At 38.0% G+C, this 120,521-nt stretch overlaps 12 protein-coding genes across 16 annotated transcripts in view; 8 read left to right on the forward strand and 4 right to left on the reverse strand.

The window, feature by feature from the left end:
* The window catches only part of LOC6054486, a 43,786-nt gene extending 9,088 nt beyond the window's left edge, over positions 1 to 34,698 (reverse strand). Inside the window, exons 1-2 of the mRNA XM_038252608.1 lie at positions 34,062 to 34,698; positions 32,169 to 33,996 (exon numbers count right to left, since the gene is read on the reverse strand). Of these exons, the coding sequence (XP_038108536.1) occupies positions 32,169 to 33,947 (1,779 nt within the window). The 5' untranslated portion in view covers positions 33,948 to 33,996; positions 34,062 to 34,698. The remainder of the gene's footprint in view (positions 1 to 32,168; positions 33,997 to 34,061) is intronic.
* LOC6052070 (CLIP domain-containing serine protease 14D) lies at positions 14,106 to 16,093 on the forward strand. Its single transcript, XM_001868361.2, has 5 exons — positions 14,106 to 14,690; positions 14,754 to 14,920; positions 14,992 to 15,245; positions 15,318 to 15,604; positions 15,669 to 16,093. The coding sequence occupies exons 1-5, from the start codon at positions 14,603 to 14,605 to the stop codon at positions 15,965 to 15,967; spliced, it is 1,095 nt and encodes a 364-aa protein (XP_001868396.2). The 5' UTR covers positions 14,106 to 14,602; the 3' UTR covers positions 15,968 to 16,093.
* LOC6054487 (CLIP domain-containing serine protease 14D) lies at positions 20,843 to 22,273 on the forward strand. 2 transcript variants are annotated; one of them, XM_038252618.1, is made up of 4 exons: positions 20,843 to 21,156; positions 21,216 to 21,469; positions 21,544 to 21,836; positions 21,899 to 22,273. In XM_038252618.1, the coding sequence occupies exons 1-4, from the start codon at positions 20,923 to 20,925 to the stop codon at positions 22,198 to 22,200; spliced, it is 1,083 nt and encodes a 360-aa protein (XP_038108546.1). In that variant the 5' UTR covers positions 20,843 to 20,922; the 3' UTR covers positions 22,201 to 22,273. The 2 variants fall into 2 exon arrangements, with proteins under 2 accessions (XP_038108546.1, XP_001870389.2); XM_001870354.2 differs by having other exon boundaries at positions 20,844 to 21,156; positions 21,541 to 21,836.
* On the reverse strand, positions 22,223 to 28,568 carry LOC6042635 (ankyrin repeat and LEM domain-containing protein 1). Its single transcript, XM_001870662.2, is given in 3 exon segments — positions 22,223 to 23,072; positions 26,985 to 27,732; positions 27,734 to 28,568. Coding segments are annotated over 3 exon segments (2,175 nt in total). The 5' UTR covers positions 28,394 to 28,568; the 3' UTR covers positions 22,223 to 22,305.
* A 3,966-nt stretch (positions 34,699 to 38,664) lies between the features above and the next one.
* Positions 38,665 to 39,966, forward strand: LOC6042631 (CD2 antigen cytoplasmic tail-binding protein 2 homolog). The gene is given in 4 exon segments (XM_001870658.2): positions 38,665 to 38,927; positions 39,005 to 39,768; positions 39,771 to 39,872; positions 39,875 to 39,966. Coding segments are annotated over 4 exon segments (1,053 nt in total). The 5' UTR covers positions 38,665 to 38,784; the 3' UTR covers positions 39,919 to 39,966.
* A 2,757-nt stretch (positions 39,967 to 42,723) lies between these two features.
* On the forward strand, positions 42,724 to 75,091 carry LOC6054174 (probable citrate synthase 2, mitochondrial). The gene is given in 6 exon segments (XM_038252617.1): positions 42,724 to 42,883; positions 43,134 to 43,239; positions 56,583 to 56,741; positions 68,787 to 68,913; positions 72,652 to 73,605; positions 73,608 to 75,091. Coding segments are annotated over 5 exon segments (1,395 nt in total). The 5' UTR covers positions 42,724 to 42,883; positions 43,134 to 43,191; the 3' UTR covers positions 73,715 to 75,091.
* A 4,781-nt stretch (positions 75,092 to 79,872) lies between these two features.
* LOC6042633 (vacuolar protein-sorting-associated protein 25) lies at positions 79,873 to 80,680 on the reverse strand. The gene is made up of 2 exons (XM_001870660.2): positions 80,509 to 80,680; positions 79,873 to 80,449 (listed from the first exon to the last, which is right to left on the reverse strand). Exons 1-2 carry the CDS (start codon positions 80,556 to 80,558, stop codon positions 79,978 to 79,980), a joined length of 522 nt encoding a protein of 173 aa, XP_001870695.2. The 5' UTR covers positions 80,559 to 80,680; the 3' UTR covers positions 79,873 to 79,977.
* Positions 80,681 to 85,852: 5,172 nt separating this feature from the next.
* On the forward strand, positions 85,853 to 95,995 carry LOC119766793 (protein DDI1 homolog 2). Of its 3 annotated transcripts, none has more exons than XM_038252613.1 (5): positions 85,853 to 86,636; positions 91,075 to 91,808; positions 91,872 to 92,073; positions 92,235 to 92,297; positions 95,252 to 95,995. In XM_038252613.1, the coding sequence occupies exons 1-5, from the start codon at positions 86,357 to 86,359 to the stop codon at positions 95,509 to 95,511; spliced, it is 1,539 nt and encodes a 512-aa protein (XP_038108541.1). In that variant the 5' UTR covers positions 85,853 to 86,356; the 3' UTR covers positions 95,512 to 95,995. The 3 variants fall into 3 exon arrangements, with proteins under 3 accessions (XP_038108541.1, XP_038108542.1, XP_038108544.1); XM_038252614.1 differs by having other exon boundaries at positions 92,238 to 92,297; XM_038252616.1 differs by lacking the exon at positions 92,235 to 92,297.
* A 101-nt stretch (positions 95,996 to 96,096) lies between these two features.
* On the reverse strand, positions 96,097 to 97,542 carry LOC6042627 (actin-related protein 10). Its single transcript, XM_001870654.2, has 2 exons — positions 97,340 to 97,542; positions 96,097 to 97,271 (listed from the first exon to the last, which is right to left on the reverse strand). The coding sequence occupies exons 1-2, from the start codon at positions 97,408 to 97,410 to the stop codon at positions 96,200 to 96,202; spliced, it is 1,143 nt and encodes a 380-aa protein (XP_001870689.2). The 5' UTR covers positions 97,411 to 97,542; the 3' UTR covers positions 96,097 to 96,199.
* A 7,035-nt stretch (positions 97,543 to 104,577) lies between these two features.
* Positions 104,578 to 106,869, forward strand: LOC119766016. The gene has a single exon (XM_038250347.1). The coding sequence runs from the start codon at positions 104,578 to 104,580 to the stop codon at positions 106,867 to 106,869; it is 2,292 nt and encodes a 763-aa protein (XP_038106275.1).
* A 501-nt stretch (positions 106,870 to 107,370) lies between these two features.
* LOC119766017 lies at positions 107,371 to 109,863 on the forward strand. Its single transcript, XM_038250348.1, has one exon. It carries the CDS (start codon positions 107,371 to 107,373, stop codon positions 109,861 to 109,863), a length of 2,493 nt encoding a protein of 830 aa, XP_038106276.1.
* A 5,111-nt stretch (positions 109,864 to 114,974) lies between these two features.
* Positions 114,975 to 117,771, forward strand: LOC6042626 (zinc finger protein OZF). 2 transcript variants are annotated; one of them, XM_038252612.1, is made up of 5 exons: positions 114,975 to 115,171; positions 115,417 to 116,408; positions 116,463 to 116,620; positions 116,684 to 117,475; positions 117,537 to 117,771. In XM_038252612.1, the coding sequence occupies exons 2-5, from the start codon at positions 115,937 to 115,939 to the stop codon at positions 117,705 to 117,707; spliced, it is 1,593 nt and encodes a 530-aa protein (XP_038108540.1). In that variant the 5' UTR covers positions 114,975 to 115,171; positions 115,417 to 115,936; the 3' UTR covers positions 117,708 to 117,771. The 2 variants fall into 2 exon arrangements, with proteins under 2 accessions (XP_038108540.1, XP_038108539.1); XM_038252611.1 differs by having other exon boundaries at positions 115,907 to 116,408.
* The last annotated feature ends 2,750 nt before the right edge of the window (positions 117,772 to 120,521 follow it).

A 120,521-nucleotide genomic window follows, 5' to 3' on the forward strand; every position in this document is an offset into this window, starting at 1 on the left:
AATGGATTATGATGTAACACACAGCTGTAAGGAACTCCAAAACTCTGTTATGTACCTCAAAAGAACTTATTGTATCTTGATTATTCACAAATAAAACCGAATTGAATTGAAGTTTTGTCCCTCGGCCCTGGCCGAGGTCAAGGGGGGGGGCAAAAAAATAAAAAAATATAAAAATTTAAATAACAAGCCATAGTCTACACATTTAAATGAAAAATGTGTTTTAAAATGCATTTTACACTTGTTCAGTTGTTTTGCAATCATTAGTTTTCAAAAAATCTAAGATCTGACAAAAACAAAAATTGTATCGAAAAAAAAAAGATTTTGCATCGAAAATTTTCAAAAAATCTTAAGATTTTTTAATAAACCCAAACATGCTAAAAATGATTTAAAACGCAGAAGAATGTATTTTAATTTGATTTCAGCTGGTTGCACTTGAATTTTCATTAAAATTTTGAAGTTTATTGTAAAAATATTTTTTTTGTCCCCTGATTTTTCGGGCCAATTTTGAAGGGGGGGGGGGGTGACAAAAACTTTTAAAAATATTTGTACCAGCCTTATGTGATATTTATGTACCTTTTTGAAGCCGGATCTCACTTAAATGTATGTAATCGATGCTCGGATCCTTCATCCAACTCATTGTTGATCAGGTAATTGAAATACCTTTCAAACGAATCCAAAACATTGAAAATCTGGGAACCCTGTTTCAAGTTATGGCCACATAAGTGATTTTTATGCACTTTTTTGAAGCCGGAACTCCCTTAAATGTATTTAAACTATGTCCGGATCCATCATCTGACCCACCGTTGGTTAGCCGCTTAAGTGATATTTATGCCCTTTGTTATTGCTGATCTTAAGAAAAACTAGATAAAATTTTTGTCCAATCCCATCGAATCGCCAATTGTTGGTAAAGAGTGAGGAAGGTATCAACCACATAGGTGGATTAAGTTAGTTATTTTTAAATAGTAAAACGTTCACTATGTACCATATTTTTTCGAAAGTACTTGAATTTTCTTAATTTTAAATATGGGTATTAAAGGAAGCTAAATTGCGTATATGCATTTTCACTTTTTATGGTTTTTTTTAATGCTAAAATTTTCACAAAATACAAAACTCTAATGAAGTGAAAATGCATACAAAATTTCGTTTCGTTTGATACCCATATGTCAAATTTTGAAAAATTTTGTACCATCCAAAAAATAAGGTATTTTGTCAAAATATTATTTACTATTTCCAAAAAATACTAATAATTTGAAAATGCAGAACAAATTTCGCTTCATTTGATATCTATATTGCAAATTTAGAAAATTTTAGTAATTTCGGAAAAATACGGTATTTTGTAAAAAAAAAAACTATTAATAAATATATTGCAAATAATGAAAATATAAGTACTTTTGACAAATACGGTATTTTGCGAAATTTTGAGTATTTATACTTTGAAACTTGCTAAATTTTACTGAAAACTAAAAATCATAAAAAGTTGGCAACAGTTCTGAATTTTTAGCATCTTTCCAGTGAGAATTTTAGCTCGAGCCTCGAGTCAATTTGGCTCAAGAATAAGTCTAAATCGACTCGAGGCTCGAGCCAAAATTCTAACTGGGTTGTGATATATGGTGTAATAGCAAACTGGATTTTCCAGCACAGCAATTTAGTGGTTCCTTTTGGGGTCCTTAACAACATCCCAAGATTGGAAACGATTGGTTTAGTCTTCACTATGCGCAAATCCAGCCAATTTTGTATGGGAATTTGTACGGGAAAAACATTTTTTTTAATAGTCAGGACCCGGTGCCTGCAGTTCCCGTTACAGTTTATATGGAATTCCAATAAGAATGTAACAGAAAAATTAGGCTCCGGGTCCAGACTGTTAATTTCGATATTTTAAAAATCCACGTTTCACGCAATATCAAAGCCTCTACAACTTTTTCGAAGAGAGTATGGTACTAACTTGCTCCTTAAAACAGGTACAGCGTCCCCAAAACTGGTATAAACCGTGATTTTCGAGCACGGGGGTCTGGCGAAAAACCACGCTCCACGCTAAAGTTGATATTTTGTATGGAGAAAAAGCCACGCAAGGGGAGTGGATTAAAAAAAATATATTTAAAGACCACGTAGTTTATGCACGATCCCTAGTCCTGTTTGTAAACTTTAATTTTGCTTAAGACAACATATCGACCACACAGAAAAAAAATCATGGTAATGTTACATCTGGGAAGGGGTACCTACCTCTGGAATTATGTAATGTCACTTTTTCATTCTAAATTGAGGTAAAATTGCATCTTAAAAGAGGTAATATTCAACCTTCCAAAATTAAAGCTTCCAAATTTACATTATTTTTTTACTGTGCAGCCGAGCACTTTGTTAAGGATAAGTCCAAAATGTTACCAAGTTTCATCACATATTGAAAAATGGAATATCCGGATATCTATCCGAATCATGTTCAATCATAGATTTTAAAAATCGTTTAAAAACAACTACTTTTATTAGTGAAATAGCATGAGAATATTCAAATAAAGGTCCTACAAAAAATAGGGTCGTCAGACAAGATTCACTTCTACCTTCACTTGCATTTGAACAGTTCTGAATTAAAATTGTACGAAATGGTTCGATTAAAGGTCGATCGCCGTTCCGATTACAGGTCACAACCTTGATAGTTTCCGATCCTGCAAACTTTCAAGAAATGAATACAGCGTGACTGATTGTTTCCAACAGCCAAGGCGCCTTCCAATGGGGCCGCAAGGTTGACCGGTTTAGAGAACATACATGGGAATATCCCACTCCGGGGCGAATCGTTCTCTGAGAGAGAAAGTGAGCGCGCGATCGAGTGCAATCATCATCCACAGAATGCTTCCAGTCGTATGTTGAAGCCTGGAGGAACAAGTCGAAATCATTTCGTTTCGCTGATCCTGGTGGTAATCATCGTCGTATTGGCGTTAATTTTTTATGGAGCTACGCAGGGTAAGACAGATTGCTACAGTTGTAAGTCCACAAGCCCGCGCGGTGAGCCGGGACGGTGCGTGTTCCTAAGGAAGTGTCGACCTTTACTGGAGATTCACAAGAGAAACAATGTTTCGTTAAATGAAAGTTATTTTTTCTACTCCCATCGCTGTTCAGGAAAGTCTGACGATAAACCGCTGGTGAGTAGTTTATCTACGACCTCGAAGATACTACCTCGACCTCCGTCAGACTGTGGACTGGACTCGCCCAATCGAATCTTTGGCGGCACGGAAACCGCACTTGGCGAGTTCAGCTGGACGGCCTTGCTGGTTGCCGAGGACACAGACGGATACAAATCAACGTATTGTGGAGCAACGCTCATCAACTCCCGGTACGTCGTAACGGCCGCCCACTGTATCAAGCTGGTTCTAACTAATTGGACACTGTAAGTGATTGAAAATCGGTCTAATTTTGGATTAGCACTCTCTAAGCCGCTTTTCTTTATTCTTATCAGAACTGCAGTTCGCCTCGGAGAGCACAACATCACCAACGGTGAGGAGCAGGATTGCGATGAGTATAATACGTGTGCGGATGTTCCGGTGGAGGTCGGTATTGAAAAGGTGATCCTGCATGAAGAGTATGACGCCCATAAAAAGCGCGAGTACAACGATATCGCGCTGATCCGGCTGAATCGGGACGTTGGCTTCTCGACCTACATCAATCCGATTTGTTTGCCCCTGGAGGATAGCGTACGGCAGATGAACCATACAGGGATGAAGGTCACCGCAGCCGGATGGGGCTACACGGAATCGAGTAAGTATAGACACAGCTAACAATTTGTGAACAAGCAAACCAAACGATATAAAATCTTGCCCATATGCAGATTATTCCAGCGAGGTCAAGCTCAAGGTATCGTTGGACGTGATGAACCATAACAGGTGCGTCAAGGTGTACAAATCGGCGGATATTAGACTGCAGGATACCCAGCTTTGTGCCGGAGGCAAAAAAGGCGAGGACACTTGCGGGGGCGATTCCGGCGGACCGTTGATGCGTGAAATCGAAGGAAACTACCACCTGATTGGAGTCGTCAGTTTTGGAGCGGCAAACTGTGGAACCAAGGGCGTGCCCGGCGTTTACACCAACGTGGCCATGTTCGTCGATTGGATCCAGAGCAAGTTAGAGTGACGATCGTGGAGCATTAGTTTAGCATTTATGTCTAAAGTCTAGGGTAAAGTAGACGTCAATGAGGTAAAATTTTGTTAGGGGCTACCCTTAGAACAAAGAATCCGTTTTGCATCATTGGTTTGGCTATGCAAACACAGAGTGATGCAACTCTCCTTATAAATTTGGCAGCAGCCATATGATATTTATGAATCGGATCGGTTTCGACTTTAAAAAAAAATATCTGTTAAATCCTGTTCGACTCAAAATGTAAATCCAAAAAAAAAAAGTTGTAAAAATATAACCCAGCTGTAAAATGTTGCAATATACCTGATACATTTGAAATGTCAAGACAACTAATATTCCATTTAGATTATAAGTATTTTTTCATAAAATTTCCAGTAAACACAATAAATTGTGCAAAAGTTCTTCAATTGCGAAAAAATAATAAAGGAGCCATCCATAAGCAACGGGGAAACTTTAGAGCAGACGTGCATCGGCACTCAATAGCACTTGACAGTTTTTCTAAGGCCATGGCTTGGAAAAGGCACCATATCAATATCTTTTGTGCCTAAAGTATTTTTTTTTCAATGCCTCATAAATGAGTGAGGAGGAGCGCGACGCGAGCTAGCTCACGTTTACTCGTGCTCGTGTTTGCTAATTTATTTTATGAGCGAAAATGCTCATTGCTCGCGCTCACGCTCATTTTTGCTCATTGAGCAAAATGAGCGATATTTTTTTACCTGTAACGGGTAAACGATAATAACTTTTTTTTTTCAGCAGAGCTTCGAGGTTGTTTTTTTTTAATGGAGCCTTGAATAGGCTAATCTTAATAATATTGGATGAAGTTATTTGTCATATTTTTTTGTTTTGAAACTTGTTTTGGAGTCAGAGTTAAGGGGTTAAGGTGTTACATTAAGATCTGTACACAGTAAAAAAAATCATGGTAATATTACATCTGGGAAGTACGTGTTTTATGTTAGAAAAATGCGTAATTTTACTTCTGAAAATGTGTAATTTTGCCACTTTTCTGGTGTAATGCAACTTTTTCAGTCTAAATCGAGGTAAAATTATAACATTCAAGAGGTAATATTCAACCTTACAAAATTACAACTTCCAAATGTACAATTTTTTACTGTGTAGAAATAATTCGATAAATAAAAAAAAGTTGATAATAGAGTGACACGTGAAAGTGAACTATTTAATAAACCTGAAAAGTATCTTTTAAATAATACAAATATGTTTTCTTGGTAATACGTTTAGTCATGTTTTAAATCCTGGGCACCTCATCTTGTTTAGTCAATTATTTGTAAATAATTTTGCATAATAAATGTCAAATCTGTGTCTCAGATAATTTTCACATCAATTATCTTATTTCTATGCTGGAGCCGATCCAAATAAATAAATGAGAAATGATCGTGCTCACAAGTAAAAACATGTTTTAATATAAAAAAATCGATTACCATCCTATTTACAGCTTATTTAAGGCCTAAAAACAGTTTACTCTAAATTTGAAAGTGAAATAAGCTAAAAAGTGTGTCTCGGATTCTTAGCAAATTATGACACTACTTGCGTGTCAGCCATTTTTCATTTATCGGGAAATTAATCAAAACTAGTTTTCTAAATTATCAAACTCTGAAAAAAATATATAGGCTGCCAACATTAAAGTTTCATAAATTTACCATTACCACATTGATCACACAAAAAACTGGGGTAGAAAAGTATCCCCGCAATCCACCGCGATCAATTTTTGACAGTTCGACGCCAACGAATAATTTGATGAATTTACCGCGGTTAACCAAAATTAAATTACCAATGCAACTTTGATGAGTTCATGTCCCTTTTTCGCGATGAAATTATCTTCAAAAGTGGCAATCCAATTGGCCTGTGCCAGATTCATAAACAATGCTAAAAATCTACCTGATTCGCTGATGAGCGCTCATTGAGCGCGAGCGCATGCGTTGAGCATGAGCAAGCACGAGCTACCTGTTAAGTCCTCATGCTCATGAATGAGCGAGCACGGATTCTGGCTCGCTCGCTCATTCGCAACCCTGCAAAAACTGATAAACAATTGTTAAAAAAATGTCCATACACGATATAGTGATATCATGAAAATTTACTATTTATCATCCAAGTAATATTTTTTTCGTAAAAACGGTAAAAATTTTAGTAACATATTATTTTTTAATCTAAAAATGAAAGAAACTTTTCAAATAAATTCTAATCTAATGTATCTAAGTGATAACAGTTCAATTGTTAGTAAATTAGCATGTTGTTTCATGCATTGTTCCAACGGGTTGTTCGTCTTGTTCCACTAGTTGAAAAAAAGATTGTACGGGAACTAAATAATCTTTTTTGTATGGAGCGTGGACAATCCATATTTTTACAATCATTGGCAAAGTCACATAAAACAAGTCAAACTTACAAGCAGGGTTGCGGCCAAAATGGCGGTGATTAAATTTTGAGAAAATGCATGTAGTAATTTAGTAAGCCTTAAAATTTCACAAAAATTGGGTCTTACAACTCGAATTTGATGTTAAAAGTAAGAAAATAAAAAATACGATTTTTTTTGTGCATGATTCAATTATCCGAAGTTTATACAAACCATAGGATAATCAAAACTTCGGAAAATCGAGTTTAGGTTTGGACAGTAAATGTTTCCAAGATTTTATCAATAAAAAAGTGATATCCGACGTTGAAAAATAATATGAATTTCAATTCAGTGCATATAGCATCGATAGGATTAAAAGATTTTCAATATCTTTACATCGTTCCACAGTGCACAGTGCACAGTAAAAAATAATGTAAATTTGGAAGCTGTAATTTTGGATGGTTGAATATTACCTCTTTTATGATGTAATTTTACCTCAATTTAGACTGAAAAAGTGACATTACACCAGAAAAGCGGTAAAATTACACATTTTCAGATGTAAAATTACACCGTTTTTCTGACATAAAAGATGTACCCCTTCCCAGATGTAATATTACCATGATTTTTTTTTCTGTGTGGTCCGAAAGCGAAATCTAGCGCGACAAAATTAATAGCGGCCACAAGTTAAGGTTTAGAGCTTCTTCGGGACAAATTTCCGGGGTCAATAGAGACATGTTTTGGTATGGTGGACATCAGGGTGGTAAAAATTTTAGGTTGGTTCAGACTTTTTTATTTTTGGTGAATGACGAGATAGCGCTTCGATGTCTTCAGAAAAGTTGCAGGGAACATCATTCTGAGCAACTTTGTTAAAAGAACAAAGCTCTAGCTAAACCCTTTCAGGCCTGAAATATTTTAATTTTTTTTAGTTTATGATTGTTAAATGATTCATATGACATGACCATACGAAAATTAAAGGCTAGTTCTGGAAATTTTGGTTTTTGGGTCATATATGACCCATCAAGCCTGAAAGGGTTAAAACAGGACATTTTTAGAGCCATTTTTGTGATTTAAGTTAACTTGAGCAGACGGAATCAACAATTTTTGATATTTGAAAATACTAGGATTGTTATTGTATTAACAGACTAATAACCAGGGTTGTTAAAATATCAAAATATCAGCTCTCATCAACTACAATTATCCAGCTCTCAGCAACTACAATTATTATCATGCCTCAAATACAACGTGTTTACCCACTCGCGATTGACATTTTCCTTTTCTCTCTCATTCCCGCTTCCACGATCATCCTGACGCAACAGCGTTTAACCACAAATGCCGCCACAAAAACAATTTCGCAAACGCAGTTTAACGGGACGTCATGCGTGGTCGGATCCTAATCGCCATCTCGTGTTCTCTCATTGCAGTTTTCGGAGAGAATGAGAGACTCTCCGGTGAGAGCGCATAGTCGAGGTAAAAGGCAGGAGTGAGAATGACATCGCTGGTAATCACGAGAAACAAAAAAGATCTCACAAGCAATAGCGATGGCCGCTATACTCTCGGATATTTTTGGTGCAGAGATAATCAGATTCTATTGATAGCTTTTCTATCACTCATTTGCAACCCTGCTAATAACATTTTTAGTTATTCTTCAATTAAATCTTTGTTATTGTTTTTTTTTTTTTGTTATTTTAACAACTAATACGATCATCCCAATAACAGTTGGAGGTATTCTTCCATAACAAAAAATGTTGTTTTGGCTTTCAATTTTTCAGACCAACAACAATTTTGTTATGATAACATAAACGTTTATTAAACCCTTATGCAAAAATGGATTTTTCAAGAAGATTCCATAACACTTTCTGTTATTTTAACAGTATTTGTCATTGAAATGACATGAATTTTGTTATAACCATCTGCCCGGGAAGTTTATCATCAGGCCCGTAGCCAGGGGGGGGGCTTCCGGGCTGCAGCCCCCCCCGAAATTTTTTTCCAATTTTTTTTTAAATTGAACTACCTTAAAAAATCTCAAATCAATGATTGTGTGTTCTCTTCCCAGAAATAATTTGCAAGATAGAGAATCAAGAATAGATTGATCAAACTAAGTAATTTGCCTGTCCATTGCTGGGCTCAGTTTTTGTAGATTATGGATCCAATATTTAAAAATTGAGCTGCAGATTTGAACATTGTTCCATTCAGTAACATCTCATTTATCTTGTAGTTTTAGCATTACATTGGTTAGGATGGTCCAAATCTGGGCTTACTTGGGGCTACCCCCCTAAAATCAAAGATTGATCACTAGTCTAAGTTCCAAAATTTGAGCATTTTCTGACCACTGACCTCCAAGTTTGGGCAAAATCGTCAAATTGTATGGAGAAAAGCAACTGTTTCAGTTTTTGACCAATGGAAGGCGCAATAACTATCCAGTTCTTACCAATTTTCAGAACTAATATCTTCTTTAAATTTGGAAAAACTTTCCCGAAGACACCTTATTTTTTTGGGTTATTTTGCTAAAAGTTATTAACCTTCGAAAATAGCAATTTCCGAGCGGACTGCTCTAAGGGGCTACATAGAAATAATTACCGTCATCTGGGACGAATCGGGACAACAGTCTGAATAGGGACAGCAAAAATCCTTAGATCTTGTTGTCTTATTTTTGATTGTAGAACTTAAGTATGACCCTGAAGAACCATAAAATAATTTAGTTGGATTCAATGTGGCGGCCAAAATGGAGGTCAAGAAATATTTCTGTTGTTTTTTAAAGGTCTAATAAACCAAATTTCCAGTTTTGCTTTTGGGTGCTTTTGAAACCGTCATGGGTATTAAAAACACCCAAAAGCAAAAACTGAAAATTTGGTGTATTGGACCTTTAAAAAAACAGATGCCGAATTTGATGTTAAAAATAAGCAAATAAAACATGCCGATTTCATTTGTTCCTGATTCGGTTATCCGAAGTCCTTTGAACTTCGGATAATCGAAACTTTGAATAATCGAGGCTTCGGCTAGTTGAATTTGGACTGTAAAATTAATAGCCCTCCTTTATTTGCATTAAAACCTTTAAACTGTTAACAAATGTTTTTTTCTACATTTTTCAAAATTTATCATAATTTCTCAAAAATATTTAGATTTTGTTTTCAAAAACGAAAGCATTTAATATGAAAAACATTTGAGTGAATTTCGACTATTATCAGAAATACAATTCTAATTTTATCGGTGTGGTTTTAAGAATATGGTTAGTTACATATCTGAGACCTTAGAGAAAAATGCTTGAGAAATATCTGTGTGTATTTTTTTTATTACTTTTTCGTAAACCTTTTTTCCGAAACCACTCGTCCAAAACGCTTTCTTTTGGTCACATTTTTTAGTTTCCACCGTGGCCAATCTCCAATTTTTATTTAATATATCAAAAATCGGAAGATCAACTAAGTGAATCCTTATTATCAACTAATTTACACTTTGTGCATGAGCTTGCGATTTTTAAAGGAAGAAATAAAATGATAAAAATATTCAAAACGTTAAAAAAATTTAAGCTTGGATTCAAAAACTCTGAAATTAAATTAATTAAACATCATTTTCAAATTGTATTATTTCTGATCAATAATTCATTTTCTAACTATTTAATTTCTATTTTTGGATTTTACAGAATAGAATTTGCATTTTGAAAATAAAAAATTTCTTTATTATTTTTTTTATAATTTCTTATTTCTGAATATCAATTGTAAATATTTTCCAAAGTTTATGTTGCCACCTTTTCAAAATGGACCAAAAAAACAGAGAGCAAAAACAATATTAAACATTAATATTAAACATATTAAAAAAAATCGAAGTCTTTTTAGGACCAGCGACCAGGTCGGTTCGGAAAACAAATTTGAAATGTTTTTCCTGCTTTGATAATCATATACGACATGTTTGGACTCGTTTAAAAATATTTAGAATTTTTGTAACATGTTGCGGAACCGCGGAAAGTTTTTTTTCACGAAAAAAGCATTTCGCCATCAGCTAGATATTTTGAAAACTAATGATGCAAAACAACTGTACTGATTTAAAGTGTGTTTTGAAACACTTTTAAAATAATAAAACCATAGCTTGTAGTTTTGATTTTTAACCCTCTCGACTTTGGTCAGAGTTTAGTGACATAAACTTCAGAATAATATTCGCAACGGCTAAATAAAGATTTAAACATTTTACACTTTCAAATTTCCAAATTTTCATAATTTTTGATTTCAGATTTTTTGGTATAAGACAAAGAAATGCCAGAAATCAAAAATAAAAATAATAAAAACATAAAAAATTTAAGATAACAATTCAACAGAATAATATCAAAAAATCGGAAATTCAAAAAATTAAAAAATCTAAAACTGAAAAATTAATAAAATAATTAATACTTAAGAAATCCTAAACTAAAAAAAATATCATTTTAAAATTAAGTTATTCAAAATCCAATAAATTATGTTTTTTCAATCTTAATTTTTGGATGCTTTAAATATTTTTATGTTTGAATTCTAGTATTCCTAAATTTATTTATTTTTACCAGAAAATTAGGTGATTATTGTAATAGCTTTTCCCTTATTTCAGCATTTTAAGATTCAGCGTTTTGATAGTCAGCTTCATGAGGCAATTCTTCAATATTATTTAAGCGAATACATTATTTTCAAACGTTATTTTCAGTCGCATCCAAATAAACAAATCAAAATCTCATCAACACATATTGCACCCGAAGAAATATCAAACGACGCTTTTGTTTCTGTTCCTTTTCAGCTGCGTACCGCTTGAGAGAAGTCTTTTCGTAAACCTTTTCTTGACCGTTTCTTGAGATTTTTGTATGGAGTTTTAAGAGTCTACAGGACATTTTTTAAATTTTCGTTCGAATGTAAAATATGGTTCTTGCAGCAAAATTCAGACTAAGATTTGATTTACAGGAAAAATGTAATTGATTTAAGAATTCTTACATAAAGTATTCTTTACTTTTAAAACAAAAATTTAAGATGATGATAATTTAAAAAAATAATAATTTAAAAAAAAATCAGAAATTCCAAAAATAAAAAAAAAAATCAAAAACATAAAAAAATATAAAATAATTACAACTAAAATAATCCTTAAATTATAAAAAAAAACATTTTTTATCATTTTTAAATAAAGATATTCAAAAAATAATATTCAATAATTTCAATAAATTATGTTTTAATAATCTTAATTTTTTGATGCTTCGAATATTGGTATGTTTGAATTCTAGTGCAGACTAAGATTAGATTTACAGGATAAAACTAATCGATTTATGACTTCTTACATAAAGTTTTCTTTATTTTTAATTTAGCAAGGTTTCGTAAATGTACAATTTCTAAACCATAAAATGTGCAGGATTTTGTTCCCAGAGTCAAGATATTGCTTGAACAAACATCGATTTTAATAAATGGTTACAATCCTAAATTATTAAACATGATTAGATCCCAGAAATAGAAAAAGGATTTCATTTGTGTGTTTTTTGTTTTGCTTAGAAATATTCAGAGAGTCTTTTCTAGAACCACCACAGCCAATTTACATTATTTTCCCTTTATCTTGTAAAATCATATTGGTTATCAAAACTTATTTTAAAAATAATATAGTTTTGATAGTTATTTCAAAATAAATAAATAAGTGAATTGAAGATTTTAATTTGTTAATCGTGTTCGCATTTACAATTTTTATCGTACATTTTATTTTATTTCGAGAAGATGTGTCTCAGGAACTAATAGATCAATCTCCAATGGTTCTGAGTCTTTACACGATAAAAACAATAAAAGTTTTGCTTGATGTTGCTGTTATATCATTTTCATTGAAATACTTGTTAAACAGTTTGTACACTATTTTCAATAAATTGGATAATGTTAATTTTTGTGTTTTAACGAAATATGCACTTTAAAGCTTACTGTGGATTTTTTTTATCGATAAAAAATTAATGAATTCTATGAATTCATAGACTTTTAAATATTTTGACTCTGGATATCTTTAATAATGTCTTTTTGATACTCTTTGGTTTAAATTTAACCGTTTATTCGATCAGAAAATTTTATTTTTAATTTATTTATTTTTTAAATTTCGAAGATAAGCAGCATTGCAACGATAGATTTAAATTTAATTAAAAAATTATCTTTAGAATGAAGATCTGATTAAATTTTGTTGTCATGTTTTAAAATTTTATTTTTGCTCAAATTCTGGACCAATTTTGAGAATACAATGAGTAATGAATTTAAATATGGCGTTTAGTCGGAATATTTAAGTTAAACATGAATCGTTTTAATGTTTGATGCAATCGAGGAAAATTTTAACGGTTACATATGCATTACATATGCATTATTAACAACTCTTCCAGTGAATATTTTGGCGTTGAAAATTAATTTAATAAAATTTATCTAAATTTTTTAACACATTAAAATTAAACACAAGCACTGATTTTTTTTTCTTCAAATCTATTTATTAACAGATATTTATTATAGGCCAATAGTGTCATCCAATTACCATGGAGACACTTCAGAAGCTGAAATTTCATCGGTTATATTTTTTTTGTATTTCATTAAAATTATTTATTTTTGAGAGCACCAGGAGCTTCGCAAAATATGAAATGGCTTCATTAGCTTAGAACAATTAAAATAAAACATTGTTTATGTTTGTTTATAAAATTTTAAGAACAACAAATATTCCAGTTATGAGTTTTATGTTGTGCTAGAAAAAATGAAAAATGTTAGATAAACCATCACAATTATCACACAGCTGAAAATATAAATCCAGACGGTTTAAAATTTCTCTCAGTATAAAATACAGAAAACATAATACTTATGGTTAGATAAATCAATATTTCTTTTAAAAAAAATTTTTGCTTTCAAAAATTTGATTCAAGTTAAGTATATTTTAAATTTAGCGACGTTTTTCACGAAATTGGATTACAATTAAACAATTCAAGAAAATGTAAAAAAAACACTTTCTCTACTCCTTTAACACAAACTAGCTGTTAAAATAAAGAGAAAAAATTTTTCGAAGGAGTTTCTTCAACATTGAAAACTTAATATGAAAATCTTCGAAAACTTTTTTGCATACATTACATTACAATTTTACAATTCATCTCAATAATTATACCACAAACCAAGTGATGGTATAAATGATTTGCTGATTTTTATACTCTTTGAATTTTTGCACCCAAGCCCCCCCCGAACAAAAATCCTGGCTACGGCCCTGTTTATCATGAAAAATGTGTTTATTTGGATTTATCAATTCAGGCTCACGTCGTAGCGAGTTGCTCGCCAAAACAAACATTTATGTCCCAAAACAATGAAAATAGGTCTTTTTTTTGGCTACAGCTAAAAACGACAAAAAGACGCCATTTTGAATTGTCAATTACTTAAAAAGGTGATGTAGTTTGACCTCGCTCTTGAAAGCATCTGAGCAATTTATTTAAAAAATCAACCCTTATCAATTTTAAAGCTAGAAAAATCTCATATTGGACTGTTCTGTTTGTTGAGTCGCGGATTCTACTATCGGCGATTATGTATTACCCCCGTCACTCGAGGGAGGGAGTGGGGGGGGGCGGTTGTTGAGTACAAAATAAACGTCAGTGGTGGCAACTGACGTCTGCTTGGCTTGTTTATGTTTTGTAATATTTGTAAAATAAACATTCTGTTGCGATACGACACCCGTTGAGACTGGTCATCTCTTCGGGCCTGAGAAGACTTTACTTCACCACTCCAGGCTTGGTGTCTTCGCGCAGTTTGTTTGTTCTGTTGTTCCGGGACGTCTCTCCGAATTAGTACACAACGTAGGAACTGGCGTCCAAATCCAACGTTACGCCCTATTGAAAAATAACTACGGAAATATATGAATGAATTGAAGCTGAGAAAACGCCGTTTAAAAATAAACCGTCGTCCAGCATCCACAGAGTCAAATCTTTAACATTTTCCAGTTATCGCAGTTAACTACAAAAAAGTGTTTTTTTTTTTACCATCGGAAAAAACAACAATTACAAAGTTGTCGAAACGATCAGTTTTTGCACACAATAAAACCATAATCAGCCCACGGCTTCCCGTCTTCATCTTTACAATGTTGCTTTCAGTCACATTCGAAAGATCTTAGAAGGAAGTCGTAAGAATTAACAGTAGCTTGGAGCGTGAAAACGTAATGTTGTTCAAAACTGTACGGTTTGCCACCTTAGTCCTGGCGGTAACCTTTGTCATATTGGGGCTTATCCCATATGGACTGTCACAGGGTAAGATAGATTTGTAAGCATGATTGTCTTGATTTTATAACGATTGCCATATTTAAAATCTAGCTCTAAACAAACCCTGCACCAACCCTCGCGGCGAACCAGGCCTCTGCGTGTTCCTTCGGGAGTGCCGCCCGTTGCTGGATATTTTCAACACACCGGACGTGTCGGCACGTGAAAGTGAGTTTTTCTACGCCAGTCGCTGTTCAGGGAATTCCAGCCGCAAACCACTGGTAAGCTGGCTTATCTCCACGGCCTTGTTCTGCCCCGTTTTTAAAGATTAAGTGACACATGTACTTCCCAGGTCTGCTGTGCTGCGGCGCCTTCTGCGACCTCGAAAGAGCTTCCGCGACCACCGGCAGACTGTGGGCTAGACTCGCCCGATCGTATTGTTGGCGGCACGGAAACCACCCTTGGCGAGTTCAGTTGGGCGGCCCTGCTCGTCTACAAAGACCGGAATGGCAAAGAAGACTACAAATGTGGTGCCACGCTCATCAACTCCCGGTACGTGGTAACGGCCGCTCACTGCATCACAATGCTTTCCGGAGGTTGGACACTGTAAGTAGTTTGAAATTGTTTAATTTGTGGATAAGTTGTACCCTTCAAGCCACGCCTCCTTATTCTTATCAGCAACGGAGTTCGCCTCGGAGAGCACAACGTCACCAACAAAGACCAAGATTGCGATGAGTACAGCTGTGCGGATGTCCCGGTGGAGGTCGGCGTTGAGAAAGTGATTCTGCATGAGGGGTATAACCAACATAAAAGGAATAACGATATCGCGCTGATCCGGCTGAATCGGGACGTTGGCTTCTCGACCTACATCAATCCGATTTGTTTGCCCCTCGAGGACAGTGTGCGGCAGATGGACCATACAGGAGTGAAGGCCACCACAGCCGGATGGGGAATAACGGAATGTGGTGAGTTAAACAAGTTACAAAGTTGTTTTTTAAACTTCTCCACTGAAGTCCTTCCCAATTGCAGATCGAGCAAGTGAAGTCAAGCTCAAAGTGACACTCGACGTCGTGGATCTTCAAACGTGTCGCAAAACAAACATAAAGTTCAACAAGTTAGGCAACACGCAACTTTGTGCCGGCGGAAAGGAAGGCGAGGACACTTGCCGGGGTGATTCTGGAGGACCGTTGATGCGTCAAATCCAGGGGAACTACCACCTAATTGGAGTCGTCAGTATGGGACCGATAAAGTGTGGAACCGAAAATGTGCCAGGCGTTTACACAAACGTGGCCACGTTTATCGACTGGATCCAGAGCAAGTTGGAGTGAGGGAATGGTATGGCGAAGAGTTTTGTCGGCAGAATTTGGTGGAGTAATGTTGAATTCAACTAAAAGTGTGAATATAAAATTCAAGATTCCTTATTCGTACGAATAAGGTACAAGTTTTGTACAAGATCCTTATGAAGTCAATCGCCAAAGACGATATCTGAATGAAAGAAAACCCTGACAACGAATTAAATTTAATTTATGAATGTTCGATTAAAATAGTTGCTGCTTCTGTTAAACATCAGAATTGTTCCGCCCTTGTTCAAAAATGGTTTCGCTTTGCGACTTACTATTCATCCCCCAGATCACAGATAGGGCTCTACATACAGTCATCCCTCATATTCGGAACAGTTTACAGATCGGTAAATGTTCAAAAAAATCATAGCAAATCGATAATTGAACATAATGATTAGAGTGTAAGAAAAATTAATTTTTGGCGGGCATTCAAGGGTTTGTTCCGGTTTGTTCGGTTTGTTCAAAGTTTGGCATTTTTTTCGAAAAATCTGCCCTGGCAAAAAAGATATGCGGCGCGCCTTGCGACGCCCTTGACGCCATTTGATTTTGCCGGGGCCGATTTTTCGAAAAAAAAATACAAACTTTGAAGGTCTGTAGGGTGCTCAAAATTTCAATTGTTTATATACCAAAAGATGCGCAAGGATCTGGCTAATGATGTTGAAAATAAACGCTTCAGTGCCAAAATGCCTCAAAAAGTGACATTTTTGAAAAAAATCTTTTTTCACGGGTTAAATCCCATTTAAAATTCAAATGCAAAGCGCCAGCTCCTGTTACGTCCATATTTTGGATTTGGGCTTAGTATGACCATCGGATCAAACCCTTGAATGCCCGCCAAAAAGTCATTTTTGTTACATCCTAATAATGATTTGCTGTTACCTTCATGTGGAAGCTTTTCTTGTGATCTTTCGATTGATGTATAGACCCGCTGTTATTTTTTACGTTTTATATCAAGTTTTTAAAGATAAACATTGACCCTTGAAATCCACAAATTCGGAACACTTTTTTCTCATGAATGGATGTATGGATGTAAACAAACTTTGGTTCTCCCCAGGAGCACATATATTTTTACAAAATAATGACTTCACACACTGAAACCAATGAAACTCAAGCTTAGTTATGTTTTATGAATGGTCTGATAACTTTTTTTGTGAAAACATCAGTTAATTTTAGGTGTTCCACAATTGTGAGAGTCACTACAACATCCCACAATTATGGAACGAGCAGTTTGGAGGCAGTGTTTTGATGCTCTGAATAAAAAAGTCTTGAAATGCAGTTTTTTTGTTGTTCAAAATGTACTACTTTTACTAGTGAAATAGCAAGAGAATGTCCACATAAAGGTCCTAAAAATAGTAGGGTCGCCAGAAAAGATGCATTTGGCATGCTATTGACAAATTATCACAAAAGTGTTCCGAATATGTGGGATGACTGTACCAAGAATATCTGAGCGTACCTCTGCAACCATTTGTCCGATCAACAAAGTTCAAAAATGGGTTATCCGTAACACCCGTGGACACTAATTTAAAAATTTCAGGTCTGTTTCTTGAGCAAGGATCTTCTAATCGAGTCAGTGTCTTCAGCAAAGTTATAGGTTATAACTTTTCAGAAATAATATAGATTAATGAGAAAAAAATCCCTATATTTTTTATTTGACTTATTATTACTAAAAGTTGAGTTCCTTAAGGGGTTACAATATGTAGAAAATCACAAAATTCCATATTACAGAAAAAAAAATACTGAATCCATTTAAGGGAGCGTTCTTTTATTACGTAACGCAGTTGGGGGAACGGGGAAGGGGGGTCGATGGCCGTGTAACGCTCCATACAAAAAAAATGAAATGTGTAAGGAAATGTTGTTACGAGGGGGGTCCAAAAATCCAAATTTTTGCGTTGCGTAATAAAAGAACGCTCCCTAAAAGATGATTTTCAGTCGGTCCTGAATGTTTCATGAAGATATTTCATTATCAAACTGAGTGAGAGACGAGTTCAAAATTTGTGAGCGGTCTTCTCGAATAACCGAGTTGATTTACGGGTGCCACGATATCTTAAGATGGGATGGGCCAAACTGGTTGAAATTTGGGGTGAAGACACTAAAGATGTATCCCGTGTGCATGAGAAAGCCAGATTTTTAAAATGTTGCTTCTTAAAAACTACAAAAATTTAAAAAATGATATGAAAATATTTTCATCATGTTTTTAAATGAACTCTTTGAAATATTTTTTTTGTTATTAGTTGGAAATGTATATTTTAATGCCCTGAAAACAGACTAAAAAAAAGTTTAAGTCTGTGCTCATAACAACCTCTAACTTTTTTGCCGACTTACATGAATGTAACCCCTCAATACATTTTTTTAACCCTCTACAACCTAACACCGCCTTTAGACGGGCTTCGATCTAAAAAATCGCCAAAAATCAATTTTCCAACCGATTTTTGATCTTTGAAAAGCATTGGAAAGAAGAACTCTTAAAATTTTAGAAAATTTCAGGGTTGGAAGTTTAACTTGTTTATGTGACTTTGCCAATATTTTTAAAAATGCCAGTTTTTGGGGTCAACTTTGGCTGTGTTTTTTACTAACATTTCCTATATTTTCAGTAAAAATAAGTATGCAGTAATTTTTGTAGTGTCCCAGACACTGTGAAAAACATGCAAAAAATTGAAAAAGTGACTGTAAAAACATGAAAAAATTAGATAGGCGAAATGTAATTATATTAGGTGGTAGACTAGGCCAAATACTACCAAAAACAAGCATAAACTAAACAAGATAAATGCAAATTAAAATACTAAAAATGAAACAAGAAAAACATAAAACAAGAGAAGTAAAGTTTTTCGTAGAACAAAAGTTGCTCAAAATGACCTCCTGAACACGGGAAAAATAAATATTTTTGAAAAAAAAATTTGGGCAGTAGAGGGTTAATTTCGAATTGTTATGATTTGTTGAATTTGTTTGGGACCAAATAAATGTGGTACCTAAGATATGTATTGAAAAAATGATTTTTTGAAAAAAAAAATAAAACATTGTCATACAACATTTAAAAATTGAAATTGAACTTACTTAAATTCATAATAAAGTGCAGTTTCGACAAATGTTGTTTTTTTTTTTTCAATATTAAAATATATTTTCAAGAATAAGATTCCCTTCAAAACAATAATATATTCGAAAAGCTGAAAAAATCCTACAATTTGACTTTTTCGACTTAATTGACAGGACAACTGGCTAGTATATCATTTGTTAGACTTTCAATATCAAAGGATGAAACTTCTGTGAGATTTTCTGCTCCTTTCAACAAAAATATTTTCAAAATGTTCAAATCAAGTACAGTCCAGACTCGATTATCCGAAGGTTTGTATGGGACTTCGGATAATCGAATCACGAACAAAAAAAATTGCTTTCGTTTTTTTTTCTTGTTTTTAACATTCAATTTGAGTTCTACGACCCCATATTAGTCAAATTTGAGTTGTTGATTGCCGTTTAAAAACACAGAATGCATTTTTTCAATATTGCATCACCGCCATTTTGGCTACCATCTTGGATCTAGAAATTCTAAATCATTTTAGCGTAGTTTACGGGTCATACCTAAGCTCGACAATCAAAAATTAGACAACGAAAAAAAAAAATATTTTCGTGATTCGATTATCCGAAGTTTCGATTATTCAAAGTGATTTTTTTCCGAGGCCTTCGGATAATCGAGTCTGGACTGTATGACCTTTGAAAATGTACAAAGTAAATGTTTTTCTCCCTTAATAAAAAAACAGGTGCTATTTTTAGTAAGTTTTTTTTTACTTAAAAAAGCTTAAAAATGTTCTATTTTTAACATTAAAATCGAACCAATATTTTCAGAGATATCCTGAGTTTAAAAATTAGGGCTTATTTAGTGACACTAAGAAAATCTCATTATACGTAATAATAAAAAATCAAAAAGAAAAAGTCCGGATTTTTTTTTCGTGTACCTATTTTTTCTGAAAAGTACTATCTTAACAATAAATTTTATTTTTTTACAGATAAACATTTTTTAGTTTTACAATTATATTGAGATTGAAAATTTCAATTTGACGTGAAACATTCGAGCAATTCTCTATCAAAACTGGAAATGGATTTTATTTGTATTTTTTAATTTGGCTCAAACTTTGTGGGGGCCTTCCCTAAGACCAAAGAAGCTATTTTGTGACAAGTCTGCATACAATTTTTGGCAGCTGTCCATACAAAAATGGTACGTAAATATTCAAACAGCTGTAGCTTTTGAGTGAATTTTCTGATCAATTTGGTGTCTTCGGCAAAGTTGTACACTCAGACCCCGATGGTTTCACACCAACTGTTGTCAAACGAACGGGGTCACGTTTTAGTTTGACACCCCTTTTACACGGAGTTCACACACACTACCAAACGTTTGTTTTGATAGTGTGCGTGAGCGCCGTGTAAAAAGTGACAGTTCGTCACTTTTTAGTTTGACTTTGACCAACCAACGGGGTACAAACTAAAAAAGTGTCAAACGAAAAAGTGACTAACCACCGGGAGTTGAGTGTAGTTATTGTTGAGAACTATTGAGAAAAAAAATAGGTACACGGAAAAAAATTTAAACTACTATTTTAAAGTTAGGAAAGCACAATATTTTTGGAGCTTAGAAAAAATTACATTTATAGAACCACTGCCCTAAAATGTGATAAAAATATTCAAATATATCAGAGCATAGACGTCAATTACAAACTTTGGTACGGTTTGGATTTTCCAAACTATTATCAACTACTCCAATGAGTAACTGCTGGATCGCCTAGCGATCGTCTAACGTGCACCGCAATCACATTCCAAAACTAGAACCTCCATGATTCATGCAAATTAAGTAAGAACTCAAGCTTCGCTTCGCAGCGTCTACAACAGTTCAATTTGGACGACTGAACAAAACAGTCGCAATCACTAAACCGGTCTGATAATAGGCGGAAAAAAAGTAAGTGATGCTGTTCAAACTGCTCGCAACCACCGTCGTCCTGCTGGCGTCCATTCCTCACGGATTGACGCAAAGCTTGAACGAACCGTGCACCAATCCTCACGGCCAACCCGGCCGCTGCGTATTCCTTCGGGAGTGCCAACCGCTGCTGGACATCTACCGGCGAGACAACGTTTCGTACGACGAGAGTGAGTTCTTCTACGGCAGCCGCTGTTCCGGCCAGTTCGAGGGGAAACCGCTGGTGAGTTCCATTTCTCGACGTGTGATGCAAGTTCTAGAGAAAGTATTTTTCCTCGCCAGCTGTGCTGCTTCCCGGCACCGGCAAACTCCTCCGCCAGCCTGCCGCGAGCCCCGTCCGACTGTGGGCTGGCCCCGCCGGAACGGATCGTCGGTGGCCACGAAACCACCCTCGGTGAGTTCCCCTGGATGGCGCTGCTAATGTACCGCGGCCCGAGACGCGAGCTTCAGCTGAGTTGTGCCGCCACGCTGATCAACTCGCGGTACCTCGTCACGGCCGCCCACTGCATCAAGCAGGTCCCGGCCGAATTGACGCTGTAAGTGTGTTGACAGGTTGACAGGGAGTTGGGGGCATGTTTGATGTGTGTTTTTGCTGTGTCCTCGACAGCAGTGGAGTTCGTCTCGGCGAGCATGACATCACCAACGACGAGGAACGAGACTGCGATCAGCACGGCTGTGCGGATGTTCCGGTAGAGGTTGGCATTGAGAAGGTGATCGTGCACGAGCAGTACAACGCGACGGAACGCGGTCAGTACAACGATATCGCGCTGATCCGGCTGGATCGGGACGTGGGCTTCTCGGACTACATCGATCCGGTTTGTTTGCCCGTTGAGGACAGTGTGCGGAAGATGGACCATACGGGGCTGAAGGCCGTCGCGGCCGGATGGGGCATTACGGAAACAGGTTGGTAGAAGGTAGAGTTGTAGATTCGTGGCTGGTCTTTCAAGAAATCTTCAAAATTTCAGGTGAAGGAAGCGACGTCAAGCTGAAAGTAACCCTGGACGTGCTCGATCACAAAAAGTGCGTCGACGTGTACAGATCGTCGCGAGTGGCGCTACGCGACACTCAGCTGTGTGCCGGCGGAAAAGAGGACAAGGACACCTGCAGGGGCGATTCCGGCGGCCCGCTGATGCGTTCCGTGGACGGGAATTACTACCTGATTGGGGTCATCAGCTGGGGAGCGACCCAGTGCGGAACCAAGGGCATCCCGGCGCTCTACACGAACGTGGCCATGTTTGTCGACTGGATCGAGAACCACTTGGAGTAAACTAATTGAAAGTCAAAAACGCTTACTGTAAAATGTCATATTATTTTTTCGTATAAAAACTTATAAATTTAAACGAGGCAAGTACTGGGGGATCACATTTTGGTCTCATATTAAATCACTTGGCAGCAGCTGCGACTCTCCCTCGGCCAGGAAGATCTGCATCGCCTTGTACAGCAGCAAAATCCCGAGCTGTTTCCGCTGCTTCATCGGCCACGATTGCGTCTTCCCGTAATAATCGCCCCGCTTCAGGTTGGTCAGATTCTGCATCCCGAGCGCGTCGATGATCGCGGCCTCCCGCGTGTACGCCTCTGCCGGCATGATGTTGTGAAACACGTGCAAACAACTCACGCCCCGCCCCGCCCTCCAAACATCAATAATCCGGTTCAGCTTCTCGCTGTCCGCCATCTGCTTCCGGTTCAAGATCTTCGACGCCCGGCAAACCCGCTCGATGCGCTCCTCACTCTGGAAGATGATCTGCTCGTCCTCGACCTGCAGCGGGGCGTGCTCGTCCGGCGCCCGCAACTGTCCCTCCCCACCACTCCCGCCAGACTTCTGCTGGTATAACTTCATCGCATCGTACAGGTGGCTGTACGGCCGACTGCTCTTCCCCTTCCCAACGTAAAATATCGACTGCAGAAACCGCTTCCACAGCTCCGTCTGCCCCAGCACCTTCTGCTGGGCCGGCAAGTTCTCCGAAATCCGCGGGTCAATCAACAAATAAATGAAGCTCTTCTTCAGGTGGCCCTCGCGCCACGTTTTGTCCGTGCCGTTGACGAACTCGGCGCACATCTCCTCCTCCAGCGGGCCGTGCTCCGGGATGCGGGAGAAGATTTGCGCACATCGCAGCGTGGCCAGCAGCTCGACGGAGTACTCTGCGTGGAAAAGGGATTGTTTAGACGGGGAGAGCGAGGAAAAATAGTGACGGATCACCCAAAGCATGGTGTTTGCGACCTACTTGGATGTGTGAGGGAGGGAGGTGCGGTGTACGACAGTTTCCAGAATCTTGTTCAGAATTTGAGTGCTAAAGTCAACAATTCTAAAATTCTAAAATTCAAAAATTCAAAAATTCAAAAATTCAAAAATTCTAAAATTCTAAAATTCTAAAATTCTAAAATTCTAAAATTCTAAAATTCTAAAATTCTAAAATTCTAAAATTCTAAAATTCTAAAATTCTAAAATTCTAAAATTCTAAAATTCTAAAATTCTAAAATTCTAAAATTCTAAAATTCTAAAATTTAAAATTCTAAAATTCTAAAATTCTAAAATTTAAAATTCTAAAATTCTAAAATTCTAAAATTCTAAAATTCTAAAATTTAAAATTCTAAAATTCTAAAATTCTAAAATTCTAAAATTTAAAATTCTAAAATTTAAAATTTAAAATTCTAAAATTCTAAAATTTAAAATTCTAAAATTTAAAATTTAAAATTTAAAATTTAAAATTTAAAATTTAAAATTCTAAAATTCTAAAATTTAAAATTTAAAATTTAAAATTCTAAAATTTAAAATTCTAAAATTCTAAAATTCTAAAATTTAAAATTTAAAATTTAAAATTCTAAAATTTAAAATTTAAAATTTAAAATTCTAAAATTTAAAATTTAAAATTTAAAATTTAAAATTCTAAAATTCTAAAATTCTAAAATTTAAAATTCTAAAATTTAAAATTTAAAATTTAAAATTCTAAAATTTAAAATTCTAAAATTTAAAATTCTAAAATTTAAAATTCTAAAATTCTAAAATTCTAAAATTCTAAAATTTAAAATTTAAAATTTAAAATTTAAAATTCTAAAATTTAAAATTCTAAAATTTAAAATTTAAAATTTAAAATTTAAAATTTAAAATTTAAAATTCTAAAATTCTAAAATTTAAAATTCTAAAATTTAAAATTTAAAAATCTAAAATTTAAAATTCTAAAATTCTAAAATTCTAAAATTTAAAATTCTAAATTCTAAAATTCTAAAATTCTAAAATTCTAAAATTCTAAAATTCTAAAATTCTAAAATTTAAAATTCTAAAATTTAAAATTTAAAATTCTAAAATTCTAAAATTTAAAATTCAAAATTCTAAAATTTAAAATTCTAAAATTCTAAAATTTAAAATTTAAAATTTAAAATTTAAAATTTAAAATTTAAAATTCTAAAATTTAAATTCTAAAATTTAAAATTCTAAAATTCTAAAATTTAAAATTCTAAAATTTAAAATTTAAAATTCTAAAATTCTAATTAAAATTTAAAATTCTAAAATTCTAAAATTTAAAATTCTAAAATTTAAAATTCTAAAATTCTAAAATTTAAAATTCAAAAATTCTAAAATTCTAAAATTCTAAAATTCTAAAATTTAAAATTCTAAAATTCTAAAATTTAAATTCTAAAATTTAAAATTCTAAAATTCTAAAATTTAAAATTCTAAAATTCTAAAATTCTAAAATTCTAAAATTCTAAAATTCTAAAATTCTAAAATTCTAAAATTCTAAAATTCTAAAATTCTAAAATTCTAAAATTCTAAAATTCTAAAATTCTAAAATTCTAAAATTCTTAAACTCTAAAATTCTAAAATTCTAAAGTTCTAAAATTCTAAAATTCTAAAATTCTAAAATTCAAAAACTCAAAAATTCTTTAATTCAAAAACTCAAAAACTCAAAAATTCTAAAATTTTAAAATTTTGTGGATTTAATTTTTTTACAAAATTAGTTAATTCAAAAAAATCTATTTAAAATTTAAGAAATTTCAAAATTCAAACTTTTTTAATATTCTTAATTTTAAAAATTAAAAAAAAACAAAAATACAAATTTTTCAAAATTAAAATTACAAAAATAAAATTAAAAATTAAAAAAAATTAAAAAAAAGTTAGCTTAAAAAATTAAAAAAATCAAACATTCAGAAATTTTTTTTTAATTCTAAAAAAAATCAAAAATTTAAAAATTCAGAAAATAAAAAAATTCAAAAAAATTTCAAAAACTGAAAATTGAAAAAATCAAAAAATTCTTAACTTTTATTAAAATTTTAAAATCGAAAATTGTAAAATCCAAAAATTTACAACTCAAAATTCAAAAAAATTAGCAATTCAAACTGTTAAACTGTTAAATCCATTTTTTTAAGATTCAAAAATTTAAAAAAAAAAACACAAAAATTCAAATTTTAAAAAATGGTAAAACTCAAAACTTAACAATTCTAAAATTCAGAATTTCAAAAATTCAAAAAATCTACAAAATTAAATTGAAAACTTCAAAAATTCTAAAAAATACCTTTAAATTGAAAAAAAATAAAAATTCAAACTGTTAAAAAACATTTTTTTTTAATTCTAAATTAAAAAATACAATTTGAAAATTCAGAAATTAAAAAAATTCAAAGGTTTTAAATTTCTAAATTAAATAAAAATCAGAAAATTCAAATTGAAAAAAGGTTCAAATTTAAACATTTAAAAATTCAGAAAATAAAAAATAAAAAAAATCAAATACTCAGAAATATAGAAATTTAAAAAATCACAAAATTCTTATGTTTAATTAAAATTCTAAAATCAAAAATTGTAAAATTCAAAAATTTACAACTCAAAAATTAAAAATTTAAACTGTTTAAAAATTCAAAACTTTTAAAAATCTTTAAAAAAAAGCTAAAACAAGCTTTTAAAAATTTTACATCATTTTAAACTCAGAAGTTAAAAGATTCAAGAAATTTAACTTCAAAAGTTAACCAACCTTTTAAGAATTCCAACCTTTTAAGAATTCCAAAATTCTTTAAAGTTAAATAATTCAAAATTCAAGAATTTAAAAATTCAATAATTATAAACTTTGAAAATTAAACAAAATAAATACTCCTAAATTCAAATTTATAAAAATTTATAACAAAATTATATTCTAAAATCAAAAACTGTAAAATACAAAAAATTACAGCTCAAAACAAAAATCAAACTTAAAAAAAATCCAAATTTTAAAAATACTCAAATTCAATCTTTTAAAAATTTAACATCTCAGAAATTGTAAAGTTCTAAGCTTTAAGAAAAAATGTATTTACAAAAGCCGACTTGGTCCTAACCAGGTCCCAGTACAAATATTTTATGGAAAAAAATTGTAAAGTTAAAAAAAATAACAATTCAAAAATTCAGAAATTAAAAATCTAACTTCTTTTATACCAAAAATTCAAACTTGATCAAACATTTTAAAATTTAAAAAAAATCAAATTCAAGAATTCAAAATTTTAAAATTCGAGAATTTAAAATTTAAAAAAAAATTAACTTTAAAAACTCAGAAATATAAAAATTAAATAAACTAAGAATATTATTCCTGGATTTTTAAATTTTTCTATTTCTGAATTTTGATGTCATTTCGCTTGTTATCGTTGAAGTTTTTTGAAAAAAATCGGAAAAATGTATGGGGAAAAGCAAAAAACTCAAAATTCCGCCAAAAAGTGGCGTTAAATGTATAGAATCATTGTTAAGTGTGAGGTTATTATGTTAAATTTTACGACAAACAACATTGACAAACATCGCAAAACGATACTATGTTAGAATAATAAAACACGATTTGAACAACCTGGAACGGTGAGCGATTAATCTCGATGAAATTACTTCCATTAACACATTTTTATTGACTTTTGTAGTTTAAATATAATTGATATTTTATATTTTTCATATAAAAAAGGCTCAAGTAGCCATGCATTAGATATGGTAAAAAGCAATTCTAAATTTCTGAATAAAATTTGTGATTATTTAAAAATCACAACTTGCCAAGATTCCACCCTCTGTCGTACACTCCCCTTCCCCACAAGGCAAATCCCCCTCAAAATACTCACGCGGTTGCCGCCTGTCCCGGGCCTGCGCCAGCGCCCGCTCCGGGTCGCGCTTGTACTTGACCAGCTTCTTCAGGTACAGCTTCTTGGTGTGCTTCGTGATGGGGCCGGGGGGCTCGCCAAAGTTGGTCAGCTCGGCCCGCAGCACGTCCGTATCGTAGTCCAGCGGGGGCAACGTGAGGGCCGTCGACTGGCTCGAGATCGAGGGGTTGCGGGGACGGGTGGTGGTGGTGCTGGGTTCAGCTGGGACTTGGGGGGCGTGGAATTTCTTCTCCAGGAAGACGAGCCCCGCTTCGTCGTCCGTGTGGATGTACTCTTCGGTGAGCTGTACTATTGCGTTGGGGGTTGGGGGTTTTGGTGAGGGGAGCGGTGAGGGTTGTAGGGCTCGGGCGAACTCGTTCGTCCGGAGACTGTCCTCGGCGGGTTGGGCGTGCTCGTGGGCGGTTTGGTACGAGGCGTCGAGCGTTGTGTGGAGCTCGATTATTTGGGAGTCTTGCTCTTGGATGCTGTTTTCCGAGAAGCCGGACAGAATTCGCTCGATGTCTTCGAGGTTCGTGCTGAGCTTGTTGCGGTCACGCAGGGCAGCGATCTTGTCGCGCCAGCACTCGATGTACGAGGACCGTCGACGTCCGTTGGCCATGCTCCGGCTGAACTGGGTGAGGTTGCGTTCGGTTAGCTCGAAGAGGTTCTGCTTGGCCATCACGATTTCGTCGTCTTCGACGGGGGTGAGTCTTGAACGTCGTTTAGGATGGCACTTTTGGTGTCCGCTTCCGGTGGGTTATGTTGATGTAGTACGGCGAGGTGGCATCAAAGTTGTAGTGGACCTTGTTCGGCGTCAGCTTATTCTCGTCCAACGCTTGAACCGTCAAGTTGTTCTTCGTGGGAGTGCCACCACCACCAACCCACAAATAACCACCCAAGCACTTGACGAAACCGCCCTCCGGCGTGGACAACTCCTTCCGCAGAATCTGCTGCCGTTTCTTCTCAAACTTCCGCTCAAACACGAACCGCTGCATGATCTGCACCACCTCGAAGAATCCTCCCTGGATCGCGTACTCCACCGGCCGGTTATTCTCGTCATCCCGCACGTCCAGATCCCCTCCCCCGGCCAGCAAAATCTCCACCAACCGCGCCCGTCCCAAATTGGCCGCAATATGCAACGGCGTTATGCCCTCCTCCTCCGACCGCAAGTTCGCATCCCCGCCGTAATCCAGCATCAGCTGGGTGGCCCGTTCCGCCAGCAGCAGGTTCTCCGCTCCCACCACCAGATGTATCGGCGCCACGTTCTTCTCCAGGATCACCGTGTTCGGGTTGGCCCCGTACGTCTCCAGCAGCACCCGCAGCGATTCCAAACTTTCGTCCTCCAGCGCGTCCAGCAGGCACAGCGCCAGATAGTTGGCCGAGCGGGACATCCTCAAAGTATCACTTTAAACTTATTCTAACACGGGCAACTTTAACGGTCACATTCCTTGCGGAAGATGGAACCACTCTCCACGAAACGCGAAATAAACAATCAAAATAAAAAAAAAGATGGAACGACGCGTCGGACCTCCCCAAACTCGAAGAAACGCACACACACACGCAAATAGGTACAAACATTTTGATTGTTGCCGAATTTTGAGAGAGAGAGCGACTTTGACAGTTATGTTTCAAAAATTTCCCCTTTTATTTTCCGCTACCACCGCGGTGGGAAGTTTTCTATGCTCGCTCCGATGGCGGTGAGGCGCATAGCGGAGAGCGAGCTGTCATGTTGCAACATGTCAACAGAGAGAGAAAAAGCGAGCGGAGCAGAGAGCATCGACGAACACCAACAACGGGAATTTTGTTTACAATCGCGATTCGCGACATCTGTTCGCGGCAAGGGTTGCCAGAACTGCCAGAAGTTGAGGATGTTTTTTTTCTGTGAAGAAGTTTCAGGATTTGAGGATACAACTTTTATGCAGAATGTTAATGTCTAGAGTACATTTTTTTCACATGTAAGCGGCGCCAACAATGAGGTTTCTTAACCCTCTACAACCCAACCCCGCCTCTAGACGGGCTTCGATCTAAAAATTCACCAAAAATCCATTTTCAACCATTTTTTTAATCTTTAAAAAGCTTTGGAACGAAGAACTCTTTGAATTTCAGAAATTTTTTGGGTTGGAAGTTTGACTTGTCTTATGTGACTTTGCCAATGTTTTGGAAAATGTCATTTTGAGGGGTCAACTTTGGCTGTGTTTTTTTTTTACTATCATTTCCTTTATTTTTAGTAAAAAGAAGTCTGGAGTTTTTTTTTTTTTTTTGAAAAGGTCCAATAAACCAAATTTCCAGTTTTTGCGTTTTGCGTGTTTTTAAAACCGCCTTGAGCCAGGGGTATTAAAAAACACCCAAAAAGTAAAAACTGAAAATTTGGTTTATTGAACCTCTTAAAAAAAAAACTCCTGAAGTATGCAGTAATTATTTTAGTGTCCCAGACTATGCTTCTACGCATTTTTTAACAACTGAAATAATAATAGTATCATTCTAGAGTTAAAAAAAATGTGAAAACAAGCAAAAAACATGAAAAACCAAAATAGGCAAACGGCGATGATAGGAGATGGGAGGATAAGCAAAATTCGATCAGAAACAACCATAAACTAAGCAAAACAAATGCAAATTAAAATACTAAAAATAAAACAAGAAAAACGTAAAACAAGAGAAAGAGGTAGAACAAAAGTTTCTCAAAATTACCTCTTGAACAGGGGAAAAAAAAGTTTGACCTGTAGAGGGTTACTTGAAATTCAAAAATCACTGAACTCGTATTTCAAGTTAAAAAGAAGAAAATAAAAAAAAAATTTCTTGATTCGATTATTCAAAATTCTTTTGCAGACCTTTGGATCTGGAGGACGAAAAGTGGGTCGCCATACGGCACCGGTTTAAATGTCAAAGCAACATTAACTACAAATACAAATCTTTAATCTTCAAATCTTTTTTTTTTTTCTTTCGACCTTCGACTAATATCATAAAGTATTAAAACTACCGAATTTCAGTACTTATAATGAAGATTTAGAATGTATTTTTTAAAGAAATTTCTGAATTTGAAATGTTGAGAATTTTTAAATTTTGATTTTTTAAATAATTAAAGTTTTTTTAATGTTAGGAATTTAGAAAACTTTTAAATTTTATGATAACATAAAATAACATTACACATAAATTTTAGAACTTTCAAAATACAGAAAAAATCACAAAAAAATAATCATATTTTATTTTTTTATGAATTTAAGACTTGATTTTTTTAATTTTGAAATTATACCATTCAGGAGTTTTTTTTTTTTTTTTTTTTGTAAAAGGTCCAATAAACCAAATTTTTAGTTTTTTCTTTTTGGGTGTTTTTTAAATACCCCTGACTCAAGGCGGTTTCAAAAACACCCAAAAAGCAAAAACTGGAAATTTGGTTTATTGGACCTTTTCAAAAAAAAACTCCAGCACTTAAGAATTATTTAATTTGAGAATTTTTGATATTTTTTTAATTTGGACCTTAACAATATTTAATATTTGAATTAAAATTTTTTAGAGTTATGAAATTCAAAAATTTTAAATTCCAGGATTTTGATTAGAATTTTGCTTATTTTATGTAATTAAGCAATTATGGGTCATTCTCCGCCAACTCACACAGCAGTTGCCCCGACCCCTCTTCGATTTTCGTGAAACTTTGCTCTAAGGGGTAATTTTGGTCCCTGATCACGAATCCAAGGTCCATTTTTTCGATATCTCGTGACGGTGGGGCGGTACGACCCCTTTAATTTTTCTGTTTTTTTTACTAAGACACGTTTTTCCGTGATTTGTAGCTCGCAACCGTGAAGAGATAGAAATTTGGTGTCAAAGGGACTTTTGTGTAAAATTAGACGCCCGATTTGATGGAGTACTCAAAATTCCGTAAAAACGTATTTTTCATCAAAAATAGTTTTAAAATCGCTGCCATTTCCCGTTACTCAACTATCAAAAATCGTGAGACGTTAAGAAAATAACTAAATAAGTAATTTTAGATATTTATAATTTTAGGAATTTAGAGGAGAATTTGGGATTTCCAAAATAATTGAAACATTAGGATTTGCATATTTTACTCATTTGTGGATTTAATATTTGAGATTTGGAAACAATTTTATAATTTTCTTTATAATAGTTTAAAAAATTGTCTATGAAATTTTAGAAGTCGATTTTTTTTTAAATTTCTCTACTCTGTCTATGCCTTTTTTTAAAGTAACTTAAAGTACTTAAGAATTTAAAAGTTCCAAAATAAAACTTTAATTTTTTGAAATTTGTTTGGGAGTCTTTATATTTTTTAAGAAGTTTAGATTTTTAGAATGTCATGAAATTAAAGATTTATGAATTATGAAATTTGAGAATATTTATATCCAAAAATTGTTAGATTTTAGAAATTTAGAATGTAAGAATGCGTAATTTTTGAAACTTGTTATTGAAGATTCTTTTTTGTTTTTAATTTTAAATCGCTTAAAATACAAGATTTTTTATATTTTTTTTCCTAGAATTATGCAAGCTTGCTTAAAAATCTTGAATTTGCTTCATAAATGCAGAAGTTTTCCAATTTAGTATTTTTTTCGTAAATTCGGTAATTTTTGAATTTAGATTTTTTGAGCTTTTAAAGTTTTTAACACTTAAATTGTTTAGCGAATGTATTTTTTTTTTATTTTCCTTCCTTAAAATTTGAAACTTTTAATTTGTACGTTAGGAATCGAGTAGACAAAATTCAGTCCGATTTTTTTTTGTGATGATTAGAGGTCATTTGAACGATGTGTTGCCCTACCATCAATTTCCCAAATTAAAAACAAACGAACCACAACCAACCATGAGCTTGACCCAGCTTGACTTACAGCACGGTTGTCAATTTTACTTAATTAGCCGTCACTCAGCTTCACCTTAATCAATCTTCTCCAAGTGTCTAAACCATTTTGAACGACTAAAAAGAAGATACTGATTGAGTTCCAAAAGTTTTATAAGAAAAAAAGCCCACTTTTGAACATTTTGTACTTACATCTTTATACATTACAACAATTTTTGACGAAGAACGTCGTCTTAGGGCTCTATATGGGGTGAAATGGAACGCCGGGACGTGCTATTCAAGTATCTGAAGTTCTTCGTCATGATGGTTATCCTTGTAGCATTAACACTGCACATTTGCAAAAAAATAAATAGATTGTTTCCACCTACCTTCTGATTCTCGTGAAACTTCCTTCTGGACGGGCTAACCGGCGGCGACTTGGGCACCGTCGTGTTCATCACCGAGTGGTTCCCGGCATCGATCGAGTTGCACAGACTAAACGGCTGACGCGTCATCGACGCCTGCTGCACCAACTTTCCCACCAGCACTGCATCACACCCAATCTTGCTGCTCTCCTCCCGCACCGACTCGCTTCGGTCGAGATTCTCCTTGGAGTGCGCCTCCCGTGCCAGATACGCACGCAAGCGGCGCGCCAGCCGCCAATCCGACTCGATGATGGAGCGCCAGCCGCGCGAAACGGCCACCACCCGGACCAGGTCCGAGTCGGCGAGATAACCCAGGACGATCTCCAGCGCGCCCTTGTCGTGCTCGTTCAGGCGCTTCAGGATGTTGAGGCGCTCGATGCCGTCGTAGTGGCGGCGGTAGGCACCGGGGATTACCGGGTAGCGCTTGGGGGACGCGGGTTTGCTGCGGGGTTGTTTGTCCTTTTTGGTTGACGAGTTGAGGCGCTTGAGCTTGCGGGTGGATTTGGGGGTGCGGGGGATGTTCGGGGAGAACAGGATTGGGGATTCGAGGTGCTGGTCGAGGATTTGAGGGATAGAGCGGCGTCGAGTTGCGACGGAGGCGTCACGGAGGACGGAGTCCGGCTCCACCGGAAGAGAGCACGGTTTGGTCGGGGTGAAGCTGCTGCAGTCGTCGAAGGACGGCAGCTGGGACACTTCCTCGTTGAGGTCGACTTTGAGGTCGTCGCTGGGTAGGATCGGGGCGTCCAGGAGGGCGCCGAGACCGAACGTTGGAGTTGGGTTGGGGAGCTCCGGGGTTGGTTCGAAGCTGAGTTCTAGGGAGGCTTCGAGTGAAGGTTTTTGTGGGGTTGTCGTTTGGATTGCGTTCTGGCGCTGCAGTGGTGCCTTGCGATTGGTTAGGACGGACTTTTCCTGCAGAACCGTGTCCCGCTTGCGATAGCTGTGCATCTTGCTGGGGCTGAAGGACTGGAACTTGCGCAGCACGAGTGCCTTCCGGTTGGTGGGTTTTTGGTTCTCCTGCGCTTCGACGTGGAAGTTGGACTTGAAGCCGGCCGTTTTTGGCGTGCTGGACCGGATAAAGTCGTCGATGACCGAGTTGCGACGGCGTTTGTTGTGGAAGATCGGTGAAATGTCCTCCTGATCGAGCTTCTTGCAGTCATTTTCGAGCGATTCCGCGTCCCCGTCGGAGTACAGTTTCTCCCGGAAGCTGGCATGTTTGCGCTTGGCGGAAGTCTTGTTCTTTCTCGGAGTTAGAATGCCCATCTCGGCGGATTTGCGACCCGAGCGAACCGGCGTTTCGACGGAAGCGCTCCCGGAAGACTTTTCCGGGGTTCGCAGCGCGAATAGATTCTGACAGGTTGGCTTCCGGGCCAGCGTTCGCCGCTGAGCCACCACGTTCTCCTTCGGCGTGGTCAGGTGGAAGTTCGAGATGAGTTCCATGCTGGCCGTGGTCGTCGGAGTGAGGACACTGCTCGTGACGACCTTCCGCGCGGAAGCCGGCTCCTCAAAGCTCGAGTCCGCCGTCTCATTGTCCTCCTCGATCGTGGCCAGCACCGATCGGACCACCGAGCAGGATGCATTGATCGAGTGGTACGAGTTGTAGCCACTGTCGGCCAGGTGCCCACTCCCGTCGGCGGAATTATCCTTCAACAGTTTGTGCTGCTGTTGCTGCTGCTGGCTGGCACCACTGTAACTGTGGTGCCGAACCGGAGAAGGGTGCTGCAGCTGTTGCGACGACTCTTCCATTTTGTTTCTCTCTTCGTCGTCCTTCGCGGAGCTGTACACATGCAAGTTCCTGCAAAGAGTCACACAAATTCCGTCAAACTAAATTCAAGTTGGATTTCGCGTTTAAATTCCTACCTCTACCCGTTTCCCGCGATTTTGCGCAAATCTTCAAAGTTGCCACGAATCTCGGCACAAAGGGGCTCAAAGCCCGCTAATTTTCGGTGGTCGGTCAAGCGAGTCCGGTGGCCACCGCGGATATTCCCTCCTCTAGGCAACTAGGCGCACTAAAACATCTCTTTCTTCTTTCTTTTTTGAGCGCGCCAAAATCCGCGGCCAATTTGGCGGGCGACCGCACGTTCTAATGTTTATTTAATGAAGCTCCTCGGCTACTTCGACTCTTTTTTTCCGAATAAAACACAACCATAAAGCTTGACAGACAAAAAATAAAACAACACAAAATGCGTTCTTTTTTTCCTCCCCACTGGTCACCTTGCTTCTCCTTCTTCTTCTCCTCGAACTTCTTCTTGACAGCTCCGCGCAGTTGGCGGACTGTTTTTCAACGCAAACACAGAAAATTCAACGCGCGAAAAGTTCCAAATTTCCGGATTCGCACTCCCAAATGCTGGTCCGACGAAATGACCGAACAAATTTTAAATTTTTAAACAGCGAAAAAAAAAATCAGTAATGGAGGTCGCGGCGCGCGGCAGCTTTCTCTGGTCCGACCGACGAGGACTGAAAGAAACTGGAACTGCTGCGGACTGGAAGCTGACGGAACGAAGAGACTGAAGAAGGGGAGGAGGAAGGAGAAAAAAGACAGATCGCGCAACCACCAACACAGATGTAAGCAGAGAGGAAGCATAAAATCGGAGAGAGAACGAAGGCAGCATAAAATAATGGGATTTTTTCTCTCTCTGGGGTGCGAGTCTTGGATGGGATATTTCAGAGACACAAACCGTCAAAAGCGAGGGGCTGCACAATGGCTTTTTTGTTTTTAGTTTTTTTGCTTTTGTTTATTTTTGAGTGACGAGAATTTTACGTATATTTTTGTAAAAATAAAAAATATATATTTGGGTGGAGTTGAAACGTTCTTTTCTTGACTTTCTGAAAAAAAATATGTAAATATGGTTGCAACTTGGGCTGCAAGAACGATTTCGTTTTCTTGAGGAGATCTAAGTTGCATGTTAATTTGATTTTGGTTAATTGCCGTCAATTTTCTCGAAATATTTCGAACTGTAAAAAATCCACCAAAGCATTTACCACATTGATCATTAAAAAAACTGTGGTAGAAAAGTATCCACCAAACTCAATTTTTGACAGTTCGACGCCAACGATTTATGTCAAGAAATTTTTTCGTGGTTAACCAAAATCCAAGTACTGTTATTTTGTCAATTGGGTCCTAAAATGAAGCTTAGATTGCTGATATTATTGTTTCCAGCGATATAGCTTATTTTTCTGAGTACAACGACCCTTTGTACGACCACAAAGAGTTTAAAATGGATTTTTAAATCAATATTGAAAAATTAACCTTGCGATCCTTCTTGACAGGAAAGCTCCTACTTGACAGTTCGTTCTAAGGGGACCATAGTTGATCCATCGAAAAAATGTTGTCTTGTCAAAAAAAAATTTTGCTTTAAAATGAAAAAAAAGTGATCAGAAATGGTTTTTAATCGTGTTTTTTACCGTTGTACATAAAAATTGACTTAGGGCTTTAGTACCCAATTGGTAAACCGCGGTGGATTTTCTTAAAATAATTCGAACTGTCAAAAATCCACCAAAGCATCTACCACATTGATCGTACAAAAATCTGTGGTAGAAAAGTATCCACCGGTAGATGCTTGGGTGGATTTTTGACAGTTCGAATTATTTCAAGAAAATCTACCGCGGTTAACCAAATCAAATTAACAAAAGCCCTAAGTACTCCAATTAACAATGCAACTCTGGAAGAAGAAATGAAACCTTTCCTAAAATTCATAAAAATTGCAAAGTTCGACGTCAAAATTTCAAAAATCCTCATGTACAAACTATGCGTTTTGAGAAAAACGCATTCGGAATTTTAGCGTCAGTTTTTAATTCCCATCAGATTTGCTTTCTTTAACTTGCAAAAGTTTTTTGTCAAGCAACTTCTATCTGGGGTTTTTTTTTTGACTGACCGCCGGAGTTCGTCCTTTTTGGGTTAAAACTATTGCTAGAAAAAGATTGCAAACAAACCCACAGCTTCCATGTAAACCAGGGGTGACCAAAGTATGGCCCGCGGGCCAAACGTGGCCCGCGAGGTGATATTTTGTGGCCCGCGGACCCATTTTGAATGATCAAGTAGAAAGGCCCGTTGACCATTTGTCAAATGATTTTATTTTTTTTTTTTTTTTCAAATGAATCTTTATTTTTAACTTTGAATGCTCTATTCTATTTTGTGTTTTTTTTTTTTTTAATATAAAACTAATGATTTTTTTTATCATTATTTTACGATACAAATATGTCGTTCAAAAATCTTTAAATTGAAACATTTTCACATGTTTAAATGTGAGTGAAACTAGTAAATATTGTCGAAATGTTCATTAAATATTTTTGGAAAAGTTTATGAAACGTTCAAATTTGACTTAAATATAAAACCGTAATAATAGCAAATATATAAGAATCCCATATTAATTTAAAAGTGATTCTGACCATTTCAATAAACTGGGCCACAAACGTACTTTGCACTTAGAAACATAACACCTCGGGATTCGAACTCAAGACAGTTGGAAAACGAATCTGATTGACTACCATCTGATTCAGACAGACAAATTTTTGAAATCGGAGGAATAAGGCGGTTGCAAATATTTTTCAAAGCTTTTGTTATTTATATGCAATCAGCTGAAATCCATTTAAAACGCATTCCTCTGCGTTTAGAATTATTTTAAATATGCTCGGGTTTATTAAAAAATAATTTGAATTTAAGTGAACTTTGGATGAACAACAAAAATTGTTTTTTCGCTAAAATGTATTTTTTTGTCAAATCTTCAAAGTGTGTTTTCTAACATTTTCCGATTTTTTTTTATTGAAATGTTGAATATTCTGGCTTGTAATTTATTTTTTAATTTTTAATTTTTTTTCTCCCCTCGACCATGGCCAGAGTTGAGGGACAAAATCTTTTTCAAATATTTGCATCGGCCTAACTGTTGTAAAAAAAATGACAAAAACAATAATATCAACAAAGCTGATGGAAAACTGTCATCTTCCGTTTTCAATTATTTTTAAATAACGAAAATCGACGCCAACATTTCAAAAAGCACAAACCATGCGTTTTGAGAAAAACGCATTTGAAAGTTGAGCATCCATTTTCAATTCCCATTTTAATATACAAGCAAAATAAGATGTTCTAATAATAACAAACGATGAAAAACGTTGCTTTCATTGATACTTGATCATCCAAATTCAACAAAACATTATTTCCGTCGTTTTATTTAAGAAAAACAAACATAACTTCTTTTGAAATCACCAACGTCTATATCACCCTGCTGTCATTGAGGGGGAAGCTTTGTTATGATTCGTTTTTCTTCGCCGAATGTACATGGCGCTTTGTTCATGATGCTTTTTTTTCGTCACGAGGTTTATGTAGTCTTTTGTTTGACAGGTTGACAGGGCTATATAAACAGGGACTGCTGATGGCAGAGATTTTGTTTATGTTACTTTATTTAAAATCATGATTAAACAGACTTTACTGAAGTAACTTTTGCTCATTTTTGGTGGAGAAGTAGCTTATTAGGAGTACTTTTAGAATATGCAATAACCCAGAAAGAGTCAAAATGTACATGATGCCTTTTGAAATGTTACCGTCGATTTGGCTGCCATGTTTGTTTGAAAAAAAAAAAACATAAAAATCGTGATTCATAATCCGTCAATCAAGAAATGGTTTTTACACGTTTTTTGTAGATGCATTTTTCATATCCTGATTGATTTTTCATTGCAATTTGCTGTTTCTGGGCTCTGTATCCAGAACAATCATTCAATGTCATTGATCCAAGCTTGGGCACAACATTTACTTTCCCATCCGACGGAAGGCGTGGTCAGACAAATCTTGTCTCGAAAAATGCCACCGGGACCGTCTAGGATCGAAATTCAAAAAACAAAAATAAGGCTAATGGTACGTTCGTTTGAAGAGCCAGTGCGGCACTGAGGATCAAAATAAACACTTTCATGCATGTTTCTATTTTGAAATTGTTTCAGGAACACGAATATAATGAAATCGACGACATACAATTATCACCAGAAAATGTGATCTAAATTTATACTACCAAAAAAATCACTAAAAGTAAAAGTGTCTGTTTTTTTGTGTGAAACTGCCTTACTCAAAGCGTTATCAGTCTCAGATGGTAGTCCCGGCAAGATGTCTCCTACCAGCTCCAGGTCGAATCGAATGGATATCTGGATGGAACATTTTTTTATTTGAGTTTGAAAATTATGCTTTTTTTACACTAAAATGCCAACAACTCGCTTTTCAACCGCCAAGGGGGCCGACACTTGCAATATTTTCATTCGAATCATTTCGTTCATCCAGAATGATGTTGAAATAGTGCTATAGTTTTTTTTTATGATTCTTTCTGATACATCATAAAGATGGAAAATTCGCTCATTAATTTAAAAATGCATTCAAAAAATCCCGGAAATATTCCCGGGAACCAATCCCACAGCTTCCCAACAAACTTCCCAAATTTGACGCATCACCCCTTGCGCGATGATGACATTTCTCTCGCGATGACAGCCGCACTGCGGGTGAAAATTTTTGTTTTTGTGTACGCTTTTTCACCGCGGCAGTTTCGCATTTTTCAACCAGTTCGGAACGTTTGCAGAAATTTTCCACCCGTGTCCGCGCCTCAAAATGTCCAAACGCAAAGCGGAAGTAGTTACCGAGGAGGACAACTATCTGGACGATCTGGTGCAGGACAAGCAGAGCAACCGGCCGTCCACCAGCAAGCATACGTTGGACTCGGATGAGGAGGACAGTGGCGACGACGATGGGCAGTGAGTATGCTTCCGGGTTCCAAGCGCTTGGAGGGTTTTGGGTACGGGTGGAAGCTGATCCATGATGTTACTTGCAGGTACAACGTCCTGGACGATAATGACATCGAAGGAGAGGAGGAGGGAACCGCTCGGATCGACGGAGAAGTCAAGATTACGCCGTTCAACATGAAGGAAGAAATGGAGGAAGGCCACTTTGACGCTGATGGGCACTACTTGTGGAAGAAGGGAGTCGATTTGCGGGACAATTGGCTGGATAATATCGATTGGGTTAAGATCAAGAACGATCCAAATTATAAGGAGAAGAAAGATGACGCCGTTAAGGGGCTCGGCGATTCCGACTCCGATTCCGATTCGGAAGATGGAGAAGGAGCGTCGAAGAAGTTTGACGCTTCCGTGGTTTACCAGGATATTCTGAACATGATGGTACCGAAGGAAACGATCAAGAAAGCACTCCAAAGGATTGGCAAGAATAATGCCAAACTAACAACGGCCCAGCGCTGGAAGTTGAAGAAGGCCGGAAAGTTGGATGATTCTAGCGAGAAAGTAACAAAACTGACCGAGCTCGCTAATGAGATACTGACCCGCGATGGCAACATGGACATTTACGATGAAACGTACGAAATGATCCAGAAGAAAATCAGCGACGCTAAAACTTCCAAAGACGGCGACGGAGATTTGGACATGTACGCCGACGATTTTGATAACAAAGAAATGGATAAACTCAAAGAGGGAGAACATTCCACCGACCAAAAGCCGTCCACATCTTCCGCCGCCGATAGCAAACCGGAAGCAGACGTGGCAAAGCCCGAGCTGATGTGGGAGTACAAAGAACAGCAGGAGGCGGAAAAATCCACGGTCCGTTTACCACCGAGCAAATGCAAAAGTACGCCGAAGAGGGCCGTTTCAGCAGTGGTGCATTTGCTAGGAAGGTAGGTGCCGAAGATACGCGCTTTACTCCGCTTCCCGGATTGATTTTGAACTTTACCTGTGAATATACTGCTTGATCCATTTCATTCAATACATTTTAGTGCGTTAATAATGGCGTTTTTATTTGTTTATATTGATTGAGAAAATTTCCTGTCTGAGATGTATAGCAATCGTATAGCTGTTCTGGTGAAAACATGAAACCTTCTCTTTCTGATCTTCTCTAAAATTAATCTGAAAAATGGTTTACTATAAAATAGTTTCCTGACCTCTTGATTTTAACGGTGCTCTTTTTTTCAACTTTAGATCAGCAATTCATGCAATTGTCATGATAATGTAGATATTATTTATTTTTATATCATAATTCATAACAAGAAAAGATGATTCAAGTTTTTGGATAACCGAGATTGCCGGTCGCTGACTGAGAATCATTTAATTTAAAGTCCATTAAACTTTTGTATGCAAAAAAGGGTTATTGAACCTTTTTAAAATTGCCACACTTGACCAAACAGGTTTGTATCTGTTTGTTTGCTAGGTTAATCCTGCAAAATGTATGCAGGGTGACGTTTGTATAAACAAATCCAAGCAAACAAACAAAGCAGGCAAACTGCCAAAAAGTGCGAGTCTGTTTGTTTGTTTGCGGTAGTGTAATAGCTCCTTTAGTTGATTTAAAAATTCAACAAATTCTAATAATGAACTCAAATGTTTTATTTGTCTATGCAAAAAAAAAAATCTAATTAATAAGTTTTGATTAAAGCTATTAGGCATTAGATTTATTGCTATTTTTGTCTGTTTTGTATTTTTATGTCCATATATGAATAATGTAAAGCTTTGTGTTTGATTCCAGCAGAAAAGTTATTTATTTTAGACCCAATTTAAAAAAATAATCAGCAATAAGTATCACAAACAACTTCCTGCAATTCAGTTATGCTACTTTAAAAACATGCAAAATATCTAGGAAATAAATACTCTATAAAATTAAAAAAAAAAACATTTACAAAGTGCTACACTCTCAAAAATTAAAATATACAAATTTTCTGCAGATCAATACATTTCAAAAGTGTAATACTTTAGATTTAAAATATATGTAGTATAAAAGTTGATTTCACACCTAACTTACAACAAACCTTCTATAATATTTGAAATAATAAGTATACAAAATAAAACAAACAAGATGGCAGAAACAAGTATATTTGTGTTAAAATTAACGAAAGTCAAATACACAATTTTAAATTGTTAAAATTTCTGGGAACACTCGTTGTAAACAATAATATCACAAATCTTAAGCTTAATTTTAGGACCCAATTGGGTACTAAAGCCCTATGTCAATTTTTATGTACAACGGTAAAAAACACGATTAAAAACCATTTCTGATCACTATTTTTCATTTTAATGCAAATTTTTTTTTTACAGGACAACATTTTTTCGATGGATCAACTATGGTCCCCTTGGAACGAGCTGTCAAGTAGGAGCTTTTCTGTCAAGAAGGGCCGCGAGGTTAATTTTTCAAAATAAATTTAAAAATCCATTTTAAACTCTTTGTGGTTGTACAAAGGGTCATTGTACTCAGAAAAATAAGCTTTATCGCTGTAAACAATAATATCAGCAATCTAAGCTTCATTTTAGGACCCAATTGTCCCACAAAGTATTTTATATCCAGAAATCAATAGTTATACGACGCATAATGTCATTTTTACTTTAGGATTGACAGGTGAGCAACATCGGCTCGCTTTTATCATTTTTTAAGAAAATTTAAATTTCCCAAGCCAGTTTGACAAGTCGCAATAGTGCGATCGATAGCAATAATTTAGTGCGAAGTTCAAGTTAGTGAGAATTGCGCAATAAAATAATCTTATTCTAAATTTCACTAGCAATCCAAAAACATCAACAATCTCATTAAAATTGTTTGGTCCTATGTCTTTCGGTTATGTCTCTGACATACCATCTTGAACTTTTTTTCTCAGTTACACTTTTTTTGAATATGGGACAGTTATGCGTAGAACGACAGTTTGATATAAAAAAATAAATTGACAAGACAACATTTTTTGATGGATCAACTATGGTGCCCTTGGAACGAGCTGTCAAGTAGGAATTTCTGTCAAGAAGGGCCGCGATATTAGTTTTTTAAAGTTTAATTGAAAATCAATTTTAAATCGTTTGCGGTCGTACAAAGAGTACTCAGAAAAAATAAGCTTTATCGTTGTGAACAAAAATATCACAAATTTAAGCTTAATTGGGTCCTAAAATGAAGCTTAGATTGCTGATATTATTGTTCACAGTGATAAAGCTTATTTTTCTGAGAACAATGACCCTTTGTACGACAACAAAGAGTTTAAAAAGGATTTTTAAATCAATTTTGAAAAATTAACCTCGCGGTCCTTCTTGACAGAAAAGCTCCTACTTGACAGCTCGTTCCAAGGGGACCATAGTTGATCCATCGAAAAAATGTTGTCTTGTCAATATTTTTTTTTTTGCTTTAAAATGAAAAAAAGTTATCAGAAATGGTTTTTAATCGTGTTTTTTACAGTTGTACATAAAAATTGGCATAGGGCTTTAGTACCCAATTTTAGGACCGATTTACGATATCTACTTTTCACTCCCTTTTGTTTTTAACGAAATCGGCAACCCTGCTAACTTTTGACAGTATTCGTAGCGCGCGCCAACGTCACGCGGTTTGTGGTGAAATTCACACACACCACCACCGTAAACAACAGGAGGGTGCATCCACGACGCACGCCACCTTTTCGGAGTGTTTACGATTTTGACGGATTTCCGAATCACTTCGCAAGGATCTTCGTACTAGGACCGTTTCAACTTCCGACAGCCGCACCCCGTGCCCGTCACGTCCTTCCCGGCCGCTCCCAAGCCACGCCGCCGTTCAGCAGCGCGCGGGACATTTTTCTGGGAGCGATTCTCTCTCCGCCTGGCTCAGTTGGTTTGGTGTCGGCGAACAGCTCGGAAGTGTCTCTCGGAGGAATCGGCGAAAGCATCTTGCATCAATCACCAGCGAGCGTGTGGTGTGGGAAAAGGAAGTAAGTGTGTCCCTGGGGGCCAGGTAGTTAGTGTGTGGCGTGGCGGAAAAGCATCTCCCGTTTGTCGGAGGAATCTGCGTGGATTGTTTTGTGGGTAGATCCTTGTTGTGGTCCTTTCGAAAGAGATTATGAGTGGAAGAGGATTTCTAGAGGGCTTGTGTGTGTGTGTGGCGGTCGGAACCAACCCCGGCTGTTCATCAAGAACTTTACTACAGCTTCCCTCTTTTTCTCTGCTTTTCCTTCCCTCCAGATTCCGGAAGTTTGTTCAGTCGAGTGTGGACAAATCTTTAGCGTAACATTCGGCAACGATGGCCCTCAGCCGTATCTACACCGCCAAGTTGGCCACTGCCAACAAGGTAAGTGGAAAATTTCCAAAAGATGGACTATTCGAGAAGGAGACTCCAAAAGTAACCGACTCTGGGCCGAGAAAGACCCTCGGGAAAGGGGCGGATCACACTCTAAGAAAAATCTGCGACGACACAGATTTCCCAAAATTACGTAATGATTGGCGGAAAAAGAGGCCTGATTTTCCTTCAAGTTCTGGGCCCGATTCAGAACTCGTGACGTGACCACATTCATGAGGGGGGGCATTTGGGCGACCTTTGGTCAAGGGAGGCAATAGTGCTGAAGAATGGTTTTTACTTACAATCGGTTAAATAATATTATTACGAGTGGCTAGGTTGGGGGGGAAAAAACGGTGCCTCTATCGCTGCCGGTAGGCTGCGCACAGCACACACACCGAAAAAGTGCAAATTTTTCCCTCGAAAGAATCGTGCTCAAGAGGGTGGCCACATACACACGGGAGGCAATGGAAGGGAAAAGTGGACAAAAATCCGACCGAGCGGCGGTCCCGTTAGTGTGTGGATTTCGCGATTTTTTGTTGGTGTAGGTTTTAGTTCAGTGTCTAGTTAGGTATTTGATTAGTTGTATTAACTAAAAAACAGAGCTCACATGGGTTGGTTCTGAATGTGTGAATGAAAGTGACTCTCGCTCTTACTCTCCGTGGAGAGCTTCAGAGGACGAACCCGTGTGACTCCCGCGGGTCATCGGGAACAACGTGTGTTAGGTAACAATATGTGGGGAAGGAATCGCTTTCAGAGCGTAGCGTGATAAGGACGGGATCTCAGGGTGGAGAATGGAACAGGAAAAACTGTTCGTAGTTAAAAAGTGTGAGATCATAAAAATATATATTTTTGCAATTCCGTCGTGAAACTACTTACTTTTCCTGTCATTCTTGAACGACGAAATAGCCTACTTTTCTGTACCAAAAATAACAGAATCGAATAGCAACACTTTTCAAAATAAATGCTGAAAAGTTCTACTTTTCAGCACTCAAATGGGTGCTGAAAAGTTGAACTTTTCCACACTTGTTTCGAAAAGTAACACTTTTCATTTTTTTTTATTTAAACGATTAATTGACAAAATACATGGAAAATTGACATAAAATTTCACTCAGTGTGTGTTTTTTGGAATTGCAAAAAATGTTGTATGGAACTCGTTGCAAAACTTGATTTTTTCAGCACTCTTTGTATTTATCCAACTCGGTGAACCTCGTTGGATAAATGTACGACTCGAGCTGAAAAAATCCTCTTTTTGCAACTTGTTGCATAAACTACTATTTCGAAACTGTTTTTTTTTTTATATTTTTAAAGTTGATAAATGAACACGACAGTTAACTTTTTTGGTACATCTGTATAGACTCAATATGAGAGACTCCATATCAAATTCTGAAGTTTGTGTTCTTCCTGTTAACTTCTCGCTTTTTTTTTATTTTTGTCTATTTTGAACTAAAAAGCCTAATAAAGAGGTAATAAAATTTTACCTTTTTTAGGTTCAATCAAGCGACAAATATTTTGTGATACCAAAATAAACGCGATTTCAAACACATTTCGCAAAACTTTTGTTTATAATTATAAAAATTAAAAACAACAGTTTCCCAAAACATGTCATTCAAGGGTCCTGATTGCTCAAAATAAACCCTTCCACTCGTGAGCACAAATCGATCGTGAAGCAAAACTGCTCAGATTCATCTCTGATCGCTACTGAAAAATCTCCTTTTATCACCCTCTCACACCAATCGCGCTATTACGCTCAAAGCTGACTCGAAATTAGGTTTTACGAGCGCACACGCACACACATTTTTACTGAGACACACTTGTAAAAATGTAAATAGTGCAGGCAAGCTGTCAAATTTCTAACCTAAAATCGAGTCGGCGTAAAACCTAATAGTCTGCGATTTGCTTTGTTTTGATGATATAAGAAATTACTTATAAGATCAATGGTATCAATAATATTTGGAAACTTTGTTGTTCACATAACATCGAAACAATTTCCGTGGAATGTAAGGGAACAGCATCTAATTCCAGCGTGCCTCTAATTTTGCCATATCAGCCCTTTGATATTGCAGGCCAAGGATTGATACCTAAGAGCATGCAATGGCACTGACCTTGTTGCGTGCTCTTCGGTTGACGTCCACGTAAGGAACATCCTGGAAGGAGCGTAACTAACTACATCCGTAGTTCTGTTAGATCATCCGAATTATCTTGATCAGAACAGTATAGCTCTGGTTCCTTGCGGGTGTCCTATTTTCTTACCTCCACGTTGGCTTGGTTTTCATGATGACCTAGCTGGTGGCCTGTGGAAACGGATCGTAAACCTTTGACCATCGCGGGTCAGAGTCGAGACGGCTAAAAGAAAGGGGCGCAACAATGTAGGAAAGGGAAGTAATTTGTGATTGTAGACGGTATTGTTTTGATTCGCAGTATGTTGAGTCAACTGCTGTGGATGTACCTGAAGCATCGCACAACGGGGTTTCTCTTCTTTCCGTTTTTATCTACCATTAGAGAGCCTGGAGCTTGTTAGAGAACGGACGTCTCAGGCCTGAAGTGCCAATCGAGGCGCGGAAGCTGTCAAGCGGAGGTGCCTATCGAGCAAAATCCTTTGTCTTTTGCTCGATTGGTACCTCCGTTTGAAAGTTCTCGTGCTTCGATTGATGCTTTTGGTTTGAGGTGTCCGTCCTCTAATAGGCTCCAGGCTCTCTATCTACCATCTATATTCTGATTATTTTGTTTCACTGATTCTCTAACACGCCTTCTGTTTATTATCGTCCAGTTGTTTTCGATTTTATTTTCTTGATTCTCTTATTTCTCAACGCTTTTCCACTCTATTTACTAATTGATGCTGCTGTAACAAACTGTCTGCTTTCCCTTAATTTGGTAGCGATGTCAATTTTGGTTATCTTTATTTATCTATTTGAATAATTTTTCATCTGCCCTATAAATTGCCCTTATACAATCTAAGCTTGTTTGTTGCCTCTATTTATCAACTATTGTTAATTTCTTTATCTACTTCATTAATTACTATCTTTCTTTTACTATTGATTCTTCAATAATATATTTCTTTCACTGTCCATTGTTTTCAATCTTCACCCTTTTCTTTAAAACAAGTGAGGTTTGAGCCCTTACTCAATTTTTGGAATAATCAAAGAATCAACAGAAATATTACTATTGTACTTTTGAAAAACTTTTATAAAATGCTTAGGACCAAAAATTGTAACAAAACACCGCGACAAAAGAAATAGCAACATATAAACACGACTCAACACTAGGAATGATTTCAGGAGAAAACAATACACAGTAAAATAACAACTAGTTTTTGAATTCAAACTAAATATAAAACTGTTTTTGCTTTAATGAAAGTTGTTAGGCACACTTTAGATGGTTAGGCGCTTATACTTACATCAAACCCTACGTAATGTACCACCCCCGGCCGAGTTAAAATGCGTAACCGGAAAAGAAGGTGTGCATGCCTGGCACGAACACTCAAAGCGTGTTCTAGCGTGTTGCTCGTACTGACTCAGAGCAAGGGTGAGATGTAGGTGTAAGGGCAGTGCGTGTTCGTCGGGAACCTAGTGCATAAGATCGGTCAAGGCCCGTTCTTACACTGAAAATTGCGAATTGCGAATTGCGAATCAGCCCTTTGACATTCAATTACAGCTCATTAAAAGCTTTTTCAACTGAAATCGAGTTATAAAAAACTCAATAAGAAGTGAGCAAACAAGTTTCTATCAAAAGTTTTGCAATATTAGTTGTTTAAATAGTGAAAATCTGCAAATTTGATGGAGTTAGGAGCGAGTGCTTAACCTGCCAAACATACGAGAATTTCCCCTACTGCAGAAAAAAAGAGGCCACGTCAAATTCTCTCCTTTTTTGCATATTCGTTTGTGACTTGGGTCGACGGACGGAGTAGGCAAATAAATTCACGGAGTTTTTGTATCGCTTTGTGATTGACCAAGACGCTGGCATCTAGCGAGTCGTGTTCGCTCGCGAATGGTTGCGCCGTTGCGCGCTCCAGGTGGCAAAGATTCGTTCAGCGATGAGTGAGTGATTTCTGATTATTTTTAAAGAAGATCAGAACCCTTACATGTAATGCTTAAAAATGTGTTTTGATTGATTGAATTTGAATAAAATTTGCACCAGCCTTATTTAAATAAAAACTCCGTTTGTTAAGAAGCTGGTTCTTTTTACATTGCATAAAAATACTTAAAATACACAAAACTTTTAAAATACTAGAAGACTCAAGATATTAAAGAATTACTTAAATACTCAAAATTATTAATTAAAATACCAAAAAACGTCGACAGGGGTGACGCCAGTGACGTGTTAGAAGTGTTTTAAGTATTTTTATATAAATATTTTGAATTTGACATTGGATCGTACCAATTTGTCGGAAACATGTATGACCCAATAAGGGTCTGCTAATTTAACAATTCAAAATATGTGTTAAATTTCACGTTATATTTGGCTAATTTAATTTAAAAAAAAACTGTTTCACCAATTATTTCAAGGTAAATTTTAAATGGAACTCCTTTCTGTGAGTCGCCAAAAGTTTGATCAATAAGATTCAATAGAGAAGTCAGGGTGGCCACTCAAGTCGGGAAATCGGGAAAGTCGGGAAAAAGTCGGGAATTCGCCAAAATCCGCAAAAAATCGGGAAAAAGTCGGGAATTTATGAATTTTTGTCAAAAAGTCGGGAAAAGTCGGGAATTCTAAACATACTTGTTTGAAAATTATTTTGTAACTTTTGAATAATTTTGTAATATTCTGTGCAATTTTCAAAATGAATTCGCTCAGTTCTACTTTAGTAACTTACTTAAAATTTAAGGTTCTTTTCACTATTTCAATATATTTGAGTATGGAAAAGCTGTTTAAAACATTCAAGATCTTAATTAATATTGGAGTCTTTGACACAGATATTCATAATATTTTTCATGAATCATATGATCTCTATTAATTTTTGTTTATCAAACAAAAGGTTAAGTTAATGATAAACTAATATAAAAATAGAGCCTAATAGCCAGCTTAGAGTTATGATTCTACATATTTCATTTTGTCACATAGATTGAATATTTGGAAACAGATTCCAACTTGAGTTTGGCAATGGTTTTTTGGGTAAATATTTTTAATTGTTTATATAAAAATCAAAAATTTAAAAACTTTTTTTACGTTTTGAAAACATAAAGAAAAATTTCAAATTGCGAAAAAAATAACCCAAAAAAGTTGGAGTTATTGCGAAACTGTTAAAAAAATTGTCTCTTCAAACATTTTGCTTGAAATAAGTGGTAAAACATAAAATCATATCAAACTGAATGTTCATTGAAAAAAAATACAGCTAAATACTGACCACTAGATAAATTAAAATTGAAAAAAACTATATCAAAAATTACAAAATTAAAAAGGGAACATGGCAAAAACATTTTTTTTATAAATTCCTTGACATTTTTCTAAATCCTTTGAATGAATAATATCAGCAATTATGTTTTAATCATTCTCTGATTTCAAATGATGATGAAGTTTAAAAAAAATAGGAACGAAATTTTAAGTTCAATTATCTTTGATCTTTTGTCATTTCCAGATGAAACGAAGTATCAAAAACTATACTTTTGCAAATTAAAAAAAAAATACAGGGAAGTAATAAGTATTGTTGAACTTTCGATATTTTTTTCAAAGGCTTGTTGTTTGTGTTTCTATTCTGAATCATAATAATTAAATTCCATTTTTGAAGTTTATTTTAAATTGTTGTATAGTTTGTGTATTTACAAAAAATGCCTATATTTGGATTATTTTTAAATTCATTTATTTTTGTGGTTAAATTTGACTTTTCTTTTAGGAAGTTTTTCGTTTGAAATCATTCTTTAGATAAGAAATGCATATTATTTGAGCATTCTGGAAAAGTCTGGAAAAAGTCGGGAATTTGAAAATGGGATTTGAGTGGTCACCCTGAGAAGTAGATTAAAATTATTTGAAGCTCTAAACTCTAAATCTGCTCTCAGTTTATAGTTCCGTCGATTAGCTCATACCATACTTAATCGGAGATTGCTTACGTCACCACTTAACGTTCCCCGTTGGATACGGTTCAAAATCCGAGAAGCCTAAGCGCACCTCAATGGATCGACCCCCATAAAGAAACCATCTATTCACACCTACAAGAAAGACCGGCGAAACCCGCAAAAACCAGTTAGGACAATCGTCGCGAAGTTTCCATCAGCATGACCCGACCTTCCACAGCCGAACTTCAACGACGACGACGACGAGCAAGACACTTTGCCAAATCAGCGCCACCACGGTCATGACCATGTGCTGCCTCTGATAGCGCTTCAGCTCCAGCTATGTGTTCCAATACAATGTGAGCCCCATCGAGCGAGTGTTGGTGAGAGGGCTTGTATTATCGCCCCCCAAAAAAAGAAGAAAGAACTTCAAGTTGGAAAGATCACGAAGAAGGCACCGCGTGGTCGTGCCTCCAATTTCTTCTCGCCAAGTTTCTTTTGGCTTCCTCTTCGTTTGCCGGCTTGAGCCATGTGCTTCGAATGAGTCTCTTTCGTGATGTTGGTCGATTGCCAACCCGGCAAAAGATCTACCCCGCGTCTGCTGCTGACCCCAACCTCTGATCGCCTTCCTCACCCCACGACTATGTTTCGGGTAGTAGTACACGCTAATGTCCCAACTGAACTTGGCGCGAGTTTCAGCCGTACCAGGTACTGTCTTCGCATGGCTCGTGTGGGCTGATGCTTCCTAGTTATTGGGTCTTTTGCCTTCCCCGTGCCATTCGTATGCTATTCTGGTTGGTGGTTGGGCTGAGCAGCAAAGCCGGGCCGGAATGCTAACGGGCTCTTGGTACTACTACTACGAGAGAGAGAGAGTAGATAACTTGATGGTGACGTATTGGAGTGATGTAACAGCAGAAGGCCAACTAGAAGGCTTGCCGTGCAGAATTAGGTGAATAGCAGCATTGCAGGCCATAAGTGGCAGGTTGCTGTCGGCCAATTATTGGCGCGTGTTGGTCCGTTTGGTGTTTTTTTTTTGCGTTAGACGGTAAGGTTTAGGTGGCGTCAACTGAATCGATCGAATTTGTCCGAGTAGAAACCAGTCTTCGTCCTATCTTTATTAATATCAAACTAACAATTAGGTCAAAATAAGATACATCACATGACCGGCTCTGTCTTACGGATTTAAGCGTCTGATGAGAAAACTTATTTTTATAATTACCTTATTAGTTATATATGTGCAGAGCTAACGATAGCAAAAGTTTGTTTACCACATATTTTGTTGGTAGATTCGGCTGCCGACAATCCATTTTAAATCATCCAATTCTTCATATTAGTTTGTCAGTTATTCGTACACAAATATTTTACTTTGTTCAATCAGACATAAAAAAAAACAAACTATTGTTTGAATTTCTGTTTTTTTTTCAACAAAAATAAATCTGAAATTTTCAAATCAAGCCAAACATTTGAAAATATAAAAAAAAAAACAGTTTAATTTTAATAAATGTATGGGTTAATTAATAATCGTCCCGCCCGTGTGGATCAATCGGATCGCGCACTGGACTCACAATCCAGAGGTCGCAGGTTCGAATCCCGCGGCGGGCGCTCTAAAATTCTTTGTGTAAATATGGGTATTCGGCGCCGTCGCTCCGTGCCATACTTTCATACACTTAGGAGCCCAGGGCGGCGAAGTCCTTGTAGATAAAAGGAAGACACTAGTGGTTGGTACTAGCAATGGTTGCCGACAGCTATAAAGTCAACTTCGTTTTTCGTTCGTATGGGTTAATTAAAACCACCAGTTTGTTTAACAAACTTTATAGGTAAAGGAAAATTGTTGGAAATTTTCTCATTTTTTCGGAGTGTTTTTTACATTATGACAAAAAAATGCAGAAAATGAACATTTTTCATGAACCAAAGGGAGTGTACTTTTATTACGTAACGCAAAAAAAAAAACGGATTTTTAGATGCCCTCCCCTCCCACTCTCGTAACAAAATTTCCATACAAATTTTTAAAAAAAATGTATAGAGAGTAAAACGGTCTCAAAAACCCCCTCCCCTCCCCCAACCGTTTTACGTCTTATAAAAGATAAAAGTTTTGTATCTAAAATTGCATTTCAGCATTTCGCATGCAGTATGACTAATCGTTTGATACAAGGAGAAGGCGTAGCTCAGGGGTGCCCAACCTTTTGGTCCTGCGGGCCAGATCTGATTTTTCTGAAGCAGAGGCGGGCCGGAACTAATATGTGATAAAAGTTGAAAAAGTAAACACATTTTCTTTTTAATTTTCTTATGATTGGGTTCTTCTAAAGAAAATACATAAAAGAACTAGTGTTGCAAATATGATTCATATATCTTGATTTAAAGAATGAAAAACAAAGGAAAACAGAAATGTGTTTATTTGACCTTTTTGCCTTCCTCACCTCAATGAGGAAAGGCTATAAAATCACTCGAAAATGAACTTCTTTATTCGACCTCGTAGACCCACCTTCACGTATACATATCGACTCAGAATCAAATTCTGAACAAATGTTTGTGCGTGTGTCTGGATTTGAGTCCGTGCACCGAAAAATATGCACACGATTATCTCCGGGCTGGCTTAACCGATTTGGACCGTTTTGGTCTCATTCGATCCGTCTTGGGGTCCCACAAGACCCTAGTTAATATTATGAAGTTTAGAAAAGTACTTAAAAAGTTATGCTAAAAAACGATTTTAGCTAAACTTCGGAAGATTGTAAAAAGGGTGGTTTTTGAAAGAAAACCTGTAATGCTATACATTTTTAGAAAGGTATTTGAAGGATCTTTCCAACGCGTTAAGAAGATTGAAAATCTGACAACCCCATCAAAAGTTATGAGCACTTAAGTGTTATTTATACACTTTTTGAGGCCGGATCTCAAATATTTTGATGAAAAAGTTGTCCGGATCTATCATGCGACCCATCGTTGGATAGGTAATCATAAGACCTTTCCAACGAGCCCATATTGAAGATCTGTCAACCCTATCAAAAGTTATAAGCACTTTAGTGTTTTTAATACACATTTTTTGGCCGGATCCAAGATATTTTGTTAAAAATAATTGTTATTTATACACATTCCTGAGGCTGTGTATTTTATTCAATTTATGAATGCGAGGAAGGCACCAACCACCTAAAGGTGGATTAAGTAACGTTTTTTTAATTTTTGTTTGTTTAAAACTGGGTGATGAATAGAGAGAATGCGTATCGTGATTTTCGAATGATCTCGTTTTGTTTACATATACAAAGTAGGAGGCTGTTCAAGCACAAGCATGACTTTTTTACTGGGGAACTATTTAGTAATCAGTGGTATGTATTTTATTTTGTCTAATGTTTTTTTTACTTTTTTTGTTTGTAAATTGTGTGTGTTTTCAAGTTTGAATCAGTAAGAAAGGGTTTTTTTTTCTTTTTTATGGGTGACAAAGAACTGCAGTGAGAGTGACATTCTGCGATGTCGCAGATAAATTCCCTGCTGATTTTGAAATCCTGCTGATCCAACAAACAGAGAAGATTATCACTAAATCAGTAGGTTTTCAAACGGAATCAAACAATTAAGACAGCTCCTGGATGGATACAACCACATCGACTCCATCAACAACCTCCATTCATATTTATAATAAATGAGGATCTCGCCATCTACTTTCTTAAGATTTGTTGACTTCAACTCAAGGTCCTGAACGCCAATTTTTTTTATTCCTTCAAAAAATAATAATATTTTTCAATGGTCGATAACAATACTCACTACTTTTGGCGAACAGTAAATTGGTTCCACTTTAATAGTTCAAAATTGAGGCCGTTTCGTTTTGCGAACTACTATTCAGCACCCAGCTATTTTCAGTAGGAATAATTTAATTTTTCAAGCTTTTTTTTTTAAATAAACTTTATCACTTAAAAGTTGTTCTGGAAAAATACATTAGCTTTACTTACTTATTTATTTAAAAAAAGAAAATATAAAAAAACTTCAATTTTAAGTAAACACAGTTAAAACTGCAAGAAATAACATTTAGTCTCTTTTTGTAAATTTTAAGACAAGTTTTTTCATAAACTGCACAATTTTACAAAACGGATAATTTTGTTTTCCTGCACAATTTTTCAATTAAAAAATATCAATATAAAAATTATAAGAATTAAATTCAGGCATGAAGAATGTTCTTATAATATGTTGAAATTTAATCTCAAGCTTTTTTTTAATTCAGACAATAATTTCATTTATTCAATACTTCATGAACTTAAGAGCCGGTCATAGAACTATTTTGAAAAGCCGGCCCACGACGGATAAAATGGCTTCAGGGGAAAAATCAGGGGTCAAATTTTTTTTTTTTTTTCAAAAAACTTCAAATTTTCACTGACAATAAAAGTTAAATCAACTGAAAACAATTTCAAATGCATTTTTTCTACATTGATAATCATATTTAGCATGTTTTGGCTGGATTAAACATGTTTTGAATTTTTATGGAATTTTAATGCACTGCACCGAATAAACTTTTTTTTTGCGAAAAATAAATTTTTCGTCAATACTTAGGGTATTTTAACCATTAGTGGACCCCCTAGTAGAGCCGAAACACATTTTTTACAAATTTTTAATATTTTAAGCACTTTTTCATAACCCTCTGTACAAAACAATGAAATATGAAGTCTTTTTAACAATTTTGACTATTTGTTTCATCAGTTATTCGTTTTTGAGCAAAAAAAAAGCCATTTGAAAAAAAAAGTTTTTTTTGCCTGTTATGGACCCCCTTTTCCTATAGTGGACCCGGGTCCATAATCCGATTGTGGACCCGGGTCCACTATAGGCAAACTATTATTTTTATACCAAATTTAAACGATTTTGGATGTTTTGATGCATGGTGTAGGTCTAATGATAGATATAACGAATAAAAGATGGATTTTGCTCACTTTTCATCATAAGAAAATATGTTTTGTTAAAAAATTTGGCTTTAAACAACGGAAAAATCTAACAGACATTTAAACGCATTTATTTCCGTAAAAGATCAGAGAAAACTTTTCAAAAACTACTGTAAAAATAAAAATAAAATTAAAAATGTTTTTTTGATTCAAATTTTTCCATATTTATTACATAAATGGTGGACCGAAACGGAACAATACAGTTGCTTTACAGTTGCTGATAAAACCACGCACGTTTATTTAAAAAAAAAAATGTTTTGTTATTGATTTATTATTATAAAGTATCATTTCAAACTACAATTATGATGCTTCAGTTAAGTACAATTAACTATAGTTTCGATAAATTTTAAATTCTTACGGCTTCAGAATTGTTGGTACTTTTAACATGAAAACAGCTATATTTATACTCATAATTGAAAAAATATGCGTTAAGGTTGATTACAACAAGCATTTATTGTATGTTTAAGACAAACTTTTGCTTAAATACAACGTTTTCTTCATTTTTGAAGGTTAAATTTACAGGGTCCACTTTTGGAAAAGTTTGGATTTTCGTTGTCCTATATTGGACCCCCCTAATTTTTGCTCGAAAATGAGCAGTTCTTCGCTTTATTTTAGTAAAGTTCCTTAAACTTACATTATTTCGACTTGCTGAAGTTAAATGATCAGTCAAAAATGATTGGATAGTTAATTCAATAATAAAATATAAATGCTGTTTTGTTGTGAAAATGCTAGTGGCCATGGCTGATTTCAGATGACGAACTCAAAACACTTATTTTGGTGAAAAGGACGATTCAATGTCAGTCAACATTGTTTTAAATGATGCTGAACATGCCAAATAAAAGATTTGTAGACAACAACACGCTTGAAATTGTGATTTTATTGAATTTTTCATCAAAAACGCTTCAGAGGGTCTACTATAGGAAAGGGGTCCACTAATGGTTAACGTACCCTAGATATTTTGGAAATTATTGAATGATTGCAAAACAAATGTTGAAACCATGGCTCGCAGATTAAATTTTCATTTTTTTTTTAATTTTTTTGCCACCCCCCATGGATGGACAATTTCATCCAAATAAAAAATAACACGACATAACAAATGACGATCTTGTTTTGTGAATTTAAGAGAATAATTATCACTTTTCATGTTTTTTTTTTTAAACAAACCAAGCGATTTGTTGACATTTTTCGCCACCCTCCGTAAACGCAAACCATACAAATTTGTTGCTGGATCTTTTCCGGAAGAGATCCGGAAAAAGATCCGGCACCAATTTTGTACTGGTTTGACGTTTGCTGAGGGTGTCGAAAAGTTTGGTTATGTCACTGCTCGCAAAAAAAAAACAATTAGGTTTTACGCCGACTCGATTTGGAGGTTAGAAAGGAGTGCACTGTTTACATGGATCATGTAAACAGTGCACACGAGCTGTCAAATGACGTCACGCTGCAAAACCGGTGTCGATTTTTTGTTAGTCGTCGTGGGTACAGTTCCAAGCATCTGTCAAACGTGTGTAAACTAGCGGTGGTGAGTTTGAAATCATTCAAATTGACGGTTAAATTGTTGATTTATGGTTGTTTAAAAAGATTGACGTATGTTTGTATGCGTTTAGGCCGTTGCAAATACACTTCAAAGTTTAAAAATTATGAAAAATGCATCTTGAAAATGGAATATTTTATGATTTAGAAAAAAGGACAACAGGAAATCTGTTTGCAAAAACAGGAATAACAAAAAAAAAACCTTCATAACAAAGTTTATTTTCAGCGATCGCTGAAAACTGGCACAGTCATTCTTACTTAATATTCCCAGCCCGTCATTACCTAATTTCTGTCTACGTCGTGGAAAACATTCGTCGCAAATAGACACCAAGAGAATTACCTACAGGAAAGGAAATCAGTTTGCTGACGCTCGACGTCGCCTTCTCCCGAAATAGACTCTAGAAAAATTGCACTCGTCAGTGCCGACAGGGTTGATTGGTTACAGTCGCGGACAGAATAACCGGTAACAGCCAGTAATTGAAGACTATTTCGGGTAGCACCTTTAAGTTCATCTCCAAGGGTCTTCCTCATTCAGTGCGAGTCAATGGCTTCGAAAGGGAAATTTTTGGCATTCGAATCAAGTTGGGACACAGTTCAATCACACGACCACATGTGACCTCTGGGGTGATGACCGGCTTGCAGCCGGATTCCAACTGGCGCAATCACCTGATCAACACCATTGACGTTTTTTTTAGTATATTCGCTACTGGGAATCAGTGCTGAGGAACCAGATAAGACTCAACTCTTGTGCGGGGGTTCCATGGGAAGCCTGCACAGCAGTGTAGGCGATAAGATAGTGACATTCAGGGTGACGACATGCTTTAAACTAGCTTTAGGGTCGGTCGGTCCCAGTCAGGGTCGGTTACTTGGAGTATTCTTTCAAGCTCATTAACACATTTTAATCAAACCTTTTCTTCTCTCCGACAAACAGAACGTCCTCCCGGTGATTGCGACGTACGTGCGCAATGCCTCCGACAGCACAGACCTCAAGGCGGTCCTGAACGAGAAGGTCCCGAAGGAGCAGGAGCGTGTCAAGAACTTCCGTAAGCAGCATGGCAACACGAAAGTGGGCGAGGTCACCGTCGACATGGTAAGTCCCAATAAACCAATTAGACCACACATCACATCACACGGTGATTCCCAGCCTCTGGAAATAGAACCAGACGCCGGCTGGACAATTGGCCCAAATAAGGGGGAAGCGGTTCAGATCATGACCCCGATTATTTTTTCTTTGGCACACTGCTCTTGGCAATAAATTGTTAACTTGTAGGTAAACAGGTTTGCACCGCGAGCTCCGAAAGGACGACGAATCAAAACAAAAGTGAGACCAGAATAACTTTCCGGCTGCTGCTGACCGGTTTGAGGGTGGTGGGCATCATGTGACATCACCGCGGTCATTCGTTTGGCGCTCGCGCGCTCTCCGGCACTTTAACTCAATTAAGTAATGATGATCACACGACGCTATGACTCGGCCAGGCTTGACAACCGTTCTGAGCGCGCGGGAAGTCGAGGCACTTGTGGTTGAACGGTTTGCGGCGTTGGCGCAATTGGATCAAGCTGATTGGCCCTTTCGCGGGGGTTCCCTTTCTATGTGATAACTTGATCAAAAAGCATTTCAACGTTTTGTAACGGCAAATTCACCTTCACTATCGCTGCTACCTTGCGCCGGGTTACACAAGGTCGAGCTAAAACTGCTATCTATACACATGTTTGGCTTACGTAAAAAGTAACTCGCACTCGCCAGCGGTAAATATGAGTTTCGGAATTATTTGCAACAACATGCTGCGCGTGTACGTACCTTCGTTTTTTTTATCTACTACCAGCGAGCGTCATATGACCAACTCCACTACCACAGAGACAGTCAAACTTATCAGTTCTGAACAGCTGCGCGATACGCGCGTGTTCCCCTGAACGCTTCAAGGTGATTGACTTTGATGCCGGGCACACTCCTCCGAAAAGGATTTTCAATTATCCGCTTAAAAATGTATTTTATCCCATTCAAAGCGCGATGATTAGAAGCATCACGCGAACTCGACAAATCAAATCAACCTATTAGAAATGGTGGGGACCTCCCCCGGCCCGGACTTGTCAACGCTGAAACAACACGAGACTGGACAATCCCCGCGCAGCGAGTGATAAATTACACACAAACAAGCCGCCACAGACTGCACTGCACAGCTCAATGTCTGCTGTCGAGAAATTCTCGTAAGAATGAGCAATTTTTTTAGAATTTCCTGTTTTGGTTTGAACAATATTTGTTTTTAAATGTACGGCTTAGGCATTCAATTTCTAAACATTTTAAATTAAAAAAAAACCTAAAATAACATATGATTAGTCTGAACAATATAAAATCAGATGATTACCTCTTTGCTCAGTTCACTCAATGTATATTTCTGGAGTTTTTTTTTTAAAGGTCCAATAAACCAAATTTCCAGTTTTTGCTTTTTGGGTGTTTTTGAAACCATTTTTAAGTGATTTTGAGCCTATTTTATTTATTTAAAAATGTTATTTTAAATATTAATGGATGCAAGGTGAAAATCGGTAAATAAATTGATCAATTTTTTTGGAAAATACTTGAAAAAATACGACAACCTTTCTAAAGTGACCAAATATAAAAGGAAATAAACATGTTTTTATTCATAATTTTAGAATATGTGTCATAATTTTAAGCATTAACAATGTATTTTCCATAGAAATCTATCAATTTACCCTTCAATATACCGATTATTACCACGTTTTTAATAAAATTCCGCTTAAAAATTATAAATAAATTGAAACCGTCAAATTCAAATTGAGATATCTAAAAATAGACACCGATAGACACGGAGATATTTTCAGGAAATGTAGTTGAAAGTGCGATCTTCAGGTGCATTGTTCGGTTTTGCACCAAAATGCGCCATTTTTAAAAAATAGCAACTTGACATCAGGCTCAAAATCACTTTAAAATGGTTATAACTCCTCAATAAAGGCTCAAAACATTTTGCTGTCTTCGGCAAAGATGTGTAATTTTATGTCATAAACAACTCTTCAGAACATAGTAGGCCGCTTAAATGCTAACATTTTTAGCTATCATCAAAAAAGCGTTTTTTTTGGACCATTTTTGCAAAAATGGCGTATATCTCGAAACTTTCCTGAAATTTTCTCCTCTTATCAAGTACAACAACTCTTCCGAAGACACCATTTGGATAGGACGTCAAACAAGAGAGTTATCAATTTATTCCACTTATTTTTGCCATTCCGAATACTGTGCACTGACCCTAGGAAAAATTACTATTACTGTCTAGACTCGATTATCCGAATCCTCGATTATCCGACGTTCGATTATCCGAAGATTTGTATTGGATAATCGAATCACGAGCAAATAATTTTTTTCGTATTATTTTATTTTCATAATTTTAACATTAAATTCGAGTTCTGCGACCCTATTTTAGTCAAATTTGAATACGACGATTAAACGACAAAATGCTTTATTTTTCTTCAATATTTCATCATCGTCATTTTGGCCGCCATCTTGAATTTGAATATTCTAAATCACTTTAGATGCCCACTAAAGTCGGGAAATCGGGAAAAAGTCCGGAATTTGTGTTTTTTTTTTGTCAAAAAGACGGGAAAAAGTCGAGAATCCCAAGTATATTTGTTTGAAAAATATGTTCAAACTCTTGAATTATTTTATAACTTACTTTACTATTACTATTTCATTTTTACTAAGGCTATTGAAAACCTAATATTTCAGTATTAAATATTTTTAATTGTTCAACTAATTTTATTAAGTCTTTTCAAAATGAAATAAGTGGTAAAACATGAAATCTCATCAAACTAAAATTTTCACTTAAAAAATTGAAACAGTTAAATACTGACAACTAGCTAAATTATCATTGGTTCAAACAGTCAACATCTAAATTTACATAATTAAATAGGAAACTTGGTAAACATTTTTTTAAACGAATTCCTGGATATTTTTTCTAAATTGTATGAAAGAATAACAATAGCAATCATGTTTTAAAGTTCTTTGATTCAAATTAAAAAAAATTAAGAACAACATTTCAAAATTCAGATAACTTTAACTTTTGACATTTCCAGTTGAAACGAAATACAGTACGTGTTTGGTAACTGGGCTGAGAACGTAGCCCAGTCACCGAATGCTGCTCGCTAACTGGGCTGAACGAAAAATAACGAGGGGACCACCGATGCATAATATTTTGCAAATAAAATATAAAATAAATTTTACTCACATTTATTCACGATTAGGGCGTCCAATTTCCCGGGGTTACAGAATTCCCGGGAAACGGGAAATTTTCAACAAATTTCCCGGGAATTCCCGGGAAATTTGAAATTTATCAAAAAATATTCTGATCCTGTTTGTGATTGATATTTTGCAACAGAATTGTATAGAACAGCAACTTTAATGTCCAAAATGAGTACACTCAACCCCCGGTGGTTGGTCACTTTTTCGTTTGACACTTTTTTAGTTTGTACCCCGTTGGTTGGTCAAAGTCAAACTAAAAAGTGACGAAGTGTCACTTTTTACACGGCGCTCACGCACACTATCAAAACACACGTTTAGTAGTGTGTGTGAACTCCGTGTAAAAGGGGTGTCAAACTAAAACGTGACCCCGTTCGTTTGACAACAGTTGGTGTCAAACCATCGGGGTTTGAGTGTAGGAGGATTTATGAATGGCTTGAATGCTTGTTAAAATGATGCAACATTGATAAAATATTATGAATTTACTATTTTTTATGCTGTCTTTCAAATCGTACCAAATAAAAAAAATAGTATTTTTTGTTGAGAAGTATTTTTTCAATCAAAGTGTTTGGACAGTGCAAATCTATGCTCCACAACAATAAAATTGCTTTTAAATTTGTCTCAGTGACCATGACGTTGAAATGAAAATGTATAGCATGCAGAAATAATATTTTTCATGGCAAATAACTTATTTCAGAACAAGTATTTTCAACTTGAGAATAAATAGACAATCATTTAATTTGCCTTAAAAATCTAATTTCTAGCGCTACTTAATTTCAAACACTATTTCATGAAATCAAACTCAAATTTGACATTATTTGAAGCAAGTTTTTGAAATATGGTTGCATTTTTTGGTAATTTTCATATGATTATTCATGGTTTAATTTATGGTATAATTTTAGTTACATGTCCTTATAAATAAGTTAGATTAAAATAATTTTAAAGCGTAAAAGTGTTTGAAAGTTAATGATATTTTTTCATATTTAAAAATTATAACTTCAAACAGTTATTTCTCGAATACTTATAAACAAATTATATAAATTAAATTTTCATCCAATTTGATCAAGAAAAGGAATAAATATTATCTGAATTAAACCTTGACATGAAATTTACATACAAGCTGATTATTCCAGTATGAACAGTAGATTGGAATGGATTTTAAAATCAAATAAGGTTCTCTTATTATTATTTTTGTATGATTTCAAAACATTGGTGCCAGGAAGGTAGGAAAATGTATACTTCCATTTGTATTTCGGGAATTCCCGGGAAACGGGAAATATTTTTTTCCGGGAAATCCCGGGAATTTTTTTCCCGGGTCGGGAAATTGGACGCTCTATTCACAATGCTAACTTTTCATATTTCTCAAATTGTGACTTGAAATTACATATAAGTTTGAATTTTTTTTTTTATTATTGAACATGCTTTTGCATCCATTAACCCCTCGGTAATTTCGGTTTGTTTCGGTTTTTTACGTTTGTCTGCTTTTCAACTGAGCTACGGCCCAGTTATAGAACAACTACTGTATAAAATCTTTACGTTTGCCAGTTTTAAAAATATACATTTTCGAAGAATTTGTTGAAATTTATTGTTAAGTTTCATTTGGTTTTTTTTTTCGATGCTTGATATTCACTTTTTTATAAAGAGTACTTTTTGTTTGAAATCATTCTATCATCACCTATTATTTGAGATTTTTGAAAAGTCTAGAAAAAGTCGGGATTTTGAAAATGGGATTTGAGTGGTCACCCTGCTTTAGCGTAGCTTAGGGGTCATACCCAACTGAACAATCACAAATAAGACAACGAAAAAAAAATCGTGATTCGATTATCTCAAGATTTGATTATCCGATACGAAATTTTTACAGGCCCTTCGGATACGACCTTTTTATTTTTTAGAACGGTGTTTCTTTACATAGATTGGACTAAAGACAATGCTCAATATTAAAACTTTCATGGCAACAAAAACTACATCGTTTTTTTCTATAAATAATAAAGATTTGAACTAATTAATTATACACTTATACAGCCATGCTCCAAAATATCAAAATGACTTTAAGTTGCACAGAAAAAAAGGATGGTAATATTCATCAGGAAATGGTGACAGATTTTGTGTCAAAAAATGTGTAATATTACATTAGAAAATGATGACTTTTCATCAGTTTCTGGTGAATATTCCTCAGGTTCAGATTTTTACACATTTTTTAGGTAATATTACTAAAAAGAATCAAGATTTGAATTTTTTTTTTTCTAAAACAAACATGGCCGCCAAATGGCCGATTGGGGATGATGCCTTCCAGAGCCTTAAAAAGTTACCACAAAGGATGTCTTTTGTACTCTAAAACATAAATAACACAAAATGAATACATTGCTCCAAAAAATTACATTCCCAGATACAAATTTTTAACGATTGCATGCTAGTTTTGGAAAACTGTCGAAAAAGACTTGTATGTAACAACATGTGGTGTAAAAAGTTTTCTCGTAGTACATAATCGAAAAAACACCTACAAAGTTTATGGCCGCGAATGACCAAGAAGGTTAAAGCTGCCAGAAATAAATGAATCAACAACAACCTGCAAAGTTTAGGCTAAATCAATAACACATAAATAACAATTGTCCGAAATCTCTGAGAATTGCTCCGGCTCGTCGTGTCGTAAAGTTGGCTGCAATTCCGTGTAGTCCGGAACCACGTGCCTTGCCGGGGCACACACAATCGTCGACAATTGAGTTTGAACAAATTGCCTCCGCGGGAGCTGATGGATCGAATTACGTAGAGCTCTGATTCCGCAGAGAAGACCGAGCGAACGCCATACCCAGCGACATATCGTTTAGTGCGGTTAGTTATAGAACAAGTGTGCAACTTAATAGCCGGTCTTCCCTGTCAACTTTTTTTTTTTTTTAATGGCGGGAAGGAGGACGTTACCCAGATGATTCAACAAATTGGCGCGACCAACTTGAACACTTGAGCTTTTAATACTTTTTGTGTGTTGTTTAGCTTGTTTGCATAATTAAACAGGAATTTTGATAGAGGTAGCCTAGTGTTGTGCCCAGTTCCACTATGTGTAGAATTGGCGCTACAAACTCGAAACAAAAGTCCATTACGGAGTCAAAAAGGTTATCAATACGCGACATGGTGCGATGTCGGCGGTGGGAACTCGGTTCGTCGCGAGCTCTCCAACAATTTGATTCGAGATTAAAGTGCAAAGCTGCATTGTGCACCTATTATCAGTATAGGTATAACGCCAAAGAGTTGTATTATTACGATTGTAGCACGCAACTTCGCAGCATCACCGCAGCATCAGCTCCGCGCTATCAGCGGTAGTCCGGTTCATCCTGCTCGGCGCTGATAACGGATTTAACTTCCCAGCAAACTACGACGCTCGCAACGTGCCTCACTCACGTTTGATGGCCGTGACTGCCGTCATTTTTTAAGCTGTTTTTATTTGAGCAGATAATTATTATCGACGCTCTAATGGAAGTTCCTAAACAGAGAGCGCAACCAACAGTGCGAACATCATGTGATTCTCTGTGTGTACGAGCTGAAACCGATTTGTTGCAAATTGGGACGGCATGATTTAATTTGGTAGGTTTGAGCCCGCGCGGAACGTGGCTCCTCAAGATTGCATTTAGAGATCACCTTGAAACGTGCCGAGATAACTTTTGATAGGCGATAATTGTGTCAAAAATTAGCAGGCAAAGAATGTTTATTTCCAGGTTTACGATATTTAGCATGTGCAAATTAAAATTGAACTGTCAAATTTGAGACTTTCCTTATAATTGAATTATTCAAATAAGCACGTAGTGCATTTCCTCCGCACTGAAGGAGGTATTAGACTATGAAACATAATCAAACTCTCATTTTTTCCCTTTCTTACAAAAGAAAGGTTTAAGGTTCGCTTTTGGAAAAACGCTTTTCTCAGAAACCTTTAAAAAATCGTGCACGGCGGGGAATTTTGGCCCGAAACCCGGAAAAAGCCTGATTTTTGAGAGCAAAATTTCTGAAATACTTGTGCGATGTCTGTATCCGCTCTTGAAAATTTGTGTCTTTCATCATTGGAAAACCGCTCGTAAAACCCACAATTTTTATATTTCAGATTTGTAGCCGTGGAGTCGAAGTCATTTTTAGAGGTATTTTTTGGATTATTTTACAGATACCACTATCAAATTAAAAGAATTCTGTTTCAAACAAAAAGCCATCCGAAAACATGCGCCATAATCTGGTTGTGACCAAAATTTGAAGCTTTTCCAAAATTTATTTCCAGAGATAGATTTTGTCCTATTATTTTTTTGGTTTTATACAGAATCAAATAGGGGAAATAAACCCATTTTAAGCTTAATATGCGGTCGTGTTTGAATGATGCTGAATAATCTGGAGTGTTCCTTGAAATTTACTAAAACCAAGTACACCAACGAGTAGAGCAACTTTTTGTGAACATTTCAGTTTATTTTAACTTTTACTAAAAGTTATTCTATTCCTTTTACAAGCATTTGAAAAAAAAAAATATTTTCAAAATGTATTCTAATCAAACGAATGCATTCGACCACGCCCATTTTCCTATTTTCAGCTTAGTTTTTTTTTTACTTCCAGCGCTCTTTTGGGTCTGCTTAGTGCTGCCAAAATTGATGAAATTTTATGCGAACACTCAGGAAAAGTAACATTTATAGAGAAAATTTCCTGGCATCACTGGCTCACCCTTTGTACATTATTTGCCTTCGCTTCTCGCTCGGGTTTCTTCAGCGCCTTCGATTGGAATGGGTCGTCAAGATTGAAACGTCAAAAGACTTGGCGCGTTTGTTTTTTTATGGCGCTTGCTAATTATTTACATGTTTCGGGATATTTTTTTCAAGTGAGTGGCCAACTAATGTGCAAAAGAACATGTTGCCGAAAGTTGGGGGCAGTTTTGTATCGAAAGCACCGTGAAAAAGTAAGCGAAAAGTTGATTCTGGCGATATTCATTAAGCGTTTGAGGGTTTCTCGCGTGTGCCACCAAAATGGTGAGAAATAGTCTCGCAAAATAGAAATTTTGATCAAAAGTGCATTAAATTTGATCTTTTTGGCCAGTAAGTGGCACACATTTGCGTGCTTACTCAAGGCGGTGCTGTTGCTGGTAAGTTTATAGCCTAAATAGTATGTTTGGACGAAGATAGGTGTTTGATTGGAAAGGGTATATTTCCCCAACTGAACATCAAATTTGAAGTCCCGGCTCGTTCTCGATCGAAAGATCGTCAAGTCGAAGCATACACGCCAGCACATATACGCTTGTGCGTTTTACACTGCGCGTGAAAGTGTTCTTGCTGGCTTTTCATAATAAATCGACAAAGTGCAATATCGATACATAACTTTTTAAGTAAATCATAGACTAAAATCAAAGACTGAGTACCCTTCATTGTTTTCTAATAATGTCAATCCAATATATTTTTCTTATTTAAATATAATTATCTTGCGACCCATAATGTACCTCTGAAATTAAAACAAATGGCATTCGAGGTTAAGGGGTTACATACATGTAGAAAATCACAAAATTTAATATTACAGAAAATTTATTAAATCAACTTAAAAGATGATTTTCAATCACTCCTGAAAGTTTCATGAAGATATTTCATGATTTAACTGAGTTAGAGACGATTTAAGCTCAGAATTTTGCCATGCGCAAAGCGAGCTGTCAAACTTTGAGAGCGTTTTTCTCTGAACACCAAGTTGATTTACGGGTGCCATGATATCTCGAGATGGGACGGACCAAATTGGCTGAAATTTTAGGTGAAGACTCCCAAGATATGTCCCGTGTGCATGTCGAATCCCGATTTTAAAATTTTGAATTTTCAAAAATTACAAAAATCAAAAACTGGCGATTTATATAAATGAAAAACAGATAAATATTTTTATGTTTTTTTTTTTATAATCTTTTTGAAAATCAGCCTTCGTCATGCACACGGGACCGGTTTAACGAGTCTTCACCAAAATTTTGAGCCAATTTGGTCGAAGCAATGTTGAGATATCGTGGCACCCGTTTTTGGAAACTGCTAACTTCAAATAGCTTTATCTCGGCAATGATACAACCAAATGTATTCAAATTTGTTTTGTTAATAAATGGAAATGTATTTTTTATGCCCTGAAAACAGATTTTTTTTTTTTGCAGGCCAAGTGCGAATGATTCTGATGATATCCCTTCAGTTGACGCTCAGGCGAGGAACATCCTGGAAGGAGCGTCACTGACTACGTCCGTAGTCCTGTTAGATCTTTCTTGATCAGGACAGTATAGCTCTGGTTCCTTGCAAGTGTCCTATTTTCTTACCTCCACGTTGGCTTGGTTTTCATGATGACCTAGCTGGTGGCCTGTGGAAACGGATCGTAAACCTTTGACCACCGTGGGTCAAAGTCGAGACGGCTAAAAGAAAGGGGCGCGACAATGTGGGAAAGGGAAGTAATTTGTGATTGTAGACGGTATTGTTTTGATTCGCAGTATGTTGAGTCAACTGCTGTGGATGTACCTGAAACATCACACAACGGGGTTTCTCTTCTTTCCGTTTTTATCTATCATCTATATTCTGTTAATTTTGTTTCACTGATTCTCTAACGCAGCTTCTGTTTACTATCCTCCATTTGATTTCGATTTTACTTATTTGATTCTCTTATTTCTCAACGCTTTTCCACTTTATTTTACTAATTGATGCTGCTGCAACAAACTGTCTGCTTTCCTTAATTTGGCAGCGATGTCAATTTTGTTTATCATGTGCCTTTTCTTTATTTATCTATTTCAATAATTTCTCATCTTCCATGTAAATTGCCCATCATAACAATAATCTAAGCTTGTTTGTTATCTCTTTTCATTAACTATTGTTAATTTCTTTATCTTCTTCATAAATTACTATCTTTCTTTTACTATTGATTCTTTACATAGTATATTTCTTTCACTGTCCATTGTTTTGAAACATCACCTTTTTCTTAAGCAAGTGAGGTTCGAGCCCTGACTCAATTTATGAAATGATTAAAGGATTATCGCAAATATTACTATTGTACTTTTGAAAAACTTTTATAAAATGCTTAGGACCAAAATATTGTAACAAAACACCGCGACAAAAGAAATAGCAACAGATAAACACGACTCAACAATAGGGAAGATTTCAGGAGAAAACAATACACAGTAAATAACAATTAGTTTTTGAATTCAAACTAAAAATAAAACAGTTTTGGCTTTATGAAAGTTGATAGGCACACTATAAATGGTTAGGCGCTTATACTTACATCAAACCCTACGTAATGTACCACCCCCGGCCGAGTTAAAATGCGTAACCGGAAAAGAAGGTGTGCATGCCTGGCACGAACACTCAAAGCGTGTTCTAGCGTGTTGCTCGTACTGACTCAGAGCAAGGGTGAGATGTAGGTGTAAGGGCAGTGCGTGTTCGTCGGGAACCTAGTGCATAAGATCGGTCAAGGCCCGTTCTTACACTGAAAATTGCGAATTGCGAATTGCCCTGAAAACAGATTTTGAAAAATTTTTATGTGTATGTGTAGCCCCAATAGCTTTCATCATTTTGTAAGAAAGGCTCCATTTCACCTCTGGTGATATTAAATCAGACAGTTTGCCTGCTTTGTTTGTTTACCTGCATTTGTTTGAGAAACGTCAAACCTCCTTGAGGAACGGCTTCTTGTCATTTATTGACAATAGAGCTTTATGACGTTTCGCGTACACACACTAGCGCACCATTTGATTTTGCTGGCCGGACAAAATTTAACCTCACTTTTTTTCGTGTATGTATACGCAATACATGCGCACGTAAATAACTCTATTGTAGTGCGCCATTACAGCACAATGTATGAATCGTCACAAATGCTAAAGCAGCCAGGCCTACTGCGTAAAGTTTACCGCAGAGATAATTCGATGAATTCTTGCACAGAGTATAAATAAACTGTTTATACAGAAGCTATCCATAAACCACTTGGAAGTGTTTAGATTTTTTTGTAAAGCTTTATTTTAATAGCTTTAAGATATAAGTTTGTTTGTGGCATAAGTTCATTTTTCTTCAAATAGCGTCAGAGCCAGTATTTTTTAGTGCTTGAGATAAATCTGAAATTACGCCACCAAAACACGAGCATCGTACGTTCGTTCGTCAGCTGACAAAACACTGCCGCATCGGCAGCAGCAACAGCAGTGATAAGCGTCTTATCGCCAGTGTTTTACGTATTATCTCACCACTGGAACTCGGCGGTTTAACCCTGAAATTTTTATTCGACAATCACCTAGATTTACGCCAGCCTGGCTGTGCTGTATACGTTTTGCATACATTCCCAGGTCAATCGCACCGCTCACGGATCGGTCATGTCTTGCGGGACTAAACCGGTTATGCTGTGCTGAAGTTTTAGCTGCATTAAACATTCGCTTCCGAAGATCACTCTCGCTTGCTCATTAGAATGTTCCGCAATGTCGTGTGACGTGCGGCGCTTCGCGGAATCGCTGAATTAAGTGAAGCTTAGCCGGTTCGATCAGCCGTCAGCAGTCAAGTTCAATTACGAACACATGGCGCGCGTGGTACGACGATAGCGTCATGAGCAAAGCATTATGATTTTTTCTCTCTCCCTCCTCAACGAACAATGTATTGATCATCCGATGTTGAGGGGCTTGGTTTACGTCAGAGAATGAGTTGGGAATGAGATTTTCTCTTCTTTTTTTTGTAGCTCTAGCAATTACGTAAGTTGGAAAAAACTTGGGTTCTAATATTAGCACAAAGATTTCGAAATTCAGCAATGAGTCGACACCATGTAACACCCTAATCACTCTTTTTTGCCCCCCAGCCAATTGTCCAGCCAATCGTATCATTTTGATGAATTACGCTCGTCTCTGAACCACCTATCACAATTGTAGATGCTAATTGTTAACGCGATTGCCCTCCCTCCTTCCAGATGTACGGTGGTATGCGTGGCATCAAGGGCCTGGTGTGCGAAACCTCCGTGCTGGACCCCGATGAGGGCATCCGCTTCCGTGGACTGTCCATTCCCGAGTGCCAGAAGGTCCTGCCCAAGGCTCCAGGTAAGATCAATTACGACTTTATTTGCTGTCATAAAGCAAGTCAACAGGGGAAGAGGGGAGAGAGATTAAGCAATCGATAGACGTTCAGTTACTCAATTGACTTTGAAATGCACTGTCCAAGTGCACCGACCGTCTAACGATTTATATTTATGTGTGCAAAGGTGCACTCGACAAAACTAAGCTTTGCACGCTAGCTACCACGCTCAATGACAGCGTGCTGACGGGAACGTCCTTAGCACCGTTTAGAAATGTGCTTAGATGATGTAGCTGGCCGCGAAACCGTCAGCCGGGTACCAGAAGTGCAATATATTATTGCGAATTTTACGTGTCTGCAGTGCTGCAGTCCGAAGGAGGGAGAGCTTGAGCACGTCATTGATTTTAACTATTTGAATTGTTCAGGAAGCTTTACATTGATGGGATAGTGATGCAAATCAACGGATTTTGCTGAATGGTTTTTCAATTTTATTGACGAATTCGATTAGACGCTAAGATTACTAAAGTTATCCTTGTAAATTGTATCTGATTACTTCAATTACCTACAGACTTTTACGGTATCTTGTATCTTGGAACTTCGGAACCGGTTACTGGTGGCTATTGTAAGAAACTTCCGGAAACTGCAATAAAAAAATATAAACATTACGGTCATTCCGTTGTTCTCTGACCAAATGTTACCATTCCGAAATCAATTCTCGGTGGCCGCAAGAGGACACTTCCGAAATATGCTATGGAATTGAAATACAGTCCAGACTCGATTATCCGAAGGCCTTGGCGAAATTTCAGTTCGGATAATCAAAACTTCGGATAATCGAATCACGAAAAAAAAATCGTTGTCTTATTTTTGATAATAGATTTGTTTACAGTTGCTAATAAAACCACGCATGTTTATTTAAAAAAATGTTTTGTTATTGATTAATTATTATAAAATATCATTTCAAACTGCAATTATGATGCTTCAGTAATGTACAATTAACTACAGTTTTGATAAATTAAAAATTCTGACGGCTTCAGCATTTTTGGTACTTTTAACATGAAAACAGCTATATTTATTAGGGTGGGTACGTTTTTCAAAAAGTTCTCCGATCAAGTTTTAGTATGGTTCCCCTTGTAGGGCATGCCCATAGGGACTTTCATGCCAAATATCAGCTCATTTGGTTGTAAACTGGCTGCGCGCATCAGGGTTAAAGTTTACATGGAAATTACTATGGGAAATTGGAACTTTTTGTTCAAACGCTCCTACAGGTCTGGGAAAATCACGCGCCAACTTCTGGTATGGTCAGCCTAAGAATGGTCTGGAGAACACTTTCCCGACAGCATATGGATTCGTTGTCCCTGGACCTGGCGCATCGGCAAACAATCCGATGTCTCCGAAATCAACGAGTTTCCCTGAAAAAGCATCAAATTTTCCTTAGCATGCTATGAAAGCTTGATGAACACCGCGACGCCATACGTCAGGCAGCTACCACGTGGGTGAGAAATGGCTGAAATATTCAATTGCAAACCATCTTTTAACTAGAAAATGATCATTTCGAGCAGTCCTGATATTATTTAGTCGAATTCTGAATCTATGCATAGCAAATTCGTTTTTTTTTTGCAAATATTTCAACCACGTGTAGCTGTCTGACATATGGCGTCGCGGTGTTCATCAAGCTTGCATAGCATGCTAAGGAAAATTTGATGCTTTTTCAGGTAAAACCGTTGATTCCGGAGACATCTGATTGTTTGCTGATGCGCCAGGTCTAGGGACAACGAATCCATATGCTCTCTTCGGGAAAAGTGTTCTCCAGACCATTCCCCTTAGGCTTGACCATACCAGAAGTTGGCGCGTGATTTTTCCAGACCTGTAGGAGCGTTTTAACAAAAAGTTCCAATTTCCCATGGTAATTCCCATGTAAACTTTAACCCTGATGCGCGCAGCCAGTTTACAACCAAATGAGCTGATATTTGGCATGAAAGTCCCTATGGGCATGCCCTACAAGGGGAACCATACTAAAACTTGATCCGAGAACTTTTTGAAAAACGTACCCACCCTAATATTTATATTCATAATTGAAAAAATATGCGTTTAGGTTGATAACAACAAGCATTTATTGTATGTTTTAGAGAAACTTTTGCTTGAATACACAGTTTTCTTCATTTTTGAAGGTTAAATTAACAGGGGTCCACTTTTGGAAAAGTTTGGATTTCGTTGTCCTATATTGGACCCCCCTAATTTTTGCTCGAAAATGAGCAGTTCTTCGCTTTATTTTAGTAAAGTTCCTTAAACTTAGATTATTTCGACTTGCTGAAGTTAAATAAGCAGTCAAAAAATGATTGGATAGTTAATTCAATCATAAAATATCAATGCAGTTTTGTTGTGAAAGTGCTAGTGGCCATGGCTTATTTCAGATGTCGAACTTAAAACACTTATTTTGGTGAAAAGGACAATTCAATGTCAGTCAACATTGTTTTAAATGATGCTGAACATGCCAAATAAATGATTTGTAGACAACAACACGCTTGAAATTGTGATTTTATTGAATTTTTCATCAAAAACCCTTCAGAGGGTCCACTATAGGAAAGGGGTCCACTAATGGATAACGTACCCTAATCTTAAAAAAAAAAATATTTTTTTTAATTTTTATTTTTTTTGAAATTTTATTTTTTTATTTTTTTTTAAATTTTTTTTAATTTTTTTAATCTTTTAATTTTATGATTTTTTTTACTTTTTTTATTTTTTTAATTTTTCAAAATATTTTAAATTTTTAAATTTTTTTTTATATTTTCAATTTAAAAAAATAGGTTTTTTTTAATTTTTTAATTTTTTTTTTATTTTTTTTTTAATTTTGTAAATTTTTTTAAAATTTTTAAAAAAATTTAAAATTTTTTAATTTTTTTTTAAAATTTTTTAAATTTTTTTTTTTAATTTTTAAATTTTTAAAATTTTATAATTTTTTTTTAAATTTTTAAAATTTTTTAAAAAATTTTTAAATTTTTTTTTTAAATTTTAATTTTTTTTTAATTTTTTAATTTTTTTTATATTTTTTTAAATTTTTTCTAATTTTTTTAAAAATTTTCTAAATATTTTATTTTTTTTTTAAATTTTTTAATTTTTGTTAGTCTTTTGAAATTTTTTCAATGTTTTTTTTTGTTCTTTTAAATTTTTTGAAATTTTCTTTAAAAAAATTTTTTCGTGCAATTTTTTTATTGTTTTTTTTTTATTTTGTATTTTTTTAATTTTTTTTATGCATAAAAAATCAAGCATGATTCAGTTTTCCGTGCATCATTTCATTTGCTACCCGCGCTGGAGATGCACTAATGGTGCCATTCTGTGAATGTGAAAAACAAGCAAAAAAATGAAAAAGTGACTGTAAAAACATAAACAAATTAGAAAGGCAAAATGTAATGATAGAAGGTGGTAGAATTGGCCAAATAATACCAAAAACAAACATAAACCAAACAAGATAATTGAAAATTATAATACTGAAAATAAAACAAGAAAAGTAAAGTTTTTCGTAGAACTAAACGATATGACTACGGGAGCACGGGGGAAAAAATCGAAAAACATTTGGGCAGTCGAGGGATACACACTTCTATTAAATTGAGTTCTTTTAAAAGAAATAAAAAAAAGAGAAGTTATTTTTTTTCTAGAAAAAATCTTTTACAAATTTATCTGCTGGTTGATCAAAAAAAGCAGTCGGGGGTTAATATAACTGAAAAAAAAAACACAAAACTAATGTTTCTTTATTTGTCCATTTTCAGGTGGCCAGGAACCGCTGCCCGAGGGTCTGTTCTGGCTGCTGATCACCGGCGATGTGCCGACCAAGGCGCAGGTGGACGCGCTGTCCCGCGAGTGGGCGAACCGCGCCGCGCTGCCGTCGCACGTCGTGACCATGCTGAACAACATGCCGACGACGCTGCACCCGATGTCGCAGCTGAGCTGTGCCGTGACGGCGCTGAACCACGAGAGCAAGTTCGCCAAGGCGTACGCGGAGGGTGTGCACAAGAGCAAGTACTGGGAGTACGTGTACGAGGACAGCATGGACCTGATTGCGAAACTGCCAGTGGTGGCGGCCACCATCTACCGTAACACGTACCGTGACGGTAAGGGAATCGGTGCGATTGACCCGAAGAAGGATTGGTCGGCCAACTTCACCAAGATGTTGGGCTACGAAGACGAGAAGTTCACCGAGCTGATGCGTCTGTACCTGACGATCCACAGTGACCACGAGGGTGGCAACGTGTCCGCCCACACGGTCCATCTGGTCGGCTCGGCGCTTAGCGATCCGTACCTGTCGTTTGCCGCCGGCATGAACGGTCTGGCCGGTCCCCTGCACGGTCTCGCCAACCAGGAAGTATTAGTGTGGATTCAGAAGCTGCGCAAGGAGCTGGGAGACAACGCCAGCGAGGACAAGGTCAAGGACTTTATCTGGAAGACGCTCAAGTCGGGACAGGTCGTGCCCGGATACGGCCATGCCGTGCTGCGTAAGACCGATCCTCGGTACACTTGCCAGCGCGAGTTCGCCCTGAAGCATCTGCCGAACGATGTGCTGTTCGGACTGGTCTCCAACATCTACAAGGTCGTGCCCCCAATCCTGACCGAACTCGGCAAGGTCAAGAACCCGTGGCCGAACGTAGATGCCCACTCCGGTGTGCTGCTGCAGTACTACGGCCTGAAGGAGATGAACTACTACACCGTGCTGTTCGGCGTTTCCCGTGCCTCGGCGTGTTGGCCTCGCTCGTCTGGGACCGTGCCCTGGGTCTGCCCATCGAACGCCCCAAGTCCATGTCCACCGATGGACTGATCAAGGCCACCAGCAAGTAAAGTTGCTGCCAACTCCCTTCAAGCATCTTACCAATCACAACCAAAAAAACAAAATCAAACAGACCACCACAGAACATCATCCGCTCGCGTTCTCCGGAACAACACACGCCAACGGAGAAGAAACGAGTACGCAACGAACCAGCCTCTCGTTCAAGAGAATGCCGGCAGCTTCGATAGGAAAAGGCCAATTCAGCTTCAGTTTAAAGTTTCCTCCATCCCTTGTTGAAGCAAGCAATGCAAAAAAGTGTGAACATCGTCCTTTTGTTCCGACATCCTTCATAAGAAACCAACAAAACAAAAAACCAACCCGACCCGACATTTGTAAAATTGTATGATTTTTATTAAGTGTTAAGAGCATTAGTAACTTAATTAGTTTTAGGAAGAACCGGTTCGCAGCGAAACCGGTGTGCGCCAACACACGAGAGGGCTCCCCGGAAGAAAACCACCACAAAAAAAGCAAATGGGGGGGAGCCTTTCTTACTTCAAGTGGAATTAAAAATCATACTTTTATTTATTGTCTATTTAAACTAATTAACTTAAATGATGATAAGTGAAACTAAAGCTTTGATAACGCGGTAAAAAGAGAACCAATAAAGTGCGAAATCGTATAAATAGACGAAAAACAAAAACAAAAACCGTTGGTGTGTTCTCTTTCTCAAACGTCATGTTGATCATCATCAAACACGAAACATACGTAGTAAAACGAATGCTACCTCATAACCAACCATCTCGGCTCGAGCGTGCTGTGAGAACTCTCTTCCCCCTTTGACACACTCTCACTTTTCACACATTTCTTTTTCCGAAAAAAAAACACCCAACTCTGTCTCTTTCCCTTTCGCCAGCAGCAGCAGCAAACAAACAAAACTGTGGTTCGTTCGTATGTGTGCGATTTGTTTTAACAAAACGGCTTGCTTGCTGCAAGTCTGCTCGTTCAAAACAGCGGCTTTTGCAGCAACTGCAAGCAAAACCATACAAAACTAAGAGTTAGAAAGTCGACGTTGAAAAAAAAAAAAAAAAAAACAAAGAATAAACCCAATAAGGCATTAGCAAAATGGCAACCCTCAACCAAGGATAATAAGCTAGTAGTGTTTAAGGCAGCAGCAAACCCCCACAACAAAATGTTACAAAAGAGTAGTGCAGTAAACTATTAGAGCGCGAGATGTGAGCGCGCGACGTAGCGAAAGATATTAACTTGAAAATTTCCATTTATGCAAGCATTAGATCACACACTGTTCCGACGTTGATTCGTTTCAAACGTTCTTCTCTGAGGATCGATTTGCAAAAGCTTTTGGTTGATTCTTATTCTGTGGAAACAACAATAGACAAAAACATGTTTTTTTTTGCGCAACGCATTGATCGTTCTTTAAAACTAGCAAACAAAAAAAAACACAAATTAATTTATTGGACAAAATAAAGGAATCGAAAACAGTCACAAACATGAAAAGAAAACAAAGTTTGAAGCGTTTAAATTTTACAAGCATGATGACATTCATAGTTAAAGGCTGATACGCAGCTTCAAGAAATAGCTAAACGAACAGCAGAACAAAGGAGAGGAAGCGATTTTTTGTGGATTTTCTCCACCCCCTTTCCGGCTTGCTGATCGGTTCCTTAACAAGGGCGTACAGCGTACACTGCTTAAACAGACCTTTTCTGGCTCGCGATCGACAATTTTCCGAAATTTCGGTTATTCGATTTTTTTTTGTATTACAAATTTGGCAGCTGTCCATACAAAAATGAGGTATGAAAATTCAAAAACCTGTATCTCTTGAAGGATTTTTTTTATCAATTTGGTATCTTCGGCAGGCCAAGGGTGCATGATACTGATGATACTCGTCGGTTGACACCTAGGCGAGGAACATCCCGGAAGGAGCCCAACTACATCCGTAGTGCTGTTTGGACAAAACAGCATGGCTCTGGTTCCTTGCAAGTGTCCTATTTTCTTACATCCACGTTGGCTTGGTTTAGTCATCATGATGACAAGGTGTAACCTAGCTGGTGGCCTGTGGAAACGACTCGTAAACCTTTGACCAGCGAGGGTCAGAGTAGAGACGGCAAGAAGAAAGGGGCGAGTCAATGTGGGAAAGGGAAGTAATTTGTGATTGTAGACGGTATTGTTTTGATTCGCAGTATGTTGAGTCAACTGCTGTGGATGTACCTGAGCATCGCAGAACGGGGTTTCTCTTCTTTCCATTTCAGCTAACAGCTATCTTCTGTTTATTTTGTTTTACTGATTTTCTAAAACGGCTTCTGTTTACTATCCTCCATTTGATTTCTATTTTACTTATTTGATTCTCTTATTTCTCAACGCTTTTCCACTCTATTTTACCAATTGATGCTGCTGTAACAAACTGTCTGCTTTCCCTTAATTTGGCAGCGATGTCAATTTTGTGCCTTTTTTTATTTATCAATTTGAATAATTTCTCATCTTCCCCGTAAGTTGCCCTCAATACAATCTAAGCTTGTTTGTTACCTCTATTTATTACCTATTGTTAATTTCTTTATCTACTTCATAAATTACTATCTTTCTTCTACTATTGATTCTTTACATAGTATATTTCCTTCACTGTCTATTGTTTAGAAACTTCACCTTTTTCTTAAGCAAGTGAGGTTCGAGCCCTTACTCAATTTATGGAATGATTAAAGGATTAACACAAATATTACTATTGTACTTTTGGTAAACTTTTGAATAACATGCTTAGGTCCAAAACATTGTAACAAAACATCGCGACAGAAGAAATAGCAACAGATTAACACTACTCAACATTAGGCAAGATTTCAGAAGAAAACAATACACAGTAAATAACAATTAGTTTTTGAATTCAAACTAAAAATATAACAGTTTTTGCTTTAATGAAAGTTAATAGGCACACTATAAATGGTAATTATGTAATTATGAAAAAATAAAACAAAATAAAAAAAATGTAATTATGAAATAAGGAAATTAAAAAACTATGTAATTATGAAATAAGGAAATTAAAAAATTAGGAAACCAGGGAATTAGGAAATTATGATATTAGCAAATTAGTTAAATAAAAAAAATAAGAAAATTAGGAAACTAGGAAATTTATATGTAAGGAAATTAGAATGTAAGGAAGTTAGGAAACTTGGAAAATTGGTATTCTTAAATTCTTCAATTCTCAAATTCTTAAATTCTTAAATTTTTAAATTCTTAAATTCTTAAATTCTTAAATTTTTAAATTCATAAATTCTTAAATTCTTAAATTCTTAAATTCTTAAATACTTAAATTCTTAAATTCTTAAATTCTTAAATTCTTAAATTCTTAAATTCTTAAATTTTAAATTCTTAAATTCTTAAATTCTTAAATTCTTAAATTCTTAAATTTTAAATTCTTAAATTTTAAATTCTTAAATTCTTAAATTCTTAAATTCTTAATCTAATCTAATCTAATCTAATCAGACCCTAGCGCAGCCAATCTTTCGAAGGGATCCTGGAAAGTGCCTTAGGTTAGATGACGCCTAGCACTCTTCTTGTCATTTATTAACATTTGTAGTGCGCCATTGCATCGGAATGCATTGAAACAACACAAGCGTTAAAGCGGCCAGGCCTACTGCGTAAAGCCGTATCGCAGAGATGACTCGTAATTGGGTTGAGTTTGAGCACAGAGTGTTCGAACAACAACACAATTCTGAATCGACAGGGGAGGAAGAAGCGTGGGGACACACCACCATACGCTCCGAGATTTGATTGTATTCGTTGGGAGCACCATGCTAAGAAGTTTTGGTACTCCGGGACCCTCTGGGATGGGACATTGTATTTCCACGAATGCCCTGGACACTATTTGCCGTGGTTATAGCGCCACAACCCGCTCTCTGTAATAGTATTCCTAATTCCAGTCCAAGCTCACCAAGTCGTCATGGCCTAGTGGTTAGCATTTTTGCTTACCAATCCATAGGACGGGGGTTCGAACCCGCCTAGAGCGACTATGATTTTTCGTTCAATTTCAAATTTTATATGTTCTTAACTTTCTCGTTGGGAGCAGATGGGCATCGAACCCAGATCCATTCGCTTACAAAGCGAACACCGTAACCAGTCAGCCACAGCCGCTCCCCTTAAATTCTTAAATTCTTAAATTCTTAAATTCTTAAATTCTTAAATTCTTAAATTCTTAAATTCTTAAATTCTTAAATTCTTAAATTCCTAAATTCCTAAATTCTCAAATTTTTAAATTCTTAAATTCTTAAATTCTTAAATTCTTAAATTCTTAAATTCCTAAATTCCTAAATTCTTAAATTCTTAAATTCTTAAATTCTTAAATTCTTAAATTCTTAAATTCTTAAATTCTTAAATTCTGAAATTCTTAAATTCCTAAATTCCTAAATTCTTAAATTCTTAAATTCTTTAATTCTTGAATTCTTAAATTCTTAAATTCTTAAATTCTTGAACTTTTAATTTCTACGCCATCTTGAATCATAATAAATACACATTTTTTAAGTCATATTTTAGGTTAGAAACTCAAATATAGAGGATTTGGAGATTGGAAATTTTGACTGTACCTATTTTATTTATATTTGAGTTTTAAAAATTTTGATTAACAGAATATTTTAATTTTACTTGTATTTGAAATTATAATTTCTTAAAGTTTCTATCTTATAATTTTTAACTGTAGCTTTTGAATTTGTTGTGTTCTTATTTCATAAATATTAAAAAACTTTTGTTATTTTATTTCAATTTTTTTCAACCTTTTTTTATTTTGATTTTTTTAAATTAAGATTTTTTGAACTTTAATCATTTTGAAACATTTAGTTTTTAATTATTTGATTTTTTAAACTTTGAATTTGTGATTTGTTGTTTTTTCTGATATAATTATTTGCATTTTTAAATTTCTCAAATATCTGATCCAATTTTTTTTTAAGTTTCTTGATGTGGAAATATTGTTTTTTTTTTTAATATTTTTAATTATGAATTTCTTAATTTCCAGATTGCTTAATTTATGTGTATCAAAATTTTTGAGATTTGATCATTTTTTTATTTGTCTATTTTTCTGCATCACCGTTTTTCTTTCATGTCATAATTTATTTATGTTATCCTGAATAATCTTTCAAACATTCTGCTATTAAACATTTATTTATGGTCGCTTCTATATAAAATCTTTGTTTGTCTTTTTTATCATATTTATTAAATGTACCTGCCACTCTAATTTGTAAAATTGTTTACCTAATGTTTAAGTTGTTTCTAATATATGATTTCTACCTAAGCATAATAAATTTCTAGTTACTAAATAAATAATACATCCTTGATTTTTTAAATAAAATGTTGTGCTGCATAAAACAATAATGTCCCAGTTCTAGAGGTAAACTTCTTTCAATTACTTTTTTTGTCAACCATTTTTCTTAAATATTTTGAAATAATTAAAAAAAATAATACCCAGTTTGAGTAAATCCACTCAACTGTGTACAATGTTGCAGAAAAAGTTCTGGAACGCGCTACCCAGGCAAATTTTTTGCCGCTTCTCTCCTTGCAGAACTTCTGCAAAAGAGAGAGATGAAGAGAGCGAGCTGAAAAGTACGGGAACGTGCTGCAAAAAAGTGACTTATGCTGGCTGCAGAATTCTGCAATTCTGCAAGTACGGGAATAGACCTTTTGTTTCATGTCTTAAGGCTAGTATGGAGATCGGAAGGAAAGGGGTCAAGAAACAGCTTTACGAACAGCAGAACAAAGGAGAGGGAGCGATTTCTTGGGGCTTTTCTTCACCCTCTCTGACTTGCTTGCGCTGCCGCTGCTGCCCATTTGATTTTTTTTCTTGACCGGTTCCTTCCGAAGTGCGTATACCACTTTAGCGATGTCTTTCGAAAAAAATGGCCTCGTTTGTGTTCATTAATTAGAGCGTCAAAATGTATGAAGAAAAGCAACTGTTTCTGCCTTTACCTGTGGAGGGTGCAATGATAGTCCAATCTCTATCAATTCTCAGATGTAGAATATTCACTAAATTTAGAAAAAGCCCCGAATTGGACCACCCTAGTGTACATCTTTGGGCCAGCTTCCATACAAATTTGCCCATTCTCCATTTCATAAAAAAAAAACAAATATTTTGATTTTTTTTGCGAAAACGTTAATAATTATTTTGTTGTCTAATAAATAACAACAACGCCTAATGTCATTGAATTCTTTTCAAGTTCTTCGAAATGTAAAGTTGCCCTTCGGTGTCCTATCAAGCGCTCGATCTTTTATATTTACATTAGAGAAAATACACAGTCAACATGGTATCCTTAGCAAGCATGCAACCCATTTCCATCACACGGCCCTAGAAAAACTTGACTCCCTCGTTATCGTCAAATGCAATCAGTTCGCACTTTCCCTTGCCCTCCAGCACTTTCAGCACCTTCTTGAACACATCCTGGTCCAGTCCGTGAAACTCCTCCCCCACGGTGTTATCTCCGGCCACCAGTTCAAAGATCGTACAAACCGTACCGGTCATTCCGTTTCCCGTTGCCCAATCGTGCACGATCGTGGCCCACTCGTCCAGCGTGTGCCAGTAGATTTCCCACTGCTGGCGGCGTTTGTCCACCGGTGCGGCGTTCCCCGTTTTGACCAGTTCCTCCAGCAGCCACAGCCGGCCCTCCGGGGTCAGCTTCCGCGATATGCTCTCGTTCACAAACAGCGGTCCATCTTCGGCAATGTTCAGGATGGCTTGCCGCTGGTGCTTCTGATAGCCGAGGATCAGCGTCCTCCAGGTGGACAGTTGCTGTTCTTTCGTTTTGCTGTGCGGTTGCACCCTGGAAGTGCATCCGAGTTAAAGGATTCAAACTTGTTACGTTTTAAAATCAAAGCTTACGTGAAAAATGGAGGGAAGTTGTACTCCCAAGGCCACTGATACACAGCCATTTCACCAGAGCACTTTTAGTGATGTTTTTAGGGTTCAAAATTGAAGTTATTCCTTTAAAAATCTATTAACTAAATTTCTCCACCCACAAAATCTTTACATCTTCAGTGTTCACAGTGTTCTGTTTATGTTGTGTTTGTCAAAATTTCAAATCAGCTGAAATTTAAGGCAACCTTTATTGGATAGATCAACTATGGCAGAGCACAAAAAGGGGAAATTTGTTATGCAAGAAATGGGAAATTGTTAGGGTGATTGTCCTGCTTGAATATAATAAACAATACATAACAAAAAATAATAAAATTAATTGCAAACTACGCACCAAATTGTTCAACATTGCAAAAAAAAAAAAAAAAATAATCAAATACTATTATTTGATCTACAACTGAGTTCGGAGCTAACGTCCTTTGGATTACGAATTCAACCTCCGCTGGAGCAGGTTTGGTTTCAAGCTTGGTTTAGTGTGTGGGTTGTCCTTATAGGCTAGTATGCAGATCGGAAGGAAAGGGGTCAAGAAATAGCTTTACGAACAGCAGAACAAAGGAGAGGGAACGTTTTCTTGGGGCTTTTCTTCACCCTCTCTGACTTGCTTGCGCTGCCGCTGCTTCACATTTGAATTTTTTCTTGACCGGTTTCTTCCGAAGTGCATACCTTACATATAGCGGTGTACGCACTTCGGAAGAAACCGGTCAAGAAAAATTTCAAATGGGAAGCAGCGGCAGCGAAAGCAACCCAGAGAGGGTGAAGAAAAGCCCCAAGAAATCGTTCCCTCTCCTTTGTTCGGCTGTTCGTAAAGCTATTTCTTGACCCCTTTTCTTGATAGGTTTGTATTGGCCTTATAAAACTAACATCTGGCCAAAAGAAAAGCATTCTATGTCAACGGGAAGTGGGGCAAATCGAGACACAAAATTTTAAAAAAAGCTGTAACAAACCTTAACTTAATTTCAAAATATAAAATGCATCTGAAAGGACTTGAAGAATGCAAAAAAAAATGCGGGGAGAAGCATCCCAATTGATTAAATCTACAGGAAGTTATTGGCATTTGAGTGAAAAATAGCACAATTTTCAAACGCCAATAAAAATGTGTTCTACACTCAACCCCCGGTGGTTGATCACTTTTTCGTTTGACACTTTTTTAGTTTGTACCAGAACCAGAACATTCCTCAGACAAATCCCAAAAACGATGAAAAGATCCATCACAACCACAACAATGACAGTAATTTTCTCACGTCAATCCGAGGTGACAGTTCGTCACTTTTTAGTTTGACTTTGTCAAACCAACGGGGTACAAACTAAAAAGTGTCAAACGAAAAAGTGACCAACCACCGGGGGTTGAGTGTACCCCGTTGGTTGGTCAAAGTCAAACTCACGGCGCTCACGAACACTTTCAAAACAAACGTTCAGTAGTGTGTGTGAACTCCGTGTAAAAGGGGTGTCAAACTAAAAAGTGAACCCGTTCGTATGACAACAGTTGATGTCAAACCATCGGGGTTTGAGTGTATCCAGATATCAACTCGAGTCGACCTGGAGCTTGTAGGGGACATCTGGAACTACCATCTGAAACTGAGAACGCTTTGGGTAAGGCAGTTTAACTCCTAAAAATTTATTTAATAAACACTTATACTTTAAGGGGATTTTTTGGTTGTAAATTTTTGCTCGGGATACCGCTTAGATCCCATTTTCTAGTGATAACTTTATCATATTCGTGTTCCTGAGACAATTTCACAATAGAAACATGCAAATAAATGTTTATTTTCATCCAATTTAACTTTTTAAAATTAAAATTGAAAAAAAAGTCTTCGATTCACATTTATAGAAAATCATGTTTGTTTCCAAGGATACTAGATGGCACAAAAAAAAAAACATCTATGTAATTTTCATTAACTTTAATTTTTAAAGCGGTATATGCACTTCGGAAGGAACCGGTCAAGAAAAATTTCAAATGGGCAGCAGCGGCAGCTAAAGCAAGCCAGAGGGGGTGAAGAAAAGCCCCAAGAAATCGTTCTCTCTCCTTTGTTCTGCTATTCGTAAAGCTGTTACCGAGGCTGTTACTTGACCCCTTTCCTTCCGATCTGCATACTAGCCTTAAAGGGTTAAAATGGATGAAAATCTCGATGAAAATAAACATTGTTATGCATGTTCCTATTGTGAAATTGTCTCAGAAACATGAATATGATAAAATTAAAACCAAAAAATAGGATTTAAGGGGTCCCCTGAGCAAAATTTTACTACTAAACAATTCACTAAAAGTAAAAGTTTCTATTTTGTGTGTTAAACTGCCTTACCCAAAGCGTTCTCAGTCTCAACGTTCTAGTCCCAGATGTCCCGTACAAGCTGCAGGTCGAATCGAGTTGAAATCTGGATGGAACGTTTTTTTGTTTGAGTTTGGAAATTGTGCTATTTTTCACGAATATGCCGATAACTTGCTTTAGATTTAACCAATTGGGATGCTTCACCCCGTATTTTGTTTGATTATTTAGGGAAAACTCTCGTATGTTTGGCAGGTTAAGCACTCGCTCATAACTCCATCCAATTTGCTGATTTTTATTATTTAAACTGCTAATTTTGCAAAACTTTTAATAGAAACTTGCTTGCTCACTTCTTATTGAGCTATTTATCACTCGATTTCAGTGGAAAACGCTTTTAATTAGCTTTAATTGAATGTCAATGTTCTGACCTGCTAACATTAGAGGCACGCTGGAATTAGATGCTGTTCCCCTAAGCCCTTTCAGATGCATTTTAAATTTTGAAATTTAGTTAAGGTTTTACAGTTTTTTTTTAATTTTGGTGTTTTTGAACCATAAATCTTTGTGTCCCTCCACTGAAAAAAACCAGCATAGCAAAATCAAATGTTTTTTCACGTGAGCTACTCCAAAAACCAACACGATAACTTTACGTGCTTTTCCTTTGACTCTCATATGCTTTTCATTTCAAATGAACGTGAAATTCATTCAGCTCCAGCTGATCATTGGCAAACAAGCATTCACTCATTTTTCGCATGGTGTTCACGTGAGACTCAAATGAATTTCACTTGAATTTGCCCCAATCGGCTTGTCCTTTGGTTTTGAAGTGTAAGTCACGTGAGATTCAAATGAATTTAATTTTGATTTGCTCCAATCGACTTGTTCTTTGTTTTCCAAGTGAAATTCACGTTAGTTTCAAATGCTATCGATGACGAAAATTTATCCCAAAGCAAGATGGCCTGTTTCATAAAGTCCGAGCTAGAGCTCGCGTTCTTACACTGAAAGAAAGGCACATAGTAATGTCACATGTTTTACACATGAATCTGCCCCATTCGACTTCGCATGTGAATGTCATGTGAAAATCATATCGAAATGGTTCAAAATGCGATGCGATAAATTCAAGTGAAATTCTCATCATAATTGAATGAAAAACACGTTAGCTTCAAGTGTCATCGCACATGATTGTCACGTGAAATCCTTGTGAATATGAAATGGGAATCACGTACTTTTTTTTCTTTTGTTGCTGTTAAATAACGGTAAAAAAATCTAAAAATTGTTTTTTTTTTGTTTCACATTTCATTTCACGCATATATTTCATTACCAACAACACACTCTTGGTCGTCCTCATTCACTGGTCACTAAGGTACACATCGTACTGTCCGCAACGAGGTCCGCAAATACTCTTTCGAGGACAATTTTGCACTTCGGAGTCCTCGAAAAACAGCACTGAACGCTCCTAAAGCCGCTTCCCAATCCGGTTCACAGCAATCTGCAGGATATTTTGCACAAGAAAAAAGACTTACGAACTTGGTTTCCTGAAAACAAAAAGTATTAAGAAACTAATTAGCAAAGCATTACTTTATAATTGCATAATTACTTACCATCGTCAAAATAACGATTCTTTATGAAAATTCAGATAAATTCCTTGAATAATTGAAATAAAAAACTGATTTAAAAGACGAGCTCAAATCGTGCATTTTTCATTCTCGCCATCTTGCTTATTGATTTTCGGAACAAATTTGCAACACTCGACATTCAAATTCAAAACATCTGGTTTTAACGTGAATTTTCCTTCACTAGCAAAGGAAAAGTCAAATGGGGCAAATCGAAGTGGAATTCACTTGAATCCGCAGTGAACACCATGTGATAAAAGAGTGAAGCGGTTTTCAGTTGGGATCAGCTAATTTCAAATGATTTTCACATCAATGGAACATGAACAAACTATCGAAGTCATTGGATAAGCATGTGAATTTATCGTGATGATTTTTGGAGCAGCTCACGTGAAACAGCACTTGAGTTTGCTATGTCAGATTTTTTCAGTGTAATTAAGATTTCTTCCTAAAAAAAGTGGATTATTTTTAATAATATGGTAAGTAATTCCTAATGACAGAATTCAATATTTAATACTAAGCAGAAAATTTCTAATAATTCTCCAGGTAATCACGGATAGGACAATTTCCGGCAAAACCTAGGGATTCCCATGGAAGAGGACTTTCGAAGACCCCCGTCCAGGCTTGTTCCGGTGTGAGAGAGATCCGCTGATCGTCCAGAATCTTTTTTAAGTGTGAATCGTTCTCTAAAAGTGAAGTTTTGATTAACGCCTAAACTCCCAAGCTCGAGAAAAGGGGGGAATTTCCATACAAATTCCCCCTATTTCTTGAGCTTGGGAGTGCCGGTGTTGATCATGCAAAAGTGTTTGTTAAGTGTTGTTTATGTTATATAAATAAAGGCAAAAATCTAAAAGATATTACATGTATTTTTATTTTACAACCACAAATATAGAATAGACAAAAAATATGCTACATAAAACCTTCACTTGAAAATGAAAAGAAAATCATTTGGTTTTAATGTGCAATCCATTTATATCCCATAAATATTTCATGTGATAATCATGTGGGATGACACGTGAGGTTAACGTGTTTTGCATTTGAATTCATCGCGTCTTGCGATGACAAATTTCTAAGTGATTTGCACATGACATTCACATGTAAAGTCGTATGGGGCAGATTCACGTGTGAAACATGTGATATTGCTATGTGACTTTCTTTCAGTGTCCTTGAAAGAAAAGTTTCTACTTGACAGCGCGACAGACGACGGCTGATCCTCAAAAAAATGTTGCCTTGTCAATTTTTTTTTGCAAGAAAATGAAAAAAGTGATCAGAAATCGAGAAATGTTTTTTAATCTTGTTTTTTACTGTTGTACATACATACATAAAAATTACAGTCAGCAGCTGAATTAAAAAAAAATATTTCCATTTTCCCGGGAACCAACTCCCCTCCATCATCATCATCGAAAACCGCGAACTGTCACTGGCACGCCATCTCAAAAGTCAAAAGTTCAAGAGTGCTTTGTCTGTGTGTGCGTTGTGTGCTGTTGGCTGCTCTCGAACGCGTTTACATTTTTCGGGCCGGTTTTTCCGAGGGAAATTCCAAGTTTTTCTTGTCGTAGATCTTGTTTCTGCCAGTGGCCATAACTGTCCGGCAGGTGAGGCACCGCGTTGACTAATTGGCATTTTGTGGAAATCACCCCCCACTCGCGGTAGAAAGTGTTGTTTTTTTCCCCAATTTGGTGAGGGTGAAGAAAACAAGCGCTGTTTAGAGGGGAAGAAGAGGAGGACCAGGGGGGAAAAGGTTCCGAAAGGCGAATGTCCTCTGTTTTTACTGCGCGGAACTGCAGTAGTGGTAAAGATCTTTGTTTTGGCTTTTCTTTCGGCCAATCGGCAACTGACCGCGACCGGGTGCAGTTCGCGTTGTTTTCGAGCGCTCATTGAAGAGAAAGGAAAGTTGCGTTCCGTGGCCTCAGTTCGCCGTCGTGACACAGTTTCCCGGAGTAGTTGAAAATGCGCGTCACAGTGACGACCCCGGCGGACTACACCTTCCCGCTGGAGGTGTCGGACGATCTGGAGCTGGAAAACTTCAAGGCCCTGTGCGAAATCGAAAGTGGCTTCCCCACCACGGAGATGGTCATCTCGTTCAACGGCCAACCGCTGCTGGACGACAAGAAAACCCTCACCGAGCTGGGCATCAAGGACGGCGACATGGTCATGCTGCAGCACATCTCGCAGGCCGGCGGTCATCAGGCGGCCCGGACGAGGCCCCAGCCGACGGGCGCACCGGCAGGTATGAAGTCACTTTACAAAAAGAAAATAATAAAAAAAAATCATGCAAATACACAGCGACGAGGGTCATTGCACTTGCACACACTGCAGCGGGCAGCGCTGAAAATGTACGTGGGATTTCTGTTTATTTCGGGTAAAAATGTACCATTTATCACCCCCACGATCTGCGGCGGCCAATCTGATGCATTGCGCCGCCGTGTTGTGCCGCGAGACTGTTTTGGTGCGTTTTTGTGGCGGCGAACTGGAATATGTGGAGATTTTGGCGTTGGCGTTGTTTGCTAAATTTGTACTTGTTTTGAGAACGAATTTGGATGGTAGAAAAATCATTAGAACCTTGCTTCTAAATCGTAGAGGCAAAAAGGAAGAGGAGTTCCATAATATTACAAATTTCAAAGTTGCTGACAACAATTCTAGAGTTTTTTTTTAAATGGTCTTTCATATGTTTATTATAAACTATAATAGGAGCTATTAAAAAACTATAGGGATGTACTATGATAACAAAAAAGGAGCTAAATGTTATTTACTCATAATTTTAATAAAACCAAAGTTTTCGAATCTTTTTTTAAATTTTCCTTTTTTGTATTTGTCAACATGGTCTTCCTATTAAAACAATCGTTGAGTTAGTCGCTCAATGAAATTTGGAAAAATGAATTTTTGATGATTTTTTAAATCGAAGCCCCTTTAAAGGCGGAGTTGGGTTGTAGGGTGTTAATGACCTTTAATAAATATAAACGAGAGCACGCAATGTAAACAAAAACAAACACGTTTTGTTTGGTTCACTATTGTGTGCATTGCCCGAAGTTTGGTTGAATTTGGTTGCCGAGTTCCCGAGTTATAATTACAAATGTTTACGGCAGTCGAGCTCGTACTTGTTTCAAACGCGTTTTGACCGGAAATCCCTTTGGCCAAATGTCGCACTCACCTACATCAATTTTCAGGCTGTGTCAAGATAGGACGACAAAATTGAAACTTCTTTCATATGACAAAAATGGACGGTGTTTTTTTCGGTTTTTATTGAATATCTCAGGATTGAAATCATTTTTTTGGGATCTGTGAAGATTGAAAGGTGGGGCATTTTCGGCTGCACAAAATGACGTTCTTAACCTAATTTGGCCCAAAATGCACATACGGCAAGTTAGCACAACGGCGACGACTTGGTTAATATAAAATTAAAAAAAAAAACAAATTTCAAAATTCATTTAAAAATATGCCAAACATAAAATTTTTGTTCATCGAGTTTGCCGAGTTGAAAAAATTAACATAACGAATTGGTTTTCATAACTAATCTAATCAAATTTAATGAAACGTGTGTTACGGTATGTCCACGCATCCTTCCTCCTCTGTACATTTTGTAAAATAATGTGATCCTTTCTCAGAATCCTCTCTGCGGTAGACACAACGCAGTTGAGTTGGCCGCCTTAATTCTTGAGATGGATAACTCTCCACCAACTCACACAAAATCGGAAAAAGTTGCCCCGAGCCCTCTTAGATTTTCGTGAAACTTTGCTCTAAGGGGTGATTTTGGTCCCTGATCACGAATCCGAGGTCCATTTTTCGATATTTCGTGACGGTGGGGCGGTACGACCCCTTTCATTTTTCTGTTTTTTTTACTAAGACACGTTTTACAGTAATTTGTAGCTCGCAACCGTGAAGAGATAGAAATTTTGTGTAAAATTAGACGCCCGATTTGATGGCGTACTCAAAATTTCGAAAAAAACGTATTTTTCATCTAAAAAAGTTAAAAAATAGTTTTAAAATCGCTGCCATTTCCCGTTACTCAACTGTCAAAAATCGTGAGACATGTCATTTTATGGGAAATTTAATGTACTTTTCGAATCTGAAATAATCCAGTTGGCTTATTTTTTTCATTTAGATCAAAATTTTTCATTTTAAAATTACGTGTTTTTTTTCTAACTTTGCAGGGTTACATTTTAGAGTGTAACGATGTTCTACACAGTTGTAGAGCAGACAAAAACAAAAAAAATGATATAAAGACATAAAGGGTTTGCATGTATTCTTCACGAGTTATCAGACTTTTACAAAAAAGTTTTTTGAAAAAGTTATGATTTTGACCATTTTTTTTGACCAGTTCTTCGAATTTTTATCCCCAAAAACTCAGTCGTGTGCCTGTAAAAGTATTTTTTTCGGAAAGCTCAGCTAATTTTGCATAAGAATGACCCCTTGGACGATTTTTATGGCTTGGGCACTGCTTGTATGTGGGGATTTTTCGAAAATAAAAAAAAAAAAAACAAACCGGATACACTCACCCACCAAAAAAAAATTTTTTTTGGAAAAAAAAATCAAATTCTAGTAATGCACGAGTCACAACAATCGTCAAAGGGGTTGTTCTTATGCAAAATTAGCTGAGCTTGCCGAAAAAAATACATTCAAAAGCACACGATTGAGTTTTTGGGGTTAACAATTCATAAACTGGTCAAAAATGGTCAAAATCATAACTTTTCCAAAAAACTTTTTTGTAAAAGTCTGATATCTCGTGAAGAATACATGCAAACCCCTTATGCCTTTATATCAATTTTTTTGTTTTTGTCTGCTCTACAACCTTGTAGAACATTGTTACACTCTAAAATGTTACCCTGCAAAGTTAGAAAAAACACGTAATTTTAAAATCTGGGTTATTTCAGATTCGAAAGGAACATTAAATTTCCCATAAAATGACATGTCTCACGATTTTTGAAAGTTGAGTAACGGGAAACTATTTTTTAACTTTTTTTTTTGGTGAAAAATACGTTTTTTTAAAATTTTGACACCAAATTTCTATCTCTTCACGATTTCGAACTACAAATCACTGTAAAACGTGTCTTAGTAAAAAACCAGAAAAATTAAAGGGGTCGTACCGCCCCACCGTCACAAAATATCAAAAAATGGACCTCGGATTCGTGATCAGGGACCAAAATTACCCCTTAGAGCAAAGTTTCACGAAAATCGAAGAGGGGTCGGGGCAACTGCTGTGTGAGTTGGCGGAGAATGACCCAGATAGATTTTTGATTGTTCTCGGATGTGCAATTATTAGTATTAACAAGAAAAGAGCTTGGGGCGTAATTTTGCCCTAAGATTTTCTAGTATGCTTTCATCAGACTGCAGTTAGCAGTTCAAAAGTTATAGAAGTTCCAATTTTGGTCGTAGTGCGTCCATCCCGGGAATTCCCGGGACAAAAATCCCGGGATTTTTCCTAAACCGGGAATTCCCGAATCCCGGGATTTTTGATATTTTGTCCTGGGTATTCCTGAAATTGAAAAAAAATATCTTTTTTTGGTCTGGAAACTCAGATTTGGTTAAGGAAAAAGATGAACAGCTGAATACATAGTAATCGATAACAATTTTAAAGCATTAGCAAATTTGTATTCCGCATATATCAACAATTATTTGGCTTTTAAGGTGAAGTCGTTGATCATTTTCGAAGAAAATTGATCATCACTATAAAATATTCTGTATTAAATTCAATTTAACGAATTTCGCCAGAATCTGATTGTAAAAATAGTCAAACTTTGTTGTAAATAACTATGAAGACAGTAATTTAGGGGATGAATAAAAAATATATCGATAATTCCCGTAGTTTTGAAGATACTAAAATGTCTGTAACAGAAATCTGGGTGCAAAAGCTATGATTGATGTGGACCGTTAACAGTATTGAGCTAATTCTATGATTGTAAGCTTGACACGCATAACAAATTTATTGAAAACATAGATTTTATGACTGTTTTGGGAATTCCCGGGATTTGAAAAATATGTGTCCCGTTTCCCGGGAAATTCTAAACCCGGGAAAATTGGACGCCCTATTTAATCGGAAATCGTACCAAATATCACATTATGTACACTTCGTTTGATTGGTTATCGAAAGGCCTTCTGAAAAAGTACGAACTATTGAAGATCTGGCAATCCTGCTACAAGTTAAGACCACATAAGTGATAATTATATTCTTTTAGGAGAAGGCGTGGCTGAATGGTTACGCTGGTCGCTTTGTAAGCGAAAGGTTCTGGGTTCGATTCCTATCTGCTCCTATCGAGAAATTTACAAATTTACGAAAAAGAAGGAATTATGCGAATATAAACTAGAATTCATTAGCCCCCGTCCTTTGGGTTAGCAGACAAAAAGATTTCCACCAGACCATCGAGGCTTAGTGAGTATGGAGGGTTAAGAATGTTATAAGAATCCAAGAAGTTTGATTGGAACGTGTTAAGCTTGGAACAAGAACTGAATGCGAATGCAAAGTTGAATGCAAGATTAGAATGAATGCAAGTAATTATATTGGTTGCGTACTTGTTAGCCGGATATTGAAAAATTGGAAAGTTTTCAAAATGGATATAAGAATATACGACAAATCACACCTATCCTACTAACCCCTCAAATCGCATGTAATACTTTATCGAACACCGAGACGATTAATCGTTCCCTCTTTCTCGATTCAATCCCCCCCACAGAACCCACCCGCCTTGCCAGCTTAGACTTCGGTTCGATCCAGGTCCCCACGGGGGTGGTCGCCTCCGGTAGCCGCTCCAACAGTGGCAACTCCGGCATCATCAACAACAACCGCCCGTCGCCCACGGTCGCCCCCGAGGACGATCCGGCCGTCGTCCGGGAAATGTTCCTCTCCAATCCGGACCAGCTGGCCCTGCTGAAGCAGAATAACCCACGGCTGGCGGAAGCGCTGCTCTCTGGGAATCTGGAAACCTTTGCGGCGGTGCTGCGCAAACAAATCGCCGAAAAGATGGAGAAGCAGCAGCAGCGACTGCGCATCCTGCAGGCCAGCCCGTTCGACGCGGAAGCCCAGCGACTGATCGCGGAGGAGATCAAGCAGAAGAACATCGAAGCGAACATGGAAGCCGCGATGGAGTACAATCCGGAAACGTTCGGCACGGTGGTGATGCTGTACATCAACTGCCGCGTCAACGGCCACCCGGTGAAGGCGTTCATCGATTCGGGGGCGCAAGCGACCATCATGAGTGCGGCCGCGGCGGAACGGTGCAACATCATGCGGCTGGTCGACACCAGATGGGCGGGCATTGCGAAGGGCGTGGGCGTGCAGAAGATCATCGGACGCATCCACATGGTGCAGATTCAAATTGAGAACGACTTTTTGACGTCGAGCTTTTCGGTGCTCGAAGATCAACCGATGGACATGCTGCTCGGCCTGGATATGCTGAAAAGACACCAGGTATGCGAGGGATAATTCGTTGAAAAGACCACTTAATTAAAACTCTCCCCCTTGACTCCACAGTGCAACATCGATCTCAAGAACAACTGCCTGCTGATCGGAACGACGGGCACGCAAACAAAGTTCCTCGCCGAGGGGGAGCTGCCCGAGTGTGCCCGACTCACCGGCAGTCCGGAGGAGGAGCAGAAGGCGCTGGCCGAATCGGCGCGCCTTGCCGAGGAACTCGCCGTGAAGGAAGCACTCGCGAAGAGTGCCCAGGATCAAGGTTAGTGAAGAATGAAGATTTTCGGCTGGAAGCGTGAGATTTTTCCTTGGGGGTGAAATATATGACCGTTTGTTGGATTGTTGTAAATTTTCTTTTCGTATTACATGTTTTTGGTCTGCGCCGTGCGGGGTGTGCAAAATTTAAAATTGAATTTTGTTAAGAAGGAGAAACAGCGGGGAAGCAGGATGCCGAGAAGCAAGCGTCGTCGAAAAGGCGTAGATCGCGTAAGTGAAATATCACACACACTTTTCAGTTCATACAAGGTTCTTGCAACACATCTCGCACACTCAGGTTCATGAAAATGGCCAAATTATAATAACAACGACCAACAAAATTTCTGCGCTGAAACACGTGCAATTTGAATATAATATAGACTTGGCCGGATGTTTTTTCTACAAAGTTTGTATGGAGAACTAGGGCGGCTCAATTCTAGACATATTGCATGCAATTTCTAGATTGTATGCAAGTGCGACGAATCGCCCTAATTCTCCATTAGGGTGTAACAAAATGGGTCAATTTTGCGGGCATTTCAGGGCATGAAGTTGTTTTGAGTTCGAATACCAAATATGTATGGGCTTGATTGGTTGCGACAGGGCCTGGTGCTTTGATTTTGAAGTTTAAATGGGATTTAAGCGGTATATGCACTTCGGAAGGAACCGGTCAAGAAAAAAACCATATGGGCAGCAACGGCAGCGCAAGCAAGCCAGAGAGGGCGTTCCTTCTCCTTTGTTTTGATGTTCGTAAAGCGATTTCTTGACTCCTTTTCTCTTAACCCGTAACCCGCCCTTTTGACGATTTTTTTTTCAAAGCCACATGAGCTTATAGTTCATGTTCCTGGGAGAATTTTTGCCGAAGATTGCGAAAATATTCGTTTGCAAACAAACGTCCAGCTCCCATGTAAACATACTTTGAATGTGTTGGTAAATTTTTCGCATTCACATTCGCATGGAGATGGTGATCTTAGCGGGTTGCAGACTGGATTTCGTCATGTATATGTGATGATTGTCCAGCCCAGGTTGCTTAGATATTGATTAAACGGAATTAAAACCAATTCTACCAGAACAGGACAGGCAGCACCATGAAAGCCATCCATTGCCGGCCGCTCCCATCTCCACCATTCGCAGGCTCTTTTTCTCAGCCCTATTGTGGAACTCGACCAAATTGACCGTTTGACAAAATTTGATCGAATTTAAACAACAAGGTTGCGTAAGTGTCGTGGGGAGTTGGTAGTTGTGATAGGTAAAGGTCTGGGATTCGCCCTAAGCAAGCGATACGACCATTGGCATAAGTGAGATTAACGGATGAACTATTATTCTCAAGGCAAGCAATCGGATGTTGCTGTTGAGACATTTCCCAAATAGTGAATGTACGGAATTAATATTTTAACGATTGAAGGTTTATTCTAAAGCAACTAAATGTTGCTATCGAATCAGTTTCTACTTAGTTTGTTGTTAGTATTTTTAAATGTTAAATCCCGACGCAAATAATTGTTTGTGATCCAATATTAGACAGCCGGCTGTGGAAATAAAGGATCTTATAAGTAAATCAATTCTGTTGACAGAGTCATAACGACAATTGCAAATCCCGTTTAAGAATACTAAAGAAAGTATATAGAAAAATCGAAAAAATCGAAATTGCGAAACCTATGGAATCTAATCTGTACACAATTCTTGAAAAGAACATGAACATTTTTAAAGAAAATTTAGATTAATAATCCAACAGGAGATAATGCTGTAATATAGTATGGCAGGTTTTCATGCAAAAACCACCCTTTTTTATAATTTGTGAAATTTATATGCAGCAGTTTTTAACCATAACTTTTGATGTACTTTACTAAATCTTATAAATTTCAATAGGGACTTATGGGACCCCAAGACGAATCGCATGAGGCCAATACGGTCAAAATCGGCTCAGTCAGTGACGAGTTATTCCAGTGACATTGATTCGGTACACATGTCTACATACAGCCGATATGTATAAATGACGGTAGGTCTAGGAGGTCTAATTAAAAAGTTAATTTTTCGAGGTATTTGATAGCCTTTCCTCAGTAAGGTGAGGAAAGAAAAAAATGGGAATCAAAAACTGAAAAAATAAGAGGTTGAAATAACCATTTTTATTTAATAACAAAAATATTCAAAAATAAAAAAATTTCAGAATTTAAAAATTTAAAATTTCTGAAATTCCAAAAATAATAATAATAAATAAGAATTTAAAAATTAAACAATTTAAAAATTTAAGAATTAAATAATTTAAGAATTTCAGAATTTAAGAACTTAAGAGTCTAAGAATTAAAGAATTTTAGAATTTAAGAATCTAAGATTTTAAGAATTTAAGAATTAAAGAACTTAAGAGTTTAAGAATTTAAGAATTTAAGAACTTAAGAATCGAAGAATTTGAGAATTCAAGAATTTAAGAATTTAAGAATTTAAGAATTAAGAATTTAAGAATTTATGAATTTAAGAATTTAGGAATTTAAGAGTTTAAGAGTTTAAGAATTTAAGAATTTAAGAATTTAAGAATTTAAGAATTTAGAATTTAGGAATTTAGGAATTTAAAAATTTAAAAATTTAAGAATTTAAGATGTTAAGAATTTAAGAATCTAAAATGGTAAAAATTTAAGAATTTAATAATTTAAGAACTCAAGAGTTTAAAAGTTTAAGAATTTATGAATTTAAGAATTTAAGAATTACATAATTTAAGAACTTAAGAGTTTAACAATCTAAGAATCTAAGATGTTAAGAATTTAAGAACTCAAGAGTTTAAGAATTTCAGAATTTAAGAACTTAAGAGTTTATGAATTTAAGAATTTAAGAATTTAAGAATCGAAGAATTTGAGAATTCAAGAATTTAAGAATTTAAGAATTAAGAATTTAAGAATTTAGGAATTTAAGAATTTAAGAACTTAAGAGTTAAAGAATTGAAGAATTTAAGAGTTTAAGAATTTAAGAATTTAAAAATTTAAGAATTTAAGAATTTAAGAGTTTAAGAATTTAAGAATTTAAAAATTTAAGAATTTAAGAATTTATGTAAACTAAGCTATTTAAATAATTATCAATTAGGTTTTTTCATGACCCTGAGTATTGCATTCCATTTCAAGAAAATAAAGAACTGCAAACCAAAATCTCTGTTTATTAACACACCCCCGCTGACCGCTATTGCATTTTCTATTTGCGTACAGCATCGACCAGTGGCACCGGCAGCAGCAGCAGCACACCTACCTCATCCGGCCAGCAGCAGCCGCCGCCAGTTCCTGCCCCGCCCGCAGCTGCCACCGAGGACGTTCCCCTGGTGCTGCTCCCGACGGATCAGTTTTCCGAAATGGACGTCGTCGAGCTCGAGTCGATGGGATTCTCCCGACAGATGGTCATCACGGAGCTGCGGGCCGCCAACGGGGACAAGACCAAGGCCACTTCCGGTCTGTTTGCCAAGTTGGGATAAATGGCGTTTTTTTTTCTGTTTCACTTTAGGATAAGTTTTTTTTCTTGGACAGAAAGCAGTTACTAACACTTTTCACAAAAAAAGAGATGCATTTTTTTTTATAACAAATCACTTCAGGAAGAACAAACAATCCATTATTTTTCGCGTTCATTCAACTTAAAGGACTGTGTGTGGCATGATGGGGCAAAGGGTAGTTTTGGTTTACACGATAGATTTCTCGTTTTTTCTTCTTTCTGCGTTAACGAAAAGCTAAGCTGAGGTTGAAAAAAAACAACTATTTTTTCATATCGTTAAGTATCTTTACTAAACTAAGTGCAGCGAGCATTTTTGATCACTAAAGCAAACTATTTACAGAAACACTCAACAATAAACTGAACAAAAAAAAAGTTAAAAACGAGAGAGAAAAAAAGAAGATAAAAAACGAATGAACTGACATCATTTAGGGGTGACTTAAGTAATAAATACAGTTTATTTCAGTAATAAACCAAGCTTGTTAACTACTTTCATATCACCACATCTAATATTCCATAATATTTTTGAATATTAGGCTTGTTTTTTCTCAAAACAACAAAACTCGCTTCAAAATTGTTTCGAAGCATAATTTATTAGTTTTAAATAAAAATAGGTAGTGCAAATTACAATATAGTTCACTGTGAGTACTCGAATAAATAATTTAAACCACTCCCTCCTAAATCCTACCGTGCGATCGCGTCTCATCGTAGTTGGTAAAGTCGGGCAGCTGCTGGTTCTTGCTGTACGCCTCGCGGGCAATCGACTTGGTGAGCACCAGATCCGTCGCACCGTAGATCGATCCTCCCAGCCAGGCGGTAAAGTTGGCCTTCGCCGGTGGTTTGTGGAACTTGAACGTCTTGATGAAGAGCTTTTCCCGATACTGGTCCGATTGCAGAAGCGCCGCCAGTTCCTGCTTGAGACGCGCTGCCAGACCTAGGACCATTGTGGTACCGCCCACGAGAACCAGGTTTTCAGCGAGCGCTTTCCGCATGTCCTTGGGGCATTTCAAGATCGAATTCAGGATGATGTTTGCCAAGTTGAGGTGGTCGTTATCCTCGGGAAACAGAACTTCAAACGCTGTTTCCCGCAAAATGCCAGGAATTTTAATGATTTCATCTCCCTTAATCGGGTAGTCCACATCGGGACAGGTTTCAAACTTTTCCTCGCTGCGCCACTTGCAGGCACGTTCCCTCGTAGTCACAAAACACGTCCGCACCTTAATGTCCTCCACGACGTAATCTGTCAGCAGATGTTCCTCAACCCCGTTCAAAATCAACTCGCCCTTGATGTACTCGTGAATCGCTTCCGCCGCCAAATTCTGCGCTTCAAACGCAAACACCGCCTGAACTCCGCTGTAAACCGGGACGACACTCGCCTCCTTGTACCCAACGTCCACCACCAGAGCAGTGTCCACGGCCAGCGTCGAAAGCACCACCAGATGCAACGGAACGTAGTAGATCGACGAAACGTCAAAGTGGCAAAACAGCGCCTTGGCCAGATTCTCCCGGATCTGCGTCGGGCAGAGCACCGACTCCACGATCACAATCTTGCGCTCTTTCGGGCTGACCAGCACGTACTTGAAGAAGATCATCTTCAGAAACTCCACCAGCTGGTCGTACAGCTCGGACTCGTTGGCGTAATCGAACAGCTTCCTGTTCGGGGTTGTCCGGTTGGCACTTTTCGCCTTGTGGTCCAACACCTCCGACGGGATGATGCTGCGGGGGTGGGGCTCACCGGCGTAACCGAGTCTGCAGAGAGAGGGAACGGTACATTTTAAGCAAAATTACAACTTTAAACTCGGCAGGCGGATACTCACTTGGTAAGGGCATGACCCATTTCCAGCACGATGGCCGGCTTTTCCTGCAGCACGGAGTCGAAGAGAGGCATCTTGGCCACGTTTTCAGTGTAATTTCGCACTATTCACGGAGTTATACGCAGAAATTTAAGAATTTTCGATTTTAGTAACACGAAATTGAAACGATTTCGGAGATAGTGATGACATCAGTAAACATTTTTTGCGATAACTGTCAAACTGGACAACAACAACAACAATATCGAGGGGTGCGTCGATGGTCAAAATTTGACTTCAGAGTAATTCTCTACACGCACATCCAGAATCATTAATATTTCTTCATGCTAACCTTACTGTTATGAAGCTCGGAAAGAACGCAAAAAAAAAACGAACAACGGCTAGGGGGTGTACAAAGTAAAAATATTTACCATTCGTTAACATATTGACGTTGTTGTTGATTTATTGGCCAATAAATCAACGAGAATGTTATGACCTACATTTGCACACCTTGATTTGACAGTTGTCAGTTTGACAGACAGACGAAAACAACAAAATATTGTTGGCGACAAAATTTTACTATCTAAAGAATACCGCTTGGAAATTTTCGGAGAAAAAAGTCCTGTTCGGTCCCATATTGGCCAAATCCGGGCACAGTAACACCTAACTTCCGGCGTAATGACGGGCTGACGGAGCTCAAACAAGAGGAGATTTCAGGGCCGTAGGCGAAAGCAGAAAATATTCTTTTACCAATCGTTTTCTACGATGCGGCTCGCGGAGGATGAGGATTCTATATCAATGGTTGGAAAGATTTTCCGCGTTTTTTCTCCAACAATATGGCTCGAAGAGGCATGAAACTGCTCTGCCAACGATCATGACCATGATTATGTCCTTCCAATTGTTTCCTCTTGCGTGGTGGAAGAAGGAGGAAATCGGTCTCGATGTCGATAGTTTTCCTCTTGCCGCTACTTTTCATTGAGTGTTCATTTTTGCTTATTACATGATCGAGGAAGCAACGGGACAAGACCTGGTCACCGGAACATGGTCCCTTACTTTTGCGTTTACCATAGGCAACTTGTCCAAAGAGAAAAACAGTCTCAGATTGACCAAATACGATCACAGGAAGAGGGAGATTCCGTCTCAATGGAGTATGCGGCGTTTCAACCGAGGTTGACCGGGTTTGGCGGAATTCAAACGGTAGGAGGATTCAGGACAGTATGCGAAAGCTTTGACTTTGACCCATCGTTGCCCTCTAGTGCAGTTCAAGGAGAAGGAGGAGGCAATATTTACGGTTTCATCCGGGATTTTCCGGGTTTTACTTCAACTGTTCCTCTAGCGGCCATGATCATGATGATGTCCACATTGAAGAAGGAGGCAATCGGTCTCGTTGCCGATTGTTTTTCTTCTTCGACACTGGTTTCATTTGGCCACAATTGATGATCGGATTTGCTGTTTCCCTTCCACTATTTAGTTGATTTTGGACCAATCCGGAAAGTCACCGGTTCTAGCATTTTTGTTTTTCTTTGCAGGAGGAGCAGGAGGAGCAGAAGGAGCAAGAGGAGGAAGCTAGATTAGGTGGACATGACTTTTCGGGTAATCCTTCAACGTAGCGGGACGTAGAGGAATCAGTTAACCGGTCCACTGCATTTTTCTTCTTTGGTGTTTCAAAAGTAACTTGACCATTCTTGGCCGACGGAGCATGGTCCACGCTGAAGAAATGTCCAATTTCTGCTACTTATAAATTTCCGTGAAAATCCTCACCGTCAAAATTGTTTGTGTTTATGTTCAATTTGACATTTCTATTTGACAAAGGTTCAAGGATCCACAACCCAGGTAAGGTCGCGTTAAAGTATTGACGAAATATTAATCAATCAACGAACTATTATAAGCTATTATTAGTCTATCGACCAAGTTGTCCTGCCCCTAGAACAACGGTCAAGGAAAGGGTCATGATAAGATTTTTCTTAAGCGGTACGCGGCTGAAAAAAGTACAGAAACGACGTTTCTTAGCGCGGTGCTTGTTTGCAATATGTATTGATAAAAAAAAACTTATAATTTGGATTTCCGGGGTTTTTTTTTAAAGGTCCAACAAACAAAATTTTCAGTTTTTGCTTATTGGGTGTTTTTTAATACCCTTGATTCAAGTCGGTTTCAAAAACACCCAAAAAGCAAAAACTGGAAATTTGGTTTATTGGACCTTTTTAAAAAAAAACTCCAGATTTGCTTATTACAATGCGACTGAAAACTACAAAATTTAATTTTGAAAACGGATATTGTTTATTGCTCAAAATTATGTAAACCGAAGGGAGTCCCCCAAAACATATCATTAAATTGTCTGGAAGAAAAATTGATAAATAAAAAAAGTTAACCTATAGGGTATTTGTCCCTATTTTGGGCCTACTAAGCCAAGCGCACTTTTTATTTGATGTATTCTCAAAGGCTGCTATAGGCAGCCTTGCTTGTATTACATGAATAAGTTGGTTTTTTAAACAACCCTCTGGCACCACTGTAAATGGCTAGAACGTTTGACAGTCACCAAAATCTCGAAGAGCCCACGTCGTAGTATTAGTGAAGAGCCCATGTTGTTTATCGTGGGCTCTTCACTAATACTACTGCGTGGACTCTGTGAGTGTAGCAGTATTGGTGTTGTCTGTTTGTTTACACCAAATCTTCAAGAAACATCACTTTTTGTGTGTGTAAATTTGTTACGAAAAAAGATGAAAACTGTTGCTTCCGATTAACCGGTAAGATTTGCTGGGTAGTACTGGACCGGGGACTGGACAAGTCCCGCTGTTGATACTTCCGAACAACACGCTGCAATCTCCGGCAGGGAGTAACCGACCATGTGCAGAAACATCCGTGATTCCGGTGATTGTGGCGGAGCTGGTCTTTCCGAGCATCCTTCGATAACCTTCTCCGAGGACTGGCCCACTCCCGCTGTCGACTCGCACAGGGAATCGAAGGAATCGCGTGCTTGTGTAGAATCCGACCTTTGTGGACTCACAAGAAGTTCATCGCGAAGTGGTCCGAAAAATCTGAACTTTGAACTTGCAAAACCGTCTTCATCGCCACTTCGCGGGCATTTATCCATAGTCTCTGGCGGATAGGGTCCTTCGGGAACTTGTGTTTGGAAATCCGTCCCGTGTCGTTATTTTTTCATGGAAATCATTTCAACATTATGAAATTATACCTTTGTTTACCACGCGGTTTGTTTATTTTCAAATTTTGACAGCAAATTCATTCTTCATCTTCTTTGTTGTCTTCATGCTCGCGTTGAACATTTAGGTTTCATAAACATGGCCGTCGTGACAGAGGGCTGTTTTTAAAGCTAATGCTCTTACACTGAAATAAATATCTTGATGTATGCTATAAGTTTCGCATATAGATTTTTGCAGAGTGCCTCTACATTTGACATGTATATGCGCCGCATATGAACTGCGTGAGCTCTGCATATAAATGGATAAGGAATAGAAATATGCCAATGCATATAAAACGTATGTTCACAGCACATAAATGGTATATGCAATGCTCTCAGACTGAATGATGTTGCAATATGCACCCACATATAGCATGTAAGTGCAACACTCATGATTTTAAATGAATTTTCAATTGATTTTTGATAGGCATGCATTTTATTATTATGTATTACTTCTAATATTAAATTGGTGTTTAATTTTCTTTCCATATTTAAAGAAAAGTTTGTGATTAATTATGAAACTTTTATTAAGCTATGATGGCCGGACTTCAGCACTTGCGGTGTTTTCCCCCGAACGGGAGTGGCTGTTTGTTTCTGGGGAAGATCGCTTCGAATGGGGCAATTTCCGGGATGAGTTAGAGCGGTTGCCGCGTTGCTTTTTGCTCCCGGCCGGTATCCGCGGAACTCCGAGCCCTGCCTCTTGATTCCCGTTTTTTTGCACACCGCGTGCCCTTGACATACCGGGTGCTTGAAGTGGTCCATTAGATTCTCCGACTTGACGTCCAGCTCGAGCAAAGTGCGACGCTTCTTCATAATCTTTTTCGCGACAGAAGATTGGTTTTGTCCAGGTTTTTAACGATCGTTTTCACTATCTGCTAAAAAACGTTCATCATCGTTTTGCACCACACCACACAGATTTCTTCTACGAACCTGGGTCGGAAACATTCCAACGATGCGGTTCACCACCTCCGGTTGCAACAGCGTCCGGCAACCAGCGTCCCGTTGACGGTAATCTCCTTATGCTGCTCTCAAAGTAATCGCGGCTAACCCAGGACACCACCAAACAGGACACACGTCGGAACGTCGGATACAGGCGGATTTCGTTAACCTGGCCGATGTGGCCAAACAGGCTCTGCATCTGGACCACCTTCGTGCCGGAACCGTCTGGCATCTCGTTGCGCGGAATCAAATTTGTGGCCCGCCGATTGATCGCAGTTTCACAAAATGAACCACGGCTGTTGCTGCTGGCTGACACACTGACACACACGCGCAAACGGTTTTGTACACATTTGGGCACACATTCATAATTGCTGTGAGCCTTGCATATAAGTTTCATGAAAAAAAGCATTCTGCAAAAATCTATAGTGTCTCGCATATAAACGTTATATGCGGAGCTCACAAAGCATACTTGAATAAACAATAGTTTTTAACGAACAGGAGAAAAAATCAGTTATATGCGTACGCATATAAAATCTAAGAAGATTGTTTGTAAAAAATATGTGTAAAGCATATAAGGATTAATATGATGTGTCATAATTTTTATTATGCCAATTTGAAGATTGGATATGTGCAGAGTACATATAAAATCAATCATGATTTTAGTTTCAGTGTACTAAATCACATTTTTGACGAAAATACTTTATATTTCTGTATTATCCGCGCACCACGCACCACCAAAGTGCGCATCTCTTCTGTTGCGCGAAAAAATCTGTTGCGCCGTACAAAAATGGAGTGGTTTGTCGTAAGCGTATACATCAGCCTGTGGCGCAACAGGCTTTGACAGGTTGCGCTCGTATTTTGATTTTTGTTTGCCTTCACAATATAAGCCCGAGAAACTGAAACATTTTTTGTCCCTATTTTGGGGATGTTGCTTCTAGCATACGACCTTCTTTGTACATATTTTCGGCCTACCTTCTGATTGGTTGAAATCTCGAAGCACGTAGCGAACTTTTTTGACGTACGGTTCAGCCCCAGCTCGTACAGTACAGCCGCACAAATTCGGTCGACAAACATGCTCAATCATTGTGATATTTTAAGCCACAAAACAACATTAGAACGAATTATTTCATTTGCATTACGTGCAAAATTAGCTTGGACATGATTTATATCATTCGTTACGAATTTTAAATATAATTAAACATTTGTTGCGTAGCCAAACAACAAGCCCGTAATATGCAAGAAATACTGTAACTTGTGAAAAGCGCGCACACACTGTCACAATTTGTAGAAGTGTCAAATGGACTGCATATAGAGCCATTCTCTCCGAAATGGACGAAGTTATTAATCAGTTATTTTAGTGATTTGGTGGCAGTTTGGTGATTGTTTTTTCAACGGGATTGTGCAACCCACCAAAAAAAAACATATTGCCGGTGGTTGGAGATTCGGGGGACGGCTCTCATTCGTGTGCTGAGCGATGAAAGCCGTGACGCTGAGTGTCAACAAGCGGTAAGCAAAAGTGGTGAAAATTTTCGCCCTAATGGGCAACTAGCGATTTGCCAAAAAAATAGTGAAGAGTGCTATTTTTATTGCTTTATTTCTAATTTAGAAGGAAAAAGTAAATTATTCTTGCCCACCAAAATGAAGATAATGACTGCACGTATCATTATCAAGTGACAGATTCTTGCCAGATTTCGTGAAATTCTCGATTTCGTTGAATTAAGATTGATAGACCCAAAATGGATACTAGGCCCAAAATAGGGACAAATACCCTATATGAAATTTTGAACCAAAAATATTTTTTTTCAAAAATTGAAAAAAAAAATTTAAAATTTCAAAATGCAGACAAACATACCAAAAAAAAACAAAAAAAAATGAAAAAATTAATTTAGAATATTTAAAAAAAATCCATGAATATTAAAAAATCGAAAAATAAAAGTAAATTAAAAGTTGCAAATATTTTTCAAAGTTTATGTCACCCCCTCTTCAAAATCGGTCCGAAAAATCAGGAGGCAAAAAATTTTTTTTTTCAGAAATCTTCAAAATTTTTATGAAAATAGAAGTCAAATCAACTTATAACAAACTCTTACGCATTTTCTGCATTAATAATCATATTTAGCATGTTTGTGCTTGTTTAAAAATGTTTTGAATTTTTATAAAATTTCAATGTACAGCACCGCAAAAATTTTATTTTTCGCAAAAAATATAATTTTCCTCAATACTTAGATGTTTTGAAAACTAATAATTGCAAAACAACCGGGCAGATATAAAATGCATTTTAAACACTTTTTTTCATTCAAATGTCAATACCTTGGCTTGTAATTACAATTTTCATATTTTTTATTTTTTAAGTTTAAAATGGATTTTTAAATTTTTTTCGCGGGACTTTTTGATAGAAAAGGTTCTACTTGACAGCTCTTTCCAAGAGGACCATAGTTGATCTATCGAAAAGATGTTGTCTTGTCATTTTTTTTGCATTGAAATAACAAAAAGTTATCAGAAATGGTTTTAAGCGTGTTTTAATCGTTGTACATAAATTATATTTTTTATATAAAAATTTACTTAGAGCTCAAAACTTGAAAAATTCAGAACATCAACAATGTAAATACTCAATAATGCTACAAGATTATTTTTTTAAAAAGAAATCATTATTTCAAATTAAAAAAGTTGATTGAACAATAATTTTGTTCGGTGTCGCCCCTCCCGCACGACGACGCCCATGCTGATTAACGGCGCGTTGCAGCCGACGTACGAAACAAAACACACAACGAAGAGAAAAGCCAAGCGAGGACCAGAAAGTTCTCCACTCGCGAACGGAAAGGAAGCAGCGCCTAGCAGCAGCAGCCCCAAGAGGAATAGTTTAACCAGTGAAACGGAAAAGTTAAATAAAACCGAACCTTAAGTTAAAGTGTTTCCTCTGTGGTACCAAACCGAAAAACAGTCCACCACAATCCGAACAGTAAGCCAAGGCCGTGTGAAACATAAAAGTGGTCCATCCCGAACCGGATTGGAAGTGTTTCCTGCTGCTGCCTCGCGCTGCAAACGTGTTTAAACACGTTCGGAATCGCGTTCGAAAAGTGTAAAGCCAGTCGCGTGTGTGTGTGTGCGCCACTTCAAAAAGTGAACCGGAACAATGTCCGATGGTGAATTCAGTGATGATGACCGCGAATCGATGCATTCGGCGGACGACACCGGATTCATGGGGTTTCCGGAAGAGAAACTCGCTGTCCCTGTACGGAGCGCCATTGTCCGGAACCCGAATCAGCAAGTGCAACAACAAGTTCCAAGGGAACTACAAGGCCTGTTCCGGCTTCGAGAGCAGATGAGGCAGAGGATCGTTGGTGTCCGTCGGAACCTGCAGAAGCAGAAGCAGCTTGCTGTGGGACCGCTCAAGGTCATGAAGGAGATGCTGGCGGCCGCCTTCAAAGAATATAACGGGTGCCACAATGAAGTCATGACGTGGATAACGGACGACGAACTTCCGGCTCAAGTTGCGATTTACCAAGAGTTCGAAGACATGTACTTCGAGGTCTCGACGACTGTGGAAGAGCTGTATCTGGAGGCCAAGAACCGAGATGCAACGCCGTCGAATACCAAGCCGCAAGTTGTTGTCCAGCAACGCCCCTTGAAAGTGCCAATCCCCTCGTTTGACGGCAGTTACGCAAACTGGCCGAAATTCAAAGCCATCTTTCTAGACCTGATGGCCAACTCCGGGGATTCAGACGTGGTGAAGTTGTACCATCTCGAAAAGGCGCTAGTCGGGGAAGCCGAAGGGAGCATTGACGCGAAGGTGTTGAACGAGGGTAACTACAAACAAGCCTGGGCTGACCTCGCTGAACGCTTCGATAACCTGCGTGTGATCGTCGAGTCTCATCTACGAGCCCTGCTGTCGCTGAAAAGGATGACGTCCGAGTCGCATAATGAATTGCGATCTCTGATAAACGAAGTTACGCGCAACGTGGAGAGCCTGCGGTACCTGAAACAGGAGTTGACTGGCGTGTCCGAGCACATGCTTGTATTTCTGATCACTAACGCGCTCGACCAGTCCACACGTAAAGCCTGGGAGGCTACGCAGAAGAAGGGAGAGTTACCGAAATACGCTCCGACCATGGAGTTCTTGAAGTCCAGAGCCCACATTCTGGAAAACTGTGAGGTGGCGTTCGAGTACCAAAGCCCACCAGCAACCAAGCCGAAACCTACGTTCAAACCAGCCCAGAGAAGTCATGCCGTGGCGGCCATTCCGGCATCCGAGTCGACGTGTGACTTTTGCGGTGGTTCCCACGGTAACTACCAGTGCTCGACCTTGACCTCTCTGTCCATGCCCCAGAGGAGGGAAAAGGTGCGAGTAGCTGGACTCTGTTACAACTGTCTGCGAAAGGGACACTTCGTGAGCGGGTGTCCTTCTACGAAAGCGTGCCGAAAATGTGAAGCTCGTCACAACACGTTGTTGCACGATGACGCAGCGTCACTCCCTGGACGTGCCGTCCAGCCCAAGCCATTAGTCGTTGCCGAAGCAACAGCACTCCAGCCTGCCGTAGAGGAGGCGCCGAGTTCGGAAGAACGTCATGTGTCTGCATCCTGCTCAAGCCTGTTTCCCACCAGGTCCAAGACTGTTCTACTGCTGACCGCAGTGGTAGATGCCCTCGACAAACACGGCAAACCCCAACCTTGCCGTGTTCTTCTCGACAGCGGTTCCCAAGTCAATTTCGTGACCGAGGAACTGGCCAACCGTTTGGGAGTAAAGAAGCAGCCAGCAAATGTCCCTATCACCGGAATCAACGAGTTGCGAACCCACGCCCGCGACAAGGTTCTAGTGAAGTTCCGATCCAGAGTATCCTCTTTCGCCTGTGCGCTTGAGTGTCTGGTCACACCGAAAGTGACTGGAAAAATTCCAACAAGAAAGATCGACGTCAGTGGTTGGCGTCTTCCGGAAGGAGTTGTACTGGCCGACCAAGATTTCCATACCCCAGACAAGGTGGACATGCTGATCGGCGGCGAACTCTTCTTTGACATCCTGAAACCAAGGCACCTCCGACTGTCAGATAATCTGCCACAGTTGCGAGAAACCCATTTGGGATGGGTCGTTGCTGGGGTCCTCAAGGAACCGTACGTCGCGGACGTACCAATTCAGCACTCTAACATGGCCACCGTGGAGGACGTCGAGACAATGATGAAGCAGTTCTGGAAAGTTGAGGATTTGCCGGACGTCCCGAAACTTTCGCGAGAAGAAGCTGCTTGCGAATCTCACTTCCTGTCCACCTATCGACGTGACCCAACAGGAAGATTCGTGGTCCAGCAACCCTTCAAGAAAAACGTGGTCAATCTGGATGATTGCAGAGATCTTGCCCTGAAGCGATTCCTGATGCTCGAGAAGCGATTGATGCGAAACCCGGAACTCCAAACCCAGTACATCCAGTTCATTTGAGAATACGAAGCTCTCGGCCACTGCCACGAAGTGATTGAAGCAGACGACCCACAAGGCCAGAAGAACTTCTACTTGCCGCACCACGCAGTACTGCGGCCCTCGAGCTCGAGCACGAAGTGCCGCGTTGTTTTTGATGCCAGTGCAAGGACGTCCCCGAACAACTTGGCACTGAACGACGTTCTCCTCGTCGGTCCGGTAGTGCAAAGCGAGCTGTACGCCATCATGTTGCGTTTTCGGATTCACAAGGTTGCGTTTACGGCGGATATCTCCAAAATGTACCGTCAAATTCTGATGGCCCCCGAACATCGACACTACCAACGGATCTTTTGGCGAGAGCAGACAACACAGCCGCTGCGGGTGCTTGAACTCGACACCGTTACGTACGGTACCGCATCAGCCCCGTACCAAGCAACCTGATGCCTCGCCCAGCTGGCCGAAGAAGAGAAGGACGAGTTCCCGATTGCAGCAAGGATCGTTAAGCAGGAGGTTTACATGGACGACATGCTCTCAGGAGCCGAAACGGTGTTGGAAGCGATTGAGGCGCAGCAACAACTGAAACAGCTTCTCGCACACGGTGGCTTCCCAGTCCATAAATGGTGCTCCAACTCGGTAGAGTTCCTCAAGCACATGCCTGTAGAAGAACGTGAAACGCAAGTGCCGCTGGAGGAGAGTGGCGCGAACAAGGTCATCAAGGTTCTAGGACTGCACTGGGACCCTGAAGCAGATACCCTACTGATTGCCAACCAAACCCGGCCGTCGACGAGTGATGTTGTAACCAAAAGAATGATCTACGCTGGGGTTGCTAAGTTCTACGACCCACTCGGGCTCTTCTCGCCTGCTATCGTCCTCGCCAAACTACAATCGCAGCATCTTTGGAAAATCAAGGCAGACTGGGACGATCCGCTCGAAGGAGAGGTGGCGCGCCATTGGCAGGATCTTCAAGCGTCACTGGCGAAGCTCAATCAGATCCAAGTTCCGAGACGTGTAACGGCGAACAACGCGGTAGCTTATGAGTTGCACGGGTTTGCAGATGCTTCCAACGTAGCGTACGGAGCCTGTGTGTATTTGCGAAGCATTTTTGCCGACGGCTCGGCAAAGATGTCGCTGCTGACCAGCAAGTCCAAGCTGGCTTCCCTGAAAGAGCTGTCCATCCCTCGGAAGGAGTGCTGCGGTGCTCTTCTGTTGACACGTCTTGTGAAAAAGGTGATCACCGAGCTGAACATGGAGTTCCAAGATGTCGTACTGTGGTGCGATAGCATGATCGTGCTGGCCTGGATTAAAAAACCGCTCAACCAACTCAAGCAGTTCGTGAGAAATCGCATCGCTGTCATTCAGGACGAGACCGATGGCTTCCGATGGGAGTATATCAACACGGAGAACAACCCTGCGGACATAGTTTCCCGCGGTCAGGTGCCAGAACTTCTGCGCGACAACCGGCTCTGGTGTAGCTTCCGTAAGATCCAACGAATTGTCGGCTACGCTTTGCGTTTTGCCGAAAACTGCCGGAAGAAACCCGCTGAACGTAGGAGCGGCCAGATCTTGACGATCATAGAGCTGCGCAAGTCGAGGGAAGCAATACTGAAGGTGATTCAACTCGTTCATCTGGGAGACGAGATTCGGCGCGTTCGCCTCAACGAGCCTTGCAAACGGATCGGAAACCTCCGACCGATCCTTCACGAGGGATTACTCCGAGTTGGCGGTCGTCTCGATCGCTCACAGCTTGCATTTGAATGTCGACACCCAATCATCCTCCCGGACAAGGACCCGCTGGTGAGGAAGATGATAGAGGAAATGCACATCGATTTTGTGCATGTCGGTCAGAACGGACTTGTAAACGCCCTGCGTCAACGATTCTGGTTGCTAAACGCAAGATCTACTATCCGTAAAATTACGCGGCGATGCGTTAAGTGCTTCCGGTGTGACCCCACTCGTACAACGCAGCTGATGGGAAATTTACCTCCAGCGAGAGTTGTTCCTTCACCACCTTTTGCCGCCACTGGAGTTGACTACGCCGGTCCATTTTGGGTCAAGCAAGGTTCTCGTCGACCCACTCTTGTGAAGGCATACTTGGCAGTTTTTGTCTGTATGGCCACCAAAGCGGTGCATTTGGAGCTCGTGTCCGATCTTAGCACCGACGCATTCGTGGCGGCACTTCGACGGATGATCAGTCGCAGAGGGTGCGTTCAAGAGTTGCATTCGGACAACGCAACTAACTTCAAGGGCGCTCACCACGAATTGCACGAGCTTCACAAGCAGTTCCGGGATCAGCTAGCGGTTCAGCGCATCGTACAATTTTGCCAAGAACGTGAGATCGAGTGGCATTTTATTCCACCGGACGCTCCCGAGTTCGGAGGGCTCTGGGAGGCAGCTGTAAAATCCGCTAAAACTCACCTGAAGCGCATCGTAGGTAATGCAAAGTTGACTTACGAAGAGTTCTCAACGGTGCTGACTGAAATCGAAGCCGTACTGAACTCGCGCCCGATGTTCGCTGTGTCCAACGATCCTGCCGACCCGCTGGTGATCACACCGGCACATTACCTGATTGGCCGTCCTCTCACTGCCCCGGCTGAACCGTCTCTGGAGGATTTGAACGCCAACCGATTGGATCGGTGGCAACACCTGCAGCTCATGCGTGAGCACTTTTGGCGTGCCTGGAGTCGTGAATATCTAAACACACTGCAACCAAGGAAGAAAAACTTGCGCGCAATGCCAAATGTTCGTGTCGGTATGATCGTCTTGCTTCACGACCGAGTTCTGCCACCCCTTAATTGGAGGCTAGGACGAATCACGGCGGTTTATCCAGGAGAAGACGGATTTGTACGAGCAGTTGACGTGACCGTGAACGGATCGACCTACCGGCGCCCCATCAACAAGATCTCCATCCTTCCGATCGAGGACAACCTACCAGATGAAGCTTCTAAGGTTGAGCAGACTCAACCGGGGGGAGGATGTTCGGTGTCGCCCCTCCCGCACGACGACGCCCATGCTGATTAACGGCGCGTTGCAGCCGACGTACGAAACAAAACACACAACGAAGAGAAAAGCCAAGCGAGGACCAGAAAGTTCTCCACTCGCGAACGGAAAGGAAGCAGCGCCTAGCAGCAGCAGCCCCAAGAGGAATAGTTTAACCAGTGAAACGGAAAAGTTAAATAAAACCGAACCTTAAGTTAAAGTGTTTCCTCTGTGGTACCAAACCGAAAAACAGTCCACCACAATCCGAACAGTAAGCCAAGGCCGTGTGAAACAAATTTTTTTCTAAGAAAGAATTCAAAAAAAAAATAGGTATTTGTAAATTTTAGAGCCGTCTGCGCCATAACGGTCCTTTTCGGAAGCTAATAACTTTTCAGCGAAAAATATGGTGTCTTCTGGAAAGTAGTTCTAAATATAATGAAGGTCCTACATCTGAGAATTGATAGAGATTTGACGTCTGTGCACCCTCCACAGGTAAAAACAGTTGCTTTTCTCCATACATTTTGACGGTGAAAGTGCGGAGAATGTAACATTTTTTAAAAGAATTGGGTCCTAAAATGAAGCTTAGATTGCTGATATTATTGTTTACAGCGATAAAGCTTATTTTTCTGAGTACAATGACACTTTGTACGACCACAAAGAGTTTAAAATGGATTTTTGAATCAATTTTGAAAAATTAACCTCGCGGTCCTTCTTGACAGAAAAGCTCCTTCTTGACAGCTCGTTCCAAGGGGACCATAGTTGATCCATCGAAAAAATGTTTTCTTGTCAACTTTTTTTTTTTTGCATTAAAATGAAAAAAAGTGATCAGAAATGGTTTTTAATCGTGTTTTTTACCGTTGTACATATAAAATTACATACGGCTTTAGTACCCAATTGGGTACTAAAGCTCTATGTCAATTTTTATGTACAACGGTAAAAAACACGCTTAAAAAACATTTCTGATCACTTTTTTCATTTTAATGCAAATTTTTTTTTTTGACAAGACAACATTTTTTCGATGGATCAACTATGGTCCCCTTGGAACGAGCTGTCAAGTAGGAGCTTTTCTGTCAAGAAGGACCGCGAGGTAAATTTTTCAAAATTGATTTTAAAATCCATTTTAAACTTTTTGTGGTCGTACAAAGGGTCATTGTACTCAGAAAAATAAGCTTTATCGCTGTAAACAATAATATCAGCAATCTAAGCTTCATTTTAGGACCCAATTAAATGATCGAGGAATCGGTCAATATCTTCCAAAAATAAACAAATGAGTCACATTTCGTTAGCGTGTAAATGTTCAGTCCCAACTACATCTGAATTACTTCGTTTTCGCTGTAATCGTTTCATCTTGAGCACCCCTCACTTCGTGCGAGCGAACGTTTTGTTTACAAAACAATCCCTTAATCTGTCAAATACGCAACTTCATTGATGATTTCTAGAGTAAATTTTCAAAAGGTCCTATCCGACAAAATAAGCAAACTGAGTTATTTATTGCATGACATTCAGCAAGCCGGAAACTACACGAACCGCTGATCCGATTTTGTAAAAGCCTTTTATTTTTCAAGTTATTGATAGAAAACAAAACAACCTAAAACCACTCTCGAAAAATGCTACCCCAAATAAATATAGGTTATTTTGCCCCTCGGGAGTCCTATGTGCATTCGAGTCAAACGTGCACATAGAACCGTAGCAAATCAACCTATGTGCCATCTATATAATTTTATAGTCATGATGCATATACGCCTAATATACGCCCATATCAAAATGACCTATGTACATGGTTATTTTGCTAATTAAAAAATATGTATAGGTCGTTTTTTTATGAAACCCTAAAACAAAAATATTTTGCAAACTTCAAGTTCACCCAATCCTCACGCAACGTGTAGGCAACAGCTGATTGAGAGCATGAAATGTTTCAATGCTTCCAGCGTGAGAGAGAGAAACTGTAGGAGAGAAAAACACCCAACCCGCGCTCTCGTAAACATCTGTCGGATAGGTGCTTGCAATTTAACTTACACGACAATGTAAACATTATTTGCCTGAGTCGGATAGGACTTTTAATATTTTCTACGATTATTTACCATTATTTTTACGATTATTTACCAAAGTAGTGCTAGAATCTTGTTGTAGGCTGATAAACTAGAGTTCAGGTAAGTTTTTCTGTTAAAAATCAACGGTGGTAGCGGATTAAAACCAACCTTTTTGATTGATTTTTAAATTTTCTTTCAGAATCTGGTGAACTGGTTTTGAGGACAAATCAGCAACGGCGAGAACAGAGAAACAGAGTCGATCTCGCTAGCCGGAACGAGGAGCCCAAGAACGATAACTCTCCAAGCTGGGGACTTCCGGGGACTGGGAACAGCCGTTGGTAAGTTTAATTTGAGGGACTGCGTCGAGGACTGCGTGATTCGAGTTTTGAGTTAGTGAGGAATTTTTTGTTCTAGGTGTCCTGAAGGCGGTTCGTTGTGGCTTTCCGCAATGCGTCCAGTGGGTGGAGGACGCCAACCAGCTGAGGAGGGAGGCATTCGGTGTTAGCCAGCGGCTCAAGCGATGAATTGTGCAAGAGATTGCCAACGGGTACGGAGTTTATCCGCCGCACTGCAAGAAAAAGTAAACCATCCTGCCCGATCCGGTGTTGCTGGACGTGGAGAAGCGCACCCCGGCAAAGCGAACGGCCGAGGGCAAACCAAAGAAAAGGGAGATTTAAGATTTTGCTGTTTCCTGTTTAATTTTCACGATATTTGATTATTTAGGTGGATGGTTCCCGTGGAAGTTAAAAAATACCACTTTTTTAGTTTTCTGTTCTGATTTTAAATAAAAATTTGAAGATTTTGCTCCAATTTAAATAATGTTTGGCTTCTTGATTTTTATTTTTTGAAAAGTGAGATGAAATCCTCAAAAAATATTTTGAGCTGGGCAAAATGTCACAGAAATTTTAATTTATTTCAATCATTCTGGCTGGACAAGATAATTAAATGTTGCTTTGGTATGAAATTCAATAAAATATAAAAAGATAAAATATAAGCAAATCAGCGATAACTTTTTAGCTATATTAGAAAAATTACTAAGCCTACGGATTATGTATCCTGTGAGAATCGACCTCGGCGGAAGAACGTTCCGGAAGCGGCCGTAGACGTAGTGGTCGTCGTTGGCCTAGCCATCATCGAGGAAGTCGTCACCACGCAGAAACAGCAATTACGAGACTGCAGTAAACTGCAATGACGAAGTCGTTGGCGTCGCAATGGAAACGACTATCTTGGCCGACGGCGACGATATCAGTACGGAGAAGCTGTTTCCGTTGCCATCGACTTCCGAAGAGTAAGCCCAGCAATCTCCACCGCTACCGCCGATGCCACCCCTTTCTCTGTTGCCACCGACCTGTCCAACGCCCGCGTCGGAACGTTCCCAGCAGCAGCAGAGTTCCAACATCGCAGTAACCGGTTCCTCCAGCGACGAATGTCGCTACGCCCGCCAAATAACAAGGTCTTTCTCACTTGGTTTTATGTTCCCAAATCATTTCTGTTTTATCAAGTACCGAGGTAACAATTTTACATCTTTTCAATTTAATAAAGTAAAATTTGGCAAAAAAGTTGTGCAAGACTTAACAAACTGTTTATGAATCGCAAATCACAAGCCATGTTGCCTTGTCTACGTCGATCGCTCGGTGGAGCAGAGCAGAGTTTGGAGAAAAACTTTGGGCCAGTTTTTCAGCAGTTGATGTCAACGACGTGATGCACCGACCACCAATTCGGCCGCGGCGGGTGAAACCGAGGGTGAAACCATCAGAGCTGGAACGCTCACGACATTGCCGCTGACCTCCTTGTCCTTCGTAACGTTCGAGGTCGATTCTCGCCGGCTACTTGCTCTGCTGTGTGGATGCTGATTCGAGGACGACGACGAGTGGGAAAGCTTTCGTTGGCGTTCCTCGTGGTGGTGCTTCGAGGACGATGAATTCGACTGTTAACCCGACCAAGAACTGTACTTGTGCCGGTGACGGTCGTTTTCCTCTCCCGATCGCGATCCTAGTTCCGATCCCGGTTTTTATTGTTGTCTCGCTCGCCGTTCTACCGGTGCTTGTCCTTCTTACCACTGCTACTTTCGTCAGCAAACCGCCTTCACGACACCTAAAAACAAAATTCCACATCAATTCAAAACTAAAATCACGCAATCCTCCAAATTAAACTTACCACCCACCGAGAATTTTGGCTCGAGCCAAAATTTTCAGTGGACAACGGCAGCCAAGTGGTTGATTGCTCATTTTCTTTTTACCTGAAGTCTCCAGCTTGGAGGGTCGTCGTTCTTGCGCTTCTCGTTCCGGCCAGCGAGATCGACTAAGTTTTGTTTTCGCCGTTGCCGATGTGTCCTCAAAACCAGTGCAGCAGATTCTGAAAAAAATATTATCATTAAAAAAAATACTAATTTCAGGTTGCAAACAAGGTTGCAAACCACTACCATTGCTGTATTTTAACAGAAAAACTTACCTGAACTCTAGTTAATCAGCCTTCAACAAGATTCTAGCACTTCTTTGGCAAAAAATCATTTCAAAAACATCAAAAACTATAAAAATCTGAAAAGTCCTATCCGCAACCAAGCAAAGATTGTTTACATTGTCGTGTAAGTTAAATTGCAAGCACCTATCCGACAGATGTTTACGTTTGGGTTTACGAGAGCGCGGGTTGGTTGTTTTTCTCTCCTACAGTTTCTCTCTCTCACGCTGGAAGCATTGAAACATTTCATGCTCTCAATCAGCTGTTGCCTACACGTTGCGCGAGGATTGGGCGAACATAGTTTTTATAAAAAAGTTGTTCTTTTTAAATAGAGATTTAAATATAATTAAGAAAAGTCCTATGTGCAATGCTGCACACATTTGCTCCAATGTGATAAATCCTATCTGCAAAAAAGTTCTATGAAGCGTGTCCTATGTGCACTCAAAGGTCGTATGCAACAAATTTATTCAGAAATATGTTTAAACAAGACTATTGATAGTTCCCGTAAAGTACACTTAAAAAGCATCATTCTAGGTCCATTTGTGCGTTTTTAGAATTGAAAAATATTAAACCTTGTTTAAATGGGATTAAAAAATATCCAGCAAAACTTTGACATTAATTTACTCAGATTGAGGTTTTTGCACATAGGACCTTTTGAAAATTTACTCTAGATTTTAGAAGCCGTTTTTGAATTTTGTGCAATAATCAAATTTAATTTTTAGAAAATGAGCACTTTTGACAGTGATTGCGCCTTCATGAATCTGGAGGAAATCTGCCGCAGTTGCATGTCCAAAAAGCAGAAAATGCGACCCCTGTTTGGTTCCAGCCTGGACTCGATGCTGATGACCGTGGCGAATGTCAAGGTAGAAATTAAGGGTTGTTTCGGCTGGGCTGCTAGGTGGCAGCCTTACCCCGAGACTAGGTATTTGCATCCTTTGGTTAGGCGGCATACCCAAGTAATCATCAACTCAGAAAAACAAAAGAACAAATTCAGGACCGATAAATTGGCACCAGATCAGGCGATGTTAAAAGTAAAACGATTGGAAACTCGGTCGTTTGAACGTGGCCCGGTAATGGAGAGCGATCCCATCGCCAACACCTCTTTCAGGTACCACATCTACTACAGCGACGGCGAAAAGGCGATGTATGGAGTCGTTTTCGTAGTGATTGGGGATCAAAAGAACGGAGCCATCAAGTGGAAGGTGGTGAATGACCGGATCTGCGTGTTGAGAATAAAGGGCACATTCTTCAACCACAGCCTGATCAAAATCTACGCACGGACTAACAACGCGAACAACAAGTCCGATGACGAAAAAGACGATTTCTACGAGCGTTTCGATAAGACCTAAAGAGTAAGAGTGCCCAAGACACGAATAGTCATCGGACACACAAACGCGAAGGTTATTCGGAACATTCGGAAGCACACATGGCGTCACCCAAATGGTTTATGGTGTACTCAAATCGATCACGTTTGGATGGATGATCGACACTCTTCGGCGGCCCAAGATCGAGTATCCTGGAAATCTATTTATTCAGCGTTGGGCCGATAGACCTGTTGCTGAGAAAGTAAAGTAAGTATTGCCAAAATTCTCCCGTAGGTCTCCCCAAACGATGGCTTCCCGGCGCAGATGTGCGTCCAGTGCGTGCTGCAGGTCAGCCGTGCGTTCACCTTCAAACAGCAGTGCGAAAAGGCGGACGTCACCATCCGGGAACATTTGGCCGCCCAAAAAGCGAACCAGGAAAAGGACGAACCGGAGCCAGAGCTGCAACTCATCACGCTGCATCCGGACAGTCCCGGGTTAGAGTATCGAATCAACGGAAATGCCGGCAACGAGTGCGTGCTGATTCTGCGAAGTATTAAGATTCCTCCAGTGGAGGCGGTTCAGCAGCTACCGGAAGTTGTTCCGGTGGACGAGCCGAAAACTTTTATTGTGGCAAATGTTGAGTCGTTTTTGCAAAGCGATGAACAACAGGTGGGTGAAGAAATGCAGGACCAATCGAGAGAAATAGTCGATGGCGGAAAGGTTATTGATTTTGAAGTTAATCGAGACGATCTAGCCTGTAATCTGGGACAGGAATTGCTGGAAGATGACTGTTACGGTGAGGAATAATCAGGTTTATAAATTCTATTGTTTCAATATTATTTTCTTTTAGTTGAAGAAATTGAGGAGCCTTTTGAGCAGAATCAAAAAGACGTAATTCTTGAGAACGAAAAAACAGTGCAACTGTCGAGCTCAGAAGATCCAACGTCGGATGCGCACTTTGAGTGCAATGTGTGCAAAAAGAAATTCTCCAACTCCAGTAAGCTGAGGGTAAGTCCAGGATTGCTGGCCAACCTCGCTATAGTAATAAGTCGCGTTTTGATTGATTTCCAGCGCCACTCGCGGACTCATCTGCTCCACAAACCACACGTTTGCAACATCTGCGGAATGAGCTTCGCGGAAAGTTCGAACCTCACCAAGCACAGACGCAAGCATACCGGCGAACTTCGCAATATCGTAGGGAAACCAAACCTTTGCCCTGTATGCGGAAAACGGTTCAAGTGGACCACTTCGCTGTCGAAGCACATGAAACACCACACGAAACGTAAGGTTTATTGGTGTTCGTTCCCAGGCTGTGGAAAATACTACGTCGAACAGCGTTCTCTAGACATTCACAGTTATTCGCACGAAGATAAGAAACCCTTCTCCTGTCAGTACTGCAGCAAAGGATTTACGCAAAAGTGTAATCTAGAAAAGCACGAACGCGTCCACACCGGCGAGAAACCCTTCCGCTGCAACATCTGCTTCAAAAGCTTCGCCCAGAGCGGTTACTTGGTCATCCATCAGCGAATCCACAGCCACGAACGGCCCTACAGCTGCCAGGAGTGCGGCAAGCAGTTCGCGGCATCAAACGCCCTAACTGTCCACCTACGGTCGCACAGTGGCGTGCGCAACTACGGCTGTGACGCGTGTGGGAAGCGATTCTCGCGCCAGGAAACGCTCACCATTCACACGGCTCGAAAGCACTCGGGCGGCGAGCGGCCACCGCACGGCTGTGTGCTGTGCGAGGCAAGGTTCGAGAGTGCCGACCAGCTGACGGAACACATGAAGAGCGAGCACGGCGATCGGTTCTACCACATGTGTCCGAGCTGCGGGAAGGTGTACGCGTCGATGCAGAGTTTGAAGGTGAGCGGAAAGCGGGAGGAAATTTGAATTCGTTAGAGCTAAACGAATTGTTTCATTACAGAATCACCAGAAGACTCACCTCAAGGAAGGCGATGAAGGACAGAAGCTAGGTCAGGCCGTTGACGGTGAGCTGACACGATCTCGTGAGACTGCAGAGACAAATCTTTCCGGAAATCAAATACTTGAATCTGTTAACTTTACGGAAGAGAATATTGATGTTATTTACGATTAAAATAAATAAAAATTGCAGGTGGTTGTGTAACTCGTGACCAACAAGACACAGAACATTAAACACAGCTCCTGAACAAAACTTTATTATTTTATTTATAAAAGTTCATTTTTAGGTACAAGTTTGTTTCAGGCATACGTGGTGATTATTGCATTCAATCGTAATTTTTCGACTTTTTTTAGTCGTATATCCATTTTGACTAATTTCCATATTTTTTAAAGCTGTTTTTTTTTTTTATTTTCAGGGTTTTTTATTAAATTTGTTCTTGACTTTTTAGAGCTACTTACTATTTATTTCGATTATCTAAAACAAATCAAAGCTTTTTTTCAATTTCTTCGCAATTTGCAATTTTCAGTGTAAGAACGGGCCTTGACCGATCTTATGCACCAGGTTCCCGACGAACACGCACTGCCCTTACACCTACATCTCACCCTTGCTCTGAGTCAGTACGAGCAGCACGCTAGAACACGCTTTGAGTGTTCGTGCCAGGCATGCACACCTTCTTTTCCGGTTACGCATTTTAACTCGGCCGGGGGTGGTACATTACGTAGGGTTTGATGTAAGTATAAGCGCCTAACCATTTAAAGTGTGCCTATCAACTTTCATTAAAGCAAAAACTGTTTTATTTTTAGTTTGAAGTTAAAAACTAATTGTTATTTACTGTGTATTGTTATTTACTGTGTATTGTTTTCTTCTGAAATTTTGCCTAATGTTGAGTCGTGTTAATCTATATCAAAAGTAAAAGAAAGATAGCAATTTATTACGCAGATAAAGAAATAAACAAATGTTAATAAACAGAGATAACAAACGAGCTTAGATTGTATTATAGGTAATTTATAGGGCAGATGAAAATTATTCAAATATATATATATATATATATATATATATATATATATATATATATATAAAGAAAAGGCACAAGACAAACAAAATTGAAATCGCTCCCAAATTAAGGGAAAACAGAGAGTGTGTTACAGCAGCATCAATTAGTAAATAGAGTGGAAAAGCGTTGAGAAATAAGAGAATCAAGAAAGTAAAATCGAAAACAAGTTTAGACAAACATTAAAGGGCGATAATAAGCCGAAGGCGTGTTAGAGAATCAGTGAAACAAAATAAACAGGATATGGATGGTATGAAAAAAAAAAACGGAAAGAATAGAAACCCCGTTCTGCGATGTTCAGGTACATCCACAGCAGTTGACTCAACATACTGCGAATCAAAACAATACCGTCTACAATCACAAATTACTTCCCTGTCTCACATTGTCGCGCCCCTTTCTTTTAGCCGTCTCGACTCTAACCATTGCTGGTCAAAGTTTTACGAGTCGTTTCCTCAGGCCACCAGCAAGGTCATACTTTGTCATCATGATGACGAAACCAAGCCAACGTGGAGGTAAGAAAATAGGACACTTGCAAGGAACCAGAGCTATACTGTCCTGATCAAGAATGATCTAACAGGACTACGGACGTAGTCAGTGACGCCCTTGGCCTGCTATAACTTGGGGAAAATTCGATTAAATTTAAAAATTCAAAATGCACCTGAAAGGACTTGAAAAATGCAACAAAATGCAGGGTAGAACATCCCAATTGGTTAAATTTAAAGGGAGTTATTGGTATTTTAGTGAAAAAATAGCATATTTTTCAAACTCAAATAAAAAAAGTGTTCCATCTAGATATCAACTCGGTTCGTCCTGCAGCTTGTAGGGGACATCTTGGACTACAATCTGGGACTGAGAATGCCTGGTTTTGTAATTGATTTATATTTTAAAGTGTTTTTTGCTTACAATATTTCATCAAAGGTTTAAATAATGATTTTGTGATAGAACTATAATTCAGTAGGAAGATAACAAATAGTTCAGTGTAGTATACATAATTGAATCATTCATTCTGAAATGATTTAAACATTGATTCTGGACTAGGCACAAGTATTGTTTTTAGCAAGGGGCTGGAAACTCTAATATTACTTAGAAATACTAAGTATTAGGGTGGGTACGTTTTTCAAAAAGTTCTCGGATCAAGTTTTAGTATAGTTCCCCTTGTAGGGCATGCCCATAGGGACTCTCATGCCAAATATCAGCTCATTTGGTTGTAAACTGGCTGCGCGCATCAGGGTTAAAGTTTACATGGGAATTACTATGGGAAATTGGAACTTTTTGTGTAAACGCTCCTACAGGTCTGGGAAAATCACGCGCCAACTTCTGGTATGGCCAGGCCTATGGGGAATGGTCTGGAGAACACTTTTCCCGAAGAGAGCATATTGATTCGTTGTCCCTAGACCTGGCGCATCGACAAACAATCCGATGTCTCCGGAATCAACGGTTTTCCCTCATATAGCATCAAATTTTCCTTAGCATGCTATGAAAGCTTGATGAACATCGCGACGCTATACGTCAGGCAGCTAACACGTGGTTGAAATATTTGCAATAAAATACAAATTTGCTATGCAAAGATTTTGAATTTGACTAAATAATATCAGGATTACTCGAAATGATCATTTTCTAGTTAAAAGAAGGTTTGCAATTAAATATTCCAGGCGTTTCTCACCCACGTGGTAGCTGTCTGACATATGGCGTCGCGGTGTTCATCAAGCTTTCATAGCATGCTAAGGAAAATTTGATGCTTTATGAGGGAAAACCGTTGATTCCGGAGACATCGAATTGTTTGCCGATGCGCCAGGTCTAGGGACAACGAATCAATATGCTCTCTTCGGGAAAAGTGTTCTCCAGACCATTCCCCATAGGCCTGGCCATACCAGAAGTTGGCGCGTGATTTTCCCAGACCTGTAGGAGCGTTTGAACGAAAAATTCCAATTTCCCAT

Source organism: Culex quinquefasciatus, chromosome 2 (genome assembly GCF_015732765.1).
Source record: "Culex quinquefasciatus strain JHB chromosome 2, VPISU_Cqui_1.0_pri_paternal, whole genome shotgun sequence".
NCBI classification, from domain to species: domain Eukaryota; kingdom Metazoa; phylum Arthropoda; class Insecta; order Diptera; family Culicidae; genus Culex; species Culex quinquefasciatus.

Coding starts and splice junctions, on each gene's coding strand:
- LOC6052070 (XM_001868361.2), top strand. CDS start 14,603: ATGTTGTTCAAAACTGTACGGTTTGCCACCTTAGTCCTGGCGGTAACC. Junction 14,921..14,991: donor ATTCCAGCCGCAAACCACTG/GTAAGCTGGCTT, acceptor TGTACTTCCCAG/GTCTGCTGTGCTGCGGCGCC. Junction 15,605..15,668: donor ATGGGGAATAACGGAATGTG/GTGAGTTAAACA, acceptor TCCCAATTGCAG/ATCGAGCAAGTGAAGTCAAG.
- LOC6054487 (XM_001870354.2), top strand. CDS start 20,923: ATGCTGTTCAAACTGCTCGCAACCACCGTCGTCCTGCTGGCGTCCATT. Junction 21,157..21,215: donor AGTTCGAGGGGAAACCGCTG/GTGAGTTCCATT, acceptor TTTCCTCGCCAG/CTGTGCTGCTTCCCGGCACC. Junction 21,837..21,898: donor ATGGGGCATTACGGAAACAG/GTTGGTAGAAGG, acceptor TCAAAATTTCAG/GTGAAGGAAGCGACGTCAAG.
- LOC6042633 (XM_001870660.2), bottom strand. CDS start 80,558: ATGGCTGTGTATCAGTGGCCTTGGGAGTACAACTTCCCTCCATTTTTC. Junction 80,450..80,508: donor AACTTCCCTCCATTTTTCAC/GTAAGCTTTGAT, acceptor ATGCACTTCCAG/GGTGCAACCGCACAGCAAAA.
- LOC119766793 (XM_038252613.1), top strand. CDS start 86,357: ATGCGCGTCACAGTGACGACCCCGGCGGACTACACCTTCCCGCTGGAG. Junction 91,809..91,871: donor ATATGCTGAAAAGACACCAG/GTATGCGAGGGA, acceptor TTGACTCCACAG/TGCAACATCGATCTCAAGAA. Junction 92,074..92,234: donor GAAGAGTGCCCAGGATCAAG/GTTAGTGAAGAA, acceptor AATTTTGTTAAG/AAGGAGAAACAGCGGGGAAG.
- LOC6042627 (XM_001870654.2), bottom strand. CDS start 97,410: ATGCCTCTCTTCGACTCCGTGCTGCAGGAAAAGCCGGCCATCGTGCTG. Junction 97,272..97,339: donor ATGGGTCATGCCCTTACCAA/GTGAGTATCCGC, acceptor CTCTCTCTGCAG/ACTCGGTTACGCCGGTGAGC.
- LOC119766016 (XM_038250347.1), top strand. CDS start 104,578: ATGTCCGATGGTGAATTCAGTGATGATGACCGCGAATCGATGCATTCG.
- LOC119766017 (XM_038250348.1), top strand. CDS start 107,371: ATGCTCTCAGGAGCCGAAACGGTGTTGGAAGCGATTGAGGCGCAGCAA.
- LOC6042626 (XM_038252611.1), top strand. CDS start 115,034: ATGAGCACTTTTGACAGTGATTGCGCCTTCATGAATCTGGAGGAAATC. Junction 116,409..116,462: donor GCTGGAAGATGACTGTTACG/GTGAGGAATAAT, acceptor ATTTTCTTTTAG/TTGAAGAAATTGAGGAGCCT. Junction 117,476..117,536: donor CGTCGATGCAGAGTTTGAAG/GTGAGCGGAAAG, acceptor GTTTCATTACAG/AATCACCAGAAGACTCACCT.